The 129,618-nt window shown below is 50.4% G+C and overlaps 10 protein-coding genes across 20 annotated transcripts in view; 5 read left to right on the forward strand and 5 right to left on the reverse strand.

The window, feature by feature from the left end:
* The first annotated feature begins 14,852 nt into the window (after positions 1–14,852).
* Positions 14,853–22,909, forward strand: LOC122389465. The gene is made up of 10 exons (XM_043381569.1): positions 14,853–15,059; positions 15,693–15,773; positions 16,141–16,291; positions 16,839–16,960; positions 17,688–17,960; positions 18,633–18,982; positions 19,108–19,286; positions 20,018–20,274; positions 20,968–21,105; positions 21,724–22,909. The coding sequence occupies exons 3-9, from the start codon at positions 16,262–16,264 to the stop codon at positions 21,098–21,100; spliced, it is 1,344 nt and encodes a 447-aa protein (XP_043237504.1). The 5' UTR covers positions 14,853–15,059; positions 15,693–15,773; positions 16,141–16,261; the 3' UTR covers positions 21,101–21,105; positions 21,724–22,909.
* A 20,648-nt stretch (positions 22,910–43,557) lies between these two features.
* On the reverse strand, positions 43,558–45,446 carry LOC122389496 (proline hydroxylase buaE-like). The gene is made up of 2 exons (XM_043381612.1): positions 45,110–45,446; positions 43,558–44,791 (listed from the first exon to the last, which is right to left on the reverse strand). The coding sequence occupies exons 1-2, from the start codon at positions 45,144–45,146 to the stop codon at positions 43,878–43,880; spliced, it is 951 nt and encodes a 316-aa protein (XP_043237547.1). The 5' UTR covers positions 45,147–45,446; the 3' UTR covers positions 43,558–43,877.
* Positions 45,447–46,386: 940 nt separating this feature from the next.
* LOC122389473 (dolichyl pyrophosphate Man9GlcNAc2 alpha-1,3-glucosyltransferase-like) lies at positions 46,387–48,884 on the reverse strand. Of its 4 annotated transcripts, none has more exons than XM_043381597.1 (2): positions 48,844–48,884; positions 46,387–48,505 (listed from the first exon to the last, which is right to left on the reverse strand). In XM_043381597.1, the coding sequence occupies exons 1-2, from the start codon at positions 48,844–48,846 to the stop codon at positions 46,982–46,984; spliced, it is 1,527 nt and encodes a 508-aa protein (XP_043237532.1). In that variant the 5' UTR covers positions 48,847–48,884; the 3' UTR covers positions 46,387–46,981. The 4 variants fall into 4 exon arrangements, with proteins under 4 accessions (XP_043237532.1, XP_043237516.1, XP_043237542.1 ...); XM_043381581.1 differs by having other exon boundaries at positions 48,832–48,877; XM_043381607.1 differs by having other exon boundaries at positions 48,810–48,867.
* A 289-nt stretch (positions 48,885–49,173) lies between these two features.
* On the forward strand, positions 49,174–51,681 carry LOC122389519 (protein mago nashi homolog). The gene is made up of 4 exons (XM_043381641.1): positions 49,174–49,367; positions 49,768–49,892; positions 51,045–51,172; positions 51,444–51,681. Exons 1-4 carry the CDS (start codon positions 49,277–49,279, stop codon positions 51,541–51,543), a joined length of 444 nt encoding a protein of 147 aa, XP_043237576.1. The 5' UTR covers positions 49,174–49,276; the 3' UTR covers positions 51,544–51,681.
* A 281-nt stretch (positions 51,682–51,962) lies between these two features.
* On the reverse strand, positions 51,963–64,180 carry LOC122389505 (mitogen-activated protein kinase p38b-like). 2 transcript variants are annotated; one of them, XM_043381628.1, is made up of 10 exons: positions 63,880–64,180; positions 62,498–62,627; positions 61,990–62,048; positions 61,646–61,787; positions 59,317–59,479; positions 58,811–58,882; positions 57,818–57,897; positions 55,941–56,019; positions 53,380–53,553; positions 51,963–53,021 (listed from the first exon to the last, which is right to left on the reverse strand). In XM_043381628.1, the coding sequence occupies exons 1-10, from the start codon at positions 63,984–63,986 to the stop codon at positions 52,966–52,968; spliced, it is 1,062 nt and encodes a 353-aa protein (XP_043237563.1). In that variant the 5' UTR covers positions 63,987–64,180; the 3' UTR covers positions 51,963–52,965. The 2 variants fall into 2 exon arrangements, with proteins under 2 accessions (XP_043237563.1, XP_043237555.1); XM_043381620.1 differs by lacking the exon at positions 57,818–57,897 and adding an exon at positions 57,189–57,268 and having other exon boundaries at positions 63,880–64,176.
* Positions 64,181–64,652: 472 nt separating this feature from the next.
* Positions 64,653–89,951, forward strand: LOC122389526 (H(+)/Cl(-) exchange transporter 3-like). 5 transcript variants are annotated; one of them, XM_043381675.1, is made up of 18 exons: positions 64,653–64,805; positions 65,506–65,598; positions 66,113–66,172; positions 73,115–73,238; positions 74,513–74,542; positions 76,302–76,419; positions 77,009–77,146; positions 77,584–77,695; positions 77,992–78,153; positions 78,903–79,190; positions 80,481–80,663; positions 81,060–81,274; positions 81,588–81,830; positions 83,629–83,755; positions 84,402–84,623; positions 85,229–85,361; positions 85,928–86,135; positions 86,489–89,951. In XM_043381675.1, exons 3-18 carry the CDS (start codon positions 66,161–66,163, stop codon positions 86,577–86,579), a joined length of 2,406 nt encoding a protein of 801 aa, XP_043237610.1. In that variant the 5' UTR covers positions 64,653–64,805; positions 65,506–65,598; positions 66,113–66,160; the 3' UTR covers positions 86,580–89,951. The 5 variants fall into 5 exon arrangements, with proteins under 5 accessions (XP_043237610.1, XP_043237616.1, XP_043237590.1 ...); XM_043381681.1 differs by lacking the exon at positions 74,513–74,542; XM_043381655.1 differs by lacking the exon at positions 66,113–66,172.
* Positions 89,952–90,832: 881 nt separating this feature from the next.
* Positions 90,833–92,284, reverse strand: LOC122389547 (glycine-rich protein DOT1-like). The gene has a single exon (XM_043381703.1). It carries the CDS (start codon positions 92,271–92,273, stop codon positions 91,047–91,049), a length of 1,227 nt encoding a protein of 408 aa, XP_043237638.1. The 5' UTR covers positions 92,274–92,284; the 3' UTR covers positions 90,833–91,046.
* Positions 92,285–93,413: 1,129 nt separating this feature from the next.
* LOC122389841 (uncharacterized abhydrolase domain-containing protein DDB_G0269086-like) lies at positions 93,414–100,495 on the reverse strand. The gene is made up of 3 exons (XM_043382277.1): positions 100,278–100,495; positions 94,903–95,492; positions 93,414–94,709 (listed from the first exon to the last, which is right to left on the reverse strand). Exons 1-3 carry the CDS (start codon positions 100,493–100,495, stop codon positions 93,490–93,492), a joined length of 2,028 nt encoding a protein of 675 aa, XP_043238212.1. The 3' UTR covers positions 93,414–93,489.
* Positions 100,496–108,173: 7,678 nt separating this feature from the next.
* LOC122389557 (protein masquerade-like) lies at positions 108,174–118,326 on the forward strand. Its single transcript, XM_043381714.1, has 9 exons — positions 108,174–109,421; positions 110,278–111,156; positions 111,568–111,756; positions 112,634–112,784; positions 113,043–113,154; positions 114,304–114,413; positions 116,307–116,462; positions 116,962–117,116; positions 117,796–118,326. The coding sequence occupies exons 1-9, from the start codon at positions 108,207–108,209 to the stop codon at positions 118,006–118,008; spliced, it is 3,180 nt and encodes a 1,059-aa protein (XP_043237649.1). The 5' UTR covers positions 108,174–108,206; the 3' UTR covers positions 118,009–118,326.
* Positions 118,327–125,163: 6,837 nt separating this feature from the next.
* LOC122389566 overlaps positions 125,164–129,618 on the forward strand; it is a 10,985-nt gene continuing 6,530 nt past the window's right edge. Inside the window, exons 1-3 of one of the 3 annotated variants that reach the window (XM_043381724.1) lie at positions 125,164–126,508; positions 129,022–129,216; positions 129,440–129,618. The exon at positions 129,440–129,618 is cut by the window's right edge and continues 7 nt beyond it. In XM_043381724.1, coding sequence (XP_043237659.1) covers positions 125,249–126,508; positions 129,022–129,216; positions 129,440–129,618 — 1,634 coding nt within the window. In that variant the 5' untranslated portion in view covers positions 125,164–125,248. The remainder of the gene's footprint in view (positions 126,509–129,021; positions 129,217–129,439) is intronic. The other 2 variants (XM_043381732.1, XM_043381739.1) reach the window with 2 other exon arrangements.

Here is a 129,618-nt window from a genome sequence, read left to right on the forward strand (position 1 = left end):
CGGATTCACACTGCGGACGTAGCCATAAGCTCCGGCTACGGCTTTAGTTCCAATTACGGTCCTGCTACAGCTCTGGGTCCAGCTGCGACTCCGGTTACGGAGCTGGCTCCAGTTACGACTCTGATTACGACTCTGGTTCCACTTACGACCCTGATTACGACTCTGATTCGTGTTACGACTCTGATTACGACTGTGCTGCGGCACCAGCTCCCCTGCTCTGGTTCTTTCCTGTTCATGCGAGTATTTTAATTGAACAGAATGGCGAACCGAATACAAAACGCTTTATGTTGGGCAATTTTCTCAACAAGTTCTCAGCCCTCATTATGGATCATGCAAACTAATCAAATCGAGTGGACGAAAATGTTCATCCTAAACGGAAAATCATCGCTATCGATTTCAGACTCCAGCTGATTAGACTGTTGGTGTCAGAGCCAGCTGAAAATACTTCTAACGGAGTGCGTAAAGTGTTTGTGCGATGAATGGTAACCCTGAGATACGACTATCAATGAAGCAGAAACAGCTGATAATCATAAATTGGGCGGAATGGCGCGCCGTTGGCACCGTTCCAAGCGGTGGCCGTGCAGACGGGCCTCGTGCCACTGGACGAGCAGCTACCACCGAACATAAAGGGAGACAAAAAGAACGGGAGAACCTGAAATTAACTCGAATCATGGATGAGTTTTAAATGTCGAAAAACTGGCTGTAGATAATTTATGCAAAGTCAAAATGTGATGCATCGAATGCCCATGCTCCACTAACTGATGTTGTTTTAATCTGCATACCGGAGTCCGAAATCTCTCAGCTCTACTTCCACCCTAAAAAGATGGTTATATCACACTGACAGCATAACATCTAGGCTCAAATTGATAATGCAATTTAGCCACACTGGCATTAATTACTAGCGGAGCTTAATGGTGACCTCCGGTAAAGCAATTTCCAGAAGTAGTTATTAAAAGTGCCCCTTTGGGACAGTCTCCAAGGTTTTATTAAAGCGAATTTGCTCTTAGAGCAAAAGACCGCAAACAATATCGTTTGGGAGTGTCACCGTTTTTTTTTGCCCTCGACCTAGATAATGGCCGTATTTGATGAAAAATTCACAACAAAAGTGCCCTATTAATAGTGCTTTATTCCCGGATAATTATAGACCAGTCGTGCAAACAATCTGGAGCCCTGCTTAGCCCGGATATGATCGCATGCCGTCTAATGGTCTGCCACATACAGCCGGGGTTTTCACACAGCTATCAGCCACCTGGACTGCGGAACCTGTACCGCAGGTCACTTGTGCGGTCAGTTACACCCCGTCTCCTTCAATAAGACACCTTTCAATTAAAGGACGGCCCGATTGCGATCATATTCCTGTTGTGAGCAATTGCTCCATTATTTCTCATGCAAGCTGTCCAACGCTACACAAATCATATCTTTATTGTCTTAACCATTCTAAAAATAAACTTCAACTGCCGCGCTGCTGGCGACGAGCTACGTTAGCTGGTTGGCAACATGACTGGCGAATGCTGAGCTGGTGGAGCTGGTTATGACATATCAGGGGAAACACGAGACCCATCAAGGAAAGAACTAACAGGATCCATCAGGATTGATCAGGATTTACATTCCACACACAATAATAAGACCACCATGTTCTGAAACGGACCCAGCTCACCATCAGAGTAAGACAGCACGGCTAAAATGTACCGGTCGTTAATGAAGTTCGCATCCGTCGCCCGGCGTTGCTTTCTTTAGTCTGGCAAACCGAAGAAAGATCGGAGTTAAAGCGCCAGAACCACTTTGTACGTGATTTGATCATTACAATAGCATAATTCGGAGAAAATCTGTCGGAAAAGCCGTGAGAAAAAATGTTCTCAAAATTATCGAAGGAAATATAGAGGCACGTGTATCAATGACGATTGCGTTTTAAATTCGTTCCTTCTTAGGTTTGCCAGACTATAGTTTCTATGCGTGAAGCAGCTGAACGGCGCTCCGAGAGCGGCGATGGTTAGACAATCTGAGGCGGGCCGGCTCCCCTCTCGGCTCGGCAGAGCTGGGGCCCTCCTGCAGCCAGCAGTGGACACAAACACACGCCGCAGCGCACATCTCAATAGGATTGAGACGGCTTCGGACGAGCGACTGGCCGCGGCGCGTCCGTTTCCGCCCCCGTCCCGCCTTCCTGGCTGGCTTCAAAGGCTGCACGACCCGCTACTTGGTTAGCGTGAGAGCCCAAAGGAAATCACTTCAGCGCTTCGCAGTCGTTTCGGGAATAATCAAGTGAGAATAAGTCGACTGCGGTGGGCTCAGACGAACTCAGCGTGTTATGGAATAAATCCGGAGCAAATAGAAATGGTAATTGGCATGCAGCGTTAGTCTGTCACGCTGAGTGGGCGGACGGGTGCGACATCCATTTGAGTTGATTGCTATAATCTCGGAGACAGTTAACGTCCCATTACGCCACTATTTGGAACACGAGGCGTGGGAATAGGGACATCATAGTCAGCATAATTAAGTAGACCATTGCAGAGTTAATTGCAAAAGTTAAATGAACCAATTACCTCTCATAACGTAGCGTGTGAGATCACTGCACTTTTACTCCACTAATTTACGGTATCCAGCGAATATTTGCTGATTAAAGCTCCAAAAAGTGATGCAAATATCAGTCGAGCTTATCTTGATTCTTGAGCAGATCTTTATCCCTGAACGTTCATCTAACTAGGTACCTAAAATAATATTTTAGGTATATGGTTCCTTTAATTCCCATTTATACTTACATGTAAGCTTCAGCCAGGAATAGTGATCTTTCACAAATGACTCTTATTGAAGCATATCTTGCATGACACCATGCGTCGCCATTATTAAATTTATGCTTAACGAAAAAGTTAAAGTGACCATCCCATCTTAACATTAGTTTTGAGATGAGATAGCCAAAATGGGGTCCCTGGCTTGCACTTACCGGTTTGAGCACTCACAACATCGAGAAATGCCTCATGTCAAAAATATATAATTTCAAAGTTGCAGCACTTTGGATTCAGAGGGGCTAATGCATTTGAATGCCCCTCTGAATGTGTGACGTCAGCGCAGATCTAACGATTTAAATATTTCGCTAAAACGTTTGGTAGCACGTGGTGGTATATGCTGCTTTGCGCTCAACATGTGCCACACTTTCACCTGCCAAACTATTGCTTCCAAATAAAGTCGCTAGGAACAGCGGAGATCCAAAAAAAGTAACCAAAAGTAAAAATATAATATCTTGAAAACCGGTGAATATGTTTCGGTGAAATTTGGTAGACGTTCGTTTTCGCTCTTTCTGAACCGAGCGGCGTCACTTTCATGCCAATCAAGTAACTTTTTTGAAGGTGGGAGGGTCCCCTTCATCCAAGGCATATCTAGGAACGCGATGCTGGTAGCCGCTAAGTAATTTTAAACTTGGCGGAACCTTTAACCTTCCAGGCGGTGGGGGCGGGGCATTTTTTTGCCCCCCCCCCTTTAGTTTTTTCGATATATCTCGAGAACCGCTGCGCCGATCGTCACCAAACTTTCAGTACCCTCCCGGTAGCAGCTAGTGCACATGGTGACCAAAAATTTTTCCAAAGGCTTTGATAGGTTGGCCGCTAATGACGTCAGAGTGACGTCATTTTTGCCATTTTCGACCAAAAAAAAGGTTTCGCGGGAAGAGCTGTCAGGCCTACAGCGAGATACAGAACAATGTTTCAGACATAAAAGGTGTGAAATCAAAAGGGCTACAAAACTGCTATTTCGGTTTTTCGAATTTTTTGGATTTTGACCCCCAAAAATAAAAAAGTAGATTTTTCGAATATAATAGCCAAAAATTCCAAAAAGTTTTTTGAATTTCGAAAAAACGGAATATATGTGATAGCACCTACCGCCTTCTATCTACATACCAAATTTGAGATCGATACCTCTTTTTTTGGCCAAGTTATAGCGAAAAAACTGTTCAGAATTGATGACGTCAAATTTTCAAACTCAATTTTTAGCAATTCTAGACCTCGTAGCGCAAAACAAAGACCACCATTAGACTCCCCGTGACGAGCTGCATCGAATCGATACCCATTTAATGCAAAAATATCAACTTTAAAATTTGACCTTTTTTGACCTGACCTTGACCTGACCTCCACCAGAAGGTGACCTAAACCGTACCTGATGGTCTTATAACCAACACCATTGAGTTGGAAATGAAAAACTGGCCATAAAACATGCATCGCATAACCTTAGTAAAGTTGGGCTCATGTGGTGACCCTTGGTGACCTTTGGTGACCTGACCTGTGACCTGACCTGGTATGACCAGTGACCTCTAATGGCAACATATGTACTAGACTACTGACGCCTTATCGCTGATTTTCGACAAAATGCGTTTTACTCGGTGTTATAGCGCTTTCCCTAGAAGCCCCGTGAACGGTGAAACATTTTATCTTTGACCTGACCTGTGACGTCATCGGTTACCCCGAGGTCAATGAAATTTGGTTTCCCTCAACAAATTTGACAGGGCTATATCGAACGCCGTTTGAATTTTCCGGATCCGTCCAGTAGTTTCGGAGATACGGGGGGGACAAAAAAGTGCCCCCCCCCCCCACCGCGCGGAAGGTGGCTGGTAGGCCCAACGCCTGCCGGGTTAATATTGTGCAGCACTGAAGCTAACATCGTATCGATATCGTCCGTCATTTTACCGAGCTTCATATGTTGAAAGCCTGTGCTGAGTGGTCGTCTGTTTCTGGTCGACCGCGCCACATCTCGTGGTACTGAAGTGGCCTCCTCTAGAGCCGGCGTACGCTAAAGCACCGCTCCAATAGCTGCTGGTAATCGCCGCGAACTTGTCTCGATTGGCAGGACGTAATGCGAGTACAGCTGTTCCGATAAAAGTGACGAAGGCTTTCAATCTGTGTCCTGAAGCCTCCACAGCACAAAACAGCCGAAGTTCCCTGATGATACGCATAACTATATTAGCCGTTTTCACGAAGGCCATCTGGTACACATTTGGTGCACATCTGGTACACATTAGGTGCAGATTTGGTCAAATTAGGTTCAGTGTGTCTCTTAGCAGCTACCAGCTAGGGTTGCACTAATTGCTTATATGCCTGCTTTGCCATATTATCAGAGAGCATCATCGATTAAAACATTGAAATAAATTCATAAAATGAAGATACTTGCTGTAAAAGAAATTAGGTTCAGATTTGGTCAAATCAGGTGCATCCGCCGGATAGCCCTTCGTGAAAACGGCTATTAACTAACATCGTATGCTGCACCTCAATCTAATAGCTAAGACCGCGCTCGATAAATGTCTCTAGTGCTACCACCTGTGGGATATTCTACCGTAAAACTTCCAAACCTGCCTATCGGTAAGCAAGGTTATATTCAATCCATAAAACACTGCCTAAACTCCTAAGCTGATGGGCTGGCCTCCCTTGTTTCCCTTTCTTTTTCTATAGCACACAGGCAATTTCCCGTTTTTGCTCCACCTATCAATAGATTGTAAATTTCTCGATAAATCAGGGGTGCCCCACAAATTACCGAGCCGTCAATCAGTCGCTTTCATAAAACAGGGCGGCAGCGCGGGCTGCATCTGAGCGGGGTCAGCCGGCCGCGGCCGGCACGAGCGCGGTCGTTCGCCGCACAAGTTGGCCATTCTCGTCAGGGACAAGTTCTCGGCGGCGACAAACTTGGCCTCCAATATGGAGCCACGATAGACGGTCTGGCCGCGGATGCCGATCGCTCGCGGTCGCCGCGGAAGACAGAGTGCCCAGGTCGTGCTCGGCATACCGCAAGTTGAAAGTTCTGTCGAGGGTGGAGGGAACCGATTAGATTATGTGCCCAAGTTTCCACTTGAATGTTTGTATGTTTGCTGTTAGATACCTACTGTTTGTGCGTTTGAGTATGTTTATGTGTGTGCATGTTTGTCCGTTTGTGTATTTAATGCACATATGCATGCGCATAGTTTTTCTCATTGGCAGTACACCAACAGTAAAAATAGGAGGGTAAATGTGAATGATTCCAATAGACCGCTTATTTCACATATTTTCTACTCATCGACTGTTAACCGATAAATCATCAACGATCACTGTCGTCAATCTATCTGATTTGTCAATGTCACGAGCACTACCATTGCTGGAGCGCACTCAGCACACTGGCGCATGTTGATCAAGACAGCCCATTTTCAGCCCAGATTCAGCCCAGATTCAGCCCAGATTCGGGACATCTCCGATAGTTATCACTGCACTGGCGCGGCGTTCTGCTGCGCTCCTGTAAACTGGTGACTGGAGCGGTAGGCAACCCGCCGGACACCAACGTATTGCGGTACAGTCTAACCACTACACAGCGACGAAAGGTGCTGTGCTGGAGGCCGGGTGAAAAAAAAAAATCGCCACATTTCGTAAATGTTAGTGTTATTATAGGTAAAAGTATATCAGAGCAATTGTGTTGCAATTAGTGATGTCAATTACAGAAAATCGGAATACCGATACCAAACCAAATACCAACCAAAACCGTGAGGAAATACCAAAACCGAACCAACCTTGGAACATGAGGCAAATACCAAATTTATACCAATTTCTCAGCCTCTTATACATAAGTGAGGGTTCATAATACCAACAAAATACCAAATATATTAGGATTGAAATACCAAATACCAAGTTGGTATCGGTTTGGTATCGGTATACCAAAAGGTTGGTATCTGATTGACATCTCTAGTTGCGATCATTTGAATGAGAAGAAAAATATCAGGGATGCAGCCTATGTAGGAGAGGTGAGTCAAAATCGTTACATTGGCTCCCACTGTGTAAATGAAGTTATTATTAACATTTCACAGACCAACTTTATATGCACCAGTCTCCTGCTGGGTATTTCGGTGTCTTTCGTGCCCATAGCTTCCGGTTTTGACGGAAGCGTAGGGAGCTATAAAATGTATCTGCTCAACACTAAAATGTCACCAATTTGTTGCATCCTCTAAATTCCGGCAACAACGCTACATGACTAAAAATGTTATTTTCATCTGTGGCGTTTTTGCACAGCAGGTTGAATATGTTAACTGTATTCAGTGTAACTGGGAATGAAATAACAGATCCATCAATGTCTTTGCTTATTATTTTGCTTTTATGTCGACGACGGAAAAAAACATTGGAAAAGTAGCGGGTAATCCTATAGGGTAAACAAATAGAATAGTAATATTACACATCTAGGCTATGAGTTGACATCAACTTTTGTATACCTACATTTAAGTTAAGCGCTATCGGTATGATGTTCGTCTCACTACTGTATGGGAGATCAGTGAAAATTATCATCAGAACAAGGATAACGTGTACACATTTTTGTCGTTATCCTCTGAATCTTCAATGATGTTACGATCTGTCAGATGCCTACAGACCACATATGGGAGTGGCGACCTCTGGTGCATCTGTGCGGCTTCAGAGACGTCTGCTCCCTTTATGGAGACAAGTAAGCGGAGTATTAGTGAATCCAGGCGTGAGCCCCATTCCTGGACAAAGTTCTGCGGGCTAAGAATACAGGGTGTCTCAAAAGTTCGTTCACACATTTCCCATGCCAATAAAGCATATAAGAACCGGCCAAAAGTATAAGGTTTTGGTGTCTGTGTGTACACCAGACAAATATGCATGCTTTGGCAACTGATTAAGAAGGTTGGAAACCAACCCCTTTGCTGTATCTCCAAAAATATTTGCTCATACCGATTTTTGTTGCTCCGTCAGCTGCCGGAGGCTGATAAAAGGTTACCAGCTTTCAAGCTCTTGCAGGGGAATCCCCTGCAGTTTCTGCGTCGGATTTAGTTTTGACTAGCTCCCCGGCAACATCTGATTTTCCCTGAAAGCCGACAGCTTGCATCGACACCATTTTTGAGTATTTTGTAGGCATTCTCTGGCGCTAACTCCTTCATGAATGACTGGCGCCGACATCCCAAGCGCCATTTTCATTTTCAAAACGACCCCAGTCCTGAACAAACGGGAAGTGCCAGGAGTAAATTTTTCGCATCATATGGTAGCAGAATGTGTCGGACGTCTGTTTCTCAGACACATTGTGCAAATTTTGCAAATTCCAAGCGCTCGTCATTCCCCATGCCAAGACCTTCGCTCGGTTGCGGAGTGTTTTCCTCGGGAGATGTTCTGCTTTGTAAACGGCCCAAACCAGTCCATCGTGTGGTTTTATCGGGATTTTGTGTTTAAAAGAAAATTATTCGCTGCAGATCTGCCTCTTGAAGCTTCGTTAGATAAAATTTTACAATAACTGACACTTTTGGAGGGTCAGGTGTCCTTGGCATTGACGATTTTTGTGTTATTGTCCCCAAAAATTAGCGTTATTACGGAGCGAGCGAAGCGAGCGGAGTCTTTCCTTAGATTAACGGAAATTTCTGAGTATGAGCGGCCGGCCGGCCGGCCGGCCGGCCGGCCGGCCGGCCGTGCGGACGCTTTTGCGAGGCTTATATCTCAGCAACCACTTGACCGATTTACACGCGGTAATTTTTGTAGGGTAGCTTCATTCCTTCTACCAAGTATTGGACTATTCCCGATGCATGTGGGTGACCCCTTATGCACGTGCCACGTGCAAAACGAAGAGGTGTCAGTTTTGTAATTGTTGCAATATCTCGGTAACTACTTGGCCGATTGCGCTGAAAGTTGGCATGTAGGTAGGCACCCACTAGGCACTGCATATCCATGTGCCAGAGTTGGGGTGCTGCTGCACGTGCGCACGTGCAGGGGTCGTTTCCAGATCTCGAGAACGGCTGGACCGATGGCGCTCAAATTTGGTACACGGTTAGGGACCAGTTAGTAGGGTGCCGTGCACAAGTCAGTTGGGACCCATTTTGCACGTGCGCACGTGCAGGGTGCCGCTCCCAGATCTCGAGAACGGCTGGGCCGATTGTGCTCAAATTTGGCACATCGCTAGAAACCGGTCAGTAGGGTGCCGTGCACAAGTCAGTTGGAGGTACCCCCTCGAAATTTCGCACGTGCAAGACTCACCCCCTCGCTCGCTCCGTTAGTCGCCCCAAAAGGCGCTATACTGGTAGATATTATAAACAATTTTAAATTATAATTTGTCTTTATTTTACGATGACCTGCACTTTTTGAAAATGGCTAACCTCTGTCTGTGACCTTCTTGCCAGTTTTCAATAGTTATGACCGCATTTTCAGCTGCTTTCCGGAACACGAGTCTGCTGTCGTGCGAGGGTCGTTCAAAACGCCGTTAGTCTCGCATGGTTTCGTCCTTCAAAAATTTTAGCCACCGTTTTTATTAGATGATCATCATGTTGCACTCATCCTCGCCGACACTTAGCCATGTGTCATTTCCGACTTAACCATTCCCATTACTCCTGAAACAGAGAGTTTCACAACATACCCGACTTTGCAACCTACATTTTCGTGCCTGACCCATGGTCAGAGGTGAACCCTTTTTGTGAGCTCATGAAGGGTCGAATGCACTTGAAAACAATGAGACTGCTTGAGGAAGGTTGTCACCAATGCCCATGCAAAATTTCGACTGTTAATTTCTTGTTGATTCAGAATTATTGACAAAAAAGCATGGCTGGTACCTGTGAACGAACTTTTGAGACACCCTGTAGATCGGCTAGGATGTTGTATCTATTTTACTCTGTCGCCACGCGACTAGCATACGAGTGCCGAGGCTAAGTCGATTGCATGTGTCACATCCTTATACCAAACTCCGCAACCTAGCAATCCCGCATGCATAATTGTCCTGTGGTAGTCCCGCTGTCTTTTGGCCCCAATGTTTGTTCTATTTCCAGGAGAGTTACCATCCATGTGATAAACGGTGAGCTCTTCCATTTCTGTGGCTTTAAGATAAAGACGTTGTGAAACTTTTCCCAGACGATCTCAGTGACGCATTCGTCAGGGCGCTTGAAATAGCTCGCTGGCTCCTACACCGTATCTCTCACCTGACTCTTCAAGGCTCAGCGTAGCACACGAACTGAATCCGCACACACGGAAAACCTGCAACATTGAGCGCCCGCTGTGGCTCCCAATCTCATAAATACTCTCTGCAGTCCATCCCAGGGCGGCGGGGTGATGTCTACATTCGCCCACAAACAAACTGGTCGGTCGACGGCCAGAGCAGCTTTCCGCTGCCGGCGGACCGTATGATCGCAGGAGCAGGTCATCCAGGCCACCCCAGGTCACTGGGCTAGTGGTAATCTGCAACCGTTGGATGACCTGAAGGCACGGGCTAGTGTTCCGTCAGAGCACCGGCCAGTTAGACTTTTTGGGGTGATCGGCATGGCCTTCTTGCCGGCGTGAATTCCCTTTGAGGGCCGGTCAGTGCCTGTTCTCTCTGTGGGTCGTGGTAACTCCCTCTGAGGGCCAGTGTGACTTACTCTGAGGGTTGTTGTGGCTCGGTCTGAAGGCAGGTTTAGCTCCCTCTGAGGGCCAGTACGGCTACCCGTGAGGACCGGTCGGCGTAAGTAGCGGTGGAACACCTTCAACACTGCCGACTTTTGGTCACATTTTTTCAATGCAACGCCCATAGGGCTAAAGTTAAAATAGCAAAATCAAGGGGGCACGGTGCCCCAGTGCCCCCCCCCCCCCCGTTCTGCCGCCATATGGGTCGGCGTGCCTTCCCATCGGTGCGCCGAGGGCCAGCTCGTCGCGTGCGTGCCGACAGTGCGGACCGCCGGCAGGGGATCGATGCGAGTTGCCAATGTTTATCGCGGCGTACGTGATTCATATCGCCGGGCAGTGGCCGCCGGGTGGCGTACATGGTGTCAGAGACACCGGTCGCTGGGATCAGATACACTGGGCACTGGGGTCAGTGACACCAGTCACTGGCGTCAGAGACACCGGTCACTGGAGTCAGAAACACCGGCCACTGCGGTCACCGACACCGGGGTCACTGGGGTCAGTGACACCGGGGTCACTGGCGTCAGAGACACTGGGCACTGTGGTCAGAGACACTGGGTACTGGCGTTACAGACACCGGTCACAGGCCTCAGAGACACCGGTCACAGGGCAGCAGTGACCAGAAAGAGAGACCACCAGACCAGCCATCGACCTGAGCATCGGTAGGATATCCGTGGCCAGTAATGATGTCCTCGGGCCAGAACACTAGAACATCAGGCTTAGTTAGCGACCGTTACGCAGGTCGGGCAATGCATACGGGATCTCGTAACAGATTGCAACGTCTGTCCCATTCCAGAGATTGCACGAATTCTTAAGAGACTGTCCTGTCATACATTGATTGAATTGTACAATGTACTTACATAGCAGACAGAAGCTCCAACATGTGCAGATGACTGCCGAAACGAAACTGTTTCGGTTGTTGCTATTTTGGAGGTGTCATTCTGTTAGTTTTTATGGGTGCAGGCATTTTTGATCTGCAAAGTCCATCATTTCATATCGATGCTGTCGTATCTGTGGTCTGAATACATTCCAAATGATGAATAAAGTTCATCAGAAACAGTCATATAACTTGGAAGCGTAAACAAAGATTTAAGGAGACCATCTGAGCCCATCTGCTTGGCGGCCTCGGGACTGAAGACTGCATCGGAACTCGCCAGCTCACGAGCTCGATCGAGTTTAATTTACGGCGCTGAAAGCCACCTCGGAGGCGGCGCGCTCGCCCAGGGACGCCGGTGACATCGGCCGCATCTGAATGATCGATGGAATTGCACGAGCCGTTATTATCACCGATTGGTGCTCATTGCGGGCGGCTCCTTTGGAGGTGGCCCGGTCGCGGACATTAATCAGGTCGGGCTGACCGGCCACTCCGGTGACGGCGGCGGCTCATTTGGGGCCGGACGGTAATTTACGACCGGTCACCTGTGACGTCATCGAGCCGGGACGACACCGGCGGCCGGCCGGGTCAGCGGCGGCGGGTCGGATCAGATAAATGGCCTGGGAGGTCAGACCACCACCGGGTCGGGTCAGACCAGCGGCCCGGGGTCAGACCAGCGCCGGGTCGCAGCGAGGTCGGCCATTGGGGGGGTGCCCAGCAGGGCGCTAATGGCCGGTGACGGTCACTCTAGTGATACCAGACACTCCCGCGGCAGGAGGCTGGCGCTGCAACGCCACAGGACATCGCGAACTCGACGGTCGATCTCTCGTAACAGACCAATCCCACCAGTAAACCATTGTGTCTCGCTGCTCAGTGTATTCATATATCTTTGATTAAATATATCAATGGACATTACTGGTAGGTAAGTGAACTGTTGCGAATAAAAAAAATGAAATACGTTAAACCTGTAGGAAAAGCATAAGGTGCACATTTCATATTGAATATTTAACAATATTGCAGTGCTCGTAACATATAAGGTAGTGGTTTGTACCATGACGCACTTATAAAAGTTATTTGTTCTAATATCGCGGTGTGCGTACCATATTACGAGCTACGGAAGCCTTTGCGTGGCTTTGACGTCGCATCTATCTCTTGGGCATAAGCTTGGTTCCACCAGTTTGCATAAGTGCATCACGTTCCCTGGATAGAGCTAAAGCATAACGCACCGGGGGTCCAGTCTTGCTCCTCTTTAACTCTCGCCAGGCGAGGGCCTTTTCCATAACACGGACGGCGAGGGGGTACGACCCCTCTGCCGATTGGCTCCTATGGCACTTAGAAACGCTAAATTTACAGGGTAGGTGGGTCCATACGAGATCTCGCCCTTGTGAAAATTTGGTGACTCTAAGTCAATATTTAGGGGGATTTTAGGGGGTATGAGTGCGCAAAATTTGATAAAATATGTCAAACGTTTTTCACAGATAACTTTTTTCTAGTAAAGATATAGAGCAAAAATAAACGCACCAGCAAACTCAGGACGTCCGTGCGTATCAAATGATATACTTTGTTATCAATTTAAGTGAACTCTTGAATTCAGATGCCGCTAAGCTAGTCTAATTTTCCCCTGACCTTGTATCGGTTTTTGTAACCGTGACCTGACCTGAAAAGACTGGGACTTCAAATTTTCAGGATATGTGCGAAAAGGCTGCCCCAGAGGGTATGCCAAATTTGGCGGCGCTACGGCGGCGTTTTACGTTATTTGCGAAAAACCTTAGGGGGGTTGCATCAACCCCCCCCCCTCACCGGGCGAGGGTTAAAACGGACCAATGTAATACAGCTTCAAGGAAAGTAAGGTAAGCACACTTTATGTCTAATGTATATTTGCAATGACTGCTATAGGTAATATTTTCCTTTTAGATATGAGAGCTTAGTTAAGCGTCTTGTGGGACACCATGAAGGATATCGCAACATATCTAATTGGCTGGATAGTTGAATACCCAAATGAATCAAAAGACAAATGACAAAGTTACAGGTTTAGGTATATTCAGATGCGACTAACTATCCATGAAAGGGCTCTTTATAAAAAGATCGGCTAACAATGAGGCGTACCGAAGTTGTATTTTTCATAAGTCTTTCGATTCGCTTAGGGATTTGGCCCTTTAGGATATGTGAAAATTATAATAACGTATTATTGTAAAATGATGTGATATTGCCAGTAAGTACATTTAATTTCACAATTTCGCAATGAGCTTCAAAAATCGAAAATAAAGGTCACTCGTCGTTTTGTTTCAATTTTTACTGCGATATATGCCCACATTGTTGAATTATGTAGAGCTTTGTATACTGTCAAGACTAAGAGTAATATTTAATGTAAGTAAAACTATGTCGTCATTAGTACCAGACTCGTGTTGCAGCATGACATTAACTTCTGCAAAAATCTGAGGACAGTCTAAAACCAAGCATCCAGTCGCTAACTGGACAGTGTCACGAACCTGCATCTTCGCTAATGCACACCCCGACACGGAATAAATAAGGATAAAAGCGAATATAAAGTCCCTAGAAGTAATCAATTTTCCCTTGTAAAAGAGCCGAAAGGCCGCTCACTGATAAACCAATCACGGAGAGCGGCCGTGGCCGTCCTTCGCGGGCTGTTTTCATTATACCGATTGAAACGCGTCGGAGTGCGCCCGTTTGTTTAAATGCCACTGTGGTTAGCAGTTAGCACCTGATGCAGACGAGCATTTTGAGAACCAGGCTGCGCGCATTACGCGACAAGTTACCCAAATGTGAGTTGGAAATAGCATGGCTCACACTTTGCAAATGTAAATGCATTTCATGACTAGGTTTGGCTTACTAATTACTAGCTGACTACTTGACTAGTAGATATTATCGACACATCCACGTAATTTACTTGTTATTCAGCATCCGACGACACTATAGAGAAATTAACTATCACGCAGCGACCTTTTTAAGACAAAGATAGCCTTAGAAGCACGTCCCTATAAGCACTAGTGAAGAGCTTGACTGTGAAGCTCGACTTCAAAGCCCTTCCAGGCAGCGTTACGATGTCTGCTCTATTCCACGGCGCTTTTATCCGCGCCTCGTTACCCAGTTACAGTCCGATCGTCTGACTATCCCCGCCAGACCTTGACCTTAGGTATGGATTCGTTAAACCGTCTCGCCGCCTGCTTACCTGGGAACTGTGAGGCTGGCAGCAATCAGCTGAGCTCCCTAACCGGGCGCCTTTCGCCGTCTGAAGACACGAGCTTCTCAGAGCCGATCGTAACGCCCTGTTCACTGTCTGCACGTACACCAACTGAATGGGCACTGTTTTGCACCTAGTTTGCACGAATCGGGTGATAACCCTGCACGGCGCCGCGCACTGGATGGCCTAAGAGCTGTCACTCAAACGCACTCGGTTCACGACTTCAGCCCACGGCGGGTCCGAGCCTGTATACAGTCGTATTCAGGGTCAGACTGCTCCTGTCTACAGCTCCCGTCCCGGCTCGTTCTCCGCCGTCCACAGTGCGCCCGGTCGGCCGGTCGGCGCACCACCGTCTACCGCGCGCCGGTCGCTGCAGTGCCGCCGCACCTCGCTCGCTCTCCGGGAGGGTGCGCCCCGGGCGCGTATTTTGAATTCACCATAGGGCTCAGCCATTCCTAGAGGAATTCTAGGCACCTTGGAAAAAAGCGAAATCGCGCTAGGGATTTCAGCCGATCTGGCAGCTCTTCCGATGCCACTGGCGCGCCTTTTAATCCAAAGCGCCTTTTTCGTGTCTCATGTTTGCTCGTTTATTGCGGAGGCCTATATATGCTTCAAGATGCTGGAAAAGGTTGGTGATTAATAAGTATTTCCATTTTAGGTGCATGTTCTTTGCAAGAAATACAGTTGTTGTTGCTGTTGTTGTGGGTTAGGGCGCAAGAAATACAGGTATATGTCAAGTTTAGGTCCTAACTATAACTGTGACGCTGTTGATACAAATCTATAACAGCAAAAAAATTATGTTTTAGGTTACGTTAGGTTGTAAGTTTTAGGTTGCATTGTAGGTTTGTAGGTAGTAGATTGGTAGGTTATAGGTGAAAAGGTAAGGTTAGTTCAGGTTTGATTATGTTTTTCTTTTAGTTACGAGACATATAAGTATCATTTTTGGATTCAGGATGTCAAATAATGGTCAGAAACACTAAATTCAAAATCAACTAATTTTGAAGCGGGGACCTCCATGTGTACCGGCCAAATAATGTAAGAATATGAAAAAATTATCCATGAAATCTGCTTAGGACTTAAACTTGACATTTACCCACATGGCTATAGGTATCACCAGCAGAATTATAATCTTTACATAATTTTTAAAAAATGCTGTAAGTGAAGATTATGAGTCGTGTAACCCTTGTTACTATATTGATATTAAATATTGAATAGGTACAAGTCCGCCACCAACTTTATGGAACATTCCTTCTTCCAACAGGATCACTTCCAAGTAATCTGGAAGGCTGATGCCAAGTACATCTTGTGCGAGAAGCTTGATATGATTCCTGACCTGGAACCGGTGAGCATCAAATATAGCAATTTGCTTATAGCAATAGCAATTGCTGATGATGGCAATTTCAATTTGCAGTAACACATATTATATGTAATTGGTTTGAGCCATGTTGCAATCATTTCATAAATGAAAACTTGCATTTTTAAAATGGAACTATCAACTTTCCCCACAGGCTTCAGTAACAAAGTTTTATCAATTGTGAATGACAATATTATTGGTATGAGTGGTGTGTGCGGTGATCTGTATTTGAATATAACGCGTCTTGTCACTAAGTATTTGTCATCTGCATTATAGCTGACTATTACGGTAATACGATCGTGCATTGGTCCCAGACAAGAATACCCCAGTGAGACCTTGCATTATTTCGTTTCAGGAGTTGATGGAGGGCACCACTGTGGCCTACCGATGTCCGTCCGGCGTCAAAGGAATCGGCCCTGCAGTGGATTCAGCTGTACCAAGAGGCCGCCAACATCACCCTGACGACGTACGACTCCATGTCGAATGGCCAAAGGGTGGTGTACTGGGTGAGAGCTTTAGTTTATGAAATACCAGTTTGGGCTCGCCGTGTAAAGCTCGGCAGGGGGGTACTTTTGCCCGAGCAATCGACCTGGGCCCGCTAATGGAAAATTCTGCTGGTGCAGAGCCTCCTGAGGGTTCAGCAAAGACCCGCCGTATGAAAGCCTGTCGGGGTCTACTGACAGAGGGCCCGGCGGCCTGGGCTCGCTGCATGAATCCCCAGCTTGATGCCGCGTACTGAGGACCAGTCATCCAGCCGTCATACCGGGTGTCTCGGAGGACTGGACGGGCACCTACCAGCGGGCCCGCTAGATTTCGGGAGGGTCAGCTGACCCCTTTGTCCCCCTGACTCCTCCCTGGCTGGGTGCGCCACTGCACCCAGTAACTTTTACTCTTTTATATCGCAGGAAGGTGCGGGTTAATGAAACACCATGTTCAGGGTCAGTAAAAAAGGTAACGTTTTTAAATCGAGAAACTTTCATCCTCATTTAAATGACGGACTAATGAGTGGCAATTGATTTCATCACTTTTGTTAATGTTGTCAATTTTTTTCAGGCCAGGCTTCGTTGTCACCACGACGTCCCAGAAAAGCCGAGTCGTCCGAGGAAAAACCAATCCGCCAAGGACACCGGGTGCCCCCTGCGCCTGAAAGTGACTGTCGCCAACATTCCAAAACGGCAAGTTTCTCACCGTCTTTTGTCATTGGCACCTTTTACCAGGGCTGCGGAGTCGACCCAACTTTAGCCAACTCCGACTCCGACTCCGGCCTCACAAAATCGACTCTGACTCCGACTCCGACCTATTAGTTCTGGAAAGCATTTATTTGGCCCTTTGGTTCACCGAACCAGTGCAGAGACGTGAACTTCGGGAGAAAAGAAAAGGTTGATCAAAATCGTAGGTCGATTTTGTTGTCTGACCACTTTGGATCATCGGGATAATTGCCATTTTGCTTTCACCAGACAACAATTTCACTTGATGGAAGGCGATTTTCGGACTACATGGCCGGAGTCGGTAAAATCTTATCGACTCTGGCCAAGAAAAAAGATCGACTCCGACTCCGACCAAAACTGTTGACTCCGACCGACTCCGACTCCGACTCCGCAGCCCTGCTTTTTACAAACGCCTTAGTTGATCAAACGATCAACCGCAATTGAAAAAACTACATATTTGATGAAGGAGTTCGCTGCCGAAAAGATTTCAAGTCGCTATCTTTCTTAGTTGTGCCAATCTTGGCTCAGAAAACTAAAAACGGTGATAATCCGAAACATTTCACCTCGCTCGTTCCTTGCCTCAAAAGGTTTCTTGCTGGTACCTTATAAAAGTGCGTGGAAGGAGCGGAATTTCTTCTGAATAACACCATCGTCTCGTGTTTTTTATATTTGTTGACGAATCCACCCTTTCCAGGAATAGGTCTACAGACCCATGCGCGGCTTACGAGCTACGGGTGACATGTAACAAGAAGCCCCACAACCACGCCGTGGACAACGCTGCCGCTCTGAGACATCGACGCGTCTCTGAGCTGACGAAGGCCCGGCTGATGGAGCTGTTCCAGCACCACCACTCGCCCTCCACGGCGCTGGAGACCCTGAAACTACAGCTTCAGGAGGAGCATGGGAGCGCCTACCCGTCGGTGGCCGCAGACCGAGCCATTGTCCCAGATAGGATGGCCGTCTACTAGTAAGTTTTTAACAGCTTGATGCAAAGCCACACTGCCACAAGTTAGCAAGTCTGTAGGGACAGTATCTGAAATTATTAGACTTTCCCTATAAAGTTACACATGATTCTCATATATGAGATGCAATTGATCGTTACACGGAGCAGAGATGATAGGGCTACTCAGAAAAGAAGGCCGCATGTCTGGGATATGTGGTTGCGATCCGAGACTGATCTGGCCATTGACAATTTTTGGGTCCCCTATTGCAATCTGCCTGCTTTCGTGTCACATCCAGTTCTACTGTTATCTATGAATTGTGTTGTGCTAAAAACTCGCAACATTTTACGCTGCGATAAATGCATTCTGGTTTAGTAAAAGCTATCGATAATCATATTACGTACGCCTATGTGTCAGGGTCATTTCCGTTTTCCTGCTATTCGTGAAAAACCTGAAAGGGAATGGCGTCTAGACGCCCCCCTTCCGGCCCAGCGCAGGTTAACATTATTTTCACATTGGATTTGTGTAATTCAATGCGCTGAGGGGTAAGCTATATTTTGATTAGGACGAATCAGGAACAAGTGGGACAGCTGAAGCTTAACCATAAGTACACTGTTATGCAATCGGTATTTTATCACAAAATGAAACTGACCACCACTTGCAGCTGGAAGTCAATTGACAATGCAATGTGTTTTCAGCCTGTACTACAAGCACTGTCGGGAGCGTTACCCAGCCTCGACCCAGGAGGAGACCATGGACCTCATCCGCCACATGAAGGACGTCCGCACGGCGGTCTCAGTCGAGGACGGCGAGACGGTGATCGCGGCGGTGACGCCGCTGATGGAGCGCGTCCACACGCTCCCCGACGCGGGAGAGGTGGTCTTCGTCGACGCCTCAGGAGGGATGGACCGGCACGGCCAGCGCGTCTTCCTGCTGATGTGCTGGAGCCCGGCCGGTGGTCTGCCTCTCGGTGTCATCGTCTCCACCTCGGAGACCGAGGCCGTGGTGGACAAAGCCTTCCGGCTGCTCGTCGGGATTTTACCAGACGGTACGATATACCTACATTTGCCATGAATTCCCATATCTGGCGGCTAAACTCTGAATTGTCCAGTCAGTTGTGCATTGGTGTATAAAATCCAATATCGTGTTTGACCGAGAATGCTTCTTTGACAGGCGCCTTTGGCGGGCGTGGAAGGCGCGGCCCTCTGTGCTTCATGACGGACGACTGTCAGGCCGAGCGGAACGCGCTGTCGGCGGTGTGGCCTGAGGCGCGGCTCCTGCTGTGCACGTTTCACGTGCTGCAGGCCGTCTGGCGATGGCTTCACAACGGCAAACATGGCATCGACAAGCAAGTGAGTAGTTTCTACTGGGAATGAATTTCCGTTCATTTTTGTCTAATTACCCCTTTTTGAGAAACACAGAGAGAGAGCGAGAGAGAGAGAGAGAGAGGGAGAGAGGGAGGCAGAGAAAGAGACAGAGACATAGAGAGAGGGAGGGAGAGAGAGAGAGAGAGAGAGAGAGAGAGAGAGAGAGAGAGAGAGAGAGAGAGAGAGAGAGAGAGAGAGAGAGAGAGAGAGAGAGAGAGAGAGAGAGAGAGAGAGAGAGAGAGAGAGAGAGAGAGAGAGAGAGAGAGAGAGAGAGAGAGAGAGAGAGAGAGAGAGAGAGAGAGAGAGAGAGAGAGAGAGAGAGAGAGAGAGAGAGAGAGAGAGAGAGAGAGAGAGAGAGAGAGAGGAGAGAGAGAGAGAGAGAGAGAGAGAGAGAGAGAGAGAGAGAGAGAGAGAGAGAGAGAGAGAGAGAGAGAGAGAGAGAGAGAGAGAGAGAGAGAGAGAGAGAGAGAGAGAGAGGCAGGCAGACAGCTGGGCAGAGGCAGGCATAGGCAGGCAGTCAGGCATAGACAGGCATAGGCTGGCAGTCAGGAATAGACATGCAGTGATACTGGTCTAAAAGCTGTAAAAGAACGTAAATGAGTTTGATTAATTTCATCTCAAACACCCCGTATATTTACATTTACCTTCACCCTTCACCCTGCACCCCTCCCGCCTCCCACACTCGGATACAAGTTAAATTGTGCATTTTCTTCCAGCACAGGCAGGCTATCATGGCACTAGCCAAACAGCTCGTGTACGCCAACAATGAGGCGGAGATAGCGACGACGATGGAGCTGGTGGCTACCGAGTGGGGCGAGCGCTACCCACTGCTGGACCAGTACCTGCAGGGTTTCGCTGCCCGCCGTCAAGAGTGGGCGCTGTGTCTCCGCACGGATGTCCCCACCCGGGGACACAACACGAACAACATCGTGGAGTCCGCCTTCAGAGTCCTCAAAGACTCTGTCCTCTACAGGTCAGTCTTTATTCATATGTTTCACCTAATTGCGGTTCAATAAATAAAACAGTTAACCTGGCGTTCATAGACAAACCTGTCTTTTAACTTAAGTTGATTGTAAAACTGTTTCGGTGACCGGAGGTATTGCGATAGATTCATTACTATTTTAAAATATTTCAAGTTGTAAGGTTGCCCAAAAGTGGCAAATGTTGAAGAAATGTCAAAGTTGCAGTTACAGACAAATTCCAATTAATAAAGACAAATAATTGGAAAAAAGCCAAAGCAGGGGAGTAGTTTTTCCTTTCAATATAGGTCGGAGGGCTGAGAGTGAGCCGGTAAAATGTTCTCGAAAACACCATCAAAATCCCTAGGACTGTGCAATTTTCCCCAGTGTCTGCCAAAGTTCAGAGCCTGAAGCCCCCGAAACGGAATTGGACCATACATCCCTTCGTCAAAGACGTTAATTACTAACTTGTGACTTTCATGGATTAACACCGATTAACTTGTGAATATCACGGTTTTACATTTCTGTTAACCCTACATGTGGAAGAAAAACATACTTTCGCATTTCGGGTAGGTTGTGAAATTGTTAGTTGTGCTTTTGGTTGCTCTTCTGAAAGCCTTATTGTGTCCATACGATGGCAGTCTACCGTTAATTATAGCTGCAAAGAAATTGTTGAAATATTCGCTTGACACGCGCTGTTTTTCCAGGACTCGGGCGTTCAACCTGCTGCAGCTGTTTGATTTCGTCACGGTCCAGCTCAGCAAGCACTACGCCAGGAGGGCGTGCGACGTGGCCAACGGCCGGCAGCGGGCGGCACCAGCCAAGAAACGGGCACTGTGACGCAGGTATTTTGCATGACACGAGAACTGATTAAGGTCACATAAGACAGCTCGTTTTCCAATGCTGGTCCCACCCGTACTGCCACATGGCTGTGCAAAGTGACCAATGCAATCGGCGCACCCCTAAGCACCAATAAACCACATGGCTGTGCATTCACACACAAGAGTCTGTCACTGTACCGCTGTGCCACTGTAGGGCCGCGTGGTGTTGGCGCTGTGTGCCACATCTCGTGACTCGTTTCGCGTTTTTTCTTGTTTCTTCTTTTTTCCCTTTGGGGGTCTGTTTTAAAAGGCCAAGCTGACAGTACTGGGGCGAATGAACAGGTTCGGATTTTCGTACAAGTAACCGTCCGTCAGTTTATGTTGTACAGTCTGTCTTAAAAGTCCGCGAAAAAGCAACGGTGGATCCATCAAGCCTGACCGAGGAAGGGCCTGCTCAATTTGAGTCATCAAAACAATTGATATTCTCGTCCATTCCCCAGGTCAATTGGTTCGGTGACTTTCAAAGTAAAGCAGGCCTTTCTTCAGTAAGGCTTGATGGATCCACCGTCACTTTGCGCGGTACTTTTAAGACAGACTGTACATACGAATTTTACAGGATTTTATGTGTTGCCCCTCCCACAGGTGACGGAGTTCACCTATCAGGTGAAGTCGCTGACGTCGGTCGGCATCACCTACCTGGTGGACCTGAACGTCGGCGCCTGCACCTGCAGGATGAACCGGCGGACTGGCGGCTGCAAACACCTCCGAGCCGTGCGGCAGCAGACTGGCGCTGTGCCGGAGGCGACGGCGACAAAGGAGACGCGGAGGGCCTTGATGGACATCGCCATGGGGACCAGCCAGCAGCTGCCAGGCAACTGGTTCGACCCTCTGGTCGCCGAGCCGTCCACCTCGTCACCTCCTGGCCCCACGCCCGCCAGCGCCCCGGGAGTCGCGCAGCCCCAGCCGTCGCCGAGTCCCGAGGAGTACGACGACGACGCAATGGACTTCGAGGACCCCGCCGCTGCGGCGGCGGCTGTCAGTGGAGCTGAGCAGCGACGCTCAGATGACCGGACGCGCCAAACCATGGCGTTCATCCAGGAGTGGGCAGCCTTCATGTGCGAGGCAGTCGTCCAGGACGACACCTGGGAGAGGGCTGCCGCTGCCTTCCAGCAGAGGTGGGGCCAGCTGCCCACTGCTGGCCGCCAGTCCGCTCTGCACCAGTTTGGGGGTGCGCAGGGCTGCCGGCGGAACGCCACCCAGATTCCGGTCCAGCCGACCAGCACTGCCCGTCGCACCAGCACCAACGTGCGGGGGCGCGCTCGCTGGCCCGCTGGACGGCCGTGCCGCTCCGCGCGCACCGGGGAGCACGGCTACGTGGCAGCCTCCGCCAGGCGGTCGGCGGCGCCCCACAGCCTGGCCACCTGTGTTGACCAGAACCGCCCCCTGGGGCGCTGAGTGGTAGAGGTGAAGTGGGGGAGACCGGGGTAAGTTGGTGCCAGGGGGGGGGGGGGTAAGTTGGGACGGAAGGGATATTTCCAATACTTCTCGACAGTTGGCGTTCAAACTTATTTTGTACATGCACAGTAACGCCGTCTGTTTGTCAACGTGGTGTCGGCGCGTGCTGAGGTAAGTACTGTTAATAATCGCTACAAATGTGTTTCAGGTACCAAAAGTGATTTTCTTGCTGTGAAAATATTCTCTTCTAGTGTCGTCGTGTGTGCCTTTTTGTTTGCCGCAGGAGTACTGCAAACGTTTGTGTTTTGTCGTTAATGCCCGCATGGATTAGCGATGATTGTTCATGTGAAACATGAATAAAAATGTGTTTAGATAAACTGTTTTTCCTAGTGTACCAACTTGCCTTAGGCCCTGGCCCAACTGACCCCCCGCCGCGGGGTAAGTTGGGACATTGGAGGATGGCCGCTTTGATCAGATATGACACCAAGACGATGCTACCATCTCTCTTATATTAAGTCTTCTTTAAAAGATAAAGAAATCAGATCTCAGTTAATAGCCAACAAATAATGATGTATAGTTATACCGAAGTTATGACGCTTCAAGCAATAACTGGCTCAACTAGCGTTAGCGGAATGACGCAAAATTAGCAGGTGACCAGTGACCACTCCCAGTTCGCTAATATGTTTGCATCATTAACATACCTTCCACTATAAGCACGGTTTCTCAATCTTAACATAAAATATAACATCTTTTTTCATGTAATTTGCATCTCTAATATACCCCAGTCAAACTTGCATCACTAATGTAGTGGGGGACTTCTTGGGACGAATTAGTTTCTAGGGACTTACACATTTATGCTCATTTCCCCACATTTGTCGCCAGGGGGAGAATTCCCCAGAATTTTCCGCTAGGAGTGGCTGAGCCCTATGGTGAATTCAAAATACGCGCCCCGGGCGTCGCCTGCAGGTGGACTGGCGGCGCCGGTCCGACCCGGTCCGGCCCGGCCCGCCGACCGTCCGACCGACCGGCCACGCGTCCCCGCATCGATTCGACGGGCCCGTCTAACGATATCAGCCAGATTGGGCAGCCAGAGGACAGCATGGCACAACAACGAGTAGCGCCTAACTGCCGGCCGGCCGCTCGGCGACTGTCGGGTCAGTCGGGACGGCCGGCGGGGGAGGGAACGGGCCAAAGTCGTCCGAGAGCGCCAGGTCACCGGGTCCGCCGCTGAAAGGGTCACCACAGGGCGACGGGTCGGGATGGCCGGGACGTTAGAGCGCCCTGGGGCATCAGTCCGAGTGATATGGTCGTAAGTGGGAACCGTCGGCCGCCGGCCGACCGGCGGCCTCGTGCGGCCCGGTCACCGGATGGAATTGGGCCGACCGGCGACATCATGAATTTATATTGTCAAATTCACATTTGAGATGGAGACAAGCTGTCGATGTGTGCGGAACCTTGTCGATTACGACCCGAATAAGTCACCAAAACGTGCAGCGGCTGGATTCGCGGGCTGACTCAGAAATGAAGCGATGATTTAACGACTTTTTAGAGACATATCAACCTACTGTAACGACTTGCTACGTTAAACGTGATGAGAAATATGTAGTTAGTAAATAGACATCCATCACAATGAAAAATAAGCTAATCACTAACTTAATTATTCAATATTGGAGTGTTTCAAATGATACCACCTACGTAATGGTAAAAATGAAATTTGGGATTAAAGGGACCCTCCCACCTCAACATTAGATTTGAGTTGAGATAGCCAAAATGGGGTCCCTGGCTCACAATTACCGGTTTCGGCACTCACAACATCGAGAAATGCCTTAAATCGGAAATATCGAATTTCAAAATTGCAGCATTTTGATTCAGAGGGGCTAATGCATAGGAATACCCCTCTGAATGTGTGACGTCAGCGCAGATATCTAACGATTTTTAAATGTTTGACTAAAACGTTTTGTAGCACGCGGTGGTATATGCTGCTTTGCGCGCAACAAATGCCGCACTTTCAAATAAAGTCGCTGGGAACAGCGGAGATCCCAAAAAGTAAACAAAAGTAAAAGTCTAATATCTTGAAAACCGGTGAATATTTTTCGATGAAATTTGGTAGATATTTGTTTTTGCTCTTTCTGAACCTAGCGACATCACTTTTATGCCAATTCATTAACTTTTTTGAAGGTGGGAGGGTCCCTTTAATTCGACCCTGTGAATCGCTCAACCGAAACGTGGCGGGTTTTAGTGTCGTCAATGCGTCTATTTACATGACAACATTCGAGCTAAGTTTATTTCTTAACGAATGAGTGATGTCATGTAGGTAACTATAGGCGTCACTAAGGTCGCTTCTCAGACAATCGGGGTTTTTCGTCAATAACTGCCAATCACATTGAATCAGCGAATCGAGAAAGGAGCAATCAGCTCAGAATCGAAATGACTGTTGTATGAACTCCCTCGACCGATTTCGCGACCAGAGGCCTCTTGCACCAAAATCCTCTAGTGCAACTGGGATGCAAAATTCAAAAAAAAATTGCACCAACGCTCGGATTATTTTGCATCGTATGCCCAGTCCGAGTCTCAAATGTAACAATTAATGTGCAAAATTTAGCAAGCACATGTAGCATCATTATGTATTGGGCTATTGCAAACAAATTTACCACCGTTAGATTATCTTATTCTGAAACCGGTTTTTCGATTTTACCTAGCTAGGTAGTTTGGTGCAAGAGGCCTCAGAGCAGCCTTGACCTTCCCCTGATCCAATGCCAACACAATAAGAGTTGACTCTTCGGAAACAGAAAGTAGGTATGTTAGATTAGGTATATCATTCGAGCGGATCAGCATGATAAACACAATGGTGTCGAAATTGCAGCTCTGTGACTATATCTAAAATCTATGGTGAAATTATTTATCCTCCAAAAAAAAAACGAACCCCTGCCTTGACGCCTATGACCTGACGTCAGAGTTTATCGGTTCAACTTCATTCCTTTCTTGGCCTATTAAATTTTGTATTTGTTTGCAACGCATTGCAGCGGAAAACGATTGAGCTGGCTGGGACGTAGGGGAAAGAGCTTTGGCGAGATAGAGAAAGGAAGAGGTGTGGAAATAATGAGAGAGAAGTTAGCGCAGAGCGATGGGGTGATAGCGGGCCATCAGGTCTCATTATTGGATCCATTTCGCAGCGCCGACTGGGCCGTCTGCCCGGCGGCGGCGGAGCGGTCTGCAGGGCGTCCATGGAGCCCAGAGCAGATCCTCTCCGCCGCGAGCTGGCTCAATGAAATCGTTTCCAAAGCGGGCTCAACACATGCTGAAATGGCGCCGCCATCTGCTGAACATATGTGCCTGGCTGCGGATGGATTTATCGGCGGTCCGCGATGGTATAGGGTCAGCGGGGTGCGCGGCTCTGCTCGGCTGACGGTGAAGGCCGGGGCAGAGGAGAGCGTCCCTCCCGGGGCAGAGGAGAGCGTCCCTCCCGAGGCAGAGGAGAGTGTCCCTCCCGGGGCAGATGAGAGCGTCCCTCCCGGGGCAGATGAGAGCGTCCCTCCCGGGGCAGAGGAGAGCGTCCCTCCCAGGGCGGAGGGGTAGGTGGGACGTGTGTAGAGGGCCGTCTTTGTAGGATAAAGGAATCGCTGGGACGAAGGACAGCATCTACTGCTGTGCATGTCTGACGGTGGTTGGTCGAGGTGGATGTCGTTCGCTAAAACATAATGGATTAGGTGGTTGATGAGATTCAAACCAGACGAAAAAGAATTCTTTCTTCTGTCTAGCGCCTTGGTCCTACTAAAGGAACAATGAGTCAAAAGAGACCGAACATGTTAGCGACTGAACAGGTGAATGTCGTCGATAGCTCTCAGGTGTCTACTTCTCTTGCTTCGGGTAGGTAGATGTGCCGAGCTCGAGAAACTAGCCAGTCGCCCGACCTTCAGATTTGGCTTAGCGAGGGATTCGCTCCCACGTTGCAGATGCACCACATTATTATCACATCCAACTCGAAATCTAGACTAATGTGAACGTCTGTATGCCATTAGGGGTGTAAAGAAAATTGCGTAGTCGACCTTCATAACTAAATGAGCCCCATAGTGGGCGGAAAATGTGCTTCAATTTACACTCCATGATAAACTGCTCGATATGGTAATAGCATTGTGAAAAGTAGCCCCAAGGGGAGCATTCACCTACTTATTAGCGACAACACTGGCGGATCCAGGGGGGGCCACGGGGGCCATGGCCCCCCCCAAAGGCCTAAAGTGGCCTGTTTGCCCCCCCCCCAAAAACGCTAGAAAAATTGCTAAGAAAATATACATTGATGGAGGTTTTTAGCCACTTGGTGAAGTAAAGCTTTCCACAGCATAATATGGAAGCAATATAGTAGCAGTGAGGGTCAGTCAAAAGTTGCGCGAGCGGAGTCGACCTTAAAAAAAAAGACTGTTGTTGGCACGTGTTTATGGCGCGGCAGCTGGTGGTTGGCGGTGTTTCGCGTGGTGTGGCATCACTGGCGGATCTGGGGGGGGGGAGGGGGGGCACGGGAGCCTGAGGTGCCCCTGACAAGCCCGTGGTGCCCTTGCTAGGCCTGTGGTGCCCCTGGACGCTGGCAGGCCTGTGGTACAGTCCACAGCAGAAGTAATGTGGGGTTTCAGTCATGGGTATGTTCTGCTTCTGAAGCTTAGGAACGATTAGCCAGACTACAATGAAACTTTGAATGTAGCTTATATGTATCGTCACCCTTGCAGCTGCAACTTTAGCTATTGACATCTTCTTTTCAATCACTTCGCATTAAACAATCGCCAGTCAAAGCCAACCGTTGAGTTTGGTAAAACCCTACATTACTTTAGCGGTGGGCTGTACCTCTGGCGGGCCTAGGGTGCCCCTGCTAGGCTGCTGATGCCCCTGGGACCTGACAGGACTGTGGTGCCCCTGACAAGCCTAAAGTGCCCCCAACAGGCCCGTGATGCCCCCGACAGGCCCAAGGTGCCCCTGCGTGATGCCGTGATGCCTGCGAGGCCGATGGTGCCCCCTGCGAGGCCGGTGGGGCCCCTGACAGGCCCATGGTGCCCCTGCTAGACCGGTGGTGCCCCTGGCAGGCCTGTGGTGCCCCTGCTAGGCCGCTGGTGCCCCTGGGCCCTGACAGGACTGTGGTGCCCCTGACAGGCCCAAGGTGCCCCTGCAAGGCCGGTGGTGCCCCTGTAAGGCCTGTGGTACCCCTGTTAGGCCTCTGGTGTCCCTGACAGGCCCATGGTGCCCCTGCGAGGCCGGCGGCGCCCCTGGCAGGTCTCTGGTGTCCCTGACAGACCTGGGGTGCCCCTGACAAGCCTGTGGGGCCCCTCACAGGCCCGTGGTGCCCTTGCTAGGCCTGTGGTGCCCCTGGCGGGCTGGTGGTGCCCCTACTAGGCCGGTGGTGCCCCTGACAGGCCTGTGGTGCGGGGGTCATGACCCATGTGGCCTCCCTTGGATCTGCCACTGATGCATAATATATTGATTTGTAAAGGCGTTATGGCTTATGCAATATGCAATTGCAGGCACTTGGTATCCCTCACTTATCCCTCATTGGGGCTCTGGCGGGCTCCTGAGGGCCCACGTCTATCTCCGGGAGCCCATATAGACAGGCTCCTTTGGGTCCTTTCAGTACACTATAGCATAAGAGGTCTCCATGCGAGTCCTATACATACATCTGAGGGCGTACCCTGATGTCTGAGGTACCCAACTGCAGCTCCAATGGTCTCTTCTTACACTGGCGGATCCAGGGAGGGGGCATTTAGGGCCATGCCCCCTTCCCAGAGGCCTAAAGTGGCCCGTTTTCCCCCTCCCCCAAACGATAATGAAACATAGTTCAATCAGGGCGTGGCCCAGGAGTCGAGTTAGACAGGGCTGTTTTACCACCTCCCGGCCCGCAAAGGGACCCAAGCACTGACTCGAAGCGGGTTAAAGAGACCCTCCCACCTTCAAAAAAGTTAATGAATTGGCATGAAAGTGATGTCGCTAGGTTCAGAAAGGGCGAAAACGAATATCTACCAAATTTTATCGAAAAATATTCACCGGTTTTCAAGAGATTAGACTTTTATTTTTGTTTACTTTTTGGGATATCCGCTGCTGTTCCTAGCGACTTTATTTGAAAGTGCGGCATTTGTTGCGCGCAAAGCAGCCTATACCACCGCATGCTACCAAACGTTTTAGTAAAATATTCAAAAATCATTAGATCTCCGCTGACGTCACACATTCAGAGGGGTATCCAAAAGCATTAGCCCCTCTGAATCAAAATGCTGCAATTTTGAAATTCAATATTTCCGATTTAAAGGGACCCTCCCACCTTCAAAAAAGTTAATGAATTGGCATAAAAGTGATGTAGCGTGAATCACAAAGAGCGAAAATGAACATCTACCAAATTTTACCGGAAAATATTCACCCGTTTTCGAGATATAAGACTTTTATTTTTGTTTACTTTTTGGGAAATCCGCTGTTTCTATGACGTCACATAAAGGTTTTCTTTACGTCGGCATTTGGAAGCAATAGTTTGGTATCAAAGTGCGACAAATATTGCGCGAATGATGCGTTTATCTTATCAAGGTCAATATATGATGGCCAATGAAGGATTCCAGGACAATTCTTCTTATGGCATTTCTTCGTATCGCAATTCTTCGTCTGCAAATCTTCGTCAGGGCATTTATTCGTATCGCATTACTTTGTCTCGCATCAGGGTATATGAAAATCGGCTCGCATTTCTTCTTCAACGCAAATATATGCAAGAGTAAGCATTGAGGGACAAATAAATGCACCGACGAAGATTTGTAGACGAAGAAATGCGGACGAAAAATTGTGCTACGAAGAAATGTCATGCGAGGATTTGTTCGGGTACCATGACATTTATGTGATTTCAAAGTCAAGGTTCACAGCTGATTTGCTAAATCAAGCCAAGAATCCAAACTATCAAAAAACTATAAATATTTGTTTGTCTGTCACAGAGGTCTCAAGCGATATAAGGTTTACATATGTTGAATCAAAAATCTACTGCCACAACTCACATCTCCTGCCTTAGTTTATCATTGTTGTTTTAACTTGCTTTCAAGAGAAACGGAAGCCAGTATCTGATATCACTTCAGATGATTGTTTCAAGATCTGAGTTCAAATGGAAATAAAAGCAAGATCAAGATGAAACAGGGATTATTGCTGTTAAAGTAGTTTGGCCATGATACAACAAGCACATAAATCATTAGCCAAATCAAATACTGGTTGGTTTGTCAAGATGTTTGTTGTCTGTCGTCTGTCGAGCTGCTATGAACACTGAACGCTCTCACTCTTACTTTGAAGAGAGTAGTTTAAGTTGAATGGTAGTGAGCTGTAATTAGACAAAGCAGCTATTCAGTGCTCACATCAAGCCAGGCTAGGAAATGGCATCAACTGTGGTGGGAGGAAGCAGGTTCGGCAGCCCTATATGTTGTAAACTTCTGTTGTGTCTTGTGTTTGATCAACTGATGTTTTCTGCTGTTTTGTGCAGTGATAGTAGCAGGTAACTGCATGCTTGTCAAATTATGTGAATAAACGAATTCATAACATTGCATTTTTCTCTCCATGCAAGGAACAAGTAAGATGTTGTAGAAAATGTAATAGAGGGCTGCATTGCTGATTTTGCACTTTATCAGAGCTTTATTTAGAATTGCTTTCCTGAAAGCTACACACAGACCACAGTACTGAAATTCACAATGTCATAGCTTTTGGCAGAAAAAAAGAAAAGACTTACCTAGGTAAAATTGGCTGAAAGTATGGCAGAGCAGGTCTTGATGCGTATGCCCATCCGTGTGCTTGCCGAAGCCGAACTGACTGCAACACATTAACTCTGACCCACCATGGTGGCTGGCATATCCTGAACTTTCACCACTCTAAACAAGACAACTTTCAGCCCTCAGCATTGTATTAAAACACTGTACATGACACTCAAAATTTGTTTCAGTGCCATCCACGGACAACATCAGTCGCCATTCACCAGGCCAGTAAAAACAGAATAGATAATAGCTTCAAACCCATGTAGTCAGAGTTACTAGGTCTGCACCTCAAAACAAAATCCAGGTGACATTCACCACGCCAGTAAAAAACAGGTACTTAGGTAACGTAACAGCTTCAAATCTGGTAACATGTTGGTCGGACTTTACACTACCATATTTACATGGAATAATATGATACCAAACAATAGTGCAACCATTCTGGATAACAAAAGTGTATGATAAAATTAATTTAGAAAACTTTGGCAGCATGATTTACGAGCACAGGCAGCCTGGCAGGTGTTACCTACCAGCCTTCTCAATGCTCGTAAAACCAACATTGTGGTTTTGATTTTTCCTTACATGATAACACACTTGGCTGCAATGGCACATTTAATTTAATACTGTGAAAAGACCAGTTATAACCACTTCACAAGCACAATTGCACCTCATGCCGACATCCTTTACCAAAGACAGTCAGCAGCGTCTTTCGTCAAAACTGGATGATCAATCCCCTTTCAACTGTTAACATCAAAAATATTTCTTCATGGTGTGATCTCCATATGGAAACCTTGCAGGAAAAGAATTAATGTCAATTGTCAGCTCTTCAAAATTTCTTTGGACTTTAACTTGGAGTACCATATCCAGTTTGCTTTGATATTTTGTTTTTTATTCCATGTTGAAGTTGAACACCAAGCTCCAGATATAGCAGGCAGCTTGATCATCTTCGGCCTTGGTATAATATCAGTCCAAGTTCCAGTGGTGGGTATCTTCTAATATTCAAATTAAAATGAAAAGCAATAGGCTTTCTCAGCGCCGACGACACGGATTTCACGTTGATAACAAAGGGAGCTCAAGGTCAGCAAAACTCGGGTTCAAGGAATGGCGGGCGTTGAAATGACTGCTGACGTCATCAAGAAACCGCTAATGGTTAAGAGATAGGGACTAAGCTGGTCCCACCCTGCAAGTAAAGGGAAGAAATTTCTTGAACACCATAAAGCTGCGGGGGTTGCGACCAGGATAAATGGTGGTTTCTGAGCCTGGCCGCAAACTTGGCTATCTCAACTCAAAACTAATGTTAAGGTGGGATGGTCCCTTTAAAGGAAATAGTTCACTTTCACGAAATTATTTTTTTTGCAATGGATTTATGATTTTTTATGTTCAAAATGATCAGCAAAGAAAATAAAACCTATTTATAACAAAAGATTATTTTCTATATTTTGATATAAGAAGAACTTTTCAGTTTCTGTAAGGCACAGGCGATCCAGTATGAAAAGAGCATGGGTTCCGAAAATTATTCAGAAACTAGAGAAATTATCGCGGCCACCGGCATTTGGGCGATCTGCTGCTGCTGAATGTCCTTATTGATCAGTACGAGAATTTCTCTTGAGTTCTCGTAGATAATTTCACTAGTTTCTGAAGAATTTTCGGGACCCATGCTCTTTTCATACTGGATGCGAATATATGCAAGGCACACATCCTGGGACGAGAAATAGAATATCTTTGCCTAGGGTGATCGTTGGGCTGTAAAAGCTCCTGATTTATGCTCGTCTCAGCCCAAGCTACGGAACTGCTATTCCAGTTCAAAACCCATGTTAAAAAGTGAACTATTTCCTTTAAGGCATTTCTCGATGTTGTGAGTGCGTGCCGAAACCGGTAATTGTGAGCCAGGGACCCCATTTTGGCTATCTCAGCTCAAATCTAATGTTAAGGTGGGAGGGTCCCTTTAACTGGTCGATAAAAACAATGGTAAGTGTTTACAAAGTAATATAAAGGCATGGGTCGGGTGGGCTACCATTTATATATTTTTCTTTTTAGTTAAAAAAAAATCATAGTGTCAGGGCTGTGACGAAAAATAAGTGGCCTAAATCCGATGAGAAAACAGGATTTGGGGGTACCCTAGGTTTGGCTCCTGCATGAGTTGGCCCCCCCCCCCCCCCCCAAAACGCAAGCCTGGATCCGCCAGTGAGCGACAACCTGGATCATTTTCACAGAAAAGTGTCCAATATGAAGCTGCAAACAAATGCCGTTCTAGCACACGTTCACGGGGCGGTGCCTTGCTGTTACTACCCGGGAGTCCCGCGGTCCGGCAGCCAGCGGCGTATTTAGAAAATCGCGAAGGGGGGGGCCAAGGGTTTGGAGGGCGCCACCTCACCCAAGGAGGGCGCCATACGGTCGCGAGATAAAAAATCGCTCAGTGGGGGTTGGGGGGTTGGGAGGCGTTTTTTACCATGCCACCAGTTTTTTTTTTTTGCGTAACCTCGTATAGGTCGTGCTGCATTGATTTTGCATCGTGTGTATTCTTTATACTCCAGGTCACAAAAGGTCAAGTGTTCTTGAAATGCTGCGCCGAAGGCGCGCGAAATTTTTGAAAACAACCTTTTCCTCCGCTTTTTTAGGCACGCCTTTTATACGATCACTGTTCAAAGCTCCTCTCGCTCTTTTACCAAATTTGAAGGTGTAAAAAATACCTAAGGTTTGGTCGGGCCGCGCTGCCACACAAACTGTACAGAAAGCTTGGCTCATGGGTGTCGATGTATAAAAGTTTATTGGCGGTGGCATATCTACGCACCAGATCACCGTATCGGATTGATACCGGAGCGCGAGATGCGTAAACATCATCCAAATTACCTCAGACCAGCCTTCATAGCCTTCTCACAGATGCATACAGTGTACCCACATAACCAGTTTCAATCACCGAAACTTCAGATGCCTGCTGTTGCGCCCGAACCTGTTGACAATACTTAATCGTAATCCATATAGATGCCATGATGCACGTAAAGTAGGATCAATCCCAAAGACGTGTTTTATGCATCGTAGAGCGTAGATAGTTTTGGTAGGTATAGATACTTCATTCATTGTGCTGAATGCACGTTCATTTGTGGCAGTTTTCACAGGCAAGACATCAACTATGTGCAATAGAACGACTAAGTTGAAAAACATGCCAAAGGAGTAAATAAATGATAGGAGGGCAGCGATCAACGGATGATGCCAATAGGTAGAAGGGCTGCGATCCACAGGAGGGCACTAATAGGTAGAAGAGCCCCGATCAACATCCCGAGTTTCGACAGTAGGGCACCGATAGGTAGGAAGTTGGCGAGCAGCAGGAGGGCGCCAATGGATAGAAGGGCAGCGATCAACAGGAGGGCACCAATAGGTAGGAGGGCGCCGATCAACAATCAACAGGAGGGCGCCACCAGGTAAGAGGGTGGCGATGAACAGGAGAGCACCAATAGGAGGGTGGCGATCAACAAGAGGTCGCTAATAGGTGGGAGGGCGGTCATCAACTGGAAGTCGCCAATGAGCGGAAGGGTGACGATTAAAATGGGGGTGGCAATGGTGAGGAGGGCGCCTTTGCTCAAGAGGATGACATGAACAGGAGGGCGTCTGTGCGGAGGGCGCTGGTCAACAGGAAGGTGCCAGTGGATAGGAGGGCGGTGATCAACAGGAGGGTGCCAGTGGTTAGGAGGGCGGCGATCTACACGAGGGCGCCAATAGGAGAAGGGCCCCGATTAACATTCAACAGGAAGGACTAGGGAACCAATAGGTAGGAGGGCGGCACTGAACAAGAGGGTGCCAAATGGGAGAAAGGCGGCCTTCAAAATTTCACATGAGGGCGCAATAGGTAGGAGAGCGCCAATAATTATGAGGACGCCGATCAGCAGAAGGGCGGCAATGTGTAGCAGGGTGGCGACCTACAGGAGGGCGCCTTCGGGTGAGAGGGCGCTTATTTACAGGACAGCGGCTTACATAGGCGACCACCGTTACGCTTAGAGAGCTACAGCCTACAAATGTGGTTGGAGGGCGCCCGAGGGAGCCCTCCAACCGTATTTGGAGGGCGTATTTGGGATGGGCGCCCTCCGAGGGCGCCCTCCATCCGTATTTCCCTGTAAACACATTCGCGATTGGAGGGCGCCCTCCAGTCGCGATTGTTTTTCGATTCGATTATATCACAATTGCATTTGCGATTGGAGGGCGCCTTCGGCGCCCTCCAATCGCAAAGGGCGCCTTCGGCGCCCAAGGGGGGGGGGCCATGGCCCAGTGGCCCCCCCCCTGCCTACGCCCCTGCCGGCAGCCCGTGCTGCTGTGGACAGCAGGGGGCGGCCCGGCGGGCACCCTGAGGGGCTATAGTGAGGGGGCGCGCACGGTTAAAGGACGGCGGGTCGGCCGGCCATTCTCGCCCAGCGCAGGGCAGCTGCAGCAGCAATTATCTACCGCCGCACGAGCTGTCTTTGACAGCCGGCCAACTTCCCGAGGCGTTACGGCCGGTTTTGCCTGTAATTCTTCGAGATGAGTTTGTGCCAGACAATTGTTTACCAAAAGAAGAACTTTACTAGACAGCTTGATGACCAAAATGTGGCGTATTGTAATGTGTAGTGTCCTGAGACGTGCTGTCATCACTGGCGGATCCTGGGGGGGGTCCACGGGGTCATGACCCCCCCCAAAAGGTCTGAGAGGGTCATTTGACCCCCCCCAAAAGCCGAAGACCTAAATGCGCTATAGACGCCGTCTTGCATGCTCAAAATCACCTGTCAAACACTTCTGAGCTAATACCTTTGTTTTTCTGGATCGTGTTGCGTGAAAAGGCGTATTGAAGACCAGAATCTTACTCGTTTTTGTCTCAACCGTGCGAGCACCAGGGGATGATCCAGGAAAACTCCAAGGGGATGGTCATGAATTTAATTCGTGGTGCCCCTACCTATACGCAAAATTAAAAACTCAACGGATTTCGGTCACTTAATTTTGGTGATGTCCTATTTTCATTTTTTATTTTGTTTGTTTTATTTTTAGTGCCCCTGGGCCCTGGCAGGTCAAAATCACGTCTGAGGCGAAAGAAATTCACGGGAATCCCAAAAATCACGTCAGGACATTCAGGGCCCTCTGACCAGCCTGACAGCTAGGGCCCTTCTTACTTCCTGGGGCCTCCAGTGAATAACCGCTAGTGTCTGTGTCTGACCGCTAGGGCCCCTCTGACTCCTCAGTAGGTAGGAGGCCCTCTGTAGAGGAGGTCCTCTGTAGAAAAGAGGCCCTCAGTAGAGAGGAGGCCCCCTGTAGAGAGGAGACCCCTTTAAAGAGGAGGCCCTCTGTAGAGAGGAGACCTGCTGTAGAGAGAAGGCTCTATGTAGAGAGGAGGCCCTGTGTAGAGAGGAGGCCCTCTGTGGAAAGGAGACCGCCTGAATGCAGAAGGCCCTCTGAAGAGTGGAGACCCGCTGTAGAGAAGAGGCCCTCTGAAGAAAGGAGGCCCTCTGTAGAGAAGAGGCCCTCTGAAGAGAGGAGGCCCTTTGCAGAGATGAGGTCCTCTGGCTCTTTGAAGAGAGGAGGCCCTCTGTAAAGGAGGCCCTCTTAAAGGGAGAGACCCTCAGTAGAGAGGAAGCCCTCTGTAGAGAGGAGGCCCTGTAGCTTCTGTAGTTAAGAGGCCCTGTGAAAAGAGGAGGCCCGCAGTAGAGATCGGTGGTCCTCTGTAGAGAGGAGGCCCCCTCTGTGTTTTGACAAATGTTTTTGCAAATTTTTCGCGGCGCTTCGCGCCGCCGATTTATGTACATACGTACAGGTCAATACGAAATCTTGACTGTAATTACATAAACCAACCGTGTCAAATTGAATCAGAATTCATATGTGTGCTGTAAAGGAACTCCGGCTTGTACTGCAATGCTGAAAGGGTGGTAAAATTTGTGTTTTGGAGCTGTGTTTCGACACATTCTTTTGCAAATTTTCTCGGCGCTTCGCGCCGCCGATTTATACACCAATCAATAAGAGAGAAATAACAGTGACTGTAATAACACCAACCGTGTCAAATTGAATCGGAATTCATATGTGTACTGTGAAGGAACTCCGGCTTGTACTAGCATGCTAAAAAGGTTGTAATATTTGTGTTTTAGAGCTGTGTTTTGACAACTTTTTTTTGCAAATTTTTGCGGCGCTTCGCGCCGCCGATTCATACACAGGTCAATAAGAGAGATCGTGACTGTATGCTACTATTTACTAATGCATTAGGCTAAAAGTGAGGTAACTATATCTACTTCTGGGTTTTTAAGTCGGTCGACCCGCCTCCCCCCCCCCCAGTAAAAAATCCGTGGCGACGCTCCTATATAGGTGGGTTTCACTAACTAAAACTACTGAGCCGAGTGACTTACGATAAAACTTCATCTTATAAACGACGAAGATCAAATGTCATTTTTTGATCTCGACATACTCGCTCCCTACCCCCCCCCCCCCCCCGGTCGTCAGAATTCATTCACCAGACCTGGTATGTCGGCCGACTGGTGACCCCCCCCAAAACGACCCCCTAGATCCGCCCTTGGCTGTCATCTAACGGCAGAAAAGCGAACTCGTGGTTGATGGCAAGTGAGGGCGCGGCAGCCAGACGGTTGTAGAGTTAGACACCCGAGCTAGGGTTGGTCAGTACTGTATATCTGACTATCTGACATTACTGAATACATATCATCGTCTTACGTTATCTGATATCTTAAGAACGTTACATGGTGTCAGAAGTTAACGTAACACAAAGGTGCCGACGATGCTGTCGAATCTTCGCCCACCGGCAGAGCTCGAGATTTCATCACCGCAATTAGCAACAAGATGGCGGACCTGGCGGCGTGAATGGGAGAATTACGCTGTGGCTGTCGAACTCGCTGGCAAGCCCCAGGCCGTCCAAGTGGCCGTTTTTCTCAACTGTGCAGGTGGTGAAGCACAAGAAGTCGCCTCTCATTTCTCTGGGTGGTCTGCAGAACAAGGGTTGGATGAGCTAGTGTCACGCTTCGAGGCGTTCTGTGTGCCCCGCCAGAATGTTGTCCGTGAACGGTACAATTTCTACACTCGCGGTCAGAAGCCAGACGAGTCGGTCAGCCAATATCTATCGGCCCTTCGATCTCTGGCAGCAACGTGTGATTTCCCAGACGGGGACAACATGCTAAGAGACAGAATATGCATCGGCCTCCGTGACCAGAAAATACAAGCAGCGCTGCTGAAGCGAGCTGATTTGACCCTTCAGATGGCAATCGACATAGCGCTATCCGAAGAAGCCGCCAATCGTGATCTCAAGGTGTTTGGAACTGAGTCCCACAGTGAGCAAACAGACAACTTGGCCGCCGTCTCTGGACACAACCGGTCCCAACCGACCCGCAAGTGCAAGTTCTGCGGCCGTGATCACCCAATGGTTCGATCTCGCTGCCCTGCATGGGGCAAAGCCTGCCTCGTCTGCGGGCAGGCCAACCATTTCGCATGCAGTACTATCTGCGGCTCCCGGCGTCCCCCGCCCGGCTCTGGCGGGCGCGGACCAGTTCGCCAGCCAGCGGCCCGGCCGCTGTCTCTCGCCGCCACCGTGGGCGCCGCCGCCGCCGGCCGCGATCAGCTGACTGCGACTCCGCCAGCCGGCCGCGATCAGCTGACTGCGACTCCGCCAGCCGGCCAGCGCCGCGACCCGCCTCCCGGCGCGTCAGGTGCACATCAACATGAGCACTGGGACGTTTTGTCGACAGCTGGCCATTCCGGTGAGACACCCACAAAAGCACACAAAACTTTGACCGCCTCGGGAAAATCGGTAACGTTTCTGATAGATTCCGGCTCCGAGTGTGACGTGTTGACATGGACAGACTACGTGCGTATCACGGACGATCCACAGGGCGCATGTTTGAGACCGTGCCATACCGTTCTGCGCATGTATGACGGCGCTCTCGTGTCATGTGAGGGGAAACGGTCCCTGTGCTTTACTAATCCCGTGTCTCGGAGTAGGCACATCCTTCAGTGTAAAGTTGTGAACAGTGCTATCTCTTCCATACTGAGCCTGAACACGTCAGTCCAGCTGGGCCTGATTGACGTCCGCGACTGTGACCCACTGGACTATGTCCCTGCCCCGCCCCCGCCGGCCGTGACCCCAGGGGGTGACCTCGCTACCGAACCGGGTCATGGCCCTCCCGGAGCTCGTCCCTCGCCCGGGCCACCGCGGTCGGGGTGTGTGACTGACGGTCAGTCGCGCATCAAAGCTGAGTATCATGACGTGTTTGACAAAAGTAGCGTGGGACTTGTGGCGGACAACTATGAAATTGTGACAGATCCGTCCGCTATCCCGGTAGTGGAAGCTCCCCGCAGAGTGAGAGTGCACGTGCGTGAGAAACTTAAGAAAAAACTGGACGATCTCGAGACGCTAGGCGTCATTTCTCACATCACTGAGCCAACTGACTGGGTCTCAAATCCTGTGATAGTGGATAAACCGAACGGGGATATTCGCCTATGCATAGACCCCCGTTTCCTAAATCGAGCTGTGAGGAGAGAACACTATCCCACACCCACTGTGGACGAGGTAACCGCCCGGCTCACGGGAGCCAAAGTATTCAGTCTCGTGGATGCATCCTGTGCATTTTGGCAGATTGGGCTATCAGCTAGGTCGGCGCGCCTGTGCTGCTTCCACACGCCATTTGGACGCTATATCTGGAACAGGCTGCCATATGGCGTGAAGTGCAGCTCCGAAATTTGGCAGAGAATGATGCATGAGCTCATCAGGGGTCTTGAGGGTGTGGAGGTCATAGCTGATGATTTTGTAGTTTTTGGTCGCGGCAACACGCGTGCGCAGGCCGAACAGGATCATGACCGCAATCTAGCGGCATTTCTAGCCAGGGCACGTGAGAGGAACCTTCGTCTGAACCCGGATAAATTCAGGTACAAAGTGACAGAACTGAAATGGATGGGTCACGTCCTGTCGGCTGACGGCTTGAAACCAGACCCAGCTAAAGTGTCTGCGGTGCGTGACTATCCGCCCCCCACGGATGTGCCCAGTCTCAAACGCTTCCTGGGGATGGTCAGTTTTTTGGCCCGCTACATCCCCAACCTGTCACAGACTGTATCACCTCTCCGTCAGCTCACACAGGCCAGCTTCGACTGGTACTGGAGCCCCCAGTGTGAGACAGCATTCAAAACCATTCAGCAGCTGCTTACAACAGCGCCAGTGCTCAAATACTATGACCCACATGACGAGGCTACAGTGCAGTGCGATGCATCGAGCCATGGCCTCGGCGCTGTCCTTCTGCAGCGGGGAAACCCAGTCATGTACTGCTCGCGCTCCCTTACGGTAGCGGAGCGAGCCTACTCGCAAATTGAGAAGGAGCTATTGGCCATTACTTTTGCGCTCACTCGCCTGGACCAATATCTGTACGGTAGGCCAGTGACAGTCGAGACTGACCATAAGCCATTGGTCGCGATACACAACAAACCACTCAGTGACGCACCACTTCGCTTGCAGAGAATGCTTCTCACACTGCAGAGGTACAACTTTCACATTGTGTACCGACCAGGATCAGAGATTCCTGTTGCTGATGCGCTTAGTCGTGCTCCAACTCAGCAACCATCCTCACTGTTCGCAATGGAGACCGAATCCCTAGAGTTGTCCAGTGGGATCGCGGTGTCTCCAGAGCGTCTAGAAGCCATACGGGCCGCGTATCAGTCGGATCTGGTCCTCCCACGGGTCGTCAAACAGGTACTGGCAGGGTGGCCGAAGCATCGGCGCCAGTTGCCAGACGCACTCCGGCCGTATCATGGCTTTCATGACGAACTTTTCACACAGGACGGACTGCTGTACAAAGGCAGGTGTGTGGTCATTCCCAGCGCTCTTCAGCAGGACCTTATCTCGCGCCTGCACCGTACTCATATTGGTTTGTCATCGATACTGCGACTTGCTCGGCAGAACGTGTTTTGGATCGGAATGACCAGCCAGCTAAAAGAAGCGATTCTGAAGTGCCCAACCTGCCTAGCCCATCGCCCGGCTCAGACGGCCGAGCCGCTATTGTCGCATGAGGTCCCCTCCCGTCCATGGGCGAAACTGGGAACGGACATTTTTGAACTTAATGGGTCAATGTACCTCGTGCTGGTAGATTATTACTCCAACTTCATGGAGATTGACCGCCTGACTCGGACTACTGTGACACATGTGACCTCAGCTCTAGCGACCCAGTTCGCTCGCTATGGCATTCCAGAAACGCTGGTTAGTGACAACGGCCCACCGTTCAGCAGCTGTGAGTTCAAAGCATTTCTGCGTTCGCTGGATATTGATCATGTTACCTCCAGCCCAGGCTATCCGCAGTCGAATGGCAAGGCTGAGAACGCCGTGAAAACGGCGAAGAGTTTAATGCGTAAGGCTATCGCCTCCGGTGAAAACTTCCTTTGGGCGCTGATGACGTGGCGTAATTCGCCCAGTGAAGGGTCAGACATGTCGCCGGCACAGAAAATGTTTGGACGTGCCTGTCGGACGTTTTTGCCTACTCCCAGGTCAAACTTGCTTCCCGCGTACCCGACTCCTCTCCCGAGTGTTCTCGCTGACAATAAACTGCGCCAGGCGAAATATTACAATCGTCGGACGCAGCCCCTGACCCCTCTGGTCGTGGGTCAGCCCATTCGGATGCGCCTCCCTGGACAGCGCACATGGACCCCTGGCGTCTGTACAGGAATAGCTGGGCCGCGATCTTACTGGGTGCGCGTGAATGAAGTGACCTATCGTCGCAACCGCCGCCAGTTGTTAGCCACCAATGACCCTCTGCCTGTACAGAGTGATCACTCGGACCCAGACCTGCTCGGTCCGCCACGGGAACCCACCGCGTTACCAGAGCCGCCTCAGACTCCTCCCGTCGCCACCGGCACGGGCGTGCGCCCGCTCGTCGTCCCGCCCGTGCCTCCTGGCGAACCGTGGATGGATGTGCCGTCATCTCCTCCGCTCCCGCCGTCCCCCGTCCATGCGCCTTACGCACCACTGACCGGGGCAGGCTCACCGCCGGTCATAAGTCGCCGTCCCCAGCGCGAAAGGCGCCCGCCCGCCTATCTGTCCGATTACGTTAGATGAATCACTGTTCGCGTCAGTTCAGTTCGTGTTCACTGTTCTTGTCAGTTCGTGTCAATGCATGCTGGATGTGGCTGCATACTTATCAGCAAACGGTAGAATGACCAAGCGTCATGAGAGGTATGCAATGTAAATATTTTGTTGTGCTTTATACTGTTTTGCGATTACCAGTTGTGTTACAGTGCTCAGTCCTTCAGTGCCGCGGTATAGCTTCGTCGCACAGTAGCTTTGCGTAGCATTTGATGTGGTGCATTGCACATGTGTGTTCGTGTACGGACACCAGCATGTCCGTGATCTCGATATCTCATTGTCGCAGGAGAAGGGATGTGGCGTATTGTAATGTGTAGTGTCCTGAGACGTGCTGTCATCTAACGGCAGAAAAGCGAACTCGTGGTTGATGGCAAGTGAGGGCGCGGCAGCCAGACGGTTGTAGAGTTAGACACCCGAGCTAGGGTTGGTCAGTACTGTATATCTGACTATCTGACATTACTGAATACATATCATCGTCTTACGTTATCTGATATCTTAAGAACGTTACACAAAACAGCACCGCAGAGAAGCGATTGACCATTAAATCCGGATTTCTTTTGGGACCGTGTATATCACACCACGGTGAGATTTACACAATACCGGCCATTTGTGTAAATCACACCCACCCCGGTGTGATATACACAAAATCTACTACGTAGTGTAAATCACACCCGGGTGAGGAATACACAGAGAGGGCAGCTGTGTGTATATCTCACCACGATGTGACGTCATAGCAACGCTGAACGTCCATTGGTCAGAGCAGTGACTCTGCTCGCCCATTGGTCAGATCAGACTAAGCACTACGAATATTCCGGCGGGATTCCGGGCGTCCTCTCTCTCGAAATCACCTGACCGCCTGGCCTAGTGGTGAAGGTGCTTGCACCATGTTACGAATGTTGCGGGTTCGAGTCCCGTCGGTGCGGGCGCTTTTTCCCGCATTTTCGCTTTTCCTTGGTAGCGGTGGGTTCGCTGCCGACCGACAAGTTTAAAAGCACCAATACAATATGGAAAGCGACGTCTGAATGCTCGTGGCGAAGCGGTGCAGTGCCGAAGGCAATGCCTTAGGAGAGATTACAGGCAATGGTAAGTCAAATATTTTTAGGTTAAGTGGTTGTGTATCTGGCTTCAGGCCGAAGGCCTGAAGCCTGATGCACAACCACTTAACCTAAAAATATTTGACTTACCATTGCTTGCAATCTCTTCATGCGAGTACCTTCTTCCTCATCCACGGGTAGGCAAAAATCAGTAGGTCAGGTTAGGTTAGGTTAGGTTAGGTTAGGTTAGGTTAGGTTAGGTTAGGTTAGGTTAGGTTAGGTTAGGTTAGGTCAGGTCAGGTCAGGTCAGGTCAGGTCTAAGGTTTGGTTAAGTGTCTTGTTACCGTGCCTATTGTGTAAATCTCACCCAGGTGCTGCGTGGTTTGACACCCAGGTGTGATTTACCCACTACCGAGCACACAGTGTATATCACACCCTGGTGAGATTTACACATTGGCTAGGCCTACTGTGTAAATCACACCCAGGTGCTGCGTGGTTTGACACCCAGGTGTGATTTACACACTAGGAGCACATTGTGTGTATCACACCACGGTGTGATTTACGCATTTGCCGGGCCTACTGTGTAAATCACACCCAGCTGCTGCGTGGTCTGACACCCGGGTGTGATTTACACACTAGGAGCACATTGTGTATATCACACCCCGGTGTGATTTACGCATTGCCGGCCCACTGTGTAAATCACACTCCGCGTGGTGTGATATACACAGGAGTAGTGTATTGTGTAAATCACACCCGGGTGAGGTTTACACTACAGTGCGATGCATTATGTAAATCTCACCGTGGTGTGATATACACGCGTCCATTTCTTTTTGTCGATCGGATCCCGATCGACCCGTATACAATTCAGTTCAACTCGGGATTTTTTTAAAATCCGTATTTGTTTTAGAACGCTTATCATTACTTATCGTACCGACCGAATACGTTAAGTTAGAGGCAGTCATGACATTTACTACGCTCATTATTTCGCCGTTAAGATTGTGCAAGCCATATAACTTTTTATTTCGCTCAGTGCTTGAAATCGTGAAAAAAAAACTCGAAAAGAAAAACAAGCTACATATTTAATCTACTTCAGAGCTTCGCCCTTTGTTAATTGATACCTATCTACATTGAATGCACCGAACCCGCACCTCTGGTGCCTTGCCCCACCCGATTGATCCACTTATATGAAAGGGCACTGGTGACAGAAACAAAATTAGCACTGCCCTGTGCAAGACAAAGACGTATTGACCCAGTCATCATTAGGGCCCGATGTTGACGTCTACATAGATCACTGACCCACGTAGAGCGCTATCAGAATTGGGCCAGCAGTGTGATACACGATATGCGGTGTACTTTACCGAATTATGCATCGACCTAGCATTCGATACGAATCTTATGACGATGTATCCTGGGAGTGGGACTAAGTAAGTAGCATACCTTCGAATACATAATTACGATACAATGGTCAAAACAGCCGAGACGTCGCACGGTAATGCACTAGCCCTGTTTTGGTGCACTGGGGTTGGTGGCGTTGTATTTGTCGGCCAGGTACTGGCCAGCGTTGACCGGTTGGTACGTCTGGCTGTCGTCGGGCGGCGCCACGGTCACCTCGTCGTCCGGGTGGCTGAAGAACACCACGGAGAGGCGGCGGCAGCGGCGCGCGCGCTCCTCCGGCGGCACCAGCACCCGGTGTTTGGTGGCCACCACCTCTCCGCCGGTCCAGATCTCCATCAGGTCGCCGACATTGAGCAGCACGGCGCCGGGCACGGGCGGCGCCGGCACCCAGCGGCCAGCGCGGCTCAGCACCTCCAGGCCGCCGCACTGGTCCTGTAGTAGCAGCGTGACGCTGCCCCAGTCCGAGTGGGTGGCGCAGCGCACGGCGCCGACCGGCACCGCCCCCGGCACCGGAGGGTAGTGCACGGCGCGCAGCGTGGACCCGTTGGCAGCCCCCAGCTGTCGCCGGTGGGCAGTACTGAACAGACCCGGCCGGCTCAGAGCCACCTCCAGCGCACCCAGCACGCGCAGACTGAGTGCAGACAGCGCTGGCATCAGCGCGCTGACGTCAGCGCCGAACTGCGGCGCGTCGGCGGTCGGCAAGCCGCCGTCCGGCGTCCTCATGTCCCAGGACTCCTTGAGCTCGTGGACGGCGCCGTCAGCGGTCTCGGAACGCGACAGATCCTCCTCGGCGGGCGGCATGTAGCCGTTAGCGCCGGCCCGCACGAACCGGTGGTACTTGAGCTTGGTCTCCAGCGGCAGGTCGAAGAACCGCAGGCCGGTCTGGAACACGGAGCTGCGCAGCGACTCTGGCAGGTCGTGGTTCAGCAGGTACACGAACCCGATGCCGCGCAGGGCCGCCAGAATCCGCTCACCCAGCGCCAGACGACGGGCGTCGTCACTCAGCTCCCGCAGGTCTGCGAGATGAGACAAGTGTGACATAGAAGTTAGAACAAACGTAACACTAGAAAGGCACGCCTGAAAAATGACATAGCTAGATTCAATCCCTTTAAGGAGTTACGTTCGTCCCCGCGCTAGTACCGTGGACACTGAGATGAACGTGTTTTCAGTAATTTTGTGGGTACATTAGATGGCCGATACCATCGATAATATGAATTCACTTTATCTATACCGATGCCTATTACATAATCATTTGCACAGTTGACAATAATGCGAAACAGTTGGATGTTGGACAGTTGAAAATATTACAAATTATGCCGTCATCTGTCACTCACCTTCTGATTCCATGTCCAGAGTGGGGATCGACTCCATGATTTCCGAGATTGCGATTATCAGAAGCCCCTGATGAGATCTCCAGCCACTCCCGCCAGCTAGCACTCAGCACTGATGGTGCTGCGGATCTCACACACCCCTAGCAGATGACACGGACAATAGTTCACTCCGGGAGCCTTCTCCAGCCACAGACTCCGGGCAGTCCTCCGTCCCGTCACTCAGCGGATCGGGCGGACCCTGAACCGTCCGTGGGCCCTACCACAACAGACTGGACTGGCGACTGGGGTGAGCCGCGCACATCCGCAGGGTACGCGGGTGTTTACGGAATAAAGACGTATGTCAGACTCAGAGCAGCGCAGAGGGGTCTGGCCGGGCGAACTGGAGAACAGTTTGTAGTTAGATAAGAGCATACGAGTGCGCAGTGTGGACGACCCCGCGTATCCATGCGTGTACATGTGTGTTTGGGCTTGTTTATAAGAGCACCATATGGTTGTTTACTGTTTATGCATTCAAAAGGGCGAACTTGAGTGTCAGGCTGAACAAAGAGCATGCAAAGGAATGCGCAAAACGTATTTATGGTAATCTCTGACCGGTTCAAGAGCACACTGCGGCTTGCCGCTGCCTTCCCCCGACAATGCTCCTCACTTCCCTGCCACACGAGCGCAGATTCGAGCGCAATTTCCGCACCAATCCGACGTTCGCCGTCCCGTGGGGGCGACAAGTCCGACGCGCGACGAGCTTGTCCCCAGCATGTCGCTTTTTATGCCGACATTTATGCCGGCTCTATAACGCCGCATTATATAGAAACAATACGCTCATTGATCTGTGCCATCCCCGGGGAAGGGCATTGTTTCGCAGTGGGCGGTCCTGTGGTGTCCCGGGGAGGGGAAGACTCATGGCGCGACCGTCGCCGGCCGGCCTCGGCCTGGGTACGGGGAGTCACAGACTACGGACGACCAATACGGATAATGGCAGCGGCCGGCGACCCAGGCCGGTATTTGGCGACACACCTTCCCGGAATGCGACATGACAGGCCGCCCGCGGAGGTATACGAGCCGCACAAACTCGGCTGGGGCTCCCTCTTAAATTCAGCGTGACCAACGACTTCCTCGTTTCGCAATACATGATTGAAGACTCGTGCTTGCAGATGGTGATGAACATTGCACCAGACATTGCCAAGCTCGCATTGCAAAGTCACGAAAGTTGTTTGTTTGTAAGAACGGGTAAAGAACGGGAAAGGTGTTATCGCCCGGTAGACTGCCATCCAACGAAACGAGTCTGTTCTTCAAAAATATGTTTAATGGAAACCCACAAAACATCACAGCATTGTGCACCACAACACACCCGTGCCCGATCCCGTGTAAGCGTTAGGCCTTCGCCGTTGTCCTATTCCCAAACAATGTCAGTAATTGTACTGCACCACGTTAAACTATAGTCACGGAGAGGGATTTCCTAGTAGAAACCGGTACAGAAAAAAATCACTCAGACGTTGGTTCGTGTTCTGAGCAGTCAAGACACGAGTTTATCACCAGCTCAGCTCAGTCATCGTAAGGCACAATATGAAGTGACTGCCACTCGAACGTGATGTTATGACTTGTGTCCACTGTCCACCTCAACCACCTCGGTGGTTAGTTTAACGGTTCGGTGGGGTGTCACCTTATGACTTGCGCTGTCACTGGCCAACCCTGTCCGTTACGGCGTAACCCCTTAGCCACATCGATGCCAAAAAAATGTCTCGTGGCAAAACCAGTGTCAAGCCGAGGTCCCAAGTGCGAGCAACCCTTACAGTACCCCGGTCTTTTCCCTGATCATTAACAAACCCACAACCCCACTGCATTAGAAAATGATCATGTAACAAACACAGCCCCCATGCATTAGCAAACTTTAAACTTCTCATCGAAAAACTGGAACTGAATGAGATGATAGTACAGGAAAAACCCGGCAAAGTGTGCAAATGAGTAGAGTGAGACGAGCACCGGCCAGAGATCGGGGTAGCGCTCCGGCGGACTAACCGTCACAGAGGTCAGCGCCAGCACCGCGTACCCGGTCAGCGAGAGGTAGAGCGCCGGCACGGCCCAGCGCGAGCACGGGTCCGCCGGCGGGCCGCCGCTGGTCGTCGTCAGCCGCGAGCGCTGCTTGGGCGCCGCCGCGCGCCGGCCGGCGTCCAGCACCCCCGTGGCCATGTTGACGGCCACCGTGAAGAAGACGGTGGTGGCGACGGTGGCCAGCAGGAGGTCGTCCTTCAGCAGCAGCGGCAGCATGCTGAGTGTGGAGGCCAGTAGGAACCAGAGCGACGAGAGCGGATAGTCGGGGAACAGCATGGCGGCCGGCAGCGCCGCCAGCAGGATGCTCTTCTCGTGCACTTGGAACGAGAACAGGAAAAAGGTGAGCGCCGAGTTGAGCAGCGAGAGCAGCAGGTTGTGCGGCGTCGGGTCTGCCAGAAGCAGCAGGTTGGTCGGCAGCAGGAACAGCGCCGTCGTCGACAGGCACATGCTGGCGATAGCGGCCACGCTGTGCAGCTGCTTCACCTTGTACACCACCGACAGGCTGCACCAGAAGTTGGCCACCTTGTCCTCAAAGAGGCCCCGGTTGAAGGGGAACAGGCGCGCGCCCACCTCCACAGCCCGCTGCGCGTCCACCAGGAACGGCAGCCACACCAGTCCGAACGTCAGCACCGTGGCCGCGCCGATCTTGGCCAGCTTCCCGACCGAGGCGGCCCAGGTCCGCTGGCGCAGGCACGTGCCCAGCAGGTAGCAGAAGAACGGCAGCGCGTGGTACAGCTCCATCTGCTTGTAGTTAAGCGCCAGCGAGAAGAGCGCCGCGCCGGTGGCGTCTCGGCGGCCGAGCAGCGCGGCGGCGGCGGCCACCATCAGGCCCAGCGAGACGCCGTTGTACTGGAAGTGGCCGTGGTCGATGAGCAGCAGGCCCGGGTACAGCACCAGCACGGCCAGTACGGTGAGCGTGACGGCGCGGCTGCGGCGCAGCGCCACCGCGAACCACAGCGCCGCCGGCAGAAACACCAGCAGGTCGGCCACCAGCACCGTGGCGCGCATGAACAGCCGGTGCTCGGGCGTCTCCAGCCCGCGCGACGCATGCAGCGCCACAAAGCTGGGGTCGACCCTGGCCGCCACGGCGCCGCACAGGTAGCTGTGGTAGGCCGTCAGTGGCGGGTAGTCGAGGCCCCAGTAGAGCAGGTCGTTGTCGGTGGTGTTGCGGTACCAGTCAGCCAGCGGCAGGTTGTGGGTCACCTCCATCCAGTGCCGCTGCGCCTCGTAGTCGCCAAACATGGGAGGCTTCCGCTGACCAGAGTGGGGGTGAAGGGACACCGCCCACCGCAGCAGCAGGCCCAGGCCCAGCACGAGCAGGTACCGGCTGTCCATTTTCAATGCTCTTTGAACCTGAAAAAAGAGAGCAGCCTGGTTTCTAATTTGGTCATTCAATAGCAGAATTATAGATAGATAAAAACTCCTAGAACAAATATGTCCTTCCTTTTAGTTGTTGTTTCATTTCTTCTCGTTATTTCTCATTTATTATATCTTTTAACACACTGAACATTTTTCAGCAAATTATTTCGTGTGAGCTATATTGAGATTCCCTTTGCGATAACTCAAGGCATTATTCTGCAATCCTGTCACTTTTCCAAGTTCATCACATAAAAGGTGAAAAGCTACGGAGCTCTAAACGTGAACGACACACCAGCACCCGCAACCGCCATCAAACCCACAGCAATTATCACCATAAGGCCAAGGTATATAAAAACACTGCATATAAACAACAAAAAGCAAAGTGCGTCATATTCGTAAGACCGGTAGGAATTGTCTTATTTTACAGCATTGCGGAAAATAGCTGCGCGAGACTAGCGGTTGTTCGGTTCCTAATACAAAAGAAAATTGTTATTTTTCAAAACTGTTTTTATGCAAAAAAAGTGTTTATTTTTTTAAATTTTTGAAAAATAAAAAGATATAATTTACTTAATTTCGCAATGTATTTTTATTGCAAAATATCAAGAAAGATCATAACAAAAAATATAGCCACTAGAGGCAGCACCACCGCTTACCACCAGTTGGAAAAGTTGTTTAATTCTCACGCACGCCTGCGTTGTCCGTTCTATTGTGAATTCTTTTATATTTATGAGCTCTTTCCTTGAGCAGTTATAAGCATTTTGCAAAATGAGCAATAAAGACTTTTATCTCCGGTATTACGTTGGCCATAAAGGAAAATTTGGACATGAATTTCTGGAGTTCGAATTTCGCCCTGACGGTAATTATTCCCATTTTTAATGTCTGGTTCATCGTGTTTTCCTATGAGTCTGCAACCTCAACCTGGTTTTATTTTATGATGTACCTTTTCCTATTTCAACCTTAAGCCTGGTAACAGTTTCTGATTACCCCAGAGACAAAAGCTGTTTATACCATATCAGGTTATTTCGTACTTTCACTGAGTGAGGTGTGATCATGATGATGTAACCGATACCCTTGCAGTACACATCTTCATCTGGCTTTTAAATTAAATATGAACATTTACCCATGTTCAGTTCACATGCATGGAGTTTAATCCCTATCATGATAGGAATGCAAGAACTAAATTGAAATGTTTCTGAGTCATAAGTTTGTTTTTTAACTACCTGTAATCTGAGTTTAATGCTGCATCTTGCTCTCAGGTAAGCTGCGCTATGCAAACAACTCAAACTACAAGAATGACACCATGATTCGAAAGGAGGCATATGTTCACAAATGTGTCATGGAAGAGCTGAAGAGGATCATTGCTGATTCAGAAATCATGCAGGTGTGTATTGTTCATTTCTCATGAACACATTAGTTATTTCTTATCGCTTTTATGTTCTATTGAATATTTAAGTAAGTAGATACTTACTGATACTACTGATACTACTTTCAGTTGCTCAAAATTATTTCTGCACCATCATGGTTGAATTTATCTTAGATAAAGGACTAGGTTTCCAACTTGTAAACCTTTGAGTGAGTACCTAGGTTTGTGTTTTGTAAGTTTAAAAGCATTGGGAGACATGCCTGGTTCATTTTGTATGTGAGCTTAGAGCTGTGTCATTTCAGTAAACCTTTGTACTTCACACACTATTTACCAAGTTTGGCAATGCATAAGACCTATGTTGTTGTTGTTGTTTATTGGAGCTTTAGGGCACCCCGACTGCTGGGGTCATTTTGCGCCCATTCATAAGACCTATGATCTGTAACTTCAACCTATGATCCTATGATCTGTAACCTATGATCTGTAACTATGATCTATAGTTATATATCTATAGTAACTATAATAGTTATAGTAACTATCTATAGTTATAGATCTATATAGTTCGTTTTTCTTAAGTTTGCCCCTCACTGTAAACGTCTTTGTGAACATTGCACGAGAATTGCTAGCTGAATTACTGAGAAAACTGGTTGGCGCACACTGATTTGACAAGATTTCACCGACGATCAATTTCATCAAATTTATTTACTATTTCACAGACTCGTAAATCGTATTTGCCAATACCTACAGCCCCACAGGGATAGACGACTTCTCAGGAATTATGTGTGAACTAATAAATAAATTGCACGGCGCTTAACATAACGTTAAATCGTCTGTGTTCAAAACTTATTTTTGAAAATATTATTCATATCTACAATACAATGTGCGCTAACCAGTTTTCTCAGTAATTCAGCTAGCAATTCTCGTGCTGTGTTCAAATAGACGTTTACAGTGAGGGGCAAACTTAAGAAAAACGAACTATAGTAACTATGATACATATCATAGATAACTATGATATGTATCCTATGATCTGTAACCTAACCTATGATCTGTAACCTGCCTGTCTGGCTGAAACACCCCCAGGTGATTTTGTGAGATTATGTCCCATGATTTTAACCTATTGTTACTGGCCGACGTCCCCGACTGTATTTGACGACGTCCCCGTATATTCATCAGGAGGACGACGCGCTGTGGCCGCAGCCTGACAGGGTGGGACGCCAGGAGCTGGAGATCGTCATCGGTGACGAACACATCTCCTTCACCACCTCCAAAATCGGCTCACTGGTCGATGTCAATAACTCAAAGTGAGTCATGGGTGTGTTACAGTCTGTTACAGTATCATGTTGCGCGTGTGAATTGTTTCATCGGTCAGCTGTTTTGGCAATCGTTCCTCGATGTTATAAACGCGAAACTGATGCACAAGCAAAAATATTTTCGTGTGTATTGGCATAATTGATGACTAAAGAGACAGTATGTGGCCATTCTGCCAAAGTGTGATTTTTCGAATCATGGGGCGATACAGCCGTGTCGTGCCGTAGCCGCCGCTCCGAGCCGTGACACCCGGCCGTGTTCCAGGGACACGGACGGGCTCCGGTGCTTCTACTACCTGGTCCAGGATCTCAAGTGTCTGGTCTTCTCGCTCATCGGCCTCCACTTCAAGATCAAGCCCATATAGGCGTCCGGCAGCGACGGCTCAGTGGAGCATCGCGCCCCACTCACGTGTCAAAGCTGCCTGGTGTCCTCCGTTTCGCGTCTCGCATAACCAGCCGGCAAGTCCGATCATTTCACCAATATAATACACAGTGTGTTTAATGCGGACGTCTGTGAGAATGAATTAGCGCGGAGGTGAGAACATAACCGTTTCTAGCGCTGCGGCAGTCCAAGGAATTTCGGAGATGGACACGGCGTTCTCTCTCCAGGCCTGAACCATATGCAAGTCGCGACTGAACAGTTGCCTCGCCAGTTTCGATTAGCCTAGTATCTAATCGTTACTTCTGTTCGGACCTTAGACCTAGACTTCTTTGCCCATCGACTTTCTTCTGTAGGTCTGCTCGGCTGCCCATGTGTTTACCACACTCCAGCGAGAGACCTAAGTTACAAATGTGCGTATTTATTTCATCACGAGTGACGCACCGACTCACGTGCCAGTGATATTCACTGCTGTCCAAAGGCAGGCTACAATTTCGGGTGCTGAAAAACACGCATTGCAGCAGGGCAAAGCCGCCCAAATTACAGTCGTTCAAAAATAATTATTAGTAAATATATACAAATAAATCAACAATTCAACCAACAATTGATATATGCAATAAGCAGATTCCCAAAAGGGGCATTCTAAAGTCGGGCAAAGGCCGCATTCTGCCAGTTTACAAAGCAAGGTCAGGAAGAAAATCGGCAACAGTAAAGTAAAAGCCGAAAATATCGAGGCGGTAGGATCCGTGGCGGAAGGATTAGGTGGCAATAACGCGCGTGCCTCGTTGATTGGCACCAGGGGCTGGTTATCGGTAACTGGCGGGGTTGGGTAGTCGGGGGCGGCGGAGCAGACGGGCACATCATCATCTACGCCCTTTCGCAGAGACGGTAACGCCACCTGCACGGCCCGCGAGCAGTCCGAACTAGCCTGTCGAGAACCGGCGTCACCGTCCAGTTATCGGCAGACTATCGGCGCCGGGCACAGACGCGCCCCGAACACACACACTAGCAGGCACGTCTCTCACAGTCGGAGCACCGGTCTCAGCACGCGCTGGGAGCCACACTCCCCACCTTACCGCTATCACTGTCTCCGGGCGGCGCGCGGTGGCCGGCGCCGCGGGGACTCTCCGGCACTCTCCACATCTCGGTATCGCGGCGCGGCGGGCAACGCCGCTCACAGAAAACCGGCCGGCAGTCGGCTACATGAGCACCAATGGCACGTGGCGGCAGCGGCTGGGCTCCGGAGAGCCGGACACAGTCGGCCGCTCAATTACTGTCCGCCGCCGAACGGCGCGCAGCGTGACGGCAGTCGGTGAGCTGACAGTCCCCTCACGGCAGCCGGCGGGCTGGCGGCCCTCCCCTGGCGGCAGCGGCCTCCTCAGACGCCATCAGCCGGCCCGGCCGCGGCTCACTTGGCCGCCTGTTGCTTCTTCCCCCAGTCCTCAATCTCATCATACACCAGTTCTTCAAAGACGACGGGGGAGGAGTACGACAGTCAGTCAGAGACAAAAGGACATGTAAAATAGCCGCGGCACAGAGCATGTGTAACGATCAATGTTTCTGAGCAGCTTTTGCCGTGGCATTTGAAATCCTTTGACGCACAGACACAATATGGTGTATCAACAAGCGGCCTGTCTTTTGCGGTACCATTGAGGCCGAATGACCGCACATCAGCAAAAATCAACACAGTATAGAGACCAGATGAGCATATCTCACACAAAAAGTATAAAAAATATAAAACACCAAAACTGGCTCCCCAACCAGAAACTGCCTGTGGCCCTAACATTTGCAGACTCTGCCCCTGCCTGCTTGTTCTACTCACGGCGCCAGTGCTCGGTGGGCAGCTGCACCATCTCGAAGCCCTCATCGAAGAGCGGCGACGTGGGCTCGTCGGTGGGGTCCGAGTACTGAGACAGGTACGGGTGTGCCAGCGCCTCCTCGGCCGTCGGCCGCAGGTCGGCGTCCAGCTGCAGCATCTTCTCCAACAGGTCGATCGCTGAGGGCAGGAGGCGACGGTGGTCACAATCAGGGGCGTAGGCAGGGGGGGGCCACTGGGCCATGGCCCCCCCCCCCCCCCTTGGGCGCCGAAGGCGCCCTTTGCGATTGGAGGGCGCCGAAGGCGCCCTCCAATCGCAAATGCAATTGTGATATAATCGAATCGAAAAACAATCGCGACTGGAGGGCGCCCTCCAATCGCGAATGTGTTTACAGGGAAAATACGGATGGAGGGCGCCCTCGGAGGACGCCCATTCCAAATACGCCCTCCAAATACGGTTGGAGGGCTCCCTCGGGCGCCCTCCAACCACATTTGTAGGCTGTAGCTCTCTAAGCGTAACGGTGGTCGCCTATGTAAGCCGCTGTCCTGTAAATAAGCGCCCTCTCACCCGAAGGCGCCCTCCTGTAGGTCGCCACCCTGCTACACATTGCCGCCCTTCTGCTGATCGGTGTCCTCATAATTATTGGCGCTCTCCTACCTATTGAGCCCTCATGTGAAATTTTGAAGGCCGCCTTTCTCCCTTTTGGCACCCTCTTGTTCAGTGCCGCCCTCCTACCTATTGGTTCCCTAGTCCTTCCTGTTGAATGTTAATCGGGGCCCTTCTCCTATTGGCGCCCTCGTGTAGATCGCCGCCCTCCTAACCACTGGCACCCTCCTGTTGATCACCGCCCTCCTATCCACTGGCACCTTCCTGTTGACCAGCGCCCTCCGCACAGACGCCCTCCTGTTCGTGTCATCCTCTTGAGCAAAGGCGCCCTCCTCACCATTGCCACCCCCATTTTAATCGTCACCCTTCCGCTCATTGGCGACTTCCAGTTGATGACCGCCCTCCCACCTATTGGCGACCTCTTGTTGATCGCCACCCTCCTATTGGTGCTCTCCTGTTCCTCGCCACCCTCTTACCTGGTGGCGCCCTCCTGTTGATTGTTGATCGGCGCCCTCCTGCCTATTGGTGCCCTCCTGTTGATCGCTGCCCTTCTATCCATTGGCGCCCTCCTGCTGCTCGCCAACTTCCTACCTATCGGTGCCCTACTGTCGAAACTCGGGATGTTGATCGGGGCTCTTCTACCTATTAGTGCCCTCCTGTGGATCGCAGCCCTTCTACCTATTGGCAACATCCGTTGATCGCTGCCCTCCTATCATTTATTTACTCCTTTGGCATGTTTTTCAACTTAGTCGTTCTATTGCACATAGTTGATGTCTTGCCTGTGAAAACTGCCACAAATGAACGTGCATTCAGCACAATGAATGAAGTATCTATACCTACCAAAACTATCTACGCTCTACGATGCATAAAACACGTCTTTGGTCTTAACGGATTGATCCTACTTTACGTGCATCATGGCATCTATATGGATTACGATTAAGTATTGTCAACAGGTTCGGGCGCAACAGCAGGCATCTGAAGTTTCGGTGATTGAAACTGGTTATGTGGGTACACTGTATGCATCTGTGAGAAGGCTATGAAGGCTGGTCTGAGGTAATTTGGATGATGTTTACGCATCTCGCGCTCCGGTATCAATCCGATACGGTGATCTGGTGCGTAGATATGCCACCGCCAATAAACTTTTATACATCGACACCCATGAGCCAAGCTTTCTGTACAGTTTGTGTGGCAGCGGCCCGACCAAACCTTAGGTATTTTTTACACCTTCAAATTTGGTAAAAGAGCGAGAGGAGCTTTGAACAGTGATCGTATAAAAGGCGTGCCTAAAAAGCGGAGGAAAAGGTTGTTTTCAAAAATTTCGCGCGCCTTCGGCGCAGCATTTCAAGAACACTTGACCTTTTGTGACCTGGAGTATAAGGAATACACACGATGCAAAATCAATGCAGCACGACCTATACGAGGTTACGCAAAAAAAAAACTGGTGGCATGGTAAAAAACGCCTCCCAACCCCCCAACCCCCACTGAGCGATTTTTTATCTCGCGACCGTATGGCGCCCTCCTTGGGTGAGGTGGCGCCCTCCAAACCCTTGGCCCCCCCCCTTCGCGATTTTCTAAATACGCTGCTGGTCACAATGGGGGGTTAGCACCGAGTTCTCGGTCGCACTACAAAGGAGGTCGTGCTGGCGGATTACTGCTAGCGGCGGAGCAGAGGAATGAGCCAGAGGAGCGCAAAGCTACAACAGACGGAGCGGAATGCGCCAACGGAAAAAAAAAACGGAGTACAGCTGAGTAAAGACTGAGTGAAGGCAGCCTTGGTGAGCATTGTGACTAAAAATACCATATAATTAATGATTCCGCAAGACGTAAAAGACCAAAGACCGCATGCTACCGGGACATGGGAAAAGGACGTTCGCAGCACGATTATTCACAGAAAGAAGACCGACAAACCAACGAGCGATCACCGTATGAACTGAATCATGCAAGCGACAGTGCAACTCACCCAGGGGGTTCGCCCCACGGAAGAACTGCTTGAAGTCCTTTGCCTTCATCGGCGGCAGGGAGCGGATGTAGGCGCGAGCCTGGGAGCGAGGCGTGCGGTCAGATCAGGAGGAACGGCTCGATACACTCGGCGCTCTGAGGCACGTGGGCACGGAAACTCAGACAACGAACACATTCGACTGAAGGGCACAGGTACAGCGCTGGCGAAATCAAAAGGATAGAGAAGTCACATCAAGGAAAAAAATCGCACACGAAGTCGTGACAAACATTCATCGTGACTTGAGTACAATTGAGGCAAACAAAAACTTTCAGACGGGTTCAGTGAGGCACATAACCTTGTTCAATATTGTTTGCGACAATATATACCATTGGTGGGTTGAAAGGTGACAATTAAAATCATTTGGAGTTTTTCTGATCTCCGAAGTCTTAATTTTCAACACATCAATAAGGTGCACGCTGCACACTAAGAAATGGAAAACTTTGTCGACGTTCCTCTATCAAAACTACAGCTTGGGTTCGATTGGTCTAACACAACGCCAATAAGGTCAGTTATTTGTCTGTCTACTGTTTGTTTCGGGCAGTGTAACTATGGCGGTTAGTGGTTATTTTGCGTCTATACAGCCCACCTATACGTTGCAGACAGTAGACACAGCCGCAAACTCAGCCCACTGAAGCAGTTATCCCACTTCTCCCAGCCAATAGTGATGCGTATGCGTGAAAGGGAACTGGACAACAAACATTCGCATGAAATGTATAAATTAGTTTTTATCCTTCAAACTGAGTACACAACAGACAAGTAACCCTGTGACGTGCAGAATCAATTGTCCACAACATATTGATAACGTTGAGTCGGAGCCATGTTTCAGCCGATTTACATGTGGCATGAACGCAACTTTGAATAAAAAATGGCCATAACTAAATCGTGCTCAAGCGGTCAAATGTAAGGCACAACAGCATTTTGGGATAGTAAAAGTTGCAAATGACCAACCACCCCGAGTGAAGCACACATTGCATGTTCACATCACGAGTTCACCTCAGCCATTGCCAATTCATGCAATGCAACCAAGGCGACCAGGCTCGAAAAGTTAGCAGCTCGGCAACTATTCACAGGCGGCTGCTGTTGGGCGGCGGCTGGCGGGCGTCCTGGGGCCGCTTGCTACATAAACGGGAGGACATTTGCTACACAAACCGGGGGGAATGCTACATCAGCCCGACAGCTGCGCACTGTGCATAGCACGGTTAGTCCTACCTCGTCACTGGTAATCTTTTCCAGCGTAGACTCTTCCGGAGTTCCGCAAAAGAAAAGGATTCTGGTGAGCTGATCGATATCTGTTGGACGGCGTTAAGGTCGCTAGTATTAATTAGCAGCTGCGTGGTTAGTCATGTGCCACTCGGCTGTGACTGGTAGTCCCCCACTGCCCCGGTATTAGGGTTAGTCATGTACGAGCGGCTCGGACCGCCCCCGCGGCCCCACCGACACACTCAGTGGGACGGCGTCGTGCTCCACGGTCACACTCCACTGACGAGAGGGGAGGCTCGCGCGTCAGGCACTACCGGTGCACACACTACTTACTACCACTACACATACTAGCAGCACTACCGCCAGCACACGGCCGGTATACCACCGGGACAGACCCCAGCAGCTTCAGACCACACAGCACACACAGCATACGAAAACCACCCGTGTCCTCACATCTAACAGTCTCCCCCCCCCCCCCACACACACACACATACACATGGTAACAGGCTGCACACCATTCCCCACACTGCCCGGCGTCGTGTAGTCACACAGTACACACCAAACCACACCATTCCGTGCCTCTCTGCCCGTGCTCGTGCGGTGCTCCGTGCCCCACTAGCGTGCGCCGCGCTACTTACAGACTCGCTGGAGATTTTCTTCAGGAAATCGTCGCTAGGTGAGCCCTGGAGCTCGATGATTATGTTTAGTTGGTGGATATCTGTGCTCAATTAAGGATATTCACGAGTGGCATTGTTAGCGGTGCCATAAAACCACCAGAATGGAAAATGCTTTACAAATACAAAGAAGTGGTCCCGGAGAAACGGTGACTTATTTATCCACATTACGAGATGATTTGGCCCAACCGTCCAAAAGCAGTTTCTTTGTCGACTTATGTCCGAAAATCAGCTTTCTGTTAGGATGCTGTCCGTCATGAAACAAACAAAATGAATATGTACGTAAATGGAATTTGCCATACGTGTTTACTAAAAATTATTGGCTGCCACACAAAGAAGCTGGTTTACGAATATTATACCATTTGTCTAATGATTTGTCTTACTTCAAGAATCATCTGCAACCATGGCGAAACTCAAATTTGTCCTCTCTTGCCCATCCGCCGATCAATTTTCATACTAATTCCAATTTAATGCCTTCTTATGTTGCTAATACTTTACCGTAAACCTTAAATATTTATAGTATCAAACAATTTATCACCAATTCTACATCAAATATTCAAGGCAGCCATATTCAAGTGCAACTCAATGTACAGTGTACAGGTACCGGAGACACGCTCTCCACCCGTGCTCTCCTAAGTGAGCCATGTACCATGCCAGCTAACAGAGGCCATGCATGACGGGGAGCACCGGTCCGACTCGGGGGGGGGGGGGGGGGGAGGGCGTATCCACTAGACTACCCGTGCCGGAGGAGGGGGGGGGGGGAGGTCCGACACAGAGGAGCGCCAGAGGAGCGTCCAACACCGCCCACCGGATCACGACATGCCGGGACAGCCGACAGCGCCACCTGCCGGGTCACACTGGCACACCCCGTCACACGGACACACACACCAGCCCTGACCCTCCGCCCTGCCCCTGACCCGCCTGCCGGCCAACCGGCAGCGCGCGCTCAAAGGATACGGTCCGTGCCCGGGAACAGGGTCTTCCTGGTGAGCAGCTCGGCCATGATACAGCCCACCGACCAGATGTCCACTGAAAACACAGAGCACGGCCACACACGGTGAGGGCTCCCCGTGAGGCAGAGTTCGGCGGTTGGTGACCATAAACCATAGATGTTACGTAATGGTGAAACAATGCACTACAAGCAACACGAGAACTAGCATATGATAAAACAGGCCTGACAGAACCATTCTAAAATCTTTTTCATGCGACTTGACGTAAGCCGCATAACGATAGGTAATACCTACGCGAATGACATGGACTGCAGCAATCCGCAAACCACCAAATAATTCTTAGTTCTCTAAATGCAATAAAATAAAACAAGACACAAACACATGGTGTATACGCGGAAGTTGAATTGTGGACAGACTAGTAAAGCGCGCTTTACTGCGCTCAGCCAGTCCCCCTCCCCAGTACGCCCCCGCCCAGGCTCCTGCCGTCTACCCGCTGACGGCGGCCTGACTGACCGGTCTGGTTGTAGTGCATCCAGTTGAGCATAATCTCGGGCGCGCGGTACCAGCGCGTCGCCACGTAGCCGGTCATCTCGTGCTCGGTGGGCCGCGCCAGGCCAAAGTCCAGGATCTTGAGCTCGCAGTCCTCGTTTACTGCCAGGTTACTCGGTTTCAGGTCCTGAACACACGCGGTGGGGAGGATGTTAATGATGTGAGGCCCCAGTTAACAGCGGCATGCCGGCGGTATCGGATGGTCAGAGTGAATATAAAGTTCCCGCTCAGAGTACGGTCCGGCCCCAGGCCAAAGTTTACATATCCCGCAGAGCAGGTATGCCCTGCTCTAAATGTATTTGATCCCCCTGTTCACGTATACCCTGTTCTATGTTGCGGTCAGTAAATGCGGGATTAGGTGCCTATCCGCCGGAGTTTCCCACGCGACCGCTGATTATGCGAGGAATCCGGTACGCCGTGGCTCCATAAACGGGTCCTAGATCTTAGATAAGAGTGGCCAGGCAGCGTTTAACCGTGTCTGTGACCGTGCAACACCTTATCGCTCAAACGCCGTATCTCCTCACCATAACCGAATGGCTGAGCACGTAGAATCTGTATAAAGAGATTGTACGTGTTACCATATCTGCGTCACTATTTCAGTTATCTCGTAACATCTATACGGGAACTTCTCAGAACGATGTGTGACGCACTGGATTCCCAAATCCATAGAATGCTAGATTTCCTAAGCCAATGTGTTAGTGTATCACTGAAGTAAATTGAGCATTCATAAATGTAATGCGTTATTTACTAGTTACACGACATCTAAGAACGTGAAAAAATGTTCATTTTTATGTAAGCACAAGCCTTAGTTAACCCGCGCCCTGCTGGGAGGGGGTATTTTTTGCCCCCCTCCAGACTTTTCGATATATCTCCAGAACCGCTGCGCCGATCGTCACCAAACTTTCAGTATCCCTCCCGGGCATCAATTGTACACATTGTGACAATTTTTTCCAAATGACGTCAGAGTGACGTCGTGTTCTGCCGTTTTCGACAAAAAAAAGGTTTCGCGGGATGAGCTGTCAGGCCTAAAGCTTTGAAGATACATAAAAATATCTAAGAGATAAAAGGTGTAGAATTACTAGGGCTACAAAACTGCTATCTCGGAATTTTAATTTTTTGAATTTTAACCCAAAAAAATCTGCCTAAAAATCCAAAAATCGATTTTCGAAAAAAAAACGGAATATATGTGATAGCCCTTACCGACTTCTATTCACATACCAAATTTCGGATAGATACCTCTTTTTTTGGCCGAGTTATAGCGAAAAAAAAAACTGTTCTGTTGAAACTGTTGAAAAATTGACATAAAAATGCATCACACAGCCCTAGTAAAATTGGGTTCATGTGCTGACCCTTGGTGACCTGACCTGTGACCTGACCTGGTACTATTAGTGACCTCTTATAGCAAAATATGTACTAGGCAACTGACGCCCTATCGCTGATTTTCGATAAAATGCGTTTTACTCGATATTATAGCGCATTCCCTAGAAGACCCGTGAACGGCAAAACATTTTATCTTTGACCTGACCTGTGACGTCATCGGTGACCCCGAGGTCAATGCAAATGGATTCCCCTCAACAAATTTAACAGGGCTTTCGAACGCCGTTTGAATTTTGCGGATCCGCCCAGTATTTTCGGAGATACGGGGGGGGGGGCAAAAATAACCCCCCCCCCCCACACACACCAGGTCGCGTTATAAACAGATCCCACCAGGGCACGGGTTAAAACCGTAACTTCCAATTGTACGCCCCTGTTTATCATCCATGTGATAACCGTTCAGCCGTTTTCAAACACCTATGTAAGAACTAAGAAGGACGTGTCTCTCGGCCGACACCTGCCGAAAATACCCAGTGAATGATATCGCCACAGTCTGACTGAACAACATCGTAACAGTGTAGTCACACCGTTACGGTGCTATCACCTGAATCCAAAGATTCAACAATATCATATTAGTGTCTTCATATGGTAAAAGTGGTATCGCCACCTACCGACAAAACAATTCAGAAATTGTCTCTAATGTGTAGTGTACAAAGTCTGATATCTGACCCGAACTATACCGGATGCAGGGCCGGCAGTCAGCCAATTCCGGACTGACACCTACGTCCCACATACATAACTATCTCGGACTGACACCTATCCTATATCGGACTGACAGCTATCCTGTCCTCGACCGGCACCTGTCCTATCCCGGACCGGCACATACCATATCCCGAACTAATACCTATCCCAACCACCCCAGTGCCAGACTGGATAGCTGCCAGCACTGCCAGCTATCCTATCGGTGGCGGACACCTACCCGGTGGATGATCCCCGCCGAGTGGATGTACTTGAGCCCGCGCAGGATCTGGTACACCAGGAACTGCACGTGCTCGTCGGTGAGCGACTGCGTCTTGAGGATGTTGTTCAGGTCGGCGCCCATCAGGTCGGTGACAAAGTACCTGCCGCAGAAGACGGTCACATGGTACAAAATTCGGCGCGTGAGGTCACAAAATGAACTGAGTGCTGGCGGGAGCGAAATCCACGCGAGGCACAACTTCTACGAACAAGCACGCATGTTCCAAAATCATAGCTAGAAAATCAGCTGAAAATGGAAATAAGGCGCGGTTTTGTAATCGTTCTCGGACAGAATTGTTGACTTACACGTCCTTGAATGTCTCGTATGATGTGTTTGGATGGAAGCAGTCGAGCAGACCGATGACCTGGAAACAAGTAAAATGCGAAACGTAAATTTCAAGTTTCCAGTCATGAGAAAAATCAGTCTGCATGATAAAGACAGAGTTAACTTCTTTTCGATTAGTCCCGATCATTGTCGCTTCTGAATTCGGACCTCGGTTCAAACATATCGAGACATTGGTAAGGAGGTGGTTCATATTCTATAAAGCAGCTCCATAAATAATACTAGACGTGCATGACTGATTGATACATGGCAGCAATTACAGGACACCATGAGCCATTCGACGGGATGTGAAGCAGACAGCAACTACGTCGCGCAAGATGACGGCGGAGTCGACAGACCACACACTCTGTCTGTACCAGCTGCCCAAATCCCCCATACAATATCGGGTCTCAGACCCTCTACTCCACACCAACTCGACCCCACGACCCTCCCTCGGCGTCCCTCTTATCCCTGGCGCTGTGCCAGACGTACATTGTCGTGTTTCATGTGTCGCAGCAGCCGCAGCTCACGGTACGTCCGCTTGCCGTGCACCACCGTGTCGAACGGACGCGCCAGCTTCTTGATGGCCACCTTGGTGTTGGTGAGGGTGTCCAGCGCACCGCTGCGGCACAGAGGTCACGGACGGGTCACTGAGGGGTCACAGGTCACGGTCGGCCGGGTCACTGAGGGGTCACAGAGGTCAGACACATGCAGGAGGGGTTACAGCCAGGTCAGGGGTAGCAGGTGGACAGCTGGTAAGTGGGGGACAGATCATATTTGGTCAAGTTAGGTCAGGGACAAACTAAGGTGATCAGAGCTGAGGGAGCCAAAATGGATACTGATGCCTATGAGTTGATTGGTATCATGTCCACTGCTGATATTAGACAGCACCACACAACTCATAGATGAGTACTAAATGAATGTCATCCACAAAGCAGCAGCCATGTTCCAGCTCATCAACATGTTTAAAGATGCAATTAACACAGCATCCCAAACTTTGTTGATTTAGGTGGGAAACCACATCCAAATGAAAACAATTTGGATACTGTTTATTGTTTCACTTTTTTGTATTGTGATGAATGATCAATTATGTGTAATTTATGTGTGCTGCTTGTGTATTATATGTACCAACTTCAGTACCTATGCAATAAGCATTATCATTATTATTATTATTGTCCTTAAAAACCGACAGATTAGGTATCCATACTCCACAACATGGCAACAGAGTCAGCCAGACACACAAGCTGCTCAGGCAATAAATCAACACCAGCATGCACAAACCAGACTGAAAAACCATTACAGCCACAGCCTGCACCAAACAATGCCTATAACTTTTGCTACAAAATGCATAAATACACACTTGTGATAACACAAAACTGAAACTGCAATGAATTCACGGTATTAGTTTATATTAGGTCCGAGTGGACAATTGTGACGCTGTTGATACAAATATGTAACAGCAAAAAATTTAGGGTTTAGGTTAGGTTAGGTTGTAGGTTTGTAGGTTTTAGGTTTAAGGTTGGTAGGTTTGTACTTTGTAGGTTAGGTTAGGTTAGGTTGTAGGTTTGTCTAAATTCACATGTCTTGGGGCCACTTCTTGGCCATTTCACTGACGAACCCCATTCAGATCCTATTTCCTATTGATTATTTTTTAACTGCTGCACCAGCACAACCATCCAGCATGGTACCAATGAGGGCCCAAACCATTCCTTGCAAATCATGCACCACACTTAAGTAAATCCGCAGAGCAGAGCACAAAGCAGAATGGGATTATGCCAGTGCCGTGACCTCTTCAAAATTGTCATGCTTCAGTTTTGCATTAGGCAGACTGAGACATCACTAATTAAGACAATATTGAAGAAGAAGGAACTTACCATACTTGTCCATAGGCACCCGTTCCAACTGGGGTGAGTTCCTTGTATCGTAAGGGAATTTCCCATCTAGTTTTATTCAACTCAACAGAATAAAATCCTGGTTTCATTTTTAGAAGTAAAAATTGAAATGAGTAAACAAAACACAAGGCACTGGAATCTAAAGATAAGGTCCTCTTTTCTTCAGAAATGGTTATGACCTTAATAATGTGAAATGAAATAAATAATATCCGAAAAATGCTCGCAAGGCAGACAACCAAAACGCCCACCCATCGTCCGCCGAACAAAACCGTAATGTTGAGAAGCAAGAAAAGTTTTACTCTACAATTGTATAAACACTCAAATGTATTTTCATGACGTCATTCAGATACACCCAATGAAGAGGCGTTAAGATGACGTATCCCTTTTCTCAGCTTCAATGGAACTTTTGGTCTGATGACGTCATTTTATTTCTATATTGTCAAAAAAGCAAACACTATAGGATGAAAGCTACATATGTCTCTTATGCGCAGGGAATGCCCGAAAATTATCTGGTCAGCTGATTATTGTTTATTATGCAATTTGATGACATCAAAGTTGAGCGTACTGAAACTTATTTGTTTATTTAGCTGAAGATTATAAGTAACTCGGTTATGTTGTTAAAACAAATATCTTTCCTTCACTTTTGATTGAATAATATTTTTTGTTCCCCCCTATATTTCAAACCGGCAGTGCAAAAGTACAGCTCCAGGGCGAGGCCAGCTGACACTTTTTTACATATTCTACCATTAGCATGCAGGACATCGATGGGGATCGTTGGTAGGCAAATTTGTCGATTTGTTTTGTGATTTTCTGTGTGATTACGTGAGAGGGTTAATTTCAGGGGTGTTACTTCAGGTGCGCTGACTTCAACTCCTTAATAGAAGTTTTTATTACAACATCTTACTCAGGTAATGATAATTAGTTAGTTTGTTAGTTAGTTTTCTAGTGGTAAGACCTGTCTGAAAAAGCTAAAAGGCTCAGGGAAGCTTCAATTATGAACTAAAAGCTAGTGAAAGGAAGAGCCAGTGTAGCCGCCCAGTGGACACTCCTCTACCTCTACAATGACCTATGCAACCAAGTGGTCAGCGTAGAGGGAGCCGGTGGGGCGCTGTGACCGCCGCGCCAGGCTCTGAGCGGCACCGGTGGTGGACTGACCCCGACCGCCCCCTTTTGTATGAGTGTATGTGCGTCCATGTGTGCGTGCGCGTGCGCGAGTAGGTGATCGTGAATGTTGATAAAACGTGACTGACTGATTCTTGCCAGTAATTATCTTGTTGTGTGTGACAAATATAAATTCTCATTAAGCAACAAAGACCCAAAAAAAATAATTGCATGTTGGACGCAAGAGCCAAGCTCTGCTGCTACGCGCCCTAAACCAAAACAAAAACAACATCATTTTACATTTTGTATGTTCCCTCATGCTCAGCAAGCATATTCTCAGCCGCTAGCATGTTTTGTGCACTGACTGTGTTGTCATCCATCTGCTAGTGCTACTGATGCTAATATTATATTAAGCTGGCTATTTAGGTACATAATTTAAGAAACTATGTGCATGCTTGTGTGGATCATTAAGGGCTTTGATTAACATATCAGTTTGATTTGTTTCAGTTGATCTCCAATTTTGACCAAGGTGAACATGGTATGGAAACTGATCCTCTGAAGACAGACACCATGTCATATGACTCTCTGGGGTCATCTCAGGTATGTGCTGAGTGCTGACACCAGCATAGCAATAGTCAAAGATTTAGTGCTATAGGTAACTGATCAGTAATTTGAACAATACTTATTTTGTGTAGGTAATGTTTTCATTTATTTATTTCCTTATTTATTATTTTTAGAGACCCAACCTTTCTCAAGAACTAGGTCATGTGCTTATGATGGCCCAATATGGTTACAGGCACCTATGAGCTTTATGTGCAAAAGATACCTAATGAGTGTTTGCAAATTTGATTGCCTAAACATTGTGTTCCTTTGCCTCTATGTATGCAAAGTGATGTGGTGGGAACTGGGAAGTCCGGTGGTGCTAATCTGTTACATGTGAAAGTCCTTTCCAGTACCCAATTCAGAAATTCATTCTAGTTTGCTATTAGTTTATGTTACACTTTGTTCTCCACTGTCATCACAGCCTTGATGCTATGTTTTTGCATCACTTCTTCCTGTGCAATATTTGTCTCGACTTGGACTGCGTGGCGATTAACACAGCTATCCTCCCTAGAGTCTGTAGGCCGCCCGGGTTCGCAGCGCGGACGGCGTGCTCGCGCGGATGGAGGGCCAGGTAACGTGGTGGCTGGAGGCCGTCCCTTCTCTGCCTGACGGGGTGCGGGCACACACACACCGGCCGCTGGCTGTACATAGGGCGAGCGGGGCCCGCGGACCGGGCCTCACCGGCGCCGGCAGCGCGACCACGTGTCGAGGAGGCCGTCTGCATGTGTGGTGTGGGGCTCATTTAGGCCGAGAGCACAAGGATTAAACATTTAAATCATGGAATGTCACCGCTTCTTGGCGAATTGCGTTGAGTGATAAACACTACTAAATCGTGTTTACTAATCGATAAAGCTTATTGAGTGAAATTCGTCTGACCTGACGAAGACCATTACTTACCTAACAGCTTACGAGTTCAAGTAAATGTATTTTAATTAAAATGTTAATACAGGGGGCGAAAATTGAAGAATCTACATTTTCATTCAATGACGATCAAGGCGATGAAATCGAGGCTTTCAGCCCTGATTTTCGTTCCAATATGCTGCAGTCATGATTGTTAAGGATTGATTGTGGTTGGTACTTGATACCTATAACGCCACTGCATTCAAACCCTTTTTTCTCGCACATTTTTACATTTTGTTTCAAGCCTTGTTTGTTTTTGGTGTGTATTTTCCATTGATCGCTGTGTGCTGGTTCTATGGACGCTGATTTAGTAGCTGCCTCGGGCCGGGTCGGTCAGGCTGTGTTGGGCAGCACGGCCGCCGCCTCTCCCCGCTCCACTGCTGCTGTGGGCCCCCACCGGCACCGTTCGCCTCTTAGTCAGAGTCGGCAGCGCGGTGCGAATAGAGCCGACTGATATCAGCCTATCGGGTCAGACCGCCGCGCTGCCCAGTTTATCAGGCGCTAACCGAACGGCGGCGACCAGGCTCGTCCTGTAAGCCTTTACAGCGGGGGCAGACGTAATATGTATAGTCCACAGCAGAAGTAATGTGGGGTTTCAGTCATGGGTATGTTCTGCTTCTGAAGCTTAGGAACGATTAGCCAGACTACAATGAAACTTTGAATGTAGCTTATATGTATCGTCACCCTTGCAGCTGCAACTTAAGCTATTCACATCTTCTTTTCGAGCACTCCGCATTAAACAATCGCCAGTCAAAGCCAACCGTTGAGATTGGTAAAACCCTACATTACTTTAGCGGTGGGCTGTACTATGTAGATACCGGGGAGGTGAGATGGTTCCTAATCGTGAGGCGAAGCTGCACCTTTGGTGTAACGAATTCAGGTCCTGTAGGCTACCTAGTTACGCTTCATCGACGAAACAGAAATAGGATACAGTGCAGTTAGGTTTGGTGAAAAGAATAATCACAGTTTTGATGGTTAAAAAATCAAGCCTGCACCTGTCTTTACCTGTGCTTAAAAAATGGCGGTAAGAGCATCAAATACTTATCAGGCCAGCTGAAATATGCTGAGCCACGCGTCTGGTGACGCCGCCAGCTGTGCCGGGTGTTGCAGCTGCACTCCCCGACCCGTGCTCTTCTGCCGGCGCACCAGTGGTGGCGGTGGTGCTGGTGACGCCGATGGTGATGGTGGTGGTGGTGGTGGTCCCCGTGCGTCCCCATTTGGTGGAGGTTGGCTGTGCAGGGATGGGTTTCAGGCCGCTGGCACACGGCGCCCCTACTCTGCACGGCTTGAAGCCCTTAGATCGGCGGCCAGTGGTGTCACTTGAACACCTGCTCCTAGACTACTGTTCAGCTCTGTGTTCAGATAGTTTTTCCTGAGCTTTGCTACGGTTTGGCTTCTGCTATATCTATCTAGGAAGGATTGTGGTCAACCTATCACGACTTGTTTTGTTTTATTTTAGTGGTGTGTTTAGCATGTCATTTTTCCAAACGTTTGATGTTATTTTTTGGCAGCATTGTTGCTTCTATGATATTCCTTTTCTTTACTTATGTGTTTCCGTTCGCTGTGTATCTCTGTATTCTCTATTATTCTTCTGCCCTCGGTTTTGTATTCCATTTTTCTGTGGTACCTATACATTCTATTGTCTCCCCGTTTAGACAAGTGGATGTGTAGGGAATACTGTCCGGTAACAGTGGAGCCTCTGCCAACGCAGCTGGCAGACTATATCGACCGTGTGTTTGTGTATGTATGTATGTATGTATGTATGTATGTATGTATGTTTGTGTATGAGTGTATGTCTGTATGCGCGTTTGATCGTCACTACCGTACCAGGTTAACACCTGTCTGGCAGTCTTGCGGTCTGTCTGTGTGTCTGTCTGTCTGTCGGTATGAATGTCTCTATCTATCTGTCTGTCGCGTGTGATCGTTGTTGCGCTCAGCTGTGTGTGAGTTGGGACTGTGAGTTGGGACTGTGAGAGGATCAGCGCGTCACCGCTCATCCCGAGCCGGAAACGGTCCTGCGGCCTGGCGCTCACCTGCCAACGGCGTGTCTGCCGCCGCTGTCGTTACGTCTGTCGTCACTGCCGTCACGTCTGTCGTCACTGCCGTCACGTCTGTCGTCACTGTCGACATGTCTGTCAAGTGTCGTTATGTCGAGATGTATGTCGTCTGACGTCACCGTCGACACATCTATCGTCACTGTCGACATGTCTATCGTCACTGTCGACATGTCTGACGTCACTGTCCACCTGTCTGCTGTCGCTCAGTCGCCGAGTTTTCCCCGCTCACATATCGTTTTCCCTGTCGTCCTCGGTCCGCTCAATGAAAATTCCCTGTCACGGAACGGACACCAACCGCGGATCACACTCGAACATTGTTTTCCGCGCGGTAAAGTGAGTGTTTTCCGGGCTGTTTTTGGACTAGAGTCCACTCCAAACGGTCGTTTTCGATTCTGAAGAGCCGTTCGCGGGACGATACTGACTAGGCCGGCGCTGGTAAAGCTGTTGGAATGGTCGTGGTGGTCGGGGGAAACGACGGCTCGTGGTCTGTGATTTATCTGGAACTGCGCCGGAAAAGACGTTCGGCTGACCAGTGACCATTCACAAGTTGATAAGCAAGCAATGGGTTGTGGCCGGTGCTGCATCCGAGTGATTGGTGATTATGAGCTGAAGATTGGCTTGCGACGTCTCGTCGGTCGTCATGAAATTGACCCGAATCATTGTCGTATGTTGTCGAGTGTCCGCTTTCATGTTTGTACTGTGGTTAGAGTTTCTCCGGATCCACGGGCAGCGTCCATCTCAGCCGACTGTGCGACACTCCGACGGTGCTGTCTCGCCCCCCCCCCCCCCCTCCTCGCCCTGTCACGTGGCTCTCCAGACATCCGTCCTGCGACCGACTGCCCACGCGGCGGGCCGGGCCGCGCGCTCACACAACACACAGACACACAGACTATCATTGACCTCTGAGTGTTCCCCGGCTGACGGCCTCGGTTTACAGAGGACGTGGGTGACACAGGACCCGACACGGCACGTGTCGGGAGGGAGCCGACACGGACGATGTAACAGGGGAGAGGAGGGGGATCTGGCCGAGAATTCCTTTAGTCACGTGAGCTGGTATCGTTCGAAAGGGTGGCTCGATATGGCTTAGGTATTGAGAATGTATTGACGTCCCCGGGCTATGCTGGGTTAGCCACGCCCTTCTATTCTCTTGCAGTCTCCGCAAAAGGGCATATCAGTGGTACAATCTCAGTTCTTAGTTGTTACCCGCTTTACCTAGTTTTCATTTTCAACTTGTCTTCTCGATTTTCTAACCTGGCCCCCTTATCCAACGCGGCGCGTCGGACCCCGGCCCGCCATGCCGATAACATGGTCAGCGGACGTCTCCACCGGAGCAGGAGGGCTGGAGTGTGTCGGTCGCCGGGGTGGGGGGGGGGGGCGGATGTCGTGTGTGTCATGTACCCGTGCGACGGAATCAGGTCACCATCCGACCACCGGCCGCCGACAGCCGTCCGGTACGGGGTTCAGATCACGTCCGCTGAGTCTGATCACTTTAATTTGACGGGCTTCTCCATAGCTTTGATGGTAATGGAATGGTTTGATCTGTTTAAAGGGACTATCCCACCTTCTAAAATGTTGTTAAAACCAGTTAAATTGTGCCCGACTTTATAGATTGGATGACCAGGAACACGGTTCTGGCATTTATTTTTCATTAAACATCTTAGGCTTCCCATATTCCAAACACAAACTTTCAACTATGTGACGTCACAGCCCAAAATTACCTCCTTCCCCAGGCCACATTACTGTCATAAAGCTGATTCTTTTTACTCTGTAGGCACTACAACAAAGTTCAGACCAAGTTTTAAGCGATTTTTCAACGAACACATCCATTTAAATCAGAATGACTAAACGAGGTGACGTCACACTAACGGTCGCTCCATGTTGAAGATAGGGCCTTGCACAAGGCCCATTTTCAAATGAAGGGAACGAATTTCTTCAACACCAAGAGGCCGGGGGGGTTGCAACCTAGATAGATAGTGGTTTCTGAACCTCGCCGCAAACTTGGCTATCTCAACTCAAACCCCATGTTAAAGGTGGGATAGTCCCTTTAATTTGAGTTGTAGAATGCTGATTGACCTAAATTGCTTTAGATTATTCCGTGTACTCAACCTGAAAGTTAAATCGCACCATACGTTAACATCTGACATCTGGCTTGTCCGTGGCTAAATGACATGAGTAGGCGTATGATCCCTTCTCCGCCCGTTTCGCGAACATCTGCGTCGGTTTCGGGCGATCTTCTCGGCCCTGTCAGCGTGGCCAGTGTTTACTTCACAGTGTAACGGAATACGGGGACTGTGGGGCTGCTGACGGGTCCAGCGCCCTCGTCAGTGACACTGCATGGAAGGGAGGGGACTGGGGGCACAGACAGCCAGTCGGCGACAGACCATGATCCACGGACATCCTCTGACTCGTGGAGATGAATAATATCCTACCTCCCTCAGAGTGCGGCTGAATTAAGCTGTTACTGACGGGCACATGACGTGACCACGAATTGGATGACATGGCTATTGAAGCTGAGTCGTGGAAGCTATAAGGATGTCCTTCGATCAGAAGGCACTGAAAACTGAAGAAATATTTGTTAAACAGCCTTCTAAGACGGACATGGATTAGCTGGATACGTCGCCTGGCGTAGCGGAGTGTTTCATAATGGATGGAATATGGGTTTGGACATTTTAGATGGCTCAGATTGCAGTTATTTTCTTCGTCGTGGAAAGCGAATTCCTACGCCAGGGATGGTCAGCCGCCCGGCTTTTTTCATTCGTGTGGCGGACTGCATGCCATCACACAAAGAGGCACACAAAAGTGTCTGACGTTTGGGGCCCACTTAGGCCGCCGCTGCGGCTGACTCTCACAGAGACTGCCGGTTTTCAGTACGTCACCACCGTACTTTAACCAGTATCGTTCGCCGCTCCAGTTTCTTGTTTTGCTTTACTTTCGTTCTCTCTTGGTAAATATACCCTGGCGTCATTCTCCCACGCTGCAATATGGGATATTCAATCCTCCCCCCGTGGGTGAGCAAGCCGGATGTCAGCGGTTCACCGCCGGAGCGGTGTCCATGTCGGACCGTCCACTATCCTCACAGGAACGTCTCACAGTTCAGAATTCGATGGTTTGGCTCTCCTGTGGTCATCGTCTGATTCCATCTCCACTCTTCAGTCGCCGACGTTTGACACAGGCCGTCTGCTCGCTCTTCTCTCGTCGATGGTCACCTCAGCTCTCTACACCTCCCTACACGTCCCTCACGTCTTCCCCACGTTACCCCGTCCTACCCCTCCCGGACGCGGGTCCGGCCGGCTCCCGGGGTGGTCGGCGGACGACTGAGCCCCCGTCGAGTGCCGCCCACCTGTACCACACCGGGCGGGCCGGCACCGCACCTGGGCGGGCAGCTGACCGCGCGCGGCGCTGTCGGTCGGCCACCGCGGCCAGCGGCTGTCAGCGCGCCATTCGGCCAGCGGCGGTGTGCCCCTCCGTGCTGCAGCGGCGGTGTGCCCCCTCCGTGCAACACGCGGAGCCATGTACGGCTCACACGTGCACTGGGCGGCCGCCCGCGCTCGTCGCTTCTACGGACAAATCACCGAGGAGGGAGACGGCGAGGACTCGGAGACGGAGGACTGGCGGCTCGGGGACAAGGTGCGACTCGGCCGGTGCTGAATCTGCTGCTGGCGAGGCTGCTGCTAGCTGTGGGCGACTTCTCACGGCCGAGCTGTCCCACATCCTGCTGCGGGCACCGGTGGCCTCCTTTGTGGTTGTTTCGCCTGTGGTGAATTCGTCGGTGGTCGGAGAAACTCCGAGACAATAGTCTTCCTGTGGTTCCCCCGTGGTTCGCCTGCAGTGGTTTGGTAGTGGTGACGGTCGGAGGTTCTCTAAGACAGTGATCTCCTTTCGATGGTGATTGTGGCCTCCAGGTGCCGTAATTGGTGTCTTCCGTGATCTATGTTGTGTTTGTTTGAGAAAGACGTGTTTTCGGTCGGTGTTTTCTGCCGTGACCCACGTGTGTCTTAGGAGTACAACGTGCTTTCTGTCGGTGCTGCCGTGTGCTGTGACTCATAATGTGTCCAAGAAGCAATGTGGCCCAGGGCTTGATGACTCGGCTTCTCTGCCTTCCTCTGATCGGATCCGCTTCAGTTCTCGGTGTAACGCGGTGGAATGGGTCTCCGGTGGCTGCCCCGGTGTTGGTTACTATCGGTGAAGCGTGCGCCGATCTGGTGCCGGGTCAGTGCGCGGATCTGGTGCCGGGTCAGTGCGCGGATGGCGGTCGGCCGGAGAGCTGTGGAGTGGTTCGAACACCGTGTAGGTCCCGTGTGTGAGAGGTGTGGTGGTGGACGTGACTGCTGGTTACCTGTGACTAACGAGTGACCTGTGACTGCTCGATCCACGGTGACCTGTGACCTGTGGTGACCTGTGGTGATCTGACCTAGTCCCAGTTATCGTGTGTAATGTGTGATGTTTTGTTGTAACCTGTGACAAATCTCCGGTAGCTGTTCGAATAGCGATGCTCTTTGTGACATGAAGTGACCCCCGGTGACCTGTGCTGACCTGTGCTGGCCTGTGACCGGCAGCAGTCGCCGGAGCGGGGCGCCAGTCGCCGCCGCTCGGAAGATGGCCTGGCTGGGATCTCCACCGATGGCACGGTGCTGGAGCACGCGCTGCCAGAGAGTGACCGGGGCCTGGCACAGCACCACGGTCAGTTCTAGGTCTTAGCTCTGTATGGGATGGAGAGGGTCGGGCCCCGGAGATGAGTGGTGGAGCAGGTACGGGCCATGAGGAGGGTTGTTAATGAGATAGGCCACTGTATCTGAACAGTGTTTGGGAATGAGGCATTGAATTGCAATTATGGCACCATGACTAGTGACTTTTGATACATAAGATGCGTAAATTATCGTGCTGTGGATTGGTTGGCAGATATCCCCATCGCCGTCACCATCGCCGTCCATTTCCGGACTCCCTGTCAGCACAAGCCCACGATGCGCCCCTTTACGTCACCTACTCGAAAATTCCATCACCCGCACAAGAACAGGCTGACAACGTGTGCACCACTGTACCTCCTATGTCACTGATTGTCCTCTGCACCACCTGTATGTATGTACACACAGCCCCTCCCGGGACGATCCGACGAGGGCTGTGGGTGATAATTGCCCGCGGTTGGGCCAGGACCACCTGTGGGTCGCACCCGTTCACGGTACCACGCGCCCGGCCGCCCACTCACCGCACTGGGACCGCAGCGCGACGCACCACCTACGGATCAAGTGCGACGCATCACCCACTACACTAGGATCAACGGCGCTCCCGGTCACCCACCCACCACACGGAGGCCGCAGCGTGACACTCAGCACACGCACACCGCACTGGACTGGAGGGGAGGGAGGATGAATGGTGCACGCGCATGCCATGCACTTTCTAATTAACCGTGTGTATTATGCTCATCTACGCATGAAAACCTTGCTCTTGCACCATCACGTTTTCGCTTACTTTCACTCAATTGGTTCTTTTTCGTTATGGGGTGGTAATATTGCATCTTTTTTAGTATGATACTTTTGTATGTGCAAAAGGATATGTTTCCTTGTTGCTATAAAAGGTATAGTGCACTGATGTACTACACCTCTTATCGCGATCTATGCATTTTGACCTTTGCACGCAAACTGTCTATCATTCCATGCTAATTGCACCCCACGCGCACCTTTTCTTTAGTTTACCGGTAATATGGTCTTCTAGCGCCTCATTACTGTGCACCTCGGACTGTTTCCCACCGGTTTACCGGTCAGTGTCGGTGCCGTGTTTCCTGGGCGGTGGATCCTGCCGGCCCGGCCCGGTCCCGTTCGGTGGTACTCCCTGGAACTGTATGTGTGACGGCGGCGCTGCACGTTTTCCGCCGGCTGACCGGTCGGCCGGTCCCCGCATGCGTCTGTGCTGGAGCGTGTGTTGACCGTCTTCTTTCCCTCTCTCTTTTTCACGGCCAGGTCATCATGTGTTGTTCGCCGGATTCCCAGGTGAGGACCGGGTGGTTGGGGAGTGAGGACAGGGGCTGGTCGTCAGGGGACCGCCAGCCGAGGTCGAGGAGAGCCTGGGCCGCGGCACGGCACCTGCACATGGTGGATGGAACTCGAGTCTAGCACAGTCCCGCCCGGCATACCCGCTAAATCGCTTTGCCCACGATATTATTAGGCTTCACAATAACATTATGTCAACATTCGCTTATTGCCCACCTATTTAGCTTTTGCTGGACATTGTGTGGGCTTGGTCAATCGTTGCACTGCGCCTCCGCCCCAGAATATCATCGTCATTAACACGCTTACACTGCTTTTGCACACACGAAACGCGCATACGCTTTATCCACCTAGAGCTCCGCACGTTGGCGCTGACAAAGACACACGCACACGTTACTCCCCGGTTGACCAGGCGGTTTGGTGTCAGTTTGGAGTGTCACCGACACTGCACCGCTGTCACGGTAGGGGCAGCGGTGTCACTCGCAGCTGTCAGGTGTCGTGACTGTCACCGGTCAGGGGCGTCGTCTGTCAGCTGACATGTCAGTCTGTCACCTTCTGTCAGACTGTCGTCCACCCCCGCTGCTGGGACACGGGGACGGAAGGGATAGAGTTCAGGGTGTCATAGACTTATACAGTGTCCATCAATCTCGTGAGAAACTCCCCTAAAGCGTCGTGGTATCCTTATGGTCTTCGTCCGTATTATAGTCCTATTGTAGTGAGAATATCCGTACGATCTTGGTCACAATAGCGGGGATGAATACTGAATAGCACCCACGCTCGGTTCAGGTGAAAAGAACGGACAGATATCTCCTGTGAACTTCAGCTAACGCGGGATATGGCTCTGAAGAGTGCTAGGTAACGTCCGGCCTACACAAAGGGTAACCGTTCACCCCTCGCGATACTTGATCGTACTGCCTTCACTGCGTCCCGTCTTTAGATCGTAAAGTAGCACGGGGACTCTCCATTACTCCCAGTACTATGTCGAGCTCACACTCTCAGAGTTCCACGGGCCCCTCTGTAGCGTGTGGGGCGCCCCTTAGGTGTGACAGGGTCAGTGGGGGATGGGGGGGGGGGTCAGAGACCATCGATCGGTGCCTCGGACGGTGGGGAGGGGGAGGGGGACCTCGTGGGTCTGACGGACAGACTCGCCTCCCCCTCACCTGGGTGTGGTCTCCTCTGTGGGGAGGAGATGGGTCACTAGTGCTCAGTGATTCCGACCGTCTCGCTACCCGGGCTACGGGGAGGTCAGTCGTCCAGCCAGATTCAGCTTTCCAAGTGCGATTTAAATATTGGGTGAGTTGGTAACCTGTCCTGTTCTGCACTGATGAACAAGAACAGCGCTACATAACTCGTGACCAATTAGACCGCTTGACAACATTTTGTCGTCTCACGGTGCGTGTAAGACTGCAGCAATTAAAGATTTGGCTCAGAAAGTAAAACCCTTTGGGACGAAAGCGTCTGCTGCCTCGGCGCCATCCCTGCCCTGGCGCTTGACGTCCCGCAGTGTGTTGGCGGCCGGCTAACTGGTAACCCGAGCTACCCGACCTCCCTGTACGCCTCCCAGTCTACCCGGGACCCGAGCGACTCCGCTCCTGTGGATATAGTGATTCCATGCATCCCTGAGCTCCTTGTGCATCTCCCACTCTACCCGAGCGAGTCCACTCTTGTAGATGTAGATGTAGATGTCCACTCCTGTATCCCTGTGCACCCTAACTCCCCCTCTATCTCCCGTCTGAGTGTTCTGTACGTCTGTGTCCGTCAGGTGTGCCTGGCAATGCCAGCGTGGAGATGGAGCCGGAGGGGGAGCCGTTCGGCCAGTACGACGACTTCCATACCATCGACTGGCAACGCGATCTCGCCAGGGATCGAATGCGCCATAGGTGAGATGTCCCTCCCCCGTCTTATTACCACACTGGCAACGCGATCTCGCCAGGGACCGCATGCGCCATAGGTGAGACGGGCTCCTCTCGTCTGCCGCCTGGTGAGGGGTACGGGACATCCATAACCGTATCTATGAACGGGTGGAATATTGCTTTATCTTAAACATGGTTCGCCTCAGCAGGTTTTGGGCCCAATAGTTTCGTCATTGCCGGCTTTGTTTGTGAGCCGGTGACTATGGCTGGTGGAGCGTACATATTTGATTTTGCCTAGCGGGCAGACTTTACCCAAACATAAGGCGCGATTGACGACGTATGTCTTATATAACGCTCATATTTACCACTTTGACGTGAATAGCTTACCCCATCCCGTGTCTGCCACTTTGACATTTTTGCATATTGACTGCGCTGCTAAATACCAGCAGATATCCGTAAGTCGCACGATTCGGGTACCTAAAAGGAAAGGGATGTCCATTTTGGCACATCAAAGCTGCACACCGTCTCTTATGGCGCCCGAGCTGAAGTACCCTGGCCGCTGGAACCTGTGCCGCCATCCTCAGTGTCTCTAATAACTTTCTTCTTCTTTCTCCAGGTACATAGTGAAGAAGCGTCAGACGGGCTTTTTCGACCTGGTGCGCCAGTTTCACGACGCGTGGAGCGGCTGGCTGTGCGTGCTCCTGGTGGGCATCGTGGCCGGCGGAGTGGCCGGAGTGATCGACATAGGGGCCAGGTAACCGAGACGGAGACGTAGCCCGCAATACATAGCTGCGTCCTCTGAGCGGTGTTGAGGGACGGAAGGTATGGGGTTGGCATTATACTACTGTAATGTCGCATCATGCTGGGCTGGTTTTGTATTTCACCAGAATGCTTTGGCGGGTTTAACCTGACAAGTACTTCTCTCGGACTCATCTTCGCTGAATTTTATTATTATTTAACTTGGTATATTGTTGCAGATTGAACAATATTAACCCTTTGCAAGTGAATCTATTGTTTTATGTTGCCCTTGGCTCTCAACTCTCGAGTGCCCTTAGACTGGCTGTGAGTGCCGTCTAGCGAGCTGGCGACCAAGTCAAGCTACCTCCCGTCATATAATAACGATGCGCCAGTGTGCCTGAGCCAAGGCATTTTAGTTGCCGCCCGATGACGTGTTCCTACCATCTCCCCCAGATGGATGGAGGACATGCGTTTCGGCATCTGTCCAGAGGCGTTCTGGCTCAACAAGGACCAGTGCTGCTGGTCGTCCAACGAGACCTTCTTCGAGGGCGATAACTGTTCTCAGGTACCGCCCTGCTCTGCTACACTGCCTGTGTGCTCTCGGATCCGAGGCCGGCGGCTAGCAAGTAATTTTGGCATTAAAATCATCAGAATCATGATCGAGGTTTTATTTTGTTTTCCACATGGGGATTTAATTTGACTGGTTTGCATAAGTCTTTTTCTTGTCCCGATGTTTATTCAATTTGCAGATTAAGGTCACTGTCATTCAGCAGTAATCCAAACTTATTCCTTTCCTGTCGCCGTCCCTGCGCTGACCTGGGGCCCTCTACTAACCCCTCCGCCCCCCCCCCCTCTCCCCAGTGGTACTCGTGGCCGGAGGTGCTGGGCGCCCAGCACGACAGCGCCGGCGGCTACGTGCTGGCCTACCTCTGTTACGTGGTCTGGGCGCTACTGCTCGGCCTACTGGCCGTCCGACTGGTGCGGACATTCGCGCCGTACGCCTGTGGCTCCGGTATTCCCGAGGTGAGACGGATAGGCCGGGGGCGATGGTAACTGTAGGGTACAGGACTACAGGTTTTGGTCTTAGGAAAGGATAGACACTAGACAAGGATGGTTTGTGAAAAGTGGATTGTACGGAAAGCCGAGGATGGGACTGCTGGACTGAGTTAGGGCACTGAGAGGAGAGGGCTGGCGATGCACTGGAGATAAGAGGGACGGGGATGATGAGATACGGATACGGGATGAGAGGGATGAGATAGTAAGAGATGAAAGAAGGTTGAAGTGGTATGAGAGAGGACAGGGCACAATACAACTGAGGGCTAGGAGAACATGTAATGGTGTCATGACAGGGAGAGGGTTGGGGTAGGAGGAAGGGGATGGTGCGCCCCGCGCCCCGCGCCATGCGGTGCTCCGGTGGACACCTGTGCCACCACTCGGGCCCGAGTGTGTCCGAGTGTGTGTGGCGCCGCGTCTGGTTTATGGTACCGGCGGTCGGTGAGATTGATTACACCCCGTTAGTGTCAAGGCCGACGGAATGCCAGGTGGTTTATTCGGCAGCTGTGGGGACCGCTCGGACCGATAATGGGTGTCGGCAAAACAGTACAAGGGACTAGAGTGACGGAATTTAGTGGAATGTAATGCTTATGCTCGTTAATCGATGCACTTGCCCGGACGGTAGGAAGTCCTATGCGGTTGTTTTAATATGCACTCATGAATTACTGTGAACGTTATTTGTCACCTCTGACGTCCTCTTTCCTTCCCTCCACGAACAGATAAAGACGATTCTGAGCGGTTTCATCATCCGTGGCTACCTGGGCAAGTGGACGCTACTCATCAAGTCGGTGTGTATGATGCTGGCTGTGTCGGCCGGCCTCAGTCTCGGCAAGGAGGGCCCGCTGGTCCACGTCGCCTGCTGTATCGGCAACATCATCGCCTACATGTTCCCGAAGTATGGCCGCAACGAGGCCAAGAAAAGGGAGATCCTGTCGGCGTCGGCGGCGGCGGGCGTCTCAGTGGCGTTCGGCGCGCCCATCGGAGGCGTGCTCTTCAGTCTGGAGGAGGTGAGGGGCGGGGAGAGGGACTGGCGTAGTGCTGGTCTGTGATGTCGCTTCGTGTATGCGAGGAGAGAGATCAATGGCCTTTGCAATTGTCCGGTGTAAGGAGTGGGGCGGGGAGGCCGGGTGAGTGATGACCTGTGATGTGAATTTCTGTGTGGGATGGGGTGGAAAGAGGAGGGGTCGATGGTATGATGTCACATTGTGCGGGGAGAGCGTCGGCTGAACAGCTGACACGATATTCATTAGTTGAACCAATAGTCAGTTATCAGCGTGGGATTTAGAACGATTGTGCAGCGAATACACATGATGATGACTGACTACGTTAAAGGTAGTGTGCCACCTTTGAAAGATTTCCCATTTTATTTTTCCTAGGATAAGAAGCTTCTGTTTTTACCTAATATCGCAAAAAAAATCAAAAATGGGCCTGGAATAGTGCCTTTTTCGCCTAAAAGTTTTTCGGTTTTTAGATATGTATAACAACTGTAGTGGGCTCACCTGCAAACAGGCGTCGGGCAACAATCGCGAATGCGGCGCACTTGTGACAATAAGCAAAGGTCATTATAGTGTTACGACCATACGACGTACGGGAATGAGTTATCAGCTGTCTAATCGTAGACAACACAATGTCGAGCCTTAAACTGTAAGCCCGTATTGGTATTGTTTCTTTTATTTGGCTGTCGAACATTATTTATGGTTTGAAATATGATTTTATGTAAAATAATTGATATGAAAAAGCCGTCTTATAAGTTATGACCCCATTTCACCACACGCAAGTGGCAGAAATGACAATGATCAGCTGACGCATTTTTCTTGGCCGAAGTCAGAGCGCGCGGCCCGACGCACCACGCGTATTTGGAAATTCCGACCTCGACGAGCATCAGAAGCCACCTAACAGGCGTGTTCGAAACCGCAGGAGATGATGATGAACGGGTTTATCGAAACTTGATTGGATGAGCATATCGGTAATAGCGATTTCAGTGTGTGCATTTATTGTTCATAGTGGTGTGAAATGTGGTTGGGGTACGACCGACAACCCGTCGGGGCGAATTTCGCACTGGGGTACTCAAAATTTGAAGAATTTAAGTTGTTTCCATGAGTTTTGAAGGTATGGATGAGTTCTAAAAATCCGATTCTCCTTATCTGGGCCATTAACTCCATACGGTCCAAGAAAGCTGGCACACTACCTTTAACAAAGCGCAATACTTTGCCGCCGCCGTCCGTCTTTGTCATTGGGGTTTATTACTACAGCGTGTTCGATTACCACCTTGCCCGCCCCTTTGTTTGTGTTTTCAGGCCAGTTACTATTTTCCACTGAAGACCCTGTGGCGCTCGTTCTTCTGCGCTCTGATCTCTGCGTTCATCCTGAACTCGATCAACCCGTTCGGGAACGAGCACTCGGTGTTGTTCTACGTGCACCACGAGCGGCCCTGGATCTTCTTCGAGCTGCTGCCGTTCATCTTCCTCGGCGTGCTGGGCGTGAGTGATACGGTGTACAAAGGGGAGGGGGAGAGAGGACTGAAACGTTGCGTGAACGATGCAGCGGGTCACGGGGAAAGGGCATGGGACGGTCCCATGGGAAGCCGTTAGTTGGGCAGAGGGGCCGGTGACGTCGTGTCTTCCGGGGGGGGGCGGGCTCGCTTCGGCTATAATGAGCTCGATGGCACTCACCCTTTTACAGGTTGTCTCATGATGATCTTAGTGCGTCTGAACTGGAATGACTGGTTTCTGTTCATTCGTCTTACTCTGTGTTATGAGATCACCTTATTTTACCCAAATTGTACCCTTAGTTTACCAGCAGACAGCCGAAGAGGATGCATTTTTACTTTTTAGGCATCTGACGGACTGGCCCCGTTCCCCCTGTGTTCCCCGCAGGGTGTGATTGGCGCCGCCTTCATCCGCTCCAATATCTTCTGGTGCCGGTTCAGGAAGACCTCCCGGCTGGGCCAGTACCCGACCACCGAGGTGGTGGCCGTCACTCTGGCCACCGCGCTCCTGGCCTTCCCCAACCCCTACAGCAGGATGCCCTCCTCCGAGCTCATCAACGTGCTCTTCAACGACTGCGGGCCCTCGGAGGGCATCGACCTCTGGTGAGTCCCGGTCTACACTGCAGCTTTGTCAGATTTCAGATGCATAAGAAAACAAAGCTTAACGATCAGCCCGAGCGAATCAGCCACCAAGCCGTTCACTGCATGGCTGAGATTTAAGAATCAAAGAAGGGTCGGATCTTCTCGGTTAGTGTTGTTATTATTATGGTTATCGCTTTTTATCGCGACATGAGACTCTTTCCTGTGACCTGTGGTATATTCTGGTATAACTGATGAACCATTTCAACTGGTCTGTTACCTGCAGTACCCATGTCCCCCAATCCTTACTGACGCCCCCTTCCCCTCCCCTATCCAGCGACTACAAGCGCAACTTCAGCAGCATGAGTCAGGCTATCGAGACCTCGGAGGCGGGCCCGGGCGTGTACACGGCCCTCTGGCAACTGGCCATCGTGTTCGTCTTCAAGTTCCTCGTCACCATCTTCACGTTCGGCATGAAGATCCCGGCGGGTCTGTTCATCCCCAGCATGGTGCTCGGAGCCACCATGGGCAGAATCGTGGGTGTCGGCATGGAACAGCTGGCCATCAACTACCCCAACTGGTGAGATAATCTAGTAATAATGAGTGTATAACTACTCCATGGAGCAGCTGGCCATCAACTACCCCAACTGGTGAGTTAACAGGGAGATAATTCAGGATATAATTACTCCATGGAACAGCTGGCCATCAACTACCCCAACTGGTGATATTCCTGCTGGTGGGGCCAGAGGTGGTGGGGTGGATGGGTGGACCAGCGCTTAGTAGTGTGGCTGATGGGTAGAGTCCTTGTGAGAGCCATCAAAGGTGAGCGACATGGATGGTTAACAGGGTTGTGCTCGACTCAAAAAAATTTGCCGACTCGACTCATCATTCAACTTCAGAAAGCCCTGACTCAACTCTGACTCAAACAAGGAGCTGATTTTTTCCCTTGACTCGACTCATGACTCAAACGGCTCAATGAAAATATGAGTCGACTCAAACTTGACTCAAATTTTTTGTTGAGTCAAGTGAGTTGACTCAAAATTGACTCAGATAAAAAAGTTGTTGAGCGGGGGCGGGGGTGAGAAAAAAAAATTCCGGCAGCAGGGCCAGGGCGAAGTTGTTAAGCGGGGGGGGATGAAAAACTTGTTTCTAGAAAATTGAGTCAGCTGACTCATGTTCCTAAATGTTTGACTCAACTCAATGTCAAAAGTTCTTTTACTGACTCAACTCTGACTCAACTCAACGCCTTAATATTTTTGTCCGACTCAGCTCTGACTCAATTCAACAGCTCAACATTTTATCCGACTCGACTCAAATCTGACTCATTTGAGTCAGAGTTGAGTCAAATGTCTGACTCGACTCATGAGTCAAGCACAACCCTGATGGTTAACTTGAAGGCGTTATGCGATAAAGTAGTTAACTTAGTTGAAGTGAACCTTAGGTAAAGTGAGTGAACATTTTATTAAAGTCAATCAGTTTTTCGCTTTTTATTTCATCATCAGCTACGAATATGGTCTAGGCATTCTATTATTTTGAAGCCGTGCCGAGAACCTTAGCAATATATTCCTATATGCAAATGGAAAACACCCAAGTAACTTTTCACTTGTCATTCGGGTTCCAAAAGACCCAGCTGTGGACGCTTCGTATACAAATGTGCCATTTGAGCCTCATTCCTTTGTCGACCGCTAACGAGGCACAGGTGTTGCGTTATGTAGTGGTACCCCCCTTCTGTCAGTGTTGGACTGTTGGCATGTGTTAAAGACTGTGGACCTATGCCAACGAGCTGAGCGGGTCGTCTGTATGCACCGAATGTGCCTGTGCCAGTGTTCAGTGTGTGTCTGTGTGTACAGCTGTGCCGTCCACGAGGTCGGTAGTCTACACTGGCGGGTGTCTGTCTGTGTTACTGGGAACCGGCGCTCTCATTGTCTGGTGTATTTGAATCCACCCCGTGACATTTAGCGTGACTTTGACTTCAGCCGGTGTGGCTTTGGGCTTAAGTATAACTCACTTGCTCAGTTTGTATGTTACTTAAAGCTAGTGTGCATATGGTTTGTTTACGTTTTATTGTCCACGGCGGCAGTAGGTCCTATTTTCGGGATGATGAGTGCCGAGATATGAACATGTCTGCGCCGTCCACACGGTTTCCGATTATATACCTATCTAACATGTATCTGCTAGCGATTGCACCGGGAGGGAGAACTGTGTTATCTGATATGTGTCCGTGTCTCTAGGTGGGTGTTTAGGACTGAGTATACCGCAGAGGAGAACTGTGTCTGATGACTGAGTGTTATGTACCGTGTCCTCTCAGGTGGGTGTTTAGCAGCGAGTGTACCGCCGGCGAGAACTATATGTGATATGTGTCTGTTCTGTATCTCTAGGTGGGTGTTCAGCAGCGAGTGTACGGCCGGCGAGAACTGCATCACCTCCGGCCTGTACGCCACCGTCGGCGCCGCCGCGGTGCTCGGTGGGGTCACCAGGATGACCGTCTCACTGGTGGTTATCATGGTGAGTACAACTTGGTACCTACCTACCCCTCACACCACACCCTAGTACACTGTGCCTGGTGGAGTCACCAGGATGACCGTCTCACTGGTGGTTATCATGGTGAGTACAACTCCGTACGCTCACTCCAACACACTGATGTACCAGAGTAGAGTCACCAGAATGACTGTATCACTGGTGGTCATTATGGTGAGTACAACTCCTTACCCTTACTCCACTCCAACACATGACTGTGTTGTGTCAGTGCTGAGTCACCACACCAGGATGACCGTCTCACTGGTGGTTATTATGGTGAGTACAATCGCGCTGGCCCGTGTACTGAAACTTATGGCTGGCCCTGTCTTAACGTTTTTTAGTTCCACCAAGGACACGGTATAAAGACAGTCATTGTATTCATAGCAAGTAGGTACAACCTCTATTGGTCTTTTTATCATCAGTTGTGACTACATCAACTGTTACCGATCCCCACCTCTCTCCGATGTTGGTCGACTCGACCTCTCCCTTGCGCCCCCGTAACCTGACCTGTCAGGTGGAACTGACGGGCTGTCAGTTACATCGTGCCGGTTACTGCCGCCCTGGCCTTGACCTGGCCTTGACCTGACCTGACCTGACCTGACCTGACCTGCCTGCCCCCCCCCCCCTCTGTCAGGTGGAGCTCACCGGCTCTGTCAGCTACATCGTTCCCGTCATGGCTGCCGTCATGGCCGCCAAGTGGGTGGGAGACGCGCTGGGCCGCGAGGGCATCTACGACGCGCACATCTACCTGAACGGCTATCCGTTCCTGGACAGCAAGGAGGAGTTTGACCACACCTCGCTGGCGGCCGATGTAATGGAGCCCAGGAACAACGTGCCCTTCAGCGTCATAACGCAGGTTAGATGGGTGGGAGGGAGGGGTGGGGGTGGAGGTTGGTCGCTCCGGTGCGGATTATTGGTTGGTCCTGACGCTCCCAAAGCCGACAGTTGTATGTTAGATAATCGTGGTCAGTGTTTGGCGCATTCGGTGGCCCACATTTCAAGCCGCCCACTTTTTCTCTTTCGATCATGGGGTAGTTAACTGGAGCTATATCCCTCGGCATCCCGTTTCCGCATTGGCGCAAAGGGGCCATTAAATATTCAACATCCCCTGCCAGGGATCTTTTTTTCTAAATTTCTCGCCTCCCGGTTCGATTCCAGAGCTCGATGACTGTCTCCGAGATGGACTTTATGACTGTGATTGGGGGTGTTATTTAGTTGAGTGTATTTGTTCCACGGTGGTGTATAGCTCATCATTATCTTCTGGTTCCGTTTTCAGAACTCGATGACGGTCTCTGAGGTGGAGCATATCACTTAATGGAGCTGAGTGTGTACTGTGTAGTTTACTATGTCCCTGGCCTCTGGTTCCGTTTTCAGAACTCGATTGCGGTGTCGGAGGTGGAGTCTGTTTCTGTTACTGAAGCTGAATGTGTAGCTCACTGTGTCTCCGTTCTTTATTTTCAGAACTCGATGACGGTCTCGGAGGTGGAGTCTATGCTCAAGGAGACGGAGCACAACGGCTTCCCGGTGGTGGTCTCCAAGGAGTCCCAGTACCTGGTCGGCTTCGTGCTGCGGCGTGACCTCAACCTGGCGCTCGGTGAGACGCGGCGGGGCTGCTGACTGACTAGGTGGAGTGTCGTGAACACTGTCTGTTTGGTGACAGGGCAGGCTGCAGAGAAGTTTTTTGGATAGGTAACAGTTTTTGCTCAGTCTTTCTTTCTGAAAAGTGCACATCATGGAGATAATTGTCAGAATTTCCCTTTCCCCTTTATTGCGAGCGCTAATTCTCTAGCTCTCTGCCTCCCTCCTAAACTCCTTGTCTCTTTTCTTCCGTCAGCGGGAGCTCGGCGGGACGGCGTTCCCGGCCAGTCGCTGTGTCTGTTCCCCTCTGACCGGCCTCTCTCCCTCCTTTATCAGCGGGCGCTCGGCGGGACGGCGTGCCGGGCCAGTCGCTGTGTCTGTTCCCCCTCTGACCATCCCCTCTCCCTTCGTCAGCGGGAGCTCGGCGGGACGGCGTGCCGGGCCAGTCGTTGTGCCTGTGACCCCACTGACCAGGACCACCCTATCTCTCTCGTTCCGTCAGCCGGCGCTCGGCGGGACGGCGTGCCCGGCCAGTCGCTGTGTCTCTGACCTCTCTGACATATTTGTCTCCCCTTCCATCAGCCGGCGCTCGGCGGGACGGCGTGCCGGGCCAGTCGCTGTGCCTGTTCACGGCCGTGCCGACCGGCCAGTGGTCGGGCCCGCCGCCTCTGCAGCTGCGGCGCATCCTAGACCTGGCGCCCATCACCATCACCGACCAGACACCGCTCGAGACCGTCATCGACATGTTCCGCAAGCTCGGACTGCGACAGACACTCGTCACGCACAACGGGTGAGCCGTGCCGTCCTACGAGGGGGCGGGAGTAGCCACGCCCTGTGACCGGACAGGCGATGGATGAATGTTGACGATTCCGACGACCTCAACGGCGGATGTCGTACATAAATCAGAACTGGTAGCGTTGGTGGCATTTGGATGGGTCTCATTGGGTACTGTTACTATACATCTTTTCTAGGCGCTCACGTATTGCCTTGATTCGTGTTTCGTGCTGTGTAGAGTTGAACTGCTCATCATTAGCGCGTCATATTGCTTTGTGCCCCATGCCGTTCCTCCACTCCTTAGTCTATATTCAGTACACTGAATTCTGAAAACGTGTACCGTGTCTGACCCCCGCTCCCTCCCTGCAGCCGCCTGCTGGGCATCATCACCAAGAAGGACGTTCTGCGGCACCTGAAGCACCTCGAGGTGGAGGACCTGGAGCAGGTGCCGTTCCACTAGCGACCCTCATTCGGCTGGGGATCCGGAGCCGCTGCTGCTCCACTAGCGTCACTCCTTCGGCCGGTGGTAGAGGTCCCTCCCGCCGCGAAGGTACGGCTGCGCTTCTGAGAGTGAGCTGCCCGGTCTGTGACTGACCCTGGGTGGGCCAGGGGTGGTCTACTTACGCCGGGTCCGCCAAAGCCGGGTCTGCTGGGCAGCCGGCCAGTGTTGGCTGGTCTGCGGTCGATAGGCGTGCGTGGATCATCGTTAGCCTCATTTGTCGGGGACCGGTGATCGCAGAGGCCTGTACTCGCACCCCGTCGGCAGAGGTCGCTGCTGGGAGCCGCCGGTAGCTTTCCGGTCGCTCAGTGCTCGCTGGTCGTATGGTGAGCGGCCACCCTGTGCTCGCTGGCTGTATGTTGAGACGGTCGGAAGGGAGGGCGGTATATCGGCGAGGTCTGGTCCGCCCCGGCTGGTCTGTCAGTGGCGCGGTCTGGGAGTGTGTCCCGGTTGCCTAGATAGGCCGGTGTGTAACAACCGCGGCTCGATGCCCGGCCGATTCAGAGTTTAGATCCGTTGCATGGGTCTGCTTCACCTCAGCTCAGTTGGTAGGTGGCTGGTGGGGCCGTGATCTAACTACCCCTGCCGGGAACGAGTAGAGACAGCCACCGCCCCTGACGGCTACAATTCACACAAACCCTCAAACACAGCGCATACAGGCAGACACCTCGTAGCCACCTAGCTTTGTTTTATTGTTTTAGGTGCGGGCTAACCTCCGCTGTCAGCGCGGCTGGTGTTGGCGCCGCGGTCGGCCGACCGTTCTCGATGGTTATACGGTTTACCATGTGTTCAGTGGCCGGCTGCGCGTTGCAGCCGCTACCCCTCGCTGAAGTGGTTAGACACTGGTAGTCATTTGGCTGCTGCCCGACGGCAGATTAGTGAAACATCTGAGGGTGGCCCCTCACTACAGATCGTCACCAGCTGCAGCTAGTGTTTTCGGGTTCTGCGACACCTGAGCGAATGTCATTTCAGCGAACGACATTTGAGCGAAACATTTTCAGCGATTATCAATTTAAGCGATTGGCTTTTTCAGCGATTGTCAAGTCGGCGAATTCAATCACAGCGATTATCAACTTAAGCGAGGACCAGAATCAGCGAAACCAGATTGAGCGAATATATGGTGGTCAGTGGGAGACCAATTGAGCGATGCAGTTACAGCGAATGACCGAACGCGACGAAAGTCAATCATTTGCTACTTTTCGGAAATTATTGCACCTCTTTACGCATCATTTGCATTTTGAAGACACATATGTACATCGGGCGACCAACAAGGGGTGCATGGGAGGGAAAGGAGGCGGGCAAAATTTGATTTGAAAATGCGGAACGAGATAGGGTGACGGAAGGAATGCCAAGGACCAATAATAAACTAGAGAGATGGCACAGGGGAATCCAGTCTATGTTTCAGGGACCTCACCCAAATATCTGGACATTCGTACGGTGCTTGGGGCAAGAACAAATTTTACAACATGGGGAACTGATCCAAATTCAAGCGGGGCAATTTCGCGAAAAAAGCAAAAGCAATATTGATCTCTGAACAAACGTTTGGTCACCATTATTGACAAAGAGCAGGGTGAGGTAGGGGGGGGGGGGTGAAATTGAACCGTTGGAATTTTTGACAAATGTAGCATTAAATTTGGAGCTCAATGTCTGACCTTTGAACGCGCGACATCCGCTATCCAGTTCCGGATAACCATGAGAAATTCCGGAAACATTCGTACGGATACGCTCGTAAAAGAAAAAAATCCACCGTTACAGGACGATGAAATGTTTCGCTGAACTAACAGTCGCTCAAATTGTAGTCGACGAAATAGATGTCGCTGAAACATAGCTTTCGCTAAAATTGATAATCGCTATATTTGATGATCGATGAACTTGATAATCGCTGAATTGCCATTCGCTGAAAATGGTTCGCTCAAATGACGTTCGCTCAAATGACACTCGCTAAAGTCGCTCGCACCGGTGTTTTCGATATCAGGTTAATCCGTTCTCGCTGTTGCAATGTGTTTGACCGTTGCTCCATTGGTTTACTTTATATTATTATTTACGCATATGTGAATAGTATAATGTTATCGATCTGAAGCACTAGTGATCAAAATAGGTCGACGAATACCAATTGATAGTTGTTTGTCAGTCAATTGAAGCGAGGTTTTGATGAAGGTACAGTTTGTGCGGTGTAGTTATAATATGGACAAATATTGTGTCGAGAGTTCATGAACCTCCACGAATCAAACTATGAAAACATTTACATTAAAGGCGTACCGGCTTCGTCTATTGACTTCTTCAGCGCCGTTGTATCGAAACAAGGAACCCAAGGAACAAGAAAACGAGCACAATATCAATCGTTTGAAACGTTTAGAAATAATAGCACGTATTTCTGAGAACAAGGTCTGAGTAGTGGAGTATCTCCTAAATAAAACGAATTCATGCATATTTTCCAGAACATGTTTGCGAATAGATTGTTACACAAAACATGTTCACGAAAATATGTATGAATTTGTTTTATTTAGGAGGTACCCCATTACTCAGACCTTGTTCTCAGAAATACGTGCTATTATTTTCAAACGTTTCAAACGACTGATGTTGTGCTCGTTTTCTTGTTCCTTGCAAGGCCAGTTCCTTGTTTCGATACAACGGCGCTGAAGAAGTCAATAGACGAAACCGGTACGTCTTTAATGTAAATGTTTTCATAGTTTGATTCGTGGAGGTTCATGAACTCTCGACACTTGTGCGGTGTACTTTGCATGTAACGCTAAATGAACGCAGCTCATATTCATGGCCAGCGATATTTGCATAATGCGCATGCCATAATTGATCGGCTGATCTGTGCATCGATTTCAATCAAAGGTGCAACGAAAACACTTATCCATAAGATATCACCTCATTTGCTGGCATTTGTTTATTTATGCGTCTCGCTATCACTGGGTTTGGTAGGTTTAGGGTTCTCCACAAACTTAGCCTCGCCTGTGCGCGCTCCTATCCGTCAGGTGTTCTCTCTTGCTACGTATCTGTCTCTGTTGGGTCCTCGTCTCTCATTTCGCGGCGTCTCATGTATTTGGAGCGGTCTGAAAGGCTGGCCGATGTAGCGTGCTGTACCGTCTCATCCACCGCTCTGCCGAACAAGTCAGCCGTTCGGTCCTCAATGTCTACTGTACCTTCTATTAATTTATCGTGGAGCATATACGCATGTTATATCGGGATATATGTATGTGCGTTTGCGTCTGTACGCCTGTGCGTCTGTAGTGCGTGCGGCGGCGCCGGGCGGGGCTCCTCCGCGAGGCAGTTCCGGCCGGCTGGTCCGCCGCTCCTCAGTCGAATACACGTTCAGTGTCCGCTGCCGGCGTGTGTGGAGTGATTGCTTATATAGGGAGACCCGGCGATGGGCCGCCGGCTGACCGTGCCCTTGTAGTAACCTCGGCTCATGGAGCCGCGTCGCCGACCGCCTTCGACCGACGGCCCGGGAAATCCACAGTCTCTGGGTCACCGACCATGGCCAGCACAGACTGAACAGCCAAACAGCGCTCCATTAGCGATGCAGCGGAAGATGGACGTGATCTCCGTGCTGACGCCGCTGGCACCGTCCCACGTAGCGCCTCCCAGTGTAACTGCCATGAGCAGTCACGATCCCTGGCTGCTCCGAGCGGCCCGGGTCCGATGACCTGCCGGCGGCGCTCTCTCCCTCCCCTCCTCTCTCCACCTGACCGTGCGGCCGGGTCATCGGCCAGTCCCGTGGATGGGCCGAGGAGTGCCGCCTCTAACCGGCCCGGACCGGCCGGCCAGTCACGGGGCGAGATTTATAACGCCGTCAGAGGTGACCGGTGGGCCCGGGCCGGCCGCTCGTGGGTCACGCTCGGCAGTCGACTATCACGGCCCGAATACGGAGTGTCTTGTAGTCGGGGTCGGAGGGTCGACGGCGGGCTACTGCCGGGTGACGATGGAATCCGGTAACGCTGCTTTTGCCGGATCACGAATTTCCGAAATGCATTATAATGCATTTCGACAATTCATAATTATGAATTGTCACTGGATTTCACTAAGTTTGGATGTTGACGACAAAGTTCTTTTGAGAGTGTGTTTAAAGTAATTTTTGTATTGCTTAGGTTGCTTAGCACCCATAGAGCGTTTAATTTTGCAATTGGCCCTCCCCGTATCGTGTCAACAGCAAACTGTTAGCGTGCTCTCCGTCTTTTTACATTGAACAGAGACACATATTAATTGTCGCAAATCAGATATATTTATGAAATACATCAGTACAATATCGGATACACCTAAGCATAGATAACATGAATTTATGTTATCTATGACCTAAGTAATAAAATCTCTGCAACCAGAGATCACCGCGCTATTTCAGTTACAAAGTTGAACACACTGCTCAATGCCCGCCTGCGTCCATCGACACTCCAACAACCAGCGATAGGTGGAGGAGGGCACCTACGGCACAGGGTCCGCCCGCGCCCGCGCATCCCGCTCCGTCCCTTCGCAGGCACAGAGACCTCGGGCACGCGTGACGGGCTTTCCTCGGCACGGTGGACAGCGCGGAGGCAGGATGCTGTAGATGCTGTCGATGGTTTCCCCATTGGAGACGCTGCCACTGTATTCGCCGTCAGTACCACTGCCGCTTAGGCTGCCCTCCGTGCCGCGCTTGTTATCACTGGTGACGCCTCCTCCAGTGAAACTGTCACCTCCGCTGTGTCCTCCGTGTGTACCGCCGCCGGTACAAAATCCTCCAGCGCTGCTCCCACCGGAGCTGCCTCCTCCAGCGTCGCCTCTGCTGGGGTCGCCACCTCCTGTATTGCCTCCAACACCGGTGCCACTAGAACTGCCTCCTCCAGAGCCGCCTCCAGAGCCGCCTCCAGAGCTGCTACCTCCTCCAGTGCCTCCAGTACCGGTCCCACTGGAACTGCCGCCTCCAGAGCCGCCTCCAGAGGTGCCTTCAGAGTTGCTCCCACTGGAGCTACCTCCTCCAGAGCCGCCTCCACTGGAGTTACCTCCTCCAGAGGCTCCAGTACTGGTCCCAGTGGAGCTACCTCCCCCAGAGCCGCCTCCAGAGCCGCCTCCGCCGGAGCTGCCTCCTCCAGAGCCTCCAGTACGGTTTCCGCTGGAGCTGCCTCCTCCAGTGCCTCCAGAGCCGCCTCCGCCGGAGTTACCTCCTCCAGAGCCGCCTCCAAAGCCGCCTCCGCCGGAGCTGCCTCCTCCACTGGAGCTACCTCCTCCATTACTGGTCCCACTTGAGCTGCTACCTCCCCCAGTACCTCCTGTACTGGAGCTGCCACCTCCTCCACCACCTCCACTGGAGCTGCTGCCTCCAGTACCTCCAGTACCGCTACCACTGGAGCTACCTCCTCCAGAGCTGCTACCTCCTCCTATACTGCCTCCGCTGGAGCTGCCACCTCTGCTGATACCACTACCACTGTCTCCGATCTTGCCACTGTCACTGTATCCGCTGTCTCTAGAATCACCGGCGTTGCTGGTAGCTTCACCAGCCCCGGCCTTCGAGAGAACTTCTTCAATGGCTTCCGTTTTCTCCCTAGGTTGTCTGTTTTCCACCTCCATGGGGCTGGGCCATCCCCTGACCAGCGTCACCGCCAGCAGTAGACACAGCAGCCGACACGACCTCATGGCGGCGACCGTCTCGGACGACTGACGCCGGCTGCACATTATACATTACCCCCCCCCCCTCTCCCCGCCCCGGTCACGTTTGACCTTCACATCGGACGCTGACCGTCTGCCGTTGACCTCAGCACAGGCAGACCGATCGTCCGAACGGCAATGAGATTTATTCATGAAGTGCCGGTATGCTTGGATGCACTTGTATGAGATAACAAAAGAGCCTTACTTTTAAAATGGCCTGGTCGTCTCCAACTGGTGTTTCGACCGTATGGATGCATGAAGCGTTTAAAGCTTAGCCTTATAAATCCGCTGCATGTTTGTTGAAAGGACAGATTTTCTCAGAGAGCAGTGTGACATTTTCCTCAGTCAAGTGATGAAGTAGCATATTGCCGTGAACGGATTGACTTGTGGTAGCATTATATGTATTGTATAATATAGCAAAAATGTGCAATTCATTATATAAATGTTTGTTTTGTGGAGCTAACTCATTGAAACAAACTACGTCAACGATTAATTGTGTGAATGACATTGCTCAGGTTTATCCCAGCTCAGAGCTTTTATTTTTATTTGCATGCTCCATCACATATCACACTTTACACCAGTTTATTTCAGGCTGGAACATCATTAACACAATCACGCACAGGTGTGATCAAATAAATAAACTACATGTAAAACCACAACGCCGTAACAGCCAACCGCAACAAAAACAGAGTCCTATACAGTTAACAACCAGAGATCTTGTTCAAGTCTCCCAAACTTGACAAAATGCCGCTGCCTGCCGACCGGACGGCCTATGGCACTTCCCGTCTGGCCTCAGCCCCATAGGTCGACGGCTCATCGGCGGCCTCCTGTGGGAGCCCGTACGGTGCCGCCTCGCCCTGCCCCAGCGGAGACTCCGACTCTGGCTGGGGGTCTAACCCCTCTCCCGCACTGGGGTCGGCCCCGTCCGCCTCCGGCTGGGGGTCTAACTCCTCCCCCGCGCTGGGGCCGGCCCCGTCCGCCTGCGGCCTCAGCTTGGGGAACTTTCTGCAGCAGACGCCGACCAGGTTCCCGCCGAGCTGGCAGTGCACCATGGCCACGGTGGGCGTCTCAGCCGTGATCGGGTAGCCCAGCTGGTAGTTGTCGGTCACCAGGTAGCCCGAGTAGGGGTCACACGCGCTGCGCGGCACGCACGGCAGCGCGGAGGCCGGGCCCGGACAGCGCAGCACCACGTGCTCGCTGACGGCGCCGGCCGAACCTTCGCCGCCCCCAGTGCTGCCGCCAACTAAGCTGCCGCCTCCACTACCTGTGCTCCCGCCGAAATTGCTGCCTCCACCTCCACTTCCTCCTCCGAAGCTGCTACCTCCGCCACCAGTTCCTCCTCCGAAGTTGCTGCTTCCACCCCCAGTTCCTCCACCAAAGCTGCTGCCTCCGCTGCCACTTCCTCCACCGAAGCTGCTGCCACTTCCTCCACCTCCGCTGCTACTTCCTCCTCCGAAGCTGCTGCCTCCGCTGCCAGTGCCTCCACCGAAGTTGCTGCCTCCACTGCCACTTCCTCCCCCGAAGCTGCTGCCCCCACCGCCACTTTCACCTCCAAAGTTGCTGCCTCCGCTGCCACTCCCTCCACCGAAGTTGCTACCTCCGCTGCCACTCCCTCCACCGAAGTTGCTGCCTCCGTTGCCACTTCCCCCTCCGAAGTTGCTGCCTCCACCGCCACTTCCTCCACCGCTACTGCCTCCTCCAAAGTTGTTGCTCGCACCGCTACTGCCTCCTCCGAAGCTGCTGCTTCCACCCTCACTTCCTCCACCGAAGCCGCTACCTCCGCCGCCAGTTCCTCCTCCAAAGTTGCTGCTTCCGCTGCCACTTCCTCCACCTCCGCTGCCACTTCCTCCCCCGAAGCTGCTGCCTCCGCTGCCACTTCCTCCTCCGAAGTTGCTTCCTCCACCGCCACTTCCTCCTCCGAAGTTGCTGCCTCCACCCCCAGTTCCTCCACCAAAGCTGCTACCTCCACCGCCAGTTCCTCCGAAACTGCTGCCACTTCCTCCACCTCCGCTGCTACTTCCTCCACCGAAGTTGCTGCCTCCGCTGCCAGTGCCTCCACCAAAGCTGCTACCTCCACCGCCACTTCCTCCGAAGCTGCTGCCCCCACCGCCACTTGCCCCTCCGAAGTTGCTGCCTCCGCCGCCACTTCCCCCTCCGGAGTTGCTGCCTCCGCCGACACTTCCCCCTCCGAAGTTGCTGCCTCCACCACCAATTCCTCCTCCGAAGTTGCTGCCTCCGCTGCTACTTCCTCCTCCGAAGCTGCTGCCCCCACCGCCACTTCCCCCTCCGAAGTTGCTGCCTCCGCTGCCACTTCCTCCACCGAAGTTGCTGCCTCCGCTGCCACTTCCTCCTCCGAAGCTGCTGCCCCCACCGCCACTTCCCCCTCCGAAGTTGCTGCCTCCACCGCTACTGCTTCCGCCAAAGCTGCCGGTTCCTCCACCGCTGGTTTGTGTTCCGACGGGTCTCGAAACGACGGGACGGTTGATGAAACTTCCCCCTCCGCCGGAGGACTGGCTCAGAAATGGATTGTTGCCAAAGTTGGGGCCGGTCTGCGGTACCTGCTGTTGCTGCTGCTGCTGCTGCTGCTGCTGCTGCTGCTGCTGGACAGGTCGCTGAGGGTTCTGGAAGCCAGAAGAAGGCGGTAAATTGATTGTACCTTCTAAGAACGGATTGGAAGGACGCTGTGCCGGCCGCTGGGTGATAGGCTTTGGGTTAAATGGCGTTTGAGGAAATGGCTTGTTGGCAGGTACCTGAGCGAACGGCTTGTTGACGGGCTTCTGGGAAAACGGCCTGTTGGCAGGGACCTGAGCAAACGGCTTATTTACAGGTTTCTGGGCGAACGGCTTGTTGGCAGGTTTCTGAGAAAACGGCCTGTTGATGTTGGTCGGTTTCTGGGCTGGCGGTCTGTTGGGCGGTACCTGAGTGAAGGGTCTGTTGGGAGGCCTCTGGGTGTCCGTCGGTGCCGGTGCCGGCGGACGGCCACCGGTCAGCTCCCACGCCTGGCTGAGCTCCGGCGGCGGCTTGTAGTCGGGCGCGAACGGGTTGTGGTGGCCCGACTGACCGGGACGCAGCGGCGTCACCTCGATACCGGCGCCGAAGTCGATGCCGGTCTGGCCCAGACTGCCGCTCTTCTGTGGCGACGCGCCTTCGGTGATGCTGTCCGGAAGGCCGGCGTAGTCAGAGGCCGGCATCGCGCTGCTCGGGGTGTCGGCGTAGTCAGAGGCCGAATCCGAGGCCGGGATCACGCTGTCCGGGATGCCGGCGTAGCTGAGGGCCACGGAAACGGTACTCTCTTGAGTCTCCTCTCCAATATTGTCATGGGCAAGCTCCTCATCGCCGCTGCCTTCTTCATAAGTGTCTTCATCGCCGCTGCTTTCTTGGTCCGTTTCGTCATCTGGAGCAGCGTCTAGCACTTCTTGGAACAACGCCTCAGTCTCTTCGCTCACTTCGTCACCTTCAGAAGTTTCTTCGTCTGTGTTCTCTTCAGTTTTCCCATCCGTACTATTTTCCTTGTAAGTTGCTACGCTCTTGACTTCTTCCTCAACTATTGCATCTACATCACTATCTTCTTGAGTAATTGGCACGTTGTATTCGTTAGCACTTTCCTCGACTTCTTCATTGTGTTCTTCAACATCAGCTTGTTCTGCTAGGTCTTCAACAACTTCTTGACCTGAGTTGTATCCTTTAACATGCTGCTTGCCTACCCCATCTTCACTGACTTCTTGGTGACTTTCGTCGTACGTGACGGCTTTCTTCTCAGCTTCTCCAGTCTCTCTGGACATGGGGCTTGGCCATCCTCTGACCAGTGTCACTGCCAGCAGCAGACACAGCAGCCGACACGACCTCATGGCGGCGACCGTCTCGGACGACTGAGGGCGGGCGGCCGGTTATCACAGGCTGCCTCCACCTCCGCGCCTCTGCTCCCCAGCCCACCCAACCCGCCGGTCTCCCGACCGGGCCGCCGACCGCGCCGACCGCTCCGCCCCAGTCCGGTCTAAAAGTCTGGGTCAACCCGGCTGCCGTCCCAGCGGCAGTGCGATTTGACCTGACCCTACGGCCTACAGGTGTGCATTTCTAGAATATGAGGTCAAACTCGCCTCGGATAGGGGAACAACACATGTCGGTTGTTTTGCTTTACCGCCGGAATTATCCAGATGTAGGTTGTACTGATGTGTAAAAGTGGACTAACACTTGGTCGTTTTTAATTGGTTGGATGCCGTTCGGATTCATGCTATTAATTATGTAAAAATCTAAGCCTTGATTAAAGTTATGCGAGCGAACGCGAAGTGCCAAGTCAGTTCTTTCCTTTTCATTATATTGCAAAATCTTATCATGAAGGGCAGGTTCTTTTAACCCGCGCCCCACTGGGGTCTGCGTATAACACGCCCTACTGGGGGGGGGGGGGCTATTCATAGCCCCTCCTAACTCCGAAACTACTGGGCCGATTGTCAAAATTCAAACGGCGTCTGATAGCCCCGGAAAAACTGTCGAGCGAAACCTAATTTCATTGACCTCGAGGTCACCGATGACGTCACAGGTCAGGTCAACTAGTCTGTGGGGAAATATGCAAACTGTTATTCTTGCGTCGAAAATGATCAAGAACTATCTCAAGCACATGGAATCACGATTTCATGCACTACTTCAAGGTCCGATGTTTAACTTTGGCATCGTTGTTCTTACGTGACGCCATTCAGACGTCATTAAGTTTATAGACGTAGGTCCCGATCAAATTGGGCTAGTGAGTCGGGTAAGCCACCAATGAACTCGGAAAGATCTGCTAACTCGAATGATATGTGGTATGAGTTATGACCTCCTTCGACCAGTTTCATGACCTGAGTGACTCTGACCTGACCTTGACCAGGAGGTTAATACCCTAAATTGACCTTCCCAAACAAAAAGTTTGACCCGGTGGCTACTGGCTGAGCATGACAAACGAGATTAGGTCAAAATCGCAGCTCTGTGATAATTTTCGGCCAAGCTATTTGCCAAAAAACGGACCCCCTACCATAAGGTCTCTGATCTGAGCCCGAAGATCACCAGCTGAACTGATCCAGGCACTACGTAGTGACTGTGCCTTATGCCAGTGCACATGCTCTCTTTTTGCCCTAAACCTTAGCTCAGTTAGGGTAAAACAGCGATTGGGCTGTACCCACCCCGCCCTTTTTATTTCTGCCAAAAACACTTATTTTTGTCGCTACTTTATTTAGGAGCCAAATCAGAGGGGAGGTAAATTCATTCCTGTTTTGTCGCATTACGATTAAACGCCATACAGCCATCGCCCATGAGCATATGAAGTATGATTATTTTTTCCCCATGGCCATTACCAGTTATCTGTGCAGGCAAGACACAAAACATTTCACATAGTTATTTAACCCTCGCCGGCCGAGGGGGGGCGGGTGCCGCCCCCCCCCCATAGGGTTTTTTCGCGATAGCTCCGAACACGCTGGCGATAGAGAGCTGAAACTTGGCATACCTGACCTTTGATCCAAGCCGGATCTTTTGACATCAACCGCATTTTTGGGTCAGGTCAGGTCACTGACCTATGACGTCATAAGTGAACCTCTGCACGGTCTTCAGATGTCGCAACTTCGCAACGCCCTCACTGCCAGAGGAGATGTCACAGGGAAATGAAACTTGCAGGATCTAGTATCCATTATGAGTCCCACAACTTGTATATCTCGGATTTTTCCTAAAGGTCATATGAGGTCAGGTCATTTTCGTGACCTCACCATTATAAGTCAATGGGGAAAAATTCAAACTGCTATTCTGGCGCCGGGAACGATCTCCAACTATCTCAAGCACACGGAATCGTGATTTGATGCACTCCTTGCAAGGTTAGATGCGTCACTTTTGCAATGTTGACCTTGCGTGACGTCATTTATGACGTCATCAAGGTCAAATTAGTTTTTCGTCAATAACTCTTGATCAAATTGAGCTAGCGAGTCGGGAAAGGCACCAATGGACTCAGGAAGGCCTGCCGAATCGAATGATATGCGACATGACCTCTTTCGACCAACTTCGTGACCTGGGGGTGCTGACCTGACCTTGACCTGAGGTCAACACCCCAAGTTGACCTGACCCGGACAAAAAGTATATCATTCGACGCGCCTGAGTGAGGCGAACACGATGCTGCCAAAATCGGCGCTCTGCGGCCGTTTTTTGCGAAGTTATTCACCAAAAACTGAACCGTACCCTGGGGCACTTGACCTGACCTCAGAGGTCACCGGTTGACCTAGGACCTTAAAATCGGGTACCAATCTCTGCGTCTCGTAACGGCGCACACGCTCGTTTTTTCCGCGACGCGCTAGCTCCACCAGGGGCGAAACGGCGAGGGGGGGTCTTACCCGCCCCCCCCCCCCTCGGCCGGCGCGTATGTAGAAAACCAATAGGTCCGGCGAGGGTTAAGTTTTGTTTCATCTACCACGATTATCTCAATAAAACCACGCATATCTAAATGTTCACATTTTCGTGCCCTTTTAACACAATTAACCACAAAATCATAGGCGGCGGAACGGGGGGAGGGGCACCGTGCCTCCCCCTTGATTTTGCCATTTTAACATTAGCCCTATGGGCGTTGCATGGAAAGATGGGACCAAAAGTCGGCGGTGCTCCCCCCCCCCCTTCATTGCAGGTGTTCCGCCGCTACTGCACAAAATAACTATTGCATGGACCGACGTAGTTCGGTCCATGCAATAGTTCTGGCGTCGTTCTTCTGGCGTCGACGTTCTGGCGATGTAGTAAGGATGGTTCACTAAGGGTGAATCCTTTTCTCTGAACACGATCTTATTTCGTCAGCTTTTATGCATGCTGATAATTTTCCAAAATACGATGCTTTTACATAGGTGTGTTTTTCAGTGATTGATAGAGACTTGGCTGACGGGGAGAGTCAAGGTGCTCGTGAAATATTTATCATAAACAACAAGCTGGCGTAACAAGCTCGTTTTCATATAAAACATCAAACAAGTCCCAGCTATAACAACAACAACAACATTTACCCATTTATACATACGTAAAACTTTTTCCTTCATAGATAATCTGATCACGATGGCACATCATAGAACACGCCTATCAAAGCTACTTTTGTTTTTTTTTCTGGCCTTGGTTAACGTTTCCTTCTCTGGGTTTCTTTTTTGTCTTCCTTTTAACCGCTTCCACTTGTCTGGTCTTGGGTAGCAGGCCTGCCGGTTGTGCTTGGTCTTGTGTGGTAAGGCAGGAACAGCTTGGCTGTGATTGGTCCCGAGTTGTTCCGAGTAAGCGGGGAGAGACCTCAGCTTGGCCTAGTTGGTTGGTCTTCGAGTAGAAACCACAGGTCTTCTGGTTATAGCTGGTCTCCGAGTAGTTTACCTAATCTTGCGAATGAAGCGGCGCTTTGAGGGTCACTGTGCAGTGGCAGAACGTTTCGGCTTTTGTGTGGCAGGCCTACTAGCTGGTCTTCGAGTGGCAGGTTTTTTAGCTGGTCGCTTGGTGGTTGCTGGTCTCTGAGCGGCAGGCCTCTTAGCTGGTCTCTGAGCGGCAGGTTTCTTTGCTGGTCGCTGGGTGGTTGGTCTGTTGCCCACTCGTGTGGCCACCATCTTATTGGGCGGCTTCTGAGCGGCCGGTCTCTTAGGTCTCTGAGCGGCCGGTCTCTTAGGTCTCTGAGCGGCCGGTCTCTTAGGTCTTTGAGCGGCCGGTCTCTTTGGTCTCTGAGTGGCGTGGTTCTTTGGCTTCTGGGTAGCTCGACGTTTCGGCTTTTGCGTACCTGGTCGTTTTGGTCTCTGGGTGGTTGGTCGTTTTGGCCTCTGGGTGGCTGTGTTTTTCTGTTTTTGAGTGCCTGGCCTCTTCGGTCTTTGGTTGGTGGCTGTGTTCTTCGGTCTCTGAGTAGCCCGGTTTTTCGGTCTCTGAGTAGCCTGGTTTTTCGGTCTCTGAGTAGCCCGGTTTTTCGGTTTTTGGGTGGCCGGGCTCTTTGCTGGTTTCTCGTTGGTGGCTGTCTGTGCGGGCTCCGTTTCGACCTCTGACTGAGTGCCGGACGGCTCCGATGGGGCCTCTGCTGACGGTTCGGGAGCCACTTCCTGCGGCGTGGACTGCGGGCTGTGGCTGTCGCTGTTGGTCGGCGCCTCACTGACAGCTTCCGCTTCTATCATCTCGGCTTGCAGGGCCACCTGATGTCCGGCATCATCACTGCTGACTGCTGCTTCTCCGGGGACTTGGCCGGGCCAGCCCCCGACCAGTGTCACCGCCAGCAGCAGACACAGCAGCCGACACAACCTCATGGCGGCGACCGTCTCGGACGACTGGCGCCCGCAGCTTATCACGCGCTGTCTACACCCGCCTCTCCGGCGCACGTGACCTGCTAACTACTGCCCTGGGGCGCCGTGGACACCTGACCGATGTCGGACCACTCAGCCGTTCGAATACAAAAGTAGCCGGACCGCGGCCTCAATCAAGGCAGAGCGGAGCCGACAGTCACTGCCGACACTGTAAGCCGCGCCTCGCTCTTCCCTCTCCCTTCTCCCTCCCCGGCCTTCTCCCTCTCCTCTGCCGGGTCGTGATCGCTCTCTGCCTTTCTGTGCCACGATCGTGATATGCCTCACTTTATCTGTCCCACATCCGGGTGCACGACAGGTCAGTGGCCCAGACAGGTGACCCAGGGCGACGGCCGGCAGAGGACGCAGCTACTCTTGTTTATCCTCTCTCCCCTCTGTTTATCTCTGCCGAACCGCGTAGTCGATCGGTTTTGCATTACCAGTTCAGGTGATCTCTCTTACTTATCGTATACTGGCTTTGGGTATCTGTCTAACCCATTATACCAAGTTAAGTTATGCGTACTGCGTGATTAAGGCTGCGGCATTTGTGTTGTGCGCGCTATGTATGATGTGATGACGCCACTGTTTTTCGCTGTTACCGATCCTTTTGGAACTGTAATAGCCCCAAGTCGATTGGGGAAAGTTCCGAAACAATGTGAATACAATGTGAATAGTATGTTGTACATTTTACACGTTCCGCTAGCTTCTGTTCAAGTCTAACCTAAGTATCGCGCGCTTGGAAAGTGCACTGGGATGGTCCGATCGTAACGCATCAAAGCGCAGAGCGTTTTTACGCCCTCCTCTTGCCTGGCTTTTGGATCACGTAGTGGCACGCGATGAACAGCGTTCGAAAAAAGCGATAAAGTCACGAACGAAGTGCTTCAGTCATCTTTTAGGTCATGTTCAAGGTCATGTCACCAGAGTTCGTCAAAGGTCAACTTTTCCCAATTGTGACATTTCTGGACGAATTGGATCATAGCTTGCGAATCGATAAGAAACATAAAATTGCGTAACAAGGCATTTTATGGCAATGTTTGGAAGTTTTTTGTTTTGCTAGTGTGCTCTCGATTTTACCTACCTACTTAAGGTTAAGCCTCCAGGGATCTGAAAATGGACATTTCGCGCTTTTTTTTGTTGATAGCCTTCACATGTTGCACATCAGTCGATTTGTATGTTAGAGGCTAGAGCTGAGCAGATCCGGAGTGTGTTCATGAGTCAAGCGTTTCCCCATCAAAGGTCGTCAAACTGTTGGTGACCTTTCTATAGGCCTAAGATGACGTCATGCCATAGGCGGCGGAACGGGGAGGGCACCGGGGCACCGTGCCCCCCTTTGATTTTGGCATTTTAACATTAGCCCTATGGGTGTTGCATGGAAAGAATGGGACCAAAAGTCGGCAGTGCCCCCCCCCCCTTAATTGAAGGTGTTCCGCCGCTACTGCATCATGCGTGTATACAGTGGGGTCACGGGTGCAATTTTCGATTCAGTAGCTAATATTCAGCTGTAAAATGATGCTTGGAGTGTTCAGTTTCACGTTTCTCCGGAAAGGCTGCACTTTGCAGTTCAATGTTCTCCCATTGACTCACGGGTACCTACCTAATGCATGGATCGTATAATTGACTTAGGCCACGGAGTTCGATAATCCTAGTTGCAAGTTTTATGCAGCCTGGCTCATTACTCAATTGCTGTAAGATACTAAGCAATCGTTGAGTCGGAGGTGATTGGCGAGTATTTGAATTATTTACTTTTTATCTTGATTAGGCTACTAGTAGACCTGTTGACCTGACGTTACCTGCCTGTTGACGAGACCTTACCTAAATGGCGTGGTGGCAATTTTTGTTTACATTGGTAGCAAACATGCATCATAAAGTATGTCGAAAAGGGCAGTGAACCGTTCTTGAGATTTCTCGAAAAGTTATTTATGATAGGAGGTGCGATGCCCCTTGCGGTGCGGGTTAGTTGACTTTATTTCACCTTGGAGCATATCACAGGATGCAAAGATGAACTGGCGCGTCATCTTTCGGAAGAGGCGTAGCGCCACCTACGTTGTTGGTGTCGGCCTGCTCCGAGCAGGCCCATTATCCTAGTATCCAAGGATATGGCATACCCCCTCCCAGTATTTTAGTGCTGACTTCCAGCATTGCTATTTTTCGTTAAACGATGAATTCCTACCTTTTATTATAATCGACTTTTAGTCATGGAGACTCTGCACAGGGAATAATGTGAATGCCTGTGGAGTTTTATCGCTGTTGCTGAGCCATTAAAGCCGATCGGTAGGCCGGGCCGGCGGCCGACCACACACGGCCAGCACTGTGACTGAGGTGTCTGTGTGACCTGTGACCTGTGACGAGGCTGTCCGACCACTGGCGCTGACGTCAGTGACCATCGGCACCGCCGGAGAGGTGTCAGCCGTCGCGGGCCGCCCGCCCACACCGGCTGGCCGCCCGCCCACACACCCAGCCTCTCCGCCGTCGGCTCCCGCCCCGGGCTGAAGATCTCCCACAGAGAGAACACCTGGGTTACCGGCGCTAATCGGCGAAATGGCCCGTTCTCAGGAGCTCGGCAGCCACTTCTGGGAGGGCGCTGACGTGCGGTGGCTGCTGAAAACCATCCCATGCCTCCGGTCCCAACGCATGACTCACGATTTCTAAAGACGGTGACAAATGCGAGATTCAAGCTATAATCGCAATTGACGGAAATTTATAATTGTACTGATGGTTGAGTTGAGAATCATGCACGTAATCATGGTAAAGGAAATTTATAATTTTTCATAAAATAGTTTTACTCTCTCATAGGTATATACAATCGTATTCCACCAATTCAACTTTCTGGGGCTGATGAAAATCGTCGTATTTATGCTAAAGAAACGTTTCATTCCATGCTGAGTGCTGACGCACACACACTCGCATCCACTATCACACTGAAGTACGATAACATAGGTACATGACACAAACGAAATGAACCGGATACATGCATCTGTATATAGCTAACAAATTGTAAAGTTAATGTAAAGTAAGCATTGACGTGGAATAAATTAGTCTGTTAGCGATTATAAACGTCAAGCAGCGTTGAAAACCTGTAATGTGTATAATAAGTAATTTGCTCTGTAATGTCGCAAATAATAGACGGACGGTGATAATGAGTATGCATAGAAGCGTATAAATAGAAAAACAGCCTACCAACAGTGACTATTATATGGAAGCCCGCCGTTGACAACCTCCCGGAACGTATTTTATAACTCGTTGAGCGTTGGGATGGACTTCGGTATGCAGTATGCACGGTGGAATACGGAGCTTGTTGAGGTGCGTAGATGAAATCGATATCCGATGTTCTGCCAGTATAGCTTATAAAGAGATTTTTAACCCTCGCCTTCCCGGCTTTCCCGACTTTCAGGACACTCTCACTGACCTTCATTATCACATCCTAAACCAGTTCTTATTGGAAAAGTAAGAGTCTCAATCTCCGACACTTCTCACTGATCACGACCTAGTGGTTTTGTATGTACATTGATACCTAAGTTTGTTGGGTTTTCTCGGTTTTTCTCGGTAATGTTAACATGCTGACTGAAGGTTTTCTTCCAGTGCATTTCTATTCCAACAGGATCGTTATCGGAGACTAGAAACTCTCTCTCTCTCTCTCTCTCTCTCTCTCTCTCTCTCTCTCTCTCTCTCTCTCTCTCTCTCTCTCTCTCTCTCTCTCTCTCTCTCTCTCTCTCTCTCTCTCTCTCTCTCTCTCTCTCTCTCTCTCTCTCTCTCTCTCTCTCTCTCTCTCTCTCTCTCTCTCTCTCTCTCTCTCTCTCTCTCTCTCTCTCTCTCTCTCTCTCTCTCTCTCTCTCTCTCTCTCTCTCTCTCTCTCTCTCTCTCTCCTTCTTTACTCTAGCTTTTGACGTGCTGGATTCACGCAGCGCATAATCATTACGTGTACTTATTGTATCCATTGTATCCATATTTGATCGATTACCTATGTTGTGTGTATCGATTGCTGATACGAACGTTACCATATGGTGCATGATAATTAGTGGTGCATAGTGCGATGTGTTCTACCAACATAGTTTTATTTTTAAGCATCGCTTCGTGACTTGTCTGCATGTAACATGGCGGAGTTGGAAATCCCAGCTCTTCCATCAACTTCCGTTCCAGCCGCTAGGTGTCACTAGTAGTGAGCGCCTGAAGGTATGCTGCACCGCATGGCATCCTGTTCCATGCGTCTTCAAAGCAAATTGCATGTTGTGTTGTGTTGGCTGTTCATTATGGATCATGAATGACTTGCTTCATTTTAGAAATAGGTATGTTATCATCGCATTGGGCTATCATTTATCAGTAGGCAATGACTAACGGTGTTCGTTCATGGGCCATAATGCCTATAGTTCGTTATTTAGGTACGCACTACCCAGTGATCACTGCCACATTTTTAACGTTACTCTGCTTTTAGGGATCACCTATCTGAGATAATACGTACATCAATAGCATATAGTGTAATATAATACAAAAATGATTTTTTAGTGCAGAATCAAGTCCTAGTCAATATTTGTAATGGTAATCAGGCATTATCAAAGACTAATATCTGGTCTTCACATTTCTTTCATATCATAAATGGCGAAAGTTCAATATTCGCTGCTCCCCCCCCCAAAAAAAAACAACGCGGTAACTGTCTCAGCACCTCTGTCATTTTTTATTTAACTTCCCTAGTCCAGGGTTAATAAAGAGCAAAGGTAATCTACATGTCACGGCCCCTGCATTGTGGTCCTGTCGACTACTGAGGCTGAAAATATTTTGATTAGCAATCGAAATGCAAGCTGCGTTTGAAAGCATACGTATATCACCTGAACTCTGAATATAAGAATACCTATTGTACCTCGGTTTACACTCGGTAATACGCGAAAGACGTATCTAGTCGAAATACGATTTTACCTAACATGAATTGCGTAATGCTCCGACTTAATCTGTTATGTGATACTTGTCATTCAATAGCCAGCGACGTTTACTACTGATGCAGGTAAAACTGATGCCTTATAGCTTAATGCATGACAAAACCATTACCGGTCTGAAGGTGACAGCACTGCGCGAGTGGCGCTGGATTCACTTAGTCTGTGCGGTGCATGGATGAGCCGCACAGCATTAGCGGCTCTGAGAGAGCAGTCACGGCGACTCTGAGAGGATTTCTTACGGCCGGATGAGCACCGACCCAGTGGCGGCGGGCGAATGGATCACTCCCGCTGAATCTCTGAGCCCTCCAAGGTCCCGCGGTGGCACCCATCGTTGATTGAACCTCTCGCCAGGCCGGCCGTCCGACCGCACGACGACCCTCTGAGTCTCAGTTAGAGGATTCAGGAGCTCAGAGAGGCGAGAAATGACATGTCGGAAGGCTGAGATACATGACAAAACTGGTGCGGCTGTGTAGTGGGCGGCCACCGGTGGCCCATTTTCCGGACTTCCCTCGGCTGCAGTCAAAAGGCCATGAGACGAAAGGGAGAAGGTGAAGAATTCCACTTTTCTAACTGTGCAACTATAAACCAGTATAGCGCCTTTTGGGGCGACTAACGGAGCGAGCGAGAGGGTGAGCCTTGCACGTGCGAAATTTCGAGGGGGTACCTCCAACTGACTTGTGCACGGCACCCTACTAACCGGTCTCTAGCGATGTGCCAAATTTGAGCACAATCGGCCCAGCCGTTCTCGAGATCTGGAAGCGGCACCCTGCACGTGCGCACGTGCAGAATGGGTCCCAACTGACTTGTGCACGGCACCCTACTAACTGGTCCCTAACCGTGTACCAAATTTGAGCGCCATCGGTCCAGCCGTTCTCGAGATCTGGAAACGACCCCTGCACGTGCGCACGTGCAGCAGCACCCCAACTCTGGCACATGGATATGCAGTGCCTAGTGGGTGCCTACCTACATGCCAACTTTCAGCGCAATCGGCCAAGTAGTTACCGAGATATTGCAACAATTACAAAACTGACACCTCTTCGTTTTGCGCGTGGCACGTGCATAGGGTCACCCACATGCATCGGGAATAGTCCAATACTTGGTAGAAGGAATGAAGCTACCCTACAAAAATTACCCCGTGTAAATCGGTCAAGTGGTTGCTGAGATATAAGCCTCGCAAAAGCGTCCGCACGGCCGGCCGGCCGGCCGCTCATACTCAGAAATTTCCGTTAATCTAAGGAAAGACTACGCTCGCTTCGCTCGCTCCGTAACTAACATGACTTATAACAACTACAGTTGTACACATGCATTGATACAGAACACAGAGTCCTGACAACTGAGAAGGAGATATTGCGACTCGTGCATAATCTTGGAAAAAAAAACTTTCTGGATGTCCGATAATGCAGCCCAGCTATTTCAGTGGCGCAAAGTGTATAAACCCAGGATGCCGGTGCATAAACAATAGGTATCTGTCTCCGTATGGCTTATACATTTCCTAAAGTCAAGCCAATCCATGTACTCCTTTCAAAATTATCTTTAAAGCTTTTGGCCTCATTCAGACTGAAGCGTCCCTTGATATCGACTTACCTTCGAAAAGCAACGGAGCCGATTGAATCTTTTAGCACTTTTAAGAACATCTTATCATGTCATGTGTGGGGTCATACGGGTAATACCTAATCATGTATAAGAAATAAATACATCTTTTAGGATTTCAGTAAAAAAAAAAAATGAAGCTGAAACGAAACAATCCGTATTGTTTAATGCGCTGTGTTGGCGGCTGAATGAAGTGCGCCTTATCATCTCATTTCTTTCCAGCCGCGAATATGTATGGTGAGCATATCGATTCCCAGATTTTTAATATAATATGCCGCATTTTTAATGACTTCATGAAGCACTTTGCTATCCTACAATTTGTTGCATCTGTTGCGCAACTCGCAAGCCCTGACTATCTGGCGTCCTTGTGCGCCGGCTTCTGACAGCCTCTCGAGGTCCATCCCCTCGTAAAACGGTATTGATGGTCCGGCAAAGTGTCGAACGCTGTATATGTCTAAATCATTCGGCACGCCACGTCTCTCGTGACAGCCGGCTGATGGCACCCCCTCCGTGTGTGGCCACTTGCCACTGGGGGCCGTATATACGCCTGCCCGGTGTCAATGATGCCCAAGGACAAACGAGCAATGTCGGCCTGGGCTCCACTGGAATGTCGCCTCCAATAAGCTTGTTTGTTCGCTGATTCGCTGGCGGTTTCGTGTAACGACAGCTCTATCAGCTGGCTGTCTTCTCGGGCGTACAATAGGTGGGCATTTGTCCTTCCCCCAAATTGACGTTCCTAAGCCCGGCACGTCGCGTCGGCCGGTGCCAGCCTTGACCGGTCCTCTGCGCAGTATAGTAGTAAACACGGAGCGCAGTTGACATCTCTCTCCATCCGGCTCTACGTCAGGTGGGTCCGCAGTTAGTCGACGGCAGGTGATTGCCTGTCCCCGCAGCGGCTCTCAGAGCCCTCGGTAGCTTCGCCGTAAGCCGGCAGTTCTCCGCTGAAACAGCTGAAGTCACCCCGCTGATTGCTGGGCCCGCGGCGGCGCAGTTCCGCAGGGCCGTCGGGGTCGCCGCCGGTGACACTGATGACGTCATGTCGCGACTGACGTCACTCAGAGGATGACGCTGGGGAGCCGGCGGCCCCAGAGGAGACCAGCTTTAGACTCCAACCGGTCGGACAGGGGGACAGTCAGTCGACGGTAGACGGCGCGGCGGTAAACATGAAGCACTCCACCGGTCTCTTGCTGCTGCTATGCACAGCGGCGCTAGTCAGCAGCCTTCCGACTTCACTCCATGGCGGGGAAGAGGCCCTAGAAAGACACGAGGAGCAACCCGTCCAGCCAACGGGGGAGTATCAGCGTCAACAGCTGTACGATCAGCAGGCCAAGGATCAGGACCGGCTGCTGAATGACAGGCAGCAGCTGATGCATGATCAGGAGGAGCAGACGGAGGACCAGCAGAAGCAGCTGTCCTGGCAGAACCAGCTGACGGAGCAGCAGCAGAAGGACCAGCAGCAGCTGCTGAAGAACCAGCAGCAGTTCTTGAGGGATCAGCAGAGGAACCAGAACGAACAGATCCTGCAGCTGCGCCAGAGACAGGAGGAGAAGGTGCTGCTTGACAAACAGGAGGAGATCTTACGACTTCAGAGCCAGCAGCAGCAGGCGCGAGCCTCCGAGGAACACAACATTCCCAACGCTGATGGGTCCGCAAAGGAGTCCTTAGAGGCCGGCGCCGATGAGCTCGTATCTACTCCCGTTACTTTGATATCTGAATCTGCTGCTCCGGAGCCGGTAGTTGTGGGTACTGTCGAGGAGGAGCCATCTAGCTCCGACCCAAGCTTACCGTCCATAGAGAACCTGCTGATTTACGGGGATAGCGCTGAACAAGCTACTGATGGCGCCGTCCATGACAGTAATGATATCCGCGCTGGCAGCGCATCTGTCAGAAAGATCGTCATTGCCAATGCTCTGAGCGACAGCGGACTGGAGGGACAAACCGCGAAGCTGGCTGGGTCATCCACTGGACTAAAAACGCCAGAGCAAAATGAAGAGGAGAGTTTGACCACAGGTGAAGAGCCGAGAAACCTGGCTGAAGAAGACGCTCCTGGTTCTGAGGCTGAAGCTTCCAGAGATGTGTTACCTCTTGACAACGAAATGGAACTGAATGATGCTATTACTGGGGCAGAAAAGAAAGCTGTACCCGAATTGAAGCAGGAGCAGCCGTTTGTTGAAAATTCGCCGGATACGGCCGAGCCAGAGGCCTCGAGCGTCGAAGATAGTCCAGATCATCCGGTCGATGAAACTGAGATTGACGGGACGAAAATGATGCAGGCTCCGGCTCAGCCTTCTCAGTGGAACCCTGTCCAGTGCGTCTCGGGCTCCGTTTGTTTGAAGAAGACTGATAACTGCGACATGGTCACGAGCCCTTCTGGCGAGGTAAGGATCTAAGAGGGTGTTATGTACCTGAGGTTGAGAGCGAATGAATGGTTTAAAGAGTGATTTAAATAGAGCGGTTCATACTCTTTAAGATAAGTAACAGAAACTCTGGTAAGTGATTTAAATAGCAAGATCGCCTTTCGCCTTGCTGTGAACAATGAACAACCAAAATGATCATTGTTGGTTGCAATCTAAGATTGAGTTTATTAAATTGGGTCATATAAAACGTTTACTTTCTCCACTCTACATCTAACGGTCCTTGGAAACTGGTTTGTTTGAAGGTAATAACGGTTTTATAGAAAATTATGCCTTTTTTTCTCCGGGAACATACAAAAATGATTTTTTTTTATGAGTTTGTAATATGACTTAACAAGTCTTTGAATTAGATCTCGCTCCGGGATTAACGCTTATGGAAAAATAAGCTGGGTATTGGGTAATTTAAGATCCCCAATCATTGACGACAGCGATTCATAAGGATGCATTGCCTCATATTGCAACCCAACGTGAAATTTGATAGCTATTGCACATACCGTTTAAGAAATCTGCCTTCGGAAAGTAGCCCGTTAAAAATATCGCTATATCTTTGTTTGAACTCAATGAACTATTTGGTTTAAACCACTAAGCCACTGAGTGAAATTATCCAAATGGTTTTAGTATTGTGCGTGCGCGCTTATGTAACCCCATAAATGCTTTGTTTTGCAAACCTAATGCACGTACATTGCATACATGCCTAATTCTGCGTTTCCGACGCAACAACCTTGAACAAGTATTTATCGCATGCCGCTGAAATTTAGTCTCCGTTTCCGTCGACGTGATGGTTGGCTCACCCTCGCCTGGCCGCGTGTCTTTATTGCAGAACTGTGTGACGGCCGGGGGTGCTCTCGGAGTGTGCTGTGGCTCTGCCGGCGACCGGTCCGCCTCGGAATCGGCTCAGACCGGGCCACCACAGACACCGGCTGGACAAACTGCCCCCGGTCCCGGATCAGCTGTCAGCTCTGAACCCATCTCTAGTCCTGGATCACCTGATGAGGCTAAACAGACAGACAGCAATGGATCATCTTTCATGTCCGAACCAGCCCCTGCCCCCGAACCGATTCCTAGCCCTGAGCCGACTCCTAGCCCTGCACGGAACCCTAGCCCTGAACCGATTCCCAGCCCTGAGCCAGCCCCTAGCCCAAAACCAACTCCTAGTTCTGAACAGACTCCAAAATCTACACCAACTCCTAAGGCTGAGCAAGTATCTAGTGCCGAGTCGGCTGCCAGGCCTGAACCAGCCCCTGGCCCTGAACCGATTCCCAGTCCTGAACCGACTCCGAGCCTCGAATCAACAGTGGGGTCTCAGCCAAGTCCGTCGAAAGCGTCAATTCAGAAGCTGGATCCGATTCCTCAACCTAAACCAACGGCAACTGGCCTCAAAACGGAAACTTCTACACCAGTAGCGACAACTGTCGAAACTGAGCCAGAAACCATAAAAACTCAACCACCAACTGAAAGTCTTGAACAGAGCCTCCCTAAGCCCAAGCCGTCAACATCCGATTCTAAACCAGCGTCTCCCCGACCCAAACCAATCGTCAAAGTTAAACCTTCCACCGGTCGACCTGGGGAGACGACAACCGGGTCAGAAATCATCAAAACGGCGAACAAATGCCCTGAGGAGCTCGAATGTGTTCAGCGTCAGCTTTGTCATACCAAGAGCCCCGTCAACAGATCGCGGTCTTCTTCTGCCGCAGCCCAGGTAAGAAAACAAGGGGGCGAAGACCAGCTTTGATGCTTAAATGCCATCACATACTCCGCTTAAATAGTGCACACAAGGAGACATTAATAGAAAACAGCCCATATCTGTTCTTAATATTCTCAGCAAAACACCGCCGTAAACAGTCCACGAGTACAAACAAATGCTAGTGCATTTGTTTGTAAATCCGCTGATCGTGGACCGCGGATCATCCGTCTCACTCTCGCGGAGAGTTGCAAGGTACGATGTAGCAGCGCTCTCCGCTTGCTTAGCTTATTGCCCACACCATGGACATCAGACGACTCACCGCCCCTCCCGTTCTATCTCAGAGTGTAAAACTACCGTGCAGTTGTTACTAAATCAGTGTCGGATAGCTTCTCGTTCTTATCGTCACGTTTCTATCCTCTGTTGCAGTCTTGCCTTCTGCAGTCCGGTGCTTCGGGAATCTGCTGCCATGAAAGAAAGGGGACAGAGATTCTTTGCAATTTTAATGAAGAGTGCGTCGAATCACAGTTCTGCGGAGACAACGGCTTCATAATGACTGACGAGGAAATAGAGGCGAGCAATCCCGCCAAGAAGGATCAACTGGGATCATTCAAAACGGTGAGATGTGTGCTTATGTTTGTAGAGCCATGCAATAATTCAAATGAATATAATTGTAATTATATATTTTCGTTGATCCCAGTGACGTCCACTAGCATCTGTGGTTAAAGCTTTTCGAGGTTTACCACGAACAAACCTCTTATCCGTTTGGCGGCGGCCAGCGGGCTATATATCATCTGATGCAGTTCTGACAGCGTCACAGCGTCTGCGGCTCGTCCGTGACGGATTTTACGTTTCTCCCGCGCCCATTTGTGTTCGCCACAGCTGCACTGCCGCTGTTAAACACTCATGGGCTTAGCCGCTCGTATGTACGGTGTACGCCTATCGTGTTCGAGGAGATGGACGGCCTCGTCGCAGTTTATTGCCGAGTGTTCTCGGAAAGGTTCGACGATTCTGCGAAGCTGAAGGCTGTTGCTGCAGTGATGGAACGGCAAGGCCGTTTAGACGTCCCCGTGCTCTCAGAACAGAATTCTGCCGCCACCAGATGTCCTGAGAATAAGAAAAGCTCACTCCCGATTTGTTTGTCCTTATACCTACAATAGTTTTGAGTTCAGCTACCCGGTTACAGTCATTTTTTTACATTTTTCCTGTTCTGCTTTTTTACCCGTATTGGCCTTCGGGAGCTGTTTAAATTTTAAACTAACTATAAGTATACATTCAATACACTTTCTATCCAGCCAATGCATTTTTTATATATAAAATGGTCTTTATTCTTATTTGAATAATTCAGTCATAATTCAACTCTCAACAGACGCTGACCCTTCCATCAACATAACGCTGAAATACTTCCGTGTTCTCCCTAGCCTCCCCGACGCCCTGCGTACCGTATCTAACCTGCACCTGTGCCCCGTATCTGACCTAACCCTCCCCCATGCAGTATTGCCGCGTGCCGTTCGGCGGTCGGGGCGTGTGCTGCCGCCAGCCGGACCCCGAGTGGCCGGCCGATACGCCAGTGCCCCGCTGCGGCCACAGCCACCACATCCGTCTGCCAGGGGATGAGGACAAGCACGCGCGCGAGACGCTGTTCGGTGAGTCCGGGCGATCCCGTTCCGTGACATGGGGCTGGGGTCGTCGTGATGGAAGTGCTTTGGGAAAGAGATGTGAAACTGTCTGTGGTCTGTTAAAAGGTAACGTGACGTTCAGGTCACTTAAGAGTCTTTTACACGGGCTTCGCTTTATTTATTCGGTGTCTTGGACTTACTTGGATTGATGTATGTAAACATTGGATGATAATGGTTGTTGAATTACGTTTCAACGGTTGTCGATGTTTTTGCATGCTATTGCAGGCGAGATTCCGTGGCAGGCGACTATTTTCGAGAAGGGCACGAATCGCTTCATCTGTGGAGGCACCATCGTCAGCGCTAAAAATGTCCTCACCTCCGAGCACTGCACTCAAAAGTAAGGACAAAACATTCTCACTTCCTAGCACTTAACACAAAAGTAAGGACACATCAGTGTTATCTCCGAACATTGCACTCAGAAGTAAGGACAAATATTATTACCTCTGAGCACTGCGCGCAAAAGGACAAAAACACCTGCACCATCAAGCATAAAGCACTGCACTCAAAAGTCAGGACAACAACATTCTAACCTTTGGGCACTGCGCTCAACATTATTACATTTTTAAGTCCTTCCGCTCAGCTTCGAACCTGCTCATAATCACGTTGGTTTATGAATATGAAAATATTTACCACCACTCCACTTCCTCTTTTAAGCTGCATACACTTGGATTTACATTTTTTATTAAATATCAACAGCCACTGACTTATCTGCGTAAATCGTTAACTTCATAATTACGGTTCTTACTACTTTTATCAGAGGTATAATATATTGGATTTTTAATGCAGATGGCGTGATTTCAGAAGCTCAGCTTAGGGGCGCTCAGGGAGCTGCTCAAGCCGACCACGCATACGCAATGCGTAATGCGCATACACAATGCGTATATTTTAATACCTCTACCGTTTTATTAATTCTTACATTTCATGTTCTATTGCCGCCATTTGATCCGCTGACGTCTTTCGGTTGAGAACATATTTTCATAAATAAGCTCTTTTTTGCCAAGCCGGCTCTCCAAGTCACAATAAGATGCCGCCAGCTTCACCGAGCCTGAATGACGTCCGTAGACTGAACAATATGTGCTAATCCGACAGATAATGCTCGTCAGTAAACATTTCGGGCTGCCGACACGGCGCTCGTGTTAGCTGACAAGTTATAAATCAGTCTCCTGAACGGTTTTATAACTCACAGTACCATCTCCAGTCTGAGCATTACGCGGCTATGATTTGAATTTTTACGTAGGTTCGACTGTGCAAAGTACTCAACATGTAAGTACCAAATCGGGCTTTACCCTATAGCATTTAAGCCAGATTTAGCTGTCAAAGAAGCAAAGACGTTACAAAAGTAATGCTTTAAGTTTTGCCCGTGGGAAGAAAAAAAAAGAATTTTGTCAATATCATGGCATGCAGTTTTAAAAGAAGCCCTTCAAACTCCTGACGACAAATCCGCCCTTTTGAGCAGTCAGTTCTATTTTGATCATGCTGCCGGCAGGTACCACAACACGGACATCTACGTTCGGGTGGGCGACTACATCATCCACCAGGAGAGCGAGCCGCTGCCCCACCAGGACCTGGACGTCTACTCCATCAGAACACACCCACGTAAGCAGAACATCCGCCGGCGGCCTTGGCCGAGCCGTGGCGTCGTGCAGTATCACCCCAGCTCCTCAATCAAGGTGTTAATGTCACAAACGGCGGCGTTAACAATGTTTAGAGAGACCGACGTGACAAACGTATTGTCATAGGTAATGAAGCCTTATCTGAGGTGCGTCGTAGACATTTTGGGCTGTTACGTGGCATTGAACGAAGTGTCGGTGGATATCGTTGTATTGTAATACGATAGATCTACTCACTGTATTTATTTCTTGGGTAATTACGGAGCGAGCGAAGCGAGCGGAGTCTTTCCTTAGATTAACGATGTCCGTGAAGTTAGCGTCAGCAACAACAACGAATACAGCGTCGGATTCAGAATCGCTTAAAAAAACTCATATTAGGTCAATTGGGGGACAGGGAGCAAGAATATGACCTTTATTTGGCCCTAGCTCTTACCCCTTACCCCTTAATCGGCCCTTAAAGGAAGGGGCGCGTCAAAAGTGCCTCAAGGGTTCGTCTGATCGCCAAAATAAGGGTCGCAATCGATTCCCCGGGTCAATATCTAGCCGCAGCCTCGGGTTCCAGATGTGTGCAACTTACCCCTTACCCCTTAGGGCCGATTAGGGGTAAGGGGTAAGTTGCACACATCTGGAACCCGAGGCTGCGGCTAGATATTAACCCGAGGAATCGATTGCGACCCTTATTTTGGCGATCAGACGAACCCTTGAGGCACTTTTGACGCGCCCCTTCCTTTAAGGGCCGATTAAGGGGTAAGGGGTAAGTTGCACACATCTGGAACCCGAGGCTGCGGCTAGATATTGACCCGGGGAATCGATTGCGACCCTTATTTTGGCGATCAGACGAACCCTTGAGGCACTTTTGACGCGCCCCTTCCTTTAAGGGCCGATTAAGGGGTAAGGGGTAAGAGCTAGGGTCAAATAAAGGTCATATTCCTGCTCCCCGTCCCCCAATTGACTTAATATGAGTTTTTTAAGCGATTCTGAATCCGACGCTGTATTCGTTGCTGTTGCTGACGCTAACTTCACGGACATAGATTAACGGAAATTTCTGAGTATGAGCGGCCGGCCGGCCGGCCGTGCGGACGCTTTTGCGAGGCTTATATCTCAGCAACCACTTGACCGATTTACATGCGGTAATTTTTGTAGGGTAGCTTCATTCCTTCTACCAAGTATTGGACTATTCCCGATGCATGTGGGTGACCCCTTATGCGCGTGCCACGTGCAAAACGAAGAGGTGTCAGTTTTGGAATTGTTGCAATATCTCGGTAACTACTAGGCCGATTGCGCTGAAAGTTGGCATGTAGGTAGGCACCCACTAGGCAATGCATATCCATGTGCCAGAGTTCGGGTGCTACTGCACGTGCGCACGTGCAGGGGTCGTTTCCAGATCTCGAGAACGGCTGGACCGATTGCGCTCAAATTTGGTACACAGTTAGGGACCGGTTAGTAGGGTGCCGTGCACAAGTCAGTTGGGACCCATTTTGCACGTGCGCACGTGCAGGGTGCCGCTTCCAGATCTCGAGAACGGCTGGGCCGATTGTGCCCAAATTTGGCACATCGCTAGAGACCGGTTAGTAGGGTGCCGTGCACAAGTCAGTTGGAGTTACCCCCTCGCAATTTCGCACGTGCAAGGCCCACCCTCTCGCTCGCTCCGTTAGTCGCCCCAAAAGGCGTTATACTGGTTCTATAACTGTCTCATAAATGAATCATATCAACCAATATTATGCGTAAGGTTGAGCTTATTTTTCGGCAAAGTTTTTCTTAATCAATGCCTACAAATTGACAAGCTCTAATTACATTTAACGCCAAAGGATTAGCGTCAAATCGATTATTTGTACTTTTAGCACAACACCATGACGTTTTTCATCTGTCATTTTCGCAGGTACGGGAGCGCTGTTTAACGACATTGTGGTGATGCGCCTGGTGGGAAGCATCCAGTTTGACGCGCACGTGCAGCCCATCTGTTTGCCGGAGCAGGACCAGCGCTTCGAGGGCGCCCGCTGCATCATCTCTGGCTGGGGCAAACCGGCCTTCGTCGGTGAGTGGTGAACAGCAATTGACCGGGATCGTTACGACTCCCAATGGGATTTCGATTAATGCGACAAGAAAAAGAAACTATATAGACATCTGAAAGCAAAGTACTGTTATGCAACGGTCTCGGCATAAGCATCTCTTGAACCGTCTGCTGACTTTAAGCAGCAAAGATGTCCACAAAATACTTACATGCGCTAAAATGCTTAGCATTAGAAGCTCATGCGTCGATAAGCTGCTGAATTAATCGGTAAAAGCTTCCCTTTGAGTCACAAAAGCTATGATTTTCAAAGATACCATCAAATTAACTGATTATCAAGATAAACAATCAAATAGTTTGATAAACGTGAGACAATCCACCAGCCTTTTAAGCTAACCGGAGTCTTTAAAGCTCGATACTACACCCTTGAACTTTATTTCGAAACAACATGGTTACATAACACATGATTAGGGCTACTGCCGTCACCAACCGCACCTGAGCTCCGGATATCAATCTTGCTCGTCAGGTAACTACTCGGAGCGGATGGAGAGGGTCGAGGTGCCCGTGGTGAACCGGGACGTCTGTGTACAGAACCTGAGAGACACCCACCTGGGACACTTCTTCCGGCTGGACGACAGCATGCTCTGTGCCGGCGGAGAGAAGGATGCTGACGCGTGTAGGGTGAGTGCGGAGGGTAAGGAGCTGGCATCAGAGGAATCAGGAGGGGAGCGAGATGGAATCATTGATAATGTAAGCTGGGAAGAGAGAGTTATGCAGGCGTGATAAAATAAGTAATCCAGAAATGCAGACACCTACTTTAGAGCCAAAATTTGAGGGTGATAAAGGAGAACAAACACCGACAAGAGATAAGACGGGGGGAGAGGGGCGCAGCTGACTCAAAATAAATTTGGGTAGAAAGATGCAGTCACCCTCCGGTTGAGACTATGCAGAGAAGAGGGGTGCTCGCGACCGCTCGGTATGGTATCGCGGACCACTACCGAGCGCCACCTGCCGGTCTGTCCGCTCACCCCTGCCTCGCCGTGTGCCGCACGGCGACGCCTGTGATCGGCCCTCTGGTCTCTCCACTCACCCCTGCCTCTCTACCCCTCAGGGTGACGCCGGCGGCCCGCTGGTCTGTCTACTCACCCCCTACCCCCTGTCTCACAGGGTGACACCGGCAGCTCTCTAGTCTCTCCACTCACCCCTCACCCCTGTCTCCCACAGGTTGACGTCGGTGGTCCTCTGGTCTCTCCACTCACCCCTCACCCCCTCTGTCCTTCAGGGTGACGCCGGCGGCCCGCTGGCCTGCCTGGCTCACCCAGTCCTCTGGCCTGCTGTTTACCCCGCCTGTCTCCCACAGGGTGACGCCGGCGGCCCGCTGGCCTGTCGCTCCGCCGATGGCTCGTACGTGCTGGCCGGAGTGGCCGCCTGGAGCGTCGGCTGCAGCCGCCACGGAGTACCGAGCGTCTACACGGGGGTTAGTCGGACGCTGTCGTTCACATCGCACTACATCACTGGCGCCGAGTACCATCCGTTTTACAGGAGCAACAACGGCGTTACGCAGTACTACTGAGCGGGTGTACTTCAGAGTACCGGAGGATTATCGATCACTCGGTACTACTCTGACCAGCCCAGCATTATGGGCGACAGTTCTGCTCCTGTGCTGTGCTCTGGGGTCTTGCGAATGCTGGACGAAAAGTGTTTGTTGCCAGAAGTGAGTGTCCTTCACTTCATTTCGCTGTCTTTTTTGTGTGATGGCAGCCAGAAAAGTTAAGCAAACTTCGATCATTCCTTTGTTTGACCGTCTGAGCCAGGCTAACAAAATATAATTTTTATTGCTCTTTTTTTTTTGTTGGGTTAGGCCCTTTCGGTCGACAAGACCATTGCAGAGCCGGAAGGATGATAGGAATTAGGGGGAGACATTGGTCTGGGCAGGCACCCTAGTGAGTCACCGGGGCTGAGCCCGTCCAGAGGACAGGCCACCCAGCCCCAAGGCACTCACTGCACCCGGCTACGGGGTGCGCTCCCTCAGGAGCAGCGGTGCCGCTCCAAGGGAGCAGCCCGCATGAGATAAAGTTGCCTGTCCAGCCCGGAGGGGGGTTGCGGTCAATAATAACAATAACAAATAATAACACTTCGCAAATTAACAGGTAAGACAGTTGACAGCATCATTCCACCGCTAGAAACGACTGACGGAAAAGTACTGACAGACGACTACGAAAAGGCGACATTGTTAAACGACTACTTTGCCAGTCAGGCAAAGCTCGACATTCCAAATTCGCACACCGTACCAATGGACAACATAGGACACACGACGATTCCCACCCTCGGTACAATTGAGACAACTGAGAGAGAAGTCCTACGAATCTTAAACTCCCTTGACTCTAATAAATCCACTGGCCCGGACAAAATCCCAGTAAAAATATTAAAATTATGTGCACTCATCATAGCAGGCCCACTTTCGAAATTGTTTAATAAGTCTCTCGCGTCTGGAATTTATCCTTCAACGTTTAAACAGGCCAATGTGAAACCCATATATAAAAATAATGGATCACCATCTGATTATACCTGTTACCGACCCATCAGTCTTTTATCTTCCCTTTCAAAAGTTTTTGAAAAAATTGTCCACAAACGCATTTATGATCATTTAACAGAACACTTATTATTGACTGACAAACAGAGTGGATACCGGAAAAAGCACAGCACGGAACAACAATTACTTTATTTGACCCATAACATGCACAAATCACTCGACTCAGGACATGACTTCACAGTAATTTACCTGGACATATCAAAATATTTTGACAAGATCTGGCACCAAGGACTATTATACAAATGCAAACATGACTTTGGCATAACTGACTCACTGTTAAAATGGTTGACTTCCTACCTCAGTGACAGACGACAACGAGTGCAAATAAACAACACCTTTTCGAACCAACAAATTGTTAACGCTGGCTGTCCTCAAGGCTCTGTACTCGGACCTCTCTTAGCCTTAATGTATCTTAACGGAATTCAACAAAACATCGACAATGAAATTTTACTTTTCGCAGACGACACATCTCTTCACGCATCCCACTCAACGACAGACCTCCACGACGTAGAACTTTCACTTCAACGCGACCTTGACGAAATATATAAATATGGCAGAAAATGGGCAATTACATTCAACACAACAAAGACAGTCCAGCAAACATTTTCACGTAGAAATAATTTCACAGCACCACGTCTCACATTTGGTAGGAATCCCATACCCATTCATGAAAACCATACTCATCTGGGATTAACATTCTCCAATGACCTACATTTTCACCATCACATCAACAAAATTTGTAAAAAGGTCAACCAATCACTAAGCCCACTATATCCAATTGCACAGTACGTACCCAGGCCCATTCTCGACCAAATTTATAAGACGTATATCAGACCACACTTCGACTATTGCGACACAGTATACGACGGACATATCACGACACACGACGCCATGCGACTCGAGAGACTACAAAACAGAGCGGCAAGACTCGTGACAGCAACCTTATTTAGAACACCAACTGACAAGCTTTTACTCGACTTAGGGTGGGATAGACTATCGACGAGAAGACGCATGCATAGAATAACACTTTATCACTCATTCAACAGCCACGAAGAGTACACACCACAATATATTAAAAATACAATGCCTCACACACGCGCTGAAAACACCGGACGAGTCTTAAGGAATGCCAGTACACATACAACGACACCTAGCCGGACCACTTCGTACCATAATTCATTTTTTCCATTAACGGCTAAACACTGGAATGATCTCCCCGAAACCATCCGATCCCTGCCACGAACATCCTTCAAAAAGACCATTTCTGAGCGGCTGGGGGTGACCAAGCCTCCAAAATTTTATGAAACTGGGTCTAAATTGGGAAATATTTTACACACAAGACTAAGAACCGGAATGAGTCACCTGAACTCTCATCTCTTCCAAATTCAAAAAAGTGAAACATCAATGTGTGCTTGTGGCTTTCCAAACGAGAACGTTCGGCATTATATCCTTGACTGTGCACTCTACGAACCACTAAGGCTAGAAATGTTTCAAACTATTTCTTATCAAATAGGTATTGAGCTAAATGAAATTTCTCCTAAGCAAAAACTTGACTTTCTTATTCACGGTGAAACTCTGGACGATGAGAGCGGCTGCGCGGTCGCACATCTCTTTCAAAAATTCATTTTATCATCAAACCGGTTTACAGAACACTAAATTCAACACCAAGATACCACCTTGATCTAGGTTGTCAGGCTGCGGTTGGACGTGGCGCTCCGGGCTGACCGTGCGGTGGCTCGCGCACACTGCTTTACTGCTCGGTGTCTGTCGTGGCGGCGACAGCCAACTCGTATACTTTGAGTTTTGCCTATCAAATGTTTTCTGTATCTTAATTTTAGGATCTCATCTGGTATGTTTTTGTCTGTTTGTTTGTATTTTCTTCTTCCAGAGTGATGCTCAAACTCAAGCGCTTTGTGCTTTTGCATCCCTCTGCTGCATTCTTCCGGAATCTTTCTGTCTTTGATAATAAACATTGTGTGTGTGTGTGTGTGTGTGTGCGGCGTGGAGGAGAAGGATTTCAGTATCCCGAGGATAGAAGCACGGATGGGTATTATTGCTCTTCATCACAAAAAGCACCTATCTATCGCCATGCTGGTGCCCATTGCGCCATTTGTCTTCCGTATCGCATGCAATATAGTTCGTCAAATGTCTCAATAGACGAATGAGTCCGTGTACCGTACACTCAGCGTGTAAATGATAATTGCTGGGACCTGTATAACAGCATTTGATGGAGCCTTGTACCTATGATCGATAGAATGTCAAACTCAACTAGCAGGATTGTCATGAGTACCCAGCCTAAGAAGTGAGGCCGCTGCAATTATTATCTATCTGTGAACCTCAGCTCCGTCCGAAGTACGGGACGTATTGAGCGAGTAATGTCACTTGTCTGGAGCGAACAATGGAAATGGAGACGGCGCCTACATGTGACGACGCGGATGCTTAAAATAAAATCACCTATTGTGCTACGAGGAAAATACCAGCCCTGATAACCCGATCAGACGGCCGGCCTGGAGCTTACTGTTTAGCGATCATTATTTAACAGCGCAGTTTTGTCGTGCTAGGATGTTGATTCGTTACATACCAGTCGAAAATACGAGTCGAAAGGCTTGTATACCAATATGCTTTATAAATGGGATAAATATAGCGCGGAAAGTCTGAGTCAACTTGTCGCGATTGTGTGACGAGTTACTAGCATAGAAAGCAAGAAAATCTAGGTAGATTGGGATTTTCTGTGAAAACGTCTACTGTGGCAGTATCCAGGCCAAGTTCGTATGCATAAGAGCATTTAATCTTGGAAATTCCATTTACCGGTAGGTCAACAGTAAAATATCATCGACACCTCATGAATATATTGCGTAAGATCAGGGTGTAAGCTTAGAGCGACCTTTGAATCACCATCCCGTGAAATTTGCGCAAGGTTTCAAAGATGTTCCGATGAATTGAATCACACCGACCATGTGTGACCGACTTGTGCCGGTTTTCCCCCACCCTTCCCAAGGTCGGACGGTGGCTGACCCAAATTGTCACCGAGCACAGCCGGCTTTGTCAGATCCAATACAGTTGCACAACGCACGCGAGGCACATTGACCATATTCAGCTCGTCTGTCGCTGCAAACCTGGGTGATCAGCGTGCGACCTTGGCTACGGCCTTCACTCTCTTCTGATGCAATTACCGGCACGGGAATCGGCATTCGGCACTCAGTTACCGGAAAACAGTCGGTGACTCAGATGAATTAGGTGAGTCATGCCATAGTGAGTCAGATGCAGTTGTTATTGGTGTTATTCCATGAGGTTGTTGATTCGACTTGTTAATTTTCCATTCATTGAGCATTTTTGAATATTTGTCCTCTGACATCAAATCGTACATTCATCACAGCGTCGCTTTTTGAGACAAAATGCATTCCCTTAGCAAGAAGCGACTCGCTCGTATGACCCGTACATTCGTAACTTACACAATCCTCTGGCTACTGCACAATTTCTTCCTTGCGCGACCGTTTGGTGCGTTTTGTCGCTCTTTATGCTTACCTAGCGTCTAAAGTTGCCATGGCCGGTCAATTTCCACAATTACCCGGCAAGCATCAGCGGACATTCAGGGTCTTTCCTGGCGGATACATTCGACCAGCCAGCCGGAAGCGACCGCACTGGAAAGCCCACGTCATTCGGACGGCTTTGTGGAGACGATACGGCTATTATGTGGTCATTATGACGTCATAGGTACCATTACACAGGTGCAGTGGAGCGAACCAGTCCCGTTGGATGGGAGGATCTATGGGACGTTATACGCTATATATGGTGGCAGAGAGGGACCACCTGTTGTCGGTGACTAGAGAGGATCCACGGGGTGTCAATGGTCAAACAAGAGGCCGGGAGGATTTAGTCGTGAGGATCCACTGGACCTTACACAGATGACTGAGGAAACACGAGAAGAGGGGTTGAAAAGGTCACAAAGTTGTCTGACTGCACTCGTTATCAACCTATTTAAACAATGAAGACGATTTGATCGTAAATATCATTTCCTTTTTGAGTCCGCAGATTGTGCTTGGCCATCTGCTGCTGCAACGCATTCCACAGTGAGCTGTGATCGGAACCCCCGCCCTGCAGTGAGCTGTGACCGGCCGGCAGGCGGATCTTCGCCGGCAGAACAGATGTCACGGCCGCCGCCGCAGCCGCCCGGGCGTGATTTCCGTCCTTTGCATACCTACGGACACGTCCGTAGTTTCTGCGAACTGTGACGTGACTCCGTCATTGAGATTCCTGTCTGAGTAAGGCGGCCCACCCATTAGCGTCATAGAACCGTGCAGCAAAACAGCGAAGCGCCTGTCACTTTAAACACTTTGCATTCAAAGTATTCATACCTATTTGCTAATGAGGGTGCACGTAGATATATCAAATATGAAATAGCATTCGAATGGCGAACGATGCTCGTGAGATAGGTTGGCCACCAAGTCAATTGGACTCAATAAACAGGTCTTATTTTGTCGAGTCATTATACGATAAACGTTCTTCAAATTAAAACGGTAATTACATATACGAGTATGCGACTTCTCTCTTATTTCTTATTTCTCTTCTCCTAGATGGGTGATCTAAAATCACGATCCAGAACAGCCAATAGCTATGGAAAGGTACATACAACATAGCCTTCAAGTTGAGATCATCATTGTAATGATCCACCTACGAGCGTCCTTATTTGTTTCAAGCCCCGAATTAGAACGGTCGAGGATAAAGGTCGGATGACAACTCGGTGTATGGAATAAATTCACGTAAGGCTGCGGTCGAGGGCGCGGACGGGAACGCATCGGCCCTGGATTCATCACAGGCACCTAAGCCGCTTTGAGCAGCCCAGGCTTTGTGGTTTATGAATTGCAAGTTGATGAGCATGTGGTCACAATCCCTGTTCGAAACAACTATTATCCGCCCACACTCGAGACGTTGGTGAATGCTTGGGTGAATGCTATCAACCGAGGCGTCAAGAGGCGTTATATAAGTATGTACTTTATGCTCCGACACACGGCGCGTTTTCCATAGCTGGGATTAACTCAGCAACATAGATATCATTTAGCAATTTCTTGACGTTATAAGTAAAAACGTACGACTTAAATCACTAATGTGAATAGGGTTAAACGAATGAAAAATATGCATATATGGACTTCTTCATCTCGACGCTATTGTCTCTTTATTAGCGCTACAATTACCCCTAATGAGTAATGACACCTTAGCTTTAGTTTTTTTTAAACAAATTTATGTTAAAAAAACATCTTGATTCAAACACGCTTACCAACTAATCCTGTGAATTCTTCAGAGTATTGGAAGACACGCATCTCTACTCAAGAATCGTCAAATTACCAATGTTGCGGTGGATCAAATAATGTTTAAGACGTTAAGAACATATTTCTATAAAGTTTCACTTAAAAATTATCCAAGACTACTAGATGTAAGAATATCGCCAAAAATATGACTTATGGTTCGCTGGTCCGTCTTTGCCAATTGCCACCTACTCGCAGTGCCAGTGGGCTCCAATTACGTACTGCCAGTACACCCAGCACGTGACAAGTAGAAATAAAGTATCGATTATGCGACATAACTGCTCGTATGCCGATAGACGTGGCGGCAATCCTCCCAAACATACGTAACACTCTCCCTGCGAAAGAAAATGATATGTTTAACTAATTAGACAATCCAACGTGATTCGTGTTTTTTTCCATCTCGATGAATGCCTCACCTGCTCTTTTCTCGAGTGTCACCGTCCTGCCTCGTCGAAGCCGGTGACCGAGCTCCCAGTCCTACCTGGTCGAAGTCAGTGACCGAAACCCCATTTTCCCTGGTCCCAGCCATTGGCCGAGACCTCGGTCTTACCTGGTCACAGCCGGTGACCAAGACCCCAGCCCTACACCTGGTCAAAGCCAGTGACCGAGACCCCAGCCTCGCCTGATCTCTGGGAATGCCTGAGTCGAGCCCACCCTCCCTCGTCGAAGCTGCAGTGACCGAGATCCCAGCGCTACGGTCGTAGCCGGTGACCGATACCTCAGTCCTACATACCTCGTCTAAGCCGGTGACCGAGACCGTGGCCCTCCCCGGTCGCCCACGTAGCCGGCGCGCGGGTAGCCTTGAACCATGTGACGGCCGCGCGCTGTCCGGTGGATCCTCCGCCGGCGGCGCGGGGTGGCGCGCGCGCGGCGGGCGCCGGCCGGCCGGCCGCCAGTCGTCCCGGGAGGCCGCCGGTATGAAGACGACTGTGCTGTGTCTGATAGTGGCGCTGTGCGCGGCGCTGGTGGGCGCCGCGCCGAACCTACTGCCGGGAGACCCGCGACTGGCGGGCGGACATCACCATGGACTACACCACGGCGGTCACCACGGCGTGCATCACGACCAGCTCGGAGCCGGCAGTAACCCGGCTGGTTCCTTCGCCGGGGTCGACTTCGGCGCCGGGATCGAGCTGCTGCTGAAGAATGTGCTACCCGGCGAGCATTACAACCCGTTCCTGCCTAGCTACAGGCCACCGGCACACCTGGCCTCGATCCAGGGGCAGGGCCAGCCGCAGCGGCAGCAGCAGCAACAACAACAACAACAACAGCAGCAGCAGCAGATACAACAGCAGCAGCAGCAGCAGCAGCAGCAGCAGCAGCAGCAGATACAGCAGCAGCAGCAGCAGCAGCAGACGGGTTTCATCGACGCCGGTTTTGTGCCGGAACAGATGGAGCTGAACGTGAACCCAGGCCAGGGCAGCTCGGGCCCCAAGGGTCCGCTGGTGGCCACCTGCGCCTCTGGCCTGGTGTGTGCGCCCGAATCGCGCTGTGACCCGTACACGGGCTTTGTGATCGGCACTCTGAGCAACCGTCCTCCGGCCGACCCTCGCCAGCCGACGGTGGCCCTACAGCAGTGTCAGGGTGCCGCCGGGCCCGGAGTCTGCTGCCGGGATACTATCGGGGCGTTCCAGACGGGCCCCAGTCCTGTTCAGCCCGGTCCCATCCCAGTCCAGCCTGTCCAGCCCGTGCAGCCCGTGCAGCCCGTCCAACCCGTGCAGCCCGTGCAGCCTGTGCCCGCCGTCCCCTTACCGGTGCAACCGGTCACCGGTGGAACCTCTTCCGGAATCAAGACCGGTGGTGGCTCGAATCCGTTCACCGGCAATCCTTTCCTGAGCGGTGACCTCTTCGGAGGCTCTGGCAGCGGCAGCAGCGGCGGCGGCGCTGGAGGCGGCGGCGGCAGTGGCATTAGCAGTGGTGGTGGTAGCGGCAGTGGCATTAGCAGTGGTGGTGGTAGCGGAAGTAGCAGCACTGGAACTGGCGGCAGTGGCTCCGGTAGCAACAGTGGTAGCACCGGCTCCGGCAGTAGCAGCGGTGGTGGCGGTGACTTCGGAAGCCTCGGCGAGCTGGTGGCCTGTGACCAGGACCAGCGGTGTGTGGACAACAACCTGTGCGGCGATGACGGCTATGTCATCACGGACGGCAGCGACCTCATCAACATCCGACGACCGACCAACACGGTAAGGGGCAAGGGTGGGGGGGGGGATGTCTCGACATAGAAACGTCAGTCTGGCTAGACGTCCGTATGAATGGTGCCCAACTGGCATTACCGTGTAGGCTTAATAATATGTGGTAAACTTACTTACATTTTCCGTGATTTTCGAATTTAACTTTACCGCCTCTTGTGAAAAATCCTTGGTGTTGCCAGCGTAATCAAGCTACCTATTATTTTCTCTTTGGACTTTCCGGACATGATGCTTAGTGCTTACCCCTTCACATTATCTTCACCGTTAATATATGAGTCATCTAACGGACATCTAAAGCCTGCATTAAAGGGACACTCCCACCTTAACATAAGTTTTGAGTTGAGATAGCCAAATTGGTGGCCATGGCCTGCAAATACCGGTTTGGGCACTCACAACATCGAAAAATGCTTTAATTCGAAGATATGGAATTTCAAACTTGCAGTTTTCGGATTCTAAGGGGCTAATGCATTGGAATGCCCCCTTAGAATTTGTGACGTCAGCGGAGATCTAAAGATTTTTAAATCTTAGACTAAAACCATCGTTAACACGTGGTGGTATACGCTGCTTTGCGCGCAACGTCTGCCGCACTTAAAGGCTGCCAAATTATTGCTTCCAAATAAAGTCGCTAGTAACAGGGGAGATCCCAAAAAGTAAACAAAAGTAAAAGCCTAATATCTTGAAAACCAGTGAATATTTTTCGGTGAAATTTGGTAGATATTCGTTTTCTCTCTTTCTGAACCAAGGGACATCACTTTCATGCCAATTCATTAACTTTTTTGAAGGTGGGAGGGTCCCTTTAATGCGTCCAAGATTTGAACATTAGGGACATACGTATAGGTACTCGGATTATATACCTACCGGTCCGTAGCAAGTCTCCATAGCACTTCCCCAACTCAGACGCTTACACGTAAAAAAGCGCAGAACGTTGCGTGTTCCGTGTGATGCGCCGTTTGTTACCGGAATCAGTACGAGTGAATGCATCAAAAGTGCGATGTTAACCCTCGCCGGCCGAGGGCGGGTGCCGCTCCCCCCCCCCCCCATAGGGTTTTTTCGCGATAGCTCCGAACACGCTGGCGATAGAGAGCTGAAACATGGCATACCTGACCTTTGATTCATGCCGGATCTTTTGACACCAACCGCTTTTTTGGGTCAGGTCAGGTCACTGACCTATGACGTCATAAGTGAACCTCTGCACGGTCTTCAGATGTCGCAACTTCGCAACGCCCTCACTGCCAGAGGAGATGTCACAGGGAAATGAAACTTGCAGGATCTAGTATCCATTATGAGTCTCACAACTTGTATGTCTCTGATTTTTCCTAAAGGTCATATGAGGTCAGGTCATTTTCGTGACATCACCATTACCTACCTACCGATAAGTCAATGGGGGAAAAATGAAAACTGCTATTCAGGCGCCGGGAACGATCTCCAACTATCTCAAGCACACAGAATCGTGATTTGATGCACTCTTTGCAAGGTTAGATGCGTCACTTTTGCAATGTTGACCTTGCGTGACGTCATTTATGACGTCATCAAGATCATATTAGTTTTTCGTCAATAACTCCCGATCAAATTGAGCTAGCGAGTCGGGGAAGCCACCAATGGACTCAGGAAGACCTGCGAATCGAATGATATGCGACATGACCTCTTTCGACCAACTTCGTGACCTAGGGGTGCTGACCTGACCTTGACCTGAGGTCAACACCCCAGGTTGACCTGACCCGAACAAAAAGTATATCACTCGACGCGCCTGAGCAAGGCGAACACGATGCTGCCAAAATCGCGGCTCTGCGGCCGTTTTTTGCGAAGTTATTCACCAAAAACTGAACCGTACCTTGGGGCACTTGACTTGACCTCAGACGTCACCGGTTGACCTAGGACCTTAAAATCGGGTACCAATCTCTTGTGTCTCGTAACTCGTTTTTTCCGCGATGCGCTAGCTCTACCAGGGGCGAAACGGCGAGGGGGTCGTACCCGCCCCCCCCCCCTCGGCCGGCGCGTATGTAGAAAACCAATAGGTCCGGCGAGGGTTAAAGCCAGCTCCGACTGACTTCGAGTATTCATGATAAACGAATACCCCGAAATTCAGGTGACGTTAGGCTGAAGGCACGACTTCAACGTCGGCGAACTTACGCAGAATTGCCATTAGGTTCTGTTACTGCTTTTCTGCCGACCATGCGTCCCAGTTCCAATGGAAAATAGCGTCTTCTGGATCATTTTTGTTATGTCTTTATCTTTATATTATCCCCGCTCTCAGTTGCCCTCGACCTCCCTTGACCCCCCTTGTATCCGTCCCTTATCTGTGCATTCAAGTAAACGGAGTTTTTTACGGTACGCTTACATACCTACTGCAATTGCTGCGACTGTTTTATGTTACTGTACTGTGAGTTGTGAACTTTGAGATTGACCGCAACCACATCGGCCTAATCGTATATGTAACTCGTCGTACGGTGACCTTTGGGTGTTTGACCTCATCTGTAAGTACTCACAACCACCGGTCCGGTCCTCAGTTCTGTTTCACGCCGGTCGGTGACACAGGCTCGTGCTGTCGGGACCGGCCGGGCACGGGGCCCACCCGGCAGCAGACGGAGATTCGCTGCTCGGGCCGGCAGAGCTGTGTGGAACCGCCGCAGTGTGACGACGAGGGCTACATCATCACTGACGGATCCGGGCTGCTTGACATCAGAAACAATTTCCTCACCACGGTGGGTCACCGACACATCATCCAAACTCCAAGCCACTTTTCACATAAACATGTAGAGGCGCGTCTGTCTCTCTTACTTGCGCTTTTCATCGAGCAAATCGATGCATTTGTTGCATAATTTATTTGTTGACGTTTGTTTTATCTTATGATGTGGATCTTAGCGGCATGTTTGGATGGCAATTGCTGTTATCAGTAGGTGACAATTTGACGTAATTGTTTCGCAGTTCTGTCGGCTGCCAGCCGGCGGTAAGGGCAGCTGCTGCGAGTCCCGCCCCTCCACCTCCTCCACCTCTCGGGAGGTCACGTGTCAGGCCAGCCAGGAGTGCGTCCGGCCGGACCTCTGTGACGAAAACGGCCGGATCATCACGGACGGCTCCGGGCTGCTCAACGCCCGGTTCAACAA

The sequence above is a fragment of the Amphibalanus amphitrite genome, unplaced genomic scaffold (genome assembly GCF_019059575.1).
Source record: "Amphibalanus amphitrite isolate SeventyFive unplaced genomic scaffold, NRLGWU_Aamphi_draft 000019F_arrow, whole genome shotgun sequence".
Classification (NCBI taxonomy): Eukaryota; Metazoa; Arthropoda; class Thecostraca; order Balanomorpha; family Balanidae; genus Amphibalanus; species Amphibalanus amphitrite.

What these genes read in the sequence shown, in the direction of transcription:
- LOC122389465 (XM_043381569.1), top strand. Translation starts at nt 16,262, where the DNA reads ATGTCGAATGGCCAAAGGGTGGTGTACTGG. An exon ending in GATAGGATGGCCGTCTACTA is followed by an intron (nt 17,961 to 18,632) that starts GTAAGTTTTTAA and finishes ATGTGTTTTCAG; the next exon opens with CCTGTACTACAAGCACTGTC. An exon ending in AAAGACTCTGTCCTCTACAG is followed by an intron (nt 20,275 to 20,967) that starts GTCAGTCTTTAT and finishes CTGTTTTTCCAG; the next exon opens with GACTCGGGCGTTCAACCTGC.
- LOC122389496 (XM_043381612.1), bottom strand. Translation starts at nt 45,146, where the DNA reads ATGGAGTCGATCCCCACTCTGGACATGGAATCAGAAG. An exon ending in TCTGGACATGGAATCAGAAG is followed by an intron (nt 44,792 to 45,109) that starts GTGAGTGACAGA and finishes CTCATCTCGCAG; the next exon opens with ACCTGCGGGAGCTGAGTGAC.
- LOC122389519 (XM_043381641.1), top strand. Translation starts at nt 49,277, where the DNA reads ATGAGCAATAAAGACTTTTATCTCCGGTATTACGTTGGCCATAAAGGA. An exon ending in GTTCGAATTTCGCCCTGACG is followed by an intron (nt 49,368 to 49,767) that starts GTAATTATTCCC and finishes TCTTGCTCTCAG; the next exon opens with GTAAGCTGCGCTATGCAAAC. An exon ending in GTCGATGTCAATAACTCAAA is followed by an intron (nt 51,173 to 51,443) that starts GTGAGTCATGGG and finishes GCCGTGTTCCAG; the next exon opens with GGACACGGACGGGCTCCGGT.
- LOC122389505 (XM_043381628.1), bottom strand. Translation starts at nt 63,986, where the DNA reads ATGAAACCAGGATTTTATTCTGTTGAGTTGAATAAAACTAGATGGGAA. An exon ending in CCTGTTCCCGGGCACGGACC is followed by an intron (nt 57,898 to 58,810) that starts GTATCCTTTGAG and finishes AATTGAGCACAG; the next exon opens with ATATCCACCAACTAAACATA. An exon ending in AGAAAATCTCCAGCGAGTCT is followed by an intron (nt 56,020 to 57,817) that starts GTAAGTAGCGCG and finishes CCTCGCTCCCAG; the next exon opens with GCTCGCGCCTACATCCGCTC.
- LOC122389526 (XM_043381655.1), top strand. Translation starts at nt 65,539, where the DNA reads ATGGAAACTGATCCTCTGAAGACAGACACCATGTCATATGACTCTCTG. An exon ending in AGGGATCGAATGCGCCATAG is followed by an intron (nt 76,420 to 77,008) that starts GTGAGATGTCCC and finishes TTCTTTCTCCAG; the next exon opens with GTACATAGTGAAGAAGCGTC. An exon ending in TGCTCTTCAGTCTGGAGGAG is followed by an intron (nt 79,191 to 80,480) that starts GTGAGGGGCGGG and finishes TTGTGTTTTCAG; the next exon opens with GCCAGTTACTATTTTCCACT.
- LOC122389547 (XM_043381703.1), bottom strand. Translation starts at nt 92,273, where the DNA reads ATGTGCAGCCGGCGTCAGTCGTCCGAGACGGTCGCCGCCATGAGGTCG.
- LOC122389841 (XM_043382277.1), bottom strand. Translation starts at nt 100,495, where the DNA reads ATGAGGTTGTGTCGGCTGCTGTGTCTGCTGCTGGCGGTGACACTGGTC. An exon ending in CAGGAAGTGGCTCCCGAACC is followed by an intron (nt 95,493 to 100,277) that starts GTCAGCAGAGGC and finishes CATCCCGGACAG; the next exon opens with CGTGATCCCGGCCTCGGATT. An exon ending in TTCCAATCCGTTCTTAGAAG is followed by an intron (nt 94,710 to 94,902) that starts GTACAATCAATT and finishes CGTCGTTTCGAG; the next exon opens with ACCCGTCGGAACACAAACCA.
- LOC122389557 (XM_043381714.1), top strand. Translation starts at nt 108,207, where the DNA reads ATGAAGCACTCCACCGGTCTCTTGCTGCTGCTATGCACAGCGGCGCTA. An exon ending in CTCCATCAGAACACACCCAC is followed by an intron (nt 114,414 to 116,306) that starts GTAAGCAGAACA and finishes TCATTTTCGCAG; the next exon opens with GTACGGGAGCGCTGTTTAAC. An exon ending in AGGATGCTGACGCGTGTAGG is followed by an intron (nt 117,117 to 117,795) that starts GTGAGTGCGGAG and finishes TGTCTCCCACAG; the next exon opens with GGTGACGCCGGCGGCCCGCT.